Raw genomic sequence first — 113,365 nt, forward strand, 5'->3', positions numbered from 1 at the left:
CCTGATGCCCGTCACCGACATGTCATATCGGACAGTACCGTACAGGCTGTCAGCCACTGTGACTGTGCAACCTGACGCCGCAGAGATGAGCAAGAAGTGGGCGCTCATCAAGTAAGTGTAAAAACAGGTGGCCGGGTAATAATGATGGCTTCTGCAGACTGCGGTGTCCTGTTTCTCGGCAAGAAGTTCCACCGCAAGGGAGAGTAACCTCTTTCTCGTAATCCACGCGACAAGCGACCCGGAGATGTGGGAACAAACTAATAATCAGTGAGCCCATGCTCCAGCCGGGTTTCCAGGGCCACGAGAGTAGTAGCCAAGAGGAAAGCCTTTTTTTTTTCTCGGGGGGCCTTGGGCGAGGAGGGGAGAGGGAGAGGGAGAGGGGGAGGGGGGAGGGGGGGTGGCAGCAGCCATCCCGAGACGCGAACCCATGATCGCAGCAGGCCGTTTCGGTGTGGGCTGAATGCTGAATCGAGGGCGACGGAGCCTTCTTGGGAGGTTGGGAGGGGCTACGGAGTACAGTACAGTACAGTGCAGTACAGTGCAGTGCAGTAAATTTACGATGCAATTACCTGTCTATAGCGGCCGTCTGCTATGACCGTCGCCCCGGTGGAGTTTCCCGATTCCGGCTACTGGGAAACGGGGACATGTTCGGCTGGGATGTGTGGCATCACGCTTCCTCCCGGGGGGCAGGGGGCACCATGCTCTGCCATGCTCTGCCATGCTATGCCATGCTATCATCCCATGCTGTGCCATGCCAGACCAGCATAATTGCCAACTTATTACGGAGGTACTCCGTACTCCGTACAGCACAGGAAAACTGTGTGCGGCCGCAGCTGCAACACTCCCACCACGCCCATGCCCACCCTCCAGCGCGAAATCACTCCCCGAGGCTCCATCTCCATCTCCATCTTCACTCCTCCTCCATCACACTCCTCCTCCATCTCACTCCTCCTCCACAGGCTGCCCGTGTTGAGACAAGCGTTGCCGAGCAGGCCCAACTAAATTTACGACCATGGCCATATTTGTGATCCTGAGCGATATTGGCGCATTAAAATACGCACCACGTTCTCCGGCTCTTGCCCTGCCAGGCAGGAGTTCGGAGCGCGGTGCGTGATCTTGCACCGATGCATCATGGGTGGTTCATGGATTTGGCCCACTTCCGGCCACTGACGGCGCATGGAGCGCATGGCTTCGATCGCCGTAGGCGCCACCTCCTTTTACCCCACAAGTTCAAGTCCAAGTGGACTGTGGACCGTGGACCGTGGGCCAGGGCAGCAGGATCGCCTGGCCCTCCGCGCCCTCCCTCCCTCCCTCCCCTCCCCCCAAGACTCGCGCTGGGCTCGCGCTGAGCCCCTTCCTCTTGCTGAACCCGCCGTTTACTCCGTAGTCCCGGTGTGTGTGAGACGACTCGTCCACGAGGGCGGCTGGATCGAAGCGCAGCCATGGCCGCCACTCGCCTGAGTCGTGCTCCATGAGCAAATTATCTGCCCCCTTTAGGGATAGACCACCTCTCCGAGGAATATTCAGCGAATATCCAGAAATGCAAATATCCAAATATGCAAATATCCACATATCCACAGATCCAGATAAGGCTTTGTCCCGTCTATCTGGGTTGGGCGCTCGGCTGGCCTGAGTTAGAGCCGGAACTTATCATCTCACTGCTTGCGCCTCACTCACATCAGCCAAAGTAGCTGGCTGTTGGGCCTAGCTAGGTCTGGAGGGGGCTTGAAGACTAAGGTTACCTTTCTCTTTCCTACAAACCAGAGCTACTTCTCCCACAGGCCAATACCTCCCCGTCCCAAACATTCCCCTGCTACATATCCCGCACGTTGCATCGAACTACTTCTGCACGAGCCAGGTTCCTCATCCTTGGATCTATCCGTCAGTGACGCCTGCGCTACTAACTTACCCCCCCAGCCTTTTACAAAATTCGGACTTGCGCGAGCTGCCGTTTCCAGAAGAATGGGTATGGCCAAAGTCTTGGTCACTGCATGAGCCACAGATCCAATTTCTATCAGTACCGACAGGCGTTCTTCCATTGCAGATACATGAGTTGGACACCTCCCGTTGTATCTGTCACCTCTCGACGCGATTCCCGCTTGACCCACCACCACCTTTAAAGGGAGGCGTTCGGGGTGCGACCTCTCAGCAGCCATACCGCCAGCCCCCACCGGCACTACCGCGCGAATCGGGACAGACGGCACTCCGTTACGACTGCCGCTTGAAAACAAAGCTGTCTGCCTTCTTCTGGCTGGAAGTGCGTTGAATTCAACCGGCCCGTAAAAGGATATTCATCCTTCCTGAACGAGTCCGCTGGCAACAAAGACGAGCCGTGCCACAGAGATACCTCTATCCGAAAGAGATTCCAATATTTGATGTAGGAGGACGGCCCAGGCTACCTTGATAGGCCAACCAGCGCAGACTATGACCCAGATCTACTCCGGGACGTTCATTTCTCCGTTGCATGAAAGGCCTTCTTCTTCTCACGACAAAAGTCGAGACCATTATACTCCAAGAGAGCTTCGACGTCCTGAGAAACATTCAGAGAAGCAGTACGAGGGGAATGGTTGGAAATTGACGCAGCCTCGTTCCCCAATGTTGGACACCGCGAAAGGACTCTATGAAGTTCCAGTACCAGAAGTTGGAGATATGTATCAAACACGGCCAGAGCTCAGTTACAAACCACCCCGTGAGCAGCTACCTCCCTTGAGCAGCCTGTTTGGTTCAGCACCACCTCAAAATCGACCGGCTCAATCACCATATTCCGATGGCCATAGCCCCTCTTTCCCAGCGGGGTCTCCTCGAGATAGTCGACACCCAGCAACACCTGTACACCCTGACCGACCCTTTGAAAATTCTTACTTCCAACGACCACCATTATCTCGACATTCGTATGGATCAAGACCTGAACAAGTTGAAAGACTTGGTATTCCACCTCCCCCTCGACCAACACAGACAGGACCTAGACCCGAATCACCTCGATACGACTCGCGGTATGGTGTTGACGGCACGAGGACTCAAGGACCCGGACCCGTGAACGGATGGCCACACCATTCACAATCACAATCAAGGCCCTCATCCGAATTTCTAGCCAGAGACACATCTTCCTCGTTTCGAGCTCACGCTGACCATCACCATCCACCCCCTCCTCCCCATAGACTCGAGTCAGACCCAAGAGCAGCCTACCGCGAAGCACCTCACAGCGCCCCTGTGACCCCAAGTTACCCACCAACACCTGCCAGCACAGTTGCGGGTGATGCGAACTCCACGAAGGATGGACTGGGTCCAAAGATTTGGACTGGAACGCAATTCTTGCCACGATTTGTTCGACAGGCTGAGGTACCAGGAGAAGGATTGTGTTATTTTTATGATGATGGAACCCACTGCAAGACTGTGATCGATGGCGAGATCGTCAATGCCCACTGGGGTGTGACAAAGGCTGGGAAACCAAGAAAGCGACTTGCTATTGCTTGCATCACTTGCCGAGAGAAGAAGATCAAATGCGACCCAGACTATCCACGTTGCGTGCAGTGCGAGAAGTTTGGGAGGATATGCAAATTCAAGAACGCGTACGTGCCTTTCATGAGCCCAAGCACATTCCTGTTGCCAGAGTCGTTGCGACAGAATCTGTGTCTCGAAGATTATCATACTGACTATGTTATACAGTCCTCGAGGTGGCCAAGGATCACCCGATACACCTCCAGCCGATCCAGAAGACAGCGTTTCCCGCCCAGTCTCATCGCGAGCTGATGCTGAATCTTTCAAAGGAGAGAAGCGTGAGAGCAGCCATTCTGTTTCTCCTCGGCAGCCACTCCGACAGGTAACTCCAGAGTCCGATACTCATCATGCAAAACGTCAGCGAAATGGCTACAATGACTTCACACCGGTCGCTTCAGAAGCGTCTCCGCGACCGTCAGTTCACGAAATTCACTCCCCATCGACCCCTTGGATGGAAACTTCAGGCACTGGCCTCATTGATCACAACAGTTTACTGCGGGAATGGCACACGAATCCTTATAGTGCTCACCCTGCTCTCGTCGCCGACCTCATCTCCGTATTCTTCAAACATGTTCCCGAGACAGCTCACTGTATGTTCCCGCCGGAACCTTTCAAGTCGTGGGTATTGTCAGCCAGTGAGAAGTCTGCCAATGACTTGATGTTGATTTACACCATCCTGGCTCTCGGAGCTGTCTTCTCCTTCAATCCAGGGCACCGACCACTTGGTGTCCAGTACGCTGCGATCTCCCGATACGCCTGCGATAACCGCGACTTCAGCATTCAGCTCGTCCAGTCTCGACTCCTTCTGTCTCTCTACTATTTCGCAACCAACAACCCGAACGACGCCTGGGATTTTTGCGGTGGAGCGTTGCGAGCAGCGAACGGCCTGAGGCTTAATTTAGAGATTGAGAAGAGCGATGATCATTTCCTCAAGGCCTATCCATATGGACTGAATCGCACTGGGTATGCTGAGTGCAGAAGGAGGACGTTCTGGAGTTGCTACTTGTTGGATCGATTCAGCAGCTTCTGTTCTAGGCATTTGAGCGTCATTCATCCCGAAGATGTTTTCCTGCGACTCCCTTGCGATACCAAGAGCTTTGAGTCGCAGGCAGACGTCCAGAACCCATATTTCGACATCGCCAACCCCGCTATTCACAGTGCGAACTGGACGATTGGATCCATGGCTTATCTCATTAATGTCTCTTCAATTTGGAGCGATGTTATGACACAGATTTATCGCTCTTCACAACGACTAACGCCGGCGACTTCTAATTCTGCATTCGCCTCTTTCTACGAGAACATCAACCAGCGTTTGCGAGCGTGGAATGACTCCCTACCCAGCTGCTACCTCTTCACAGCAGATAATCTCTTGAGAGCAGCGCGCTCCGGAAATCTTGGGACGTTCATGACCATGCACACAGTGTATCACACAACAGCCATGAAGCTTAACCGCCACATCCAGCATTCTGTTCTCTCTAGACCGCAACTCCAACACCACATCTCCTTGGCACAACACCACGCCGAATCTCTCTTAGTGGTCATTGACACCCTCGCATCTCGTCGCTCTCCAGTTCCCTCGAGTCCAACCAGCCTGACCGACATGCCCCCCAAATTCTCCTATCCCTTCGTCGGCTATTCAATCGTCTCAGCTATCGACATTTTGACCGCCAAAATCCCCATCTCTTCCATCTCCACCCGCCTCGCCTCCTTCAGCGGGGCGCAAACCATCCTCGCCGAACTCGCACCCTTCTGGCAAAGCGCCAAGAAGCAACAATCATTGGTCATCCAACGCATCAGAGACTTGGCCGAGCTGGCCGCTGGACGAGACGATGCCGGCGAAGCAGGGGCTGTCGGGTTCAAGTTTGGGGCTATGGGCGCTGTGATGAGGGAGAGTACCGGGGAAGGGATATTCGAAATGCGGGAGGCGATTGAGAAGACGTTTGCGAAGGATCACGATTGCCTTTACGCTTAAACGCCATTTCCTCATTTACATATGCCTTTCAAGACTTCATTTTTGGCGTAAGAATAGCGTGGAAGGGTTGGATATTACGATTCAATGATGGGATATGGAAATCTGGGACCGATGATACCTCACGGCGTTCAGTGTACATTTGGGAAATAGAGATCTCCACCATTTTGTACCATATCAGGCCTGTGCCAAAAGCTACATAGCGGGCTTCACACTTGCACATAGCACCCAAAATCCCAAAATCATAATGTTTTTACTCCCCATCATTTTCATTATCCTCATCTGACTCGATAGTATCGTCATCACCGTCATCGTCAAGTGATGAACATCAGGAAGAGTTCTTCCGCGTCTATCGATTGCCGGCGCTGTTTCGTAACAGTAGATCAGAGTTCCGAGAACACATCCGATCTTCCACTCTCCGATCAGCAGAGTTTCTCTCCACAAGCGGATACGATACCACCAATCAGAAAATCATGTTCAAAGCCCAATTTTGTACCTCCCCACGTTTTGGCATCTTGAGCAACGAGCAAACAGAAGCAAACGATTCCGAGAATCTGATAACCAAAACCTCACCTCAACAAAACCAAACACGAACACATCCAATGACCCCCTCACAGAACAAACCCCACCCCATCCCACCCAACAAAGACCCCCCTTTACCCCACCCACGTCACGTGCAGCTCCCGCGGCCCTTTCCCCCTTCCATCTCCCCCTCTCATTCGTTACATGAGCGAGGAAGCGCCATTAATTCCACTCCGTATCCCCACCAGCCCATCTCGGCCAAAATCCCGGGCCGAAGGTGAACCCAAAAACCATGTCTCAAACCCAAAAAATCATCTTTGGCTGGGCGGCTTTTGTTTTACACTTTTTTTCAGGCCGCTTCCGTCGGGCACAAACAGGGTTCCCGACCACATCCCGAGTTAGACATTTCAAACTTACTTTACTTTACTTTACTGTAGCGCTGTTAAGGTTAGCTCCGTCCCGACGAGAATCAACTACCGGGATGAAGCTGATCCTGGACCTTTTTGGATATCTGGAGATGAGGGGGAGGGAGTCTAGATGTGTTAGTTAAGGGCTAAGGGGGACTTGTTTAGGGGTGACATCTTGTCGGCAACGTTACTGTTTGTGGTTAGTCATGGGTATTGGGAACCAAGTCACCCCTTGACTTAGCCGAATTATGGGATCTTCGCCAACAAGGGAGCTAGTATGAATTGAGAATTTTCTGCCACCGCCTTTGAACTTCAACCTTGGACTTTTGATGTTGAAGATGAGGTCAAGATTCAGGATCCAAGACCGTGAGTTTACAACACAACGGCAATAATGATAGGAAGATGACCCTTTCGCGACAACAATGGCCTTCCCATCCAAGCCATTGACCCAACTCCTGGGCTCAAACGGTACCTCCCCTCCTCGTCCCTCCTCACCCTCACCCCTCATCCAAAACATCAAACTAACACTCCCCCTCGAAGGCCCAGTCCACGCCCTAACCTACTCCTCCACCCCCTCAACCTACATCCTAACCGGCTCCTCCGACCGTTCCATCCGCCTCTACAACCCATCCCGGCCCGCCGCTGGCCCAACCAACCCCCTCGCGCCCCCCACGCCAACCCAGCTCATCCAGACCTACACCGCGCACGGCTACGAAATCCTCGACCTGTGCGTCTCCAGCGACAACGCGGCGTTCGCCAGCGTCGGCGGCGACCGCGCCGTCTTCCTCTGGGACGTGGCGACGGCGCAGACGACGCGCCGCTTCGGCGGCGCCCAGGGCCACGCGGCCCGCATCAACTGCGTGTGCTACGGCGGCGCGGGAGAGTCCGTGTTGATCAGCGGGAGCTTCGACGCGTCGGTGCGGATGTGGGATGTTAGGAGTCAGTCCGGGAAGCCGATTATGGTGTTGAGCGATGCGAGGGATAGCGTCAGTGCGGTGCTTGTTGGAGAGGGCGGGTATGAGGTTTTCAGTGGGAGTGTGGATGGGAGGGTTAGGTGTTATGATGTTAGGGCGGGTAGGCTGGAGACTGATGTTATTGGGGCGCCGGTTACGAGTTTGAAGCGGACGAGGGATGGGAAGGGGGTCTTGGTGGGGAGTTTGGATAGTTGTGTTAGGTTGATGGATAGGGATGGCGGCGGACTGTTGAGGGCGTATAGGGGGGAGGGGTTCAGGAATGATGAGTTTAGGTGCAGGAGTGCGTTTGGAGGGAATGAGAGATGGGTTGTTTGTGGGAATGAGGAGGTGAAGGGCGCGGATGGCGAGGTGGTGGTTTGGGATACTTTAAGTGGGAAGGTTGTGGAGAGGGTCAGGATCAAGGGGAGGGAAGGGGAGGCGAAGAAGAAGATTGGGCGGGATGGGAAGGAGAAGGAGGGGAGGAATGTGGTTAGTTGTGTCGCGTGGAAGGAGAATGGGAGGGGAGATCAGTGGTGCTGTGCTGGGACGGATGGTATCGTCACTGTTTTCGGCCCTCCTTGATTTTCAACCATCTCAGACTTCAACTACGACATCCTCTTTTGGATGGACCTGGACGGAGAATCCGACAAATTCCCTCCAAACAGTCCGGTCCGAGCAGATGACCCTTCAGGGCCTCTGCACGAGGCTATACAATCGACTTCGCGGCGCTCCTGATTGCACAGGAGTTGCATCACAGAGAGACGCTAGCAATGGAACAGGGTGGCATGGAGAAGAAGTTATAACATACGAGGCTCAATACACAAATCAAACACTCGCAAAAAGCTCATCAAAACCCTCCTCCGCAACCTTCATACAATCATGCCCATAAATCTGCTTCTGAACATCAGCATCCGCCCACTTATCGGGCACCGCGCCTTTCTTCTCCTTAAGCAAGGCGAATTGCTTATCCCTCTCCGCCTTCGCGGCTCCATCTCCAAGATGTAGCGCTCGCCCCGACGCCGCAGCAAGCTCGACCAACATCTCTGCTCTCTCTTTTCTCACTTTCTGATACACCTGGAGTGCCTTGTTGATACTCTCTGGAGATGAATCCGGACAGCGTGAGAGCACAACGCCCAGGACTGCTGCATCTTCGATTGCTTGTGCGGCTCCTTGTGCCAAGTGAGGAAGCGTGGGGTGACAGGAATCGCCAACGAGGGCTACTGAACCGTGTACCCAAGTCGGAAGCGGGGAGTGGACTCTGAGTTTCCACTCGCAAACCTCTCCATCGGGAACCAAGCTCAGCATCCTATGGATCATAGGGCAGAAATCGTCGAAAGTAGCCAGCATGATAGACTTGTCTCCCTTGGTCGTATACGTCGCGGACGGCGCAGAAGCGAAATTCTTATCCACTTGAGTCGTAGAGAGATTATAAATCTGCTTATTAGACACCGGGTACGCGATGATATGTCTCTTCTCGCCAATCCAGCGAATGACTCGATCCGCATCAATCAACTCGAGAAGTTCCGGATCGTGGGCCATCTCTTCCCTCTTAAGCATGATTCGATACGCCGCCTGCTCGGTGTCCATGACTTTGGCATTGATGTTCAGGTCCTTAAGCATCTGGTCTCGAACCACGCTCTTCAGGCCGTCGGCAGCGAGCAGAACGTCCGCTTCCACGGTATACGCTTCGCCATTCCGAGGCTGGACTTTCAAAATTGGCTCTGGACCCCAGGATTCTACGCCCAAGGCGGCGGTGGAGAAGTGCACAGTGATGGCCTTTTCTTTCTTGCAGCCTTCGTAGAGGGAGCCTGCTAGGGAGGAGCGGTGGCCCACCATATGGGGGTAACCGTACGTTTCTCTAATATATCGAAGGTCTACGTTTCCGAGCTCGCCATCCGTGGATCCCTGTCTGATGCTCGTCGTTTTGATATCGACGGCTTCAGCTTCGATGTCTTTCCAGCAGCCGAGCCGGTCTAGGATTCTGGCCATGTTTGGAGCAAGTTGGATCCCTGCACCCACAAACCCGAGATTCGAGGCTGTCTCGAAGACTGAGATGTCCGTGAAGCCTTTCTTTGCTAGTGCGAGAGCGGTTGCAAGACCTCCCATCCCTGATCACGTGTCAGCTGGACGGTCTTTCTGTTCGAAAAGGGGCATTACCCGCTCCCACGATCACAATACGTAAATTCTTATCCATCTTGAAATTAGGTGGAGGTACTCAAGTCCAGGTCTCTCGGGGAAACCACAGCTGAATATATATTCGGAAGTAACTTTCAACAACGAGGAAGAATGAGACCTCTTCAAGCGAAATTCTTGAGATCAAGTACAGCTAGCTTCCTTCCCATGACTTATATCCCAACTAACAAATTCTGACAGCTGCTAGTTGATATGCTGCAACTCGCGGCCGTTGGCCACTCGGAAGATCGTCGGTATGTCAAAATGCGGGGCACTCGACAAGTGTGCTGCAAACGCGGGAAACACACTTCGCCATCAGTGGTCGAACTCCGTGATCGCAACGGAATTGATGTTTTTATGTACAACGCTGTCACGTGTACTGATATCGTATGAGAAAGGCGTATGAATATTTATCCACAGGACGCGCAGCGCCCCACGACGGTGGTGGGGATGTGGCGGCTGTGGTGGGGACTCGTGCTCGGTGCTTGGTTGGTCCAGTGTGAGGTAATGTTTAGGTTCGGGTTTAGGTTTAGGTTTCGCGTTGTGCCTGGCAGAATGGAAATAGGAAGTAGGGATCCGCATGCGATGAGCAACGAAAGGTTGGTGAGGTTGAAGGCGGTGGAAGATGAGGCGATGATCGTCCAACCAAGGTGGGACGCTCGGTACCCCTTTTTAGTGGGGTAGAGAGATAGCCGAAGCGGGTTGAAGGACCCCACGTCAATGACTTCCCCCTTTCTTTTGTTTGCCTAGTGGAGGATATCGTACAGCGCGTTGTCATTGGTGCTATAGTATCCTATTAGTTTCTTGAAAGGGGTCTCTCTTCACAATGTTTTTCAAATCTTCATATCCAGATATTTACAGTAAGAAAGCCCCACAACCTCGGCACAATCAATATTGACGCCTTCAGTTACAACACACATTCCCCTCTGAGACTTCCCCTTCACGCCATCCTCCTACTTCAAGCCAATCAACTCACCCTCACCACCAGCACCCTTCACCAATTCTCTCGCAAACACTTCTCTCACCTGCTCTCGAGTCAAGCAATACTCCATTACTTCTGCACGGTCCTTAACCGCAACCTCGGGTTAGCACCAGGAGATGTAATTTCAATATGTACCCCGAACAGCATCTGATATCCCGTTGCGCTTTTCGGGGTCTTGCGAGCTGAATGTCTACCGGCTCTTTCTTCCCCGGCTTTTGGAAAGGAAGAGATGGTGCATGCGTTCAAGACTGTGGGTGCCAAGTATGTTATTTGTTACCAGGAGAACTTGAAGGTTGTGAGAGAAGCCGCTAGAAAATGCGGTATTGAGGAAATGGAAATCCTCGTACTTGAGGGGAGGGCGGATAGGGTGACCAGTGTGGAAGACTTGGTTGAATACTCGGTTGAAGAAGCAACGTGAATAAGGGAGGACAGACGACTTCAACCGTGGAGTTTACCAACTGGGAAGATGAATAGTAAAGTGTGTGCGGTACTATGTTTCAGCAGCGGGACAACCAAAAGCTGTACGCCGTCCTTCGATTCCACAGTCCTGGATCCTCAAATCCATCTGACACAACCGCAGGTCATAATATCCCACCAAAACATCATCGCCCAACTCCTCCAGCTCCTCCCTACAACTTCAAAGGACCACGCCACAATCTTGGTTCACTCCCCTTCTACCATAGTGCGTCCCCTTCCATCCCTCTCCCCACAACGCTCCGCCCATTAACCTAACACCCAGTAACCGGCGTCGTCAAACTCCCTACCCTCCCTCTCATCCTCTCCAGCTCCGTGATCCTCCTGCCACACACACCTCATTCTCTCCCGGTCCTCCTCTCCACAATCTCCCATTACCGAATCGCAGAACCGCAACTCGTGCCTCCCTCATAATCCACCTCGCTCACTCCGCTCTTATCTCAAACTACGGCCTCTCTCGTGCAACAAACGCTTCGCTTCTGGCGCTGTGCAGATCTTCCCATCTGTGCTTGGAAAATTAGAAAGGAGATTTCACGGAGGGGGATTCAAGAAAGGGTATGTGATGACGGAAGGTACCGTGTGCATCACCACGCATCCGCTTTGGGGCCGCGATTTTAAGTAGGCGTGAACGGGAGGGACTTTGGTCGCAAATACGAGCGTGAAGATTGTTGATGAGAAAGGAGAGATGCTTGGGGGTTGGAGAGAAAGGCGAAATTCTTGTCAAGGGGCCGCAGATATTCATGGGATATTGTGGGAATGAGAGGGTGACAGAAGAAGCTTTTGATAAAGAAGGATTCCTACGAACAGGAGACGAGGGTTGAAGGCCAAGGCCGCCAAGTCACTCACGCCAAATCCTACCTCACCTTGCCCCCTCACTACACTACTCAGTGTGCAAAGTATCTGGCCGGCTCTACTCCCTGCCATCACTTGCCTTGAGAGTGCCAGAGAGGACATGGCTAAGCTGCAGCTAACCTTCGAACTGTAATTCTCATTGGGTCCCGGATCTTATTCATGAACTTCGCGTTCAGCAACTGAGGTCGTACCGTACCTGGGTTAGTGAGATCAGCATACGTTACATTCCATTCCCGCATTCGATCATCGATAACTTGTTCCTGTGTGCCGACTCTTGGAATGGAGTATGGATATGCTTTTTTCTATACCGGACTCTCATGCAAGCTTTAAATATGGCCTTATGGATGGCAAGAAAGGACGGCAAGAAAGAAGAAATAATCGTAGAAAAGGAGGAGGCGGAGTACCATCTCCCTCGGGAACCAAGACTGCTCCTAGCTAGCTCTGAGAAAAGAAAGAGAGTCTTCTAGCCGTTGAGTTACTTCAAGCTGCAGTTCAATGTGGAAGATGGAGGCGAGAAGGGAGATGCTAAAACAGTAACTAGACACGTTCAGTTGTTATACAAAAGCAGAACACGAACAGTTTCCTTCTGCAACCAAAATCTTTTTGCTAATAACAGTCTGTACCGCAATGACTATCGTCTTTGGCTTAGGGCTTCTGAGTATTTGCGTCTTCCGCCTTTTGCGATCTTTTCCGTACCTCTGAAATGATCCATAAAGCTTTTCTCGTCAGAGTCTGAACGAAGCAAGGATTAAGAGGTAGTGTTCCTATCTCTTCGCGAATCTCGACACTAGTCCGTATGGCTTTCATAAAGGACCGGGTTTTCAATATCTCCAGAAGGTTGCCCATTGCCGAAGCTAACAGACTTTTTGTGAGTCTTGGCTGGCTCTTGGACTTGCTTTTCCGGGGTGGGAGGACCTGCGCTTGCTATTGGAATGATGGAAGAGGGCTTTCGTCCGTTCCTCACGATTGGCAGAATCAATTCAGGCATCGGATCCTGATCATCCGCGATCTCGTATTCCAAAGCCACGACGAGCTTGTACACCAAGACTGCAAGTACGACACCGGCGATTGGTCCAACGAAGTAGATCCAGAGGTATTCAGGAAACGAGCGGTTGACGATGCAAGGAGCCAGCGAGCGAATTGGATTCATGGAACCACCAGTCCAGAAGGCTCCTGCGAGATAGCATCAACACCAAGAATGTATGAATATTGATTAACCATACCAATGAGTTCTCCAACGAACAGAGACAAGCCAATGCCAATCGGAGCCAAGCATGTTCCAGCATGTTCCTCAGCGGCAAGCACGAAGATTGTGAACGCCAATTGAGCCGTCAAGATCATCTCAATAACGATGCCTTGTGCGATAGTGGTGCCTCCTCCAAGCTCGGTGCCGACGTTGAGACCGCCACTGAATAGAGCGTACACGATGTAGGAAGCCGCGATGGTTGCAGCAGATTGTGCGACGATGAGGAGTACACACCGAACCCAGGTGATTGCACCTATCAATGCCATGCCGAAAGAGATCTGTTGATTAGTAATTGGTCAACACGGGATGTTCGGAGGGGAGACGGAGATTGATGCTGGATCGAGAAGCATTCCACTTACCACAGGGTTGAAGAGACCTCCGCTGATGCGGAAGAATGTCCAGGCAGTGACGGCCAAACTGAAGCCAACCACCAAAGCGGTGTACAGCAGCTGCGCCGAAGTATGTGGCTTTGCCGTAGTCGAGACACCGAGGCCTTGGTTTCCGTTCGAAGACGCGCTGGCTGTTTCGACGCCCGCGAAAGCCAACGTAAGAAAGACGATAGTGCCAAGGAACTCGCCGACCACAGCGACGACGTGACCTCGAGTTGAGGGTGGTAGGGCGTCGAAGATCTTGGTGAAGAGCCTGTTAAACGGGTCCTTTCGAGTCAACACTGTCTCGGTGTGGTTGGTGTTCATTGTGAAGGTGCGAGAGAGGTATGCCATTTTAAATGCAGAAGAGGTTTAAGAGCGGGAGGTAATTGTTCTAGGGTGTGATAACAATGGCGATAAAGAGGTTGTGGTGTTGATGTATGAGGGCATTGAGATGAAAGAGAGAAGAACGCTGTGAGGAGGGTAGGGAGGAAAGATTAGAGGATCGTGGCTTCCTCCAGTGTAGCCAGAACACCCACCCCGCTGACACTCGCTAAGGCTGGAAAAACAGACAGATTGCATTGCTTCAAAGCTCAAATCAAGGCGTAAGCATTTGAAATTATTAAAAGGTATTGGGAGGCATTAACAACAAAAGTGCAGCAGTCAAACATCTTGTCAGGCAAAGTCAATAAGTCACTTCGCTTGGGAAGAAGATGAAGCTATTGGCTTCAAAAAAGTGAACCAGGGAAATCTGTGTAGAACCTAAACTCATAGAGTAAGGGGGAAAGGTGCAAAACGCTAGAAACTTGAGAAACCGGGCGAACTGTTTTCCCCCGTGAAACCTGCAACCTTGTTGACCAACTTCGATAGGTTTAGTTTTCTCTGTTTGCAGAAGTGGTTCGAGTGGTGACACTCCTACTACTAAGGTTCTTTACTTCTAACCTTTGCTGAGTAGGGAAAGCTTGAACGCTTTTTCGTAGTTTAATGTCGATTGCGGATAGCCACCGGTTGTTAGAATGTGTGCTTTTGATCTAGGCAAGGAAACTTACCAAGCCAGGGGCGGGGGTTTGTGTACTCACAAAATACTTAAAACTACATATTAAAATATTAAGCTCCCTCCAGATAATTTGCCGATAACATGACACGCGCTTACCACCCAACCTTCTCATAGCAGCCTTAAATTCAGTGATATTCTTGAAATTGAACGCTGCAACTGTATGTACACCCCGCGGTTGCCATATCCGTGGTGCGTCCTCTACAGCCGCTCCGTCCCAGACTTCTTATACAGTTCCTTCCGCCACTCTCTGTACAGCTCAATTGCTTTCAAATCTCCTGGCATGGATATCTGACATCCAAAGATGCCCAACATGCCAGCACTCCGATCGCAAAACCATTGCAGATTTGGGTATCCTCCCCATGCCATCGTGCCCTTCTTGGTCGCGCCCGGCAAATCCTCCATAATCAGACACCCGCCCAGTCCCCAATCAGTTTGAATCCCTTGCGGCAGTACGCCATATAACTGGTTGATCTCGGGGATAGCAAGCATCGCCATCCATGCCTTGCGCGACGCTTCCGAGAGCTGAGGTTTGAACATCTCGTTCACCATGCGTGGATTCAGCAGTTGCCCATCATTGGCACAGATACTCTGCAAGATCTTCTGGTAATCGATGACAGAGCCGTAACACCCCGCTCCAGCAGAAATCGTACTCGATTCGAGATTCCAGACACGATCATCGGTGTACTCGACTTTCCCCTCCGGGTCTGCTGGAATGCCGAAGATGGGATTCTGGCCTCCCGAACGGACGCTCATGTCGGTCAGCTTCTCCATACAAGCTGACTTGGTCTTGGGATGGAAGGTCATGGACTTGATACCGAGGGGAGCCCAGATAAACTTCTCCATGTACTGTTCGATGGACATATTGGACACACGCTCAACAGCCCAGTTAGCCCAGTCGATACCCACGCTGTATTCCCATCCTTCGCCTGGTGCGAAGAGGAGAGGGTAGGTGAAGGCCTCTTTCACGGGGTTTATTAGTTTCAGACTGGGAGTGATCCCCTGCGTTGCGCGGTAACGCATAAGTACAGGATCTGCCAAGGTCAGCAAATATTTTCCTGGAGACCTTAAAGCACTCACTGAAGAAATCGTAGCCTAGGCCCGAAGAATGAGTCAAAAGATGCCTGTACATCAATCAGCTTTGACAAACTCCACACACCGTCCTCGAAATACACACCTTAGAGTAATCGCCTTCGTATTCTCCACCAAGACCGGCTTGTCTTTCCCATCTGGACCTTGTTCAAATCCTTTCAAGATCTGAAGCTGCCCAAGTTCAGGCAAAATCGCCGAGATATCCTTATCGAGATCTAACAGTCCAACTTCAACACACTGCAGGGCAGTGATTGTACCTATAAGTTTCGTGCATGAGGCCAGCCACATCGTTGCATCCAAGGGCATGGGGTCGGGGTTGGAAAGATCCTTGAGACTTCTGTACCCAAATGCTTTCTCATAGCGGAAGTTTCCTACAAAATTGTCAGAAGTCTTCGAGGAAGTTGGGCAAGCTCTCGTTTACTTCCTCTATCACCACCGACCAACACCGCACCAGGGATGTCTCGATCCTTGCATGCCCTCTCCATCCTCTGTTCAAAAGTCTCGGGTGCCATCTTCTTTGATGTTCCTCGATCTCAATCTGGACCGTTCTTCCAAGAATAACTTTCTGACTCTCAATTTCGATTAATCTCAAGCTTGGCTGCCAGTCCCGTCCAAAGTTTTGGGGAGTACGCGTAACATTGACTTGTGCGGGGGTATTTACCCAGCCGAATTAACCTCGGGCACGAACATTACTCGTAGCTCTCGCATTCGTACCCCCCCACAGCCTAGCGGCTGCGAGATTCGTACGTAAAATTGCCCAAGTACTATGTCTCCTTCATTGGGCCAACGAACTTCAGCCGTAAGTCGTGCATAACGGGACGAGCCGGCCGAAAGGTTTCCTAGAATAGGGGGGCTTTTTGGTTTCATAAGGGAAAGTACGCATATCATGCGGCGAGGGAGTCAGCGAAGGCATATTTTGGTAAGTCTGAGACAGCGGTTTTGTTTCTGGGAGTTCATGGTCATGACTCTTGTGCGAAGTCTTTTGAAGATATCGGAAAGCATGAGGACTGAGGTGCGGGTGGGGTCAAATCACGTGCAAAGGATAGTTTCAGAGTAGACATCCTGATTGGGCCTAGTACAGCCCCTTTTCCAAAGTCTTCCTTCAAAGAACTACTGCTTCACTTTGCAGTCAAATCTATTACCCTTCAATCGCTCTTCTTTCCAGAGCTGACATGTGGTCATTGTCCCAGCCACATGGTATGTTCACAACTGCGCATCTTCCAATTGACTTCAAAACAAAAGAGAGAGCGGCAGGGGGTGAGACAAGTCATGAGTATCTCTCCAACTTCAGCTGTTTAAGTCGGTAGGGGTTGGGTTGAAGATCGTGCTTGCGGATGAACCTGAGGAAACGGGGTATGTTGATGATTCATTCCAATCCCTGAGCTCGAATTCTTTTTTGGTTTCCTCTTTCTTAGCGTGCTTTGTTGATATGTCAGAGAAGTTGCTGGATATCTTGTTTGGTTTCTTGAAATGTGGTGGATACTCTGTCTTGAGCCCTTTTGATATGTCTTTTGATGTGTAAAAGCTGACTCTGGTGTAGTCTCTTGTGGAGTTTTGTCTCTGCTGCTACGACAGGGATGGCTTCTGCTGTTGGAGACTGGCTTCGCAATTTCATGGCTAGACAGGGACAGTGATTTATGGTGGTGTTGTGGTTGTGACTGCGAATCCATGGGCGACATCGAGTACATGTCTTCTTGTGACGCTAAAGTTTCAATATAAACTTTATCATGACTCGCCATGGACAAGAAAAGCGAAGCTGAGGTTTGAACGTCCGAGGTCGAAAGGAACATTTCAAATATCCCCATTTTAAGTGTCCAGACTCAATCGTACATCGAACGTCTACCCCTTTAATCCTCACGGCTTTCCAGTATATTTGGATTCCATCCAAGGTCAGGCAAGGTCGAAGGTCTAACTTGCCTTGGGATATTGAGAGTTCAGTGCCGCTTTCTTTGTCCACTGCAAGCTTGGGCATACTGGTCTAATATACCCTCGTGGTGGACAAACAAGGGGAGTTCGCATTTAGTGCGGCTTTCTTTGTCCGCCTCGAGATAGCTACCTTTATACGGAGGTAGATCATTGCGGGGTGTATATGCTTGGACGTATAGGCTGAATGGTGCTGATCACATCTCGTGTTGAAACCCTTTTCTAGTAGGTCGAACTGGACGATCTCGAGATTGGATGCGAGGCAATTACCAGATAAATTCAACTGCAATTCCTCTTCTCTAAAACTGTTTCATAATTTCTCAATACGTAGAGGTATGGCGAATATGAGATTTCTTACAGTTGCGTGATTCTCGGCTTTGTGCTGTGGGAGATTGGTTGTAGGGGCAGTTGAGCAGACTCCACATACTTGAAAATGCTTCTACGTTAGTGGAGAATATGTTACCTCGACAACTGGGGACTATGTTATGAAAATGAGATGTATGTCGAGGAGTTGACTCCTGTTGATGGAAACACGAAACCCTTTCCCTTCGTCTTCATCCACGGACGAGGCCAGACGAGACAGTAAGTCAATTTTCCCCTACAGGAATTCTTCAGCTTCTAAGTTTATGGGATATATGTTAATCGAAACACAGAATTAGTTCAATGCACCAGACGGACGTTCCGGCTGGGCGTCACATTTTCTCGCCCAGGGATACCTTGTTTATCTTATAGATCAACCACCCCGTGGCCTTTCCTCCTGGATTCCACCACCCAACAACGCCACCGTATTCACAGCCACAACAGCCGAAGCCATCGAGCAGCGATTCACAGCCCTTGAGCTCTCTAAACTCTGACCGCAAACGCATCTCCACACCGCCAGGCCCGCCGGCTACGGCAACGGCACCCGGGGCACGTCTCCTTCGACGCCTACTACTCCCCCCTTCCCCCCTCCATCATCCTTCCAGTAACCACCGAAACCCTCGGCCAGAACGCAGTAATTGTGCTCGTGGACCGCATCAGGCGGAAAGTGATCCTAATCGCCCATTCACAAGGAACGGCCGGTGCGGTCTTGCTCGCGGATAAACAACCCAGCCTCGTGAAAGCGTTGATTTTAGTAGAAGCCGTGGGGCCCCCGTTCGTTGAGCCCTTGCTCAATGGAGGAACACCGACGCGAGCGTGAGGCATGAGCGATATGCCCGTCTCTTGTGGAGAACACGACTCCTGTCTCTGTCTCCTCCTTCGACATCATCAAGGGAGTCACAATATCCAATTCCAATTATTACGTAAGGTGCACGACGGCATTTTTGAAGCAAGCGGGAGTGACGGCTGAGAAAGTGAGGCTTGTGGACAGGGTGGTTTTGGGGAATGGGCATATGATGTTTATGGAGACGAATAGCGAGGAGATTGTAGGTGTGACAGGGGAGTGGTTGGCCAAAGTGGTGTAAAGGAAATGACCACACTTGTGATAAGCCAAACACGCCTAGATTTCACTCGGAAGTGAGGGTTCTATAACAGGAGCTGAAGAGATGAACTGCTGGTTCCATGGGCTCTGATCAGACGCTTCAACTGTCACTTGACTGCTAAATCACTCCAACGCACTCTCAACTTAGCCAAAAGATTGAGGAGTGAAGACAAACCCCAGATCATGAATCTCTTTTCCATTCGTCCGACCTCTAATCCAGATGGTACAGATGATTATTACTCTACAATTGCTTCCAATCCTGACCCCACCAAACGCCTTGCCAAATGCTTCAATATCTGTACTCCACAATGTAATTCATAATACAACGGACCCTTCCGAAACAAACCCGGCCTAGCCCGTTCCGACATATTTAAACCAATTCGGCCTGCAGTCTTCTTTCATTAACCACGACTCTCCGTCTGTGAAACGGCCAGTCATGCAGCCTTTGCATTTGGGAGAGTTGGGACAGTTGAAATACGGGATGTGCTGGTATCCGATATCACGGAACCTATGAATCATCAGCACAGGCTCTGAAGCTTGAAAGAGGGGAAGAAGTACCAATGAATCTTGCTCGAATCCTCAAACAGGCCCAACGCAATACTGTGCACGGGAGCATCACCCCATCTCTCATAGAAAAACCCTCCCGCGCGGTCTAGATGATTGAAATAATCCTCATACGCCTGACTCCGCCAGAAACTCATATCTGCAATCTCGAAATTGGACCAGAAATGACAGGTCGAGTACCCGTTTGCCTTCATGTTGTGATCTGGTCTCCGCTCAGTATCTACCAACCACGGCATCGAGTTTTGGTCATGGAGGTATTCTGGATGTTGGGCCAGAAATTTGACCGTTTCTGGCCATAACGTGGGGATTGATTTCGGCGCGTCGTAGAGGTTAATTGTGAATCCGTATGTCTTGTTGTTGTCCTGCATGTATCGGAAAACATCGTAATCGACATCGCAGAAAAAGTGTACTTTCGGTTCTACTCGCCAGTAGTATTGTGTATTTTCTAGAGCTGGATGCTTATAGAATAGGCCGCTGTTCCATCTGCACATCTGGTGGTAGGACTTCATGGACGCGTACTGGATGTCTTGTTCTTTCAGGATTTTGGCTGATTCCTGGAAAATCTCTTCGTCAATCCAAGAGGGGACTTCCCAGTGTTCTTTTGGGATCAATTCTGTAATGCCCATCAGCTGCCTGTCATCCGGCGGAAAGGACACTACTCACCATATTTGCACTCTGCTTTCGTCTCTGCCTGTGTCCGTGTCTTGAATTCCTCCGTGAATGGCACATCGTTAAAAAAGGTCCACGGATAATTGAATTTTGAGTTCCACGTCCGTTCGAGATCTCTCATTGCTTGTACCATCCCTTCAATCTCCTCGTTTCGAACTAAAGATAGGAGAGTCGCATTGATTCGGTTTGTGCCCTCAGCGCCAAGTCCGTATCCTTTCTCTGCTCGCCATAACGGGGCTCCTTCAGGTTCTCCAGTATCTACAGTGCAAATCAGCAGTCTGCCGGGAAAAGGGGCAGGGCTGGAGGCGTACAATCAAGAAGAGGCTCCTGATCCATAATTTTGGATGGCGATGCAGGCTTCGCAGGTCCAAAGACCTCGTATAAGAAGAACACCCACAGGCATATAGCTGCCAGGCCCAGCATTCGAATTGGTCTCGCTATCGCCATGGTGAGATGTTGTCGTGCTTCTAACAAAAATTATGCAGCTGGAAATAAATTGGAAGTGGCGCCCCCTTTGCCGACCCCTGAACCGGGGCGGCGCCACTCAATCGTAGCACGAACGCTTGCCTGAGATTTCAGGAATGAAACGCGTCTTCCGAGGCAGGCGCGTTTCTGTTGACATCGGATGAACCCAAGATTTCTTCCACAACTAACGCAAACATAATGGCGTACGCTACCAAGTTAGGAGCTCTGACAGAAGAGCTTGTAACCTTGCTCACGTCTACGTCTCTAAAAGTATGTTCGTTCGCTCTGTTTCTTGAATTCTCCAAAGGCGAACAGCATCTCCCCAAACGCTCTTTTAATGCTATAAGAAACCCTGGGCTAATAGAAACATAGTCTGACCCTGCGAGATTCAATCTGCATCGAGAGAGCGCTCTTAGAGCTCTGCGGCATCACAATTTTGCTCGAACAAATCAATTCGATGTCACCAGTCAATTCGATGGCCTGGACGAGAAGTTTCGAGTCCTCCTTGAAGACTCATTGGCAGATGCGCTCAAGGAACGGCTGAACATTCTGGCAAAATTGGAGGTCAAATGGGCCCCCGAGATTCTACATCTGCTCCTCGAGCTTTCGGATCGACCAGTTGAGAAGTCAAAGCTCGAAAATCTCGATTTTCTGAAAGAACCTGAACCGGATCCAGGACGAACCTTGAAATGGGAAGACCTTATTGCGGAAGATCCTCTTCTGCGAGATAAAAGTGTTTGGCAGAATGTTGATTTTGGCGCCGAGAGCTCTGATGGAGAGGATGGATTTGAGGACAGTCGATCAGAACTCTCTGGGTTGACAAACACAACTCTGCAATCGAGCGTAGATGAAGAGTTCAACCAGCGGCCGGAGGACTACGCTATTGATACAATCAACAAGGAGGATTTAGATCAACTGCGAGATGCCCAATTTTGGCAGAAGACTCATACTGTGGATGGAGTCCAGTTGGAAACGGTGAAGACGACAGTTACAGAACTTCAGGCTATTCGTGAAGTCCTCTTCATGCTCTTGGGGTTGCCAACATCGTTATTTGAAATATTACGGGAGAACCTTGTAGTCCCGAAACGGAAGTATGCTCTAAAGCATGCCTCTGCGGACGCGTTCTTTAAAGTTGGGAGATCATTTTCCGAGCAAGGAACTGCAGTAATGCGTTTGCGGTCATGGGCAGGGCGGGATCAATCAATTCCATTGATGCAGGTCTTACAAAGCTCCATTCTATGCCGCACGGTCGAATTCGACGCACGAATATCGGACATACAGCAGCGATTTGTCAACCCGGCAAAGGATATTGTCGTCAGCCTCCTCAGTGTTCAAGCAGAAGTTTCTTCCTATCTGCGGCCTCTGGTTCGACTCTCTGAGATTATCAAGAAACTCGATGACGAGCGATACCCTCATGCATTTCGTTATCTAGAACTACTCTACGATGAAGCTTGCACATCGCAACTGGCTGGAGATGATGTGATCTACTCATTCATAGGACGAATATTCTTCGAATGCTTTAAAATATATCTTCGTCCTATCAGGAAATGGATGGAAGATGGGGAATTGACTAAGGGTGACAAAGTCTTTTTTATCTTGGAAGCTTCTGGAGATATTGAGCCCTCGTTGCTTTGGCAGTCACGATTCAAGATCCGCAGGACTCAAGATGGAGTACTACATGCACCGAGATTTCTTCAAGCAGCAGCTAACAGGATCTTTACGACCGGAAAAAGTGTTGTGGTCCTCAAGCATCTCAACCAGTTTGATTTTCTCCAATCAGCGAGGGGTGACTTTGAGCTCAGTCTGGATTTTGATAGCGTCTGCAACCCTGAAGTTCTCGGATACGCTCCTTTCCCGGAGCTCTTTGACTCTGCATTTCATGCTTGGGTAGAGAGCAAACATCACTCTGCTTCGTCGATGCTTCGCAGAATCTTATTCGACTCCTGTGGCCTCCAAACATCACTTGATGCTCTGTCCCATTTGTACTTCTTCGCCGATGGAACCACTGCCTCAGTGTTCACTAACTCAATTTTCGACAAGCTCGACACCTTGGACTTATCTTGGAATGATCGCTTCACACTCACCGAATTAGCTCAGAGCACCTTCGGGGCAATCCCGTCCCTATCCTCAGATCGTCTACGAACGTCCGTCCTCACCCTTTCCCGAAAGCATCAAGACGTTGCGAAATGTAGGAGAACGGTCAAAGTCCTTTCAATCCTCGAGCTCAAATATCATCTCTCTTGGCCCATCCAGATAATCCTCACCCCAGCGACGATCTCAACCTACAAAAAGATTTTTACCTTCCTCCTACAAATTCGCCGAAGCTCCCACATTCTCTCGCGCCAGCGCCTGATTACCGATGGACTCACAAAGTCCAGCAGCTCCGACGAACGTGCACTCTACTACTCATTACGAACCCGGCTTCTATGGTTTACCCAAATGTTGTATTACTACCTCACCTCCCTCGTTCTAGAACCCTTATCCCAGAAAATGCGAGCAGAGCTCAAAGCCACCGAAGACGTTGATACTATGATCGAAGTCCATGCCTGCTACATCAAAACAACAATTGACCAAGCTCTTCTCGGCAGCAAGCTAGAGCTAATTCATAAAACAATTCTTAAAATCCTGGATCTAGGAATCAAACTTGAAGATGCACAAGCGGCGAATGCAGCTGCAAATAAAGAAGCTTTGGAAAAGCAGCAAGAGATGATGGATCTTTCGATGGCAAGCTTGGGTCTCCATACACCACAAAGGAAAGGTCGTTCTCAGCCCGTGTTAAAAGAGGCCAAGGAAAAAGCTGAATCAAGCTCCGATGATGAGGAACAAAATATCGATGTTGATCTTAGCATCCTTTCATCAACGTTTGACGAAAAGGGGGATCTGTTGTATGTTGAGAAATTGAGAAACATGAAGACGGACTTCGATAGATGGGTACGCTTTGTAGCAAGTGGTTTGAGGGGTGTCGCACGGGCTGGCGGGGGAGGAGAGGCCAGGAGTTGGGACACGCTAGGAGAGATGTTGGAGAATGGGTTAGATGCTGGTGGGATGGGACATCGATGAATGTGTGTAGTTGTGGCATCGTGATCACGAATGCCGAACTGGAAGTGATTGAGGCTCTCATCCTCCCATCATTGCGCGGTCGATGTCGTGCTCATCTGCACCCCGCGTTGGTGGAACGTTTCTCGGCGTCGGCCCCGAAAATTCCCCGCAGATTGACGTGAGCCACTTGTTTTCGGGTCTTCTACCTGTGTATATATCTTCAGATGTATATTCAGGAATAATTCACCTTACGGGTCAGCAATTGCCCCGTTGACCGACGGCCAAGATGAACTCCGGCGACTTCTCTTTGTCAGCTAATCATCATCTTCTCCAGCACGGAGTTCCCGTTTTCGTTCGCCCGTGCTTTGATTTGTAAGAAGGCCAACCCACTCTTTTGCCCTTTGGCTATCTCTTATCGCTCAATGCACGACAAGTGTACTGTGTTGAGCTTCATCTTTCTCTTTTCACGTTCCATATTTCCAATTTCATCATAATAAACGCCTCTGCAAGAGAGGAAAGGTCAAGATGGCAGACTTCGAGTACATTAATCAAGCAGATGCGATGGAATTGAAAGGGCCTAAGCCCCCGAAGGATTTCAGCTACCATTACTCGCGAGTCACTGCTGCGAGGAAGGAAAGCAGTGTCAAGTCATTCTACAAGTACTTTATGATTCCGGGAATTAGAAACCTGGCTGGTGGTATGTATGAAGCTCTTCCATGACATGATGGACTTCTCGAACAGCATCCGCCACACACCGCATGGGGAAGCAGGTAGCTAACAGCACTGCACAGGACTTCCTAATGCCAGTTTATTCCCATTCGATACTCTCGAAGCACAAATCGCACAACCTCAACGATGGAAACCCACTCCCATCGACCCCAATGATCCCAACAAAGATCTCTCGGAGCACCTTGCCGCAACCTCCCTCAAGAAAGACAATAAAGATGTATCTGTCGCAGCACATCTTACCGTCCCACATGCGTCAGCGGTTGCAGACCCCATGCAGAAGATCGACTTGACAACCGCCCTTCAGTACGGTCAAACCCAAGGCTATCCTCCTCTCTACTCCTTTCTCCGACAATTCACACGAGAGAACTTACAACCAAATATACCATATGAGGGTGGACCAGATATAGCCCTCACCTGCGGAAATACTGATGGGCTATCCAAAACACTCGAATGCTTGACCAATGTCTGGAGTGAGGAACGAGATTGGATTCGGGAGAGACCGGCTATCTTGTGCGAGGAGTTCGCATACATGAGTGCCGTACAGTCGTGCAGACCGCGAGGAATTGCAGTCGTGCCGGTTAAGATGGATATGGAGGGTATGCTTCCAACTGGCTCTGGTGGCTTGGAAGACGTTCTGGAGAATTGGGATGACTCCCAGGGGAGGAGACCTCATCTGATGTATACTGTGACGTGAGTGTTACTCTTCGCTCCCAAAATATTCTGCTCACGGATTGAAGGATTGGACAAAACCCCACTGGAGGAACACTCTCCGTCCAACGACGAAAGGACATTTATGCTCTCTGCAGCAAGTACGACGTGATGATTATTGAAGATGACCCTTACTGGTATCTGCAATTCCCTTCTGCTGCATCACTCGAAGCAGAGGCTCGAAATCTCCCTGCTCCGGCTGCCGCACCGGTGCACACTTTTGAAAAGTCATCAGGCTACCCGTTCCTTGATAGTCTTGTTCCATCGTACTTGAATATCGATTATGATGGCCGAGTCATTCGTCTGGACACGTTTTCAAAGACTGTTGCTCCGGGCTGTCGACTGGGATGGATTACGGCCCAACCAGCAATCGTTGAACGCATCGTTCGTATTTCGGAATCATGCACACAGCAACCTTGTGGGTTTGTTCAATCCATGATCTCTGAGCTGGTCATGGGCCCTCAGCCCGTCATGTCCGAATTTGTAAAGAAATCCAAAAAGGAGCAGGTTACATTCACAGGATGGAAGACAGATGGCTGGGTCCGCTGGCTTGCCGGCCTCCGTGGTGTCTACGAGAGACGGATGAACCGGATGTGCTCTGCTCTGGAGGAGGGCCGTTTCCAACTCAAGCAGGGAACCCCAACTAAGACTTCTGAGTCAGATTGGGCGGTGATCTCCAAGACCAAGATGTACTCATTTGATTGGCCACGAGGAGGGATGTTTGTCTGGATACAGATGCATTATGAATCACACCCTCTCTTTGGCCAGATCCCTGGGCCGAAGATGGCACAGCTGTGTTGGATCTTCTTGACTACCACGCCGTATTTGGTGCTGGCTGCTCCGGGTCTGATATTCAGTCCTACACCAGAAATTATGGAGAAGGAGGGTTGGAAATATTATAGACTTTGTTTTGCTGCTGTTACCGAGGAGGAGGTTGGCAAGAGCGCCAAACGATTTGCTGAGGGGATCAAGGCGTTCTGGTTGATCAAGGACAAGAAGGAGATGGAGGATATCGATCCCGAGATCAGTGGAAAACAGATGGACGGCGAATTGACGGATTTAGGAATGGAATTTGCTTGTTAAGATACTTCCTCTTGTTAGATGGGGGTTTGGGATATTCAAGATAGACCGGGAAGAATACTGTTGATGTCATTACGAATGTAGGACAAACATGTCAATGACGAAGCTTATTAGACGCAAATATAGACAATCTGATCCTTACACATCTACATCATCGGTGTCACCTCTCACCTGTAAAGAAAAGGCCTGTCTACCATGTAACCCCAAACATCCGAAGTTCACCCATCGACCCCACATCGCATGCCCCACAAATACAATCAGCCTTGCTTCCTCTTCCTCACCACAACGACTACAACCTCTCCTCTGGAGTCCGCAGAACCCCAATTGAGCCTCAATCTCCTCTCTGCAGCTCCTTTCACTCCCCTGTCTTTCAATTCCCTCAAAGGCACATCGAAAATGGAGAAAATCACTACCAAGATCGCCGCCCTCCCTCCGGGCACGCCCTACTTCTCCCTCGAGTTCTTCCCCCCCAAAACCCCCATGGGCTCCTCAAACCTGCGCGCGCGTCTCGACAGGATGTCGCACTCCCTGCGCCCCCTCTTCGTGACTGTTACCTGGGGCGCCGGCGGCTCAACAGCAGACAGGAGCATGGAGCTCGCGGAGCTGTGTCAGCGGGAGCTGGGCCTCACGACGTGCTTGCACTTGACCTGTACGAATATGAAGCGGGACATGGTTGACAGGGCATTAGAAGATGCGAATGCGTTGGGGGTTAGGAATATATTGGCGCTGAGGGGAGATCCGCCGCGGAGCGATTATAAGGATGGTAATGGTAATGGCGATGGTGGAGCGGAGGGGGAGTTTGAATGGGCGGTTGATTTGGTGAGGTATATCAGGAAGGGGTATGGGGATTACTTCTGCATTGGCGTGGCGGCATACCCGGAGGGACATGCGGATGAGAGTCACCCGGAAGGACAGAGCTTGGAGCACGATCTGCCGTATTTGGTAGAGAAGGTCGGGGCTGGAGCGGACTTCATCATGACGCAGCTTTTCTTTGATATCGACGCATACGATCGGTTTGAGCAGAGATTGAGGGACCATGAGAGTGGTCTTTTCAAAACGTTGCCGATTATCCCGGGCATGATGCCGATTCAGAGTTACCAGATGATTAAGAGGACGACGAAATTGAGCCATGCAAAGATGCCAAGCAAGATTATGGAGAGGCTGGATGTGGTGAAGGGCGATGATGAGATGGTTAAGAAGGTCGGGGTGGACATCGTGAGCGAGATCGTCACGCATATCAAGAACTCACCGTCGCCACAACCAAGGGGTTTCCATTTCTACACTCTCAATCTGGAGAAAGCAGTCTCTTTTATCCTGGAACGAACAAAACTTATCCCCTGCTCACCAACGGATATCGAGTGCGCGATCACAGAGGAACCTTTGCCTCTCCCACTCCCTCTACAAACCGTCAGTATCAACGGCCCGCACACAAACGACTCTCGCCACCGCCGTACCCGCCGCCAAAGCTCAGTGGGCTCAGACCCGCACAACCGAATCATCATTACCGCGCCCCGAACCTCGAACCCCTCCTACGAAGCCACAGGTCTCGAAGCTGGGGTCCCCGCCGAACCCGTCAACACCCGCGCCAACACGCTCGCTATCTCCGAAGGCGAAGGCTCTCTCGGCCGCGAAGCAACATGGGATGATTTCCCCAACGGGCGATGGGGAGACGCCCGAAGTCCCGCTTATGGAGAAATAGATGGTTATGGTGTCAGCCTACACATGTCTATCAACCAAGCGATCAAGCTCTGGGGCTACCCTACCTCTCGAGACGACATCACAGACCTCTTTTTCCGGCACATCGAAGGTTCTCTCTCCGCAATCCCGTGGAACGAAGAGGGTTTGAATGAAGAAACTAACACCATTAAATCCCAACTCTTAAAACTAAACCAGAAAGGATGGTGGACAGTAGCTTCCCAGCCAGCGGTAAACGGCGTGCGGAGTACAGACCAAGTCTTCGGCTGGGGACCAAGAAATGGCTTTGTGTTCCAGAAAGCATTTGTCGAACTCTTCATCCCATCTTCAGACTGGAAAATCCTGAGGCAAAAACTCTCTGAAGAAAATATATCGTCGATGGTATCATGGTATGCATCGAACGCCGCAGGCGACTACCTTTCCTCTGATACCTCGTCCTCTTCCTCGTCTTCCAGCAACTCCGGAAATGGTTCCACGAACGCAGTAACCTGGGGCGCCTTCCCCGGCAAGGAAATCATCACCCCGACGATCATTGAAGAGGTGAGCTTCAGGGCTTGGGCGGAAGAGGCGTTTGGGATTTGGGGGGAGTGGGGACGGGTATATGGACCAGGAGAGAAGGGGCAGGTTAGTAGGGGGTTAATAGAGGGGATTAAGAGTGATGTGTGGTTGGTTAATATTATTCATCACGGGTATGTCGAGAAGGAGGGGTTGTGGAGCATGTTGCTTGATTAAGCTACCTCCCCCCACCCTTCTCCTCTCCCTCCTTGTATCTGTTCTCAAATATTCCGAGAAACGGGGACAATGGAGCATGGGAACGAGGAATGAGGAGTTGGGTTGCAGCATTGCGATGGCTGCGGGCGTATGGTGTTGCAAAAATTGCGGATATGAAAAGGCGTGAATGGATTGCAGAAAAAGATTGTTCTAGTAGACGAGGGATGAATGGAGCAATGGGTGGGAATATCAAGGCGTTTGATTATGCTTCTTCCTTCCTCTTCTGAGACATTCAACTACTTCCTCTTTGGACCTTGACTTCTCAACTTGGTGATGTCCTAGATATCGTTGTTGAGAAGATGTGGTGGTTTATGAATGTCCAGGCTGTGGCAGGAGAATGAGACAAACGTAGGTGCTCGTAAGGACTCGCTGGCTTGAGACACTTCTCTTCGGAGTCGAAATAGCTCTGTAAGATCAACAAATCAAAATGTCTTATATGAAGGGAATTTAAGCCTCCTCCACGGCAGCACTAATCTCACAACACCACCCATCCCCACTCCCCCTCACATCAACGCAATCTTCATAACACAAATCAAAACACAGCACAGTCACAGCCATAGCCACAGTCACAGTCACATTCAAGATCAAAGAAAAGGTATCTCAATTCCTTAACTACGCAGACCGTCCAGTCCACCCAGCCCCGAAAAGAGAACACCCTGTGTATCACACCGCTCCCTCAGGGCAGTGCCATCTATTCATCCCCCATTCATCATCCTCAAATGAGACCCCATTCTTTGAAGTACCACAAACCCAATCATCAATCCCAGACCCCAGGCAACGTAGACGAATTCTCCCTCCCCACCGAGGTGTCCTCCATCCATTGTTCCGAAAGCCGAGAGAGAAGCTGCCAGCAACTGAATGCCACGCGAAGGGTGTACATGTGGTGTGGAAGGGAAAGAGGGGGAAATGTCATGTAATGAACCATCTGTAAAGGCCAACCAGCAAAGTACAACCGGGCAAAGACCCCTGAAATCCAATCCAACTATCCATCATCCAGCAAAGCAAGCCAGCCAGTCGAAAGATCCGTCGTTGTCGAGATTGAAAGGAATCCGCGGTTCAACACAATCTCTATCCAGGAAAGAGAGAAGATGGACTTTCTCACCAAAGTCATATTCCTCATTTTTTCTGGAAAGAAGAAGCCGAGGAAGTGTGGTGGCGATGGCGAATATGTTGTATGTTGTATGATCATCCGGAACACCGCCGGGAAATTTTGTGAAATGGCGAAAGAAACAAGCAAGGAAATTTTGGTGGTATTTTGTCGAAGCCGATTGTTGAAATGCGCCGGGCGCCGAAGATCGACGTGTTGAATCAAGTCGAAAGAAGTTGAAAGGGAATCAAGACCAGACGCTGACACGCCGAAGGAAAACCGCTGAGATGGTACAAATGAGGTTGCAGAGCCGAAGTCGATCTGGGCCAAGATGAATTGTCGATTTACTGCATGTTGCGAGAGAGACTGCAGATTGTTGAGGCAGAGAAAGGCGGGAAGTCTAAGGCAGGAGACTTAAGCTTCCTCTTCGACGTCGTAGTAGAGGCCCTCCTGGTCATCATAGCCATTCATACCGTCATCAGCGTTGCCATTGCCGTTACCATTGTGATAGCCATTGTCGACGAATCCATCAGAGCCGTTCTCCATGGACTCCTCGTTGACCGCTCCATCCTCTTCGTCATTCTCCGAAAGCTCAGCATATGAAGATGGAACAACACGGGAACGGGGGGATGGCTTCTTAACACGGCCGCTCTGGACCTTGTGGAGAGTGGCCTTCTTCTTTGTCGGAGTCTCATCAAAGTTGCTGCCGGTATCCTCCTCATCGTCGTCTCCCTCGTCCTTCATCTTCTTAGCGGGCGCCTTGCGCTTTCTTGGCGTTTGGTTCTTTTTCGCGGAACCATTCTCTTCTGTAGTGTTAGCTCGGTTCCAACTTGGATCCTTACGTGCGCGCTCAAAGTATGTGGAGACAGCTTTACCTGTAACGCCCTCGCCGTATTCACGAGCGATGGCTGTAGAAAAGTTAGCAAAAGTTCAGTCAAAATATGAGTGGTTGATGACAGCTCGGAGGAGAACGAAAGGAAAGACGGAATGAAATGAATCATCGCAGAGAAGTCGGTGTGGAAGGCAATAGCCTAGGGGAGCGCAAACATGTGTCAGCCTTCATAGCCTCAGCATCCTTCTTGATAGGGCGGAACGTGTGCTCAAGTGAGGACGGTGTTCTCCCATCATTGAGAAAGCGGGACATAGCTGCAAACCAGTCAATATGTGTCAATCCATCGATCTTGTGCTGTGCTGGGCTGTGCTGCAAGGAAAAGAAGACAAGAGGTACAGTTCGTTCCACCAGAACCCTTGCCATCCGGCTTGCCCTGAGGATTGACATCAACATTGATATTCTTCGGGTCTTGGCCTGCTGCCACAGCAGCCATCTGCAACTTTGCACCTGCTTTGTAACGGCGGAACTGCCATTCCAAAGCACCCTTAGTGCAGTCACTACCGATGAACTTCGCCATCTCTATAATGCTCGTCAATAAGTGGTTGGTTGAACATGACCAAAGAAAACGTGATGTGCTGTGTAAAGAATGGAATTTTCAATCTCTGACTCTGCTTGCTTCCAATTGTGTTCAATGCAAGGTCCTTTGGATCGCCACCAGAATCAGCGCAAGCACGCTGGCGATCAGCATTAGCCCGAATGGCACGGAGTACAAACTGTGTGCCACCTGCGGTGCTGTCGCTGCCGAAGTACTTGCTGATATCTGTGGATCTCATCAATAAGATGTCCAATTGGTGGATCACTGACAAAAAAATCGTGCTGGCAAGGAAAGCGTGCAATGGAAAGTGTATCAAGAACTCCCTGACCCTGAGCTCCCTTGCCCTTGACACTGTCAAGATTGACGTCCTTTGGATCTAGGCCCGCCGCCTTCATGTCCAACTGGCGCTTGGCAATAGGCCGGAAGCGATCCGTGAACTGGAACTTGATGCCATTGGGTGTGGTATCACTGCCCATGATGCTCGAAATCTCTGTGCACTAATCAATATGTGTTTTGGGGTGCTGAAATTGAAAGAACATTCAAGAAATTTAAAAGCAAAGTCTTCTACCATTGCCACAGTTCGAACCCTCGTTTGCTCCGCTAAGCATGATGCCCTTGCAGTCAATGCCATTTGCTCGAGCATTCTTGATGAGGTTGACATCGGCCTTGATACGAGTCGCAAACTGGAACTTGATGCCACCAGCTGTCGCATCGGATCCGAAACACTGTTGAATCTCTGGAAGTAAAATCAATAAACATGCTTGAACATAAGGAAAACGTGTAAAACAGGATGACTAATGGGGAGCTCTCTAACACTTTCCGCCGCCACCATCCTTGACATTTCCTACCAAAGTGACACCCATTGGGCTTTTGCCTTTGGCGAGAGCGTCTTTGATGAGCTTGACATTGGGGTTGATGTTGCGGTTAAAGTGTTGATTAAGAGTGCCAGGCTTGAGCTCGGGATCAAGGCACCTAGCGATTTCTGCAGCAGTCATCAATATATTGATGCACTGGAGCAATAAGCAGACGTAATGAAAACGTGCAGGGTGAAAAATATTGCGTGAAGACAGATGTCTGACCCTTGGAACCACCGCTGATCTTTGCAATACCAGCCAGGGAGATTTTCTCGGGATCGCCACCGGCCTTCAAGGTCTCCAGAATGAGCTTGACATCAGGTCTGACAGTGCGGTCGAAGATATTCATGATGGATTTGGCTGTTGCCGATTTGCCGAAGCAACGAGCGATCTCTGCAGGAATACCAATAGCGGCTTCAGATACTGCCGACATTGACAAACCACCTAACAGAAGGAAAACTTGCAGTGTGCTGGGGGGATTGAAAGATGCCTAACGCTTTCCCGGCTTGCCATCTCGAACGTTCTCGATCAGGATGACGCCAACTGGATTTTCACCTCGGGCGCGAGCCTCTTGGACGAGCTTGACATTAGGTGTGATATTGCGAACGAAGTGCTTTTGGAGAGCACCAGACTTGAGCTCAAGGTCAAAGCACTTGGCAATTTCTGAAGGCAGCATCAATATGAATTCCCAAGATGACGCAGTGCAAGAGCGAAAGCCAAAAGGAAAACGTGAAGTGTGCAAGATGGATTGTGGTGAATTGTCTGACCCTTTCCAGCTCTATCAGATCTGACACCTTCGATCAAGATCACCGAATCGGGATCTTCACCTCGGCCGACAGCTTCCTTCAAGAGCTTGGTATTAGGACTGATATCACGACCCAAATGGTGCATGAGACTCGGCTTCGTGAGGCGGCTTCCGTAGAATTTGACAATCTCTATGGCGATCATCAACAGCAACCCCAATGAAAGAATCATCAAAAACTTCGACGCAAGGAAAACGTGCAATGTGTATAGGATGTGACATGGTGTGCGCTCTGACCCTTGCCGATTTTGCCGTCCCGAACATTCTCCATCATGGTAAGATCCTTAGGATCATCGCCACGAGCGAGAGCGTCGCGAATAGACTTAACGTTGGGTCGGATGTCTCTCTTGAAATGATTGTCGAGACCAAACTTCGTGCAGTTGGTGCCATAGCACTTGGCGATCTCTGGAGGCCAAATCAATATGAGATCCACCGGCGATGCTCAACTCGTGTAAAGACGAAAGGAAAACGTGTTATGTGCTTATGGGGAGATCGCTGAAGGGTCTACGACAACCGCCAGCCCGCAAGGCGTTGATCTCAATGTCTTTGGTCTCCGCCTTGCGCGAGTGCCTCGTTGATCTGTCGGACACCTTTCTTGACCCGAGCAAACATGACATTTTGGATGGCTTTGTATCAGCATCAGAGGCTGAAACAACAAGCCACACCAGACTCATAAAGACTGCAGCGCAGATGCTTAAACAAAAGGAAATGGGTTGTGTGAAAAAGGCAGAAATTTTAAAAGGTCTACCCGAGGCTCCCTTTCCGCCAGTCCAGAAAGTACCCAAAAGGTTAACATCCTTGGGATCGCCACCTTGATCCAAGGCATCGGTGATGGCCTTGACACCTGGGCGGACTTGTCGCTTCCAGACACTTTCAATGGCGGATTTGGTGGCATCAGACCCAAAATATCTAGCAATCTCTGCACTACATATCAATAAAGACTTCTTCTTTGAGGAGTGCTGTTCAAAATCCCAAAACGTAAGGAAATGTGTAAAGTGCTTTGAAGTATTTGGGGAAACACGCCGGACACCTTTCGGAAAACCAGCCCCTTTTGTTTCAGCGCCAATGGGAAGCGTCTTCGGATCAATGCCCTTGGCAATCGAGTCATTGATCAACTTGGCATCTCTCTTGAGAGGGCGGAATCGATTCTCGAGAGCAGATGCAGTGCAGTCACTACCGAACCTAGCAGCAATGTCTGACAGATATCAACGGAGGCCAACAACATCTCGCAAAACGGAAAGAAACGGTGCTCTGTGCAAATGACAAGAAACAATGAATATTTTGCCCTTGTTACCTTGGACTTTGGAAGGAGCATCGATCAATTCAACTTTGAAGGGATCGAGGCCAGCCTCGACTGCATCTCTCAGGAGCTTGGCGTTCTTGTGCATGAGACTGCATCTGTCCCAACAAGATTTGTATTTAACTCCATCTCCCCAGAAACGGGCGACCTCTAGATTCGCCAGCATTATCAGGAACCGCAATTTTTGAGTTCACAAACTAATGAGATTGACTGAAGGAAACGATGAGATGGGAGGATGGCTGAGCGAAGAGATAAGGAAAGGTGTCACATACCGTTATAGTCTAGCTTCAGACCGGGGTGAGCGGCAAGGATGGCCGAAAGAAGGCGAACAGAGCTCTCGTACGACTTCCAGTTGGGCATTTTGTTGGCGGTGTTGACCAGTTACCGAAAGTGACTGTCAAACGTCGCAGTTAGCGAAACTGAATTTGAAAATGCATCAAAGTCTCCCAAGGTCGAGAGAAGCGGGGTAGGAAAAGTGAAGATGAAGATGACGTGATAGGTGTATGACAAGTACCAAAGTACAGTCGATGCAGTTGCAAAGTTGAAAGCGAGTGAGAATGGCTCAGAGACAGCGATGCAGATAGATCTGTGCGATGACTGCAGGTTGCGATGGTGGATGGATGATGGTTTGAGATGTGGTATTGTGGGAGAAGGAAGATGTTTTAGAGTTGGGGTGGAAGGTTGGAAGTTGAAAGGTGCTTTGGGGAAAGTTGAAGTTTGAGCTGAGAAGGCGGATGTGGGGTGGTTGGGGAGATGGGAATTGTGCTGCGACGGGAATAGATGAATGGAAGGAGGAGAGCGTGATCGAAAATAAGTTGAAGAGTAGATCACTTACATTTGGGAAGTTTGTTTGGATATCGTGAGGTAATATGCGATGGTGGTTCAACTTGAGGTCGAGATCAACGAGCTGGTGGGAAGAAGGTCAGCGAGAGTTGGCGGGAAGAAGATTGTGGTCGAGAGAAGGTTTGAGGATTGGACGAAGAAAACAGGAAAGAGTAATACAGATGTGTGATGCGAAGAGCAAGGCGTTGTTGTTATTGTTATTATTGCGTTGACTTGGGTTGTCTTGCGAAAGAGGTTGTGGTTGAGGTCGTTGATGGGAAGAGGAAGAGGAGGGTTGCGAGACGAGGGGGGGTCTTAAGTACTATTTCGAAAGGACGGGAAGTTGGCCAGGCTAGACACGCAAAATTCGAGAGAAGGCTCGAGATTCACCGTGGGGATGAAAGCGAGAGGCTTCTGGATTACGGAGGCTTGTGAAGTCAACGTGCAAAGGTGTGAAAGGCGGGCGGAGCCTCAAGGGCTTTGGAAGGCACAATTGCTTGGAAAATCATGGAATCTTACTCCTAGAAGCCAGTTGAAGTTTCTATACTTGTATCTCATTATCAGAATATTGTATCCCCACACAACAGGATCAATTGAGGTGGTGGTTGCCATGGTTGGTCTCGAGGCGCAAGCAGGTGTTTCCTTGACGTTCACGCTCCCTCACGATCTTTCACTTTGCCGAAGCGAGATCTGCCCTGCGCCAAAACCTGCCACAATTTGCCCCCTCTCAACCTTGTACCTTTCCTCCCCCGGATCCGCGAGCCTATCATTTCTGTCGATCATAGTTTTTGCAATCTCGGTCTGTACAGGTTTGTCTGGGAATTGTGAGATTTGACAGTTGTGGCTGTCTCGAGAGCCATTGGCCAATCGCGAAGAACGCCTGGCATTGCTTCCACCCTGGCAGCGTGGCAGCAGGGGTATCTTCACCGCCCACCAACTGAGGGAATATTGACAGTCGAAGAATTAAAGCAAACAAAGATCATAATCAACCTCTCATCCTTGGGAGCAACGGGAGCGGGGTTATGGCCGAGGAGAAGAGTTGAGCATGTTCCGGGTATGTGCAGAAAGTTGCTTCTTAGAGGAACTGCTGGGTTGAGTGGAAGCAAACAATGAAGGTTGACGGATTGAGTAGCACAAGAGAAGAAGATGGCCTCGAGGTCATCTGCAAAGCGGCAGACTAGAAGCATTAGCAAGGGAGTCCCAGCAGCGGATTCAAAGGTAAATGCAGCTTGTCGAAAACGTGTAATTCTAATCTAGCTCAATCTCCCAAGTACGCATCCTTTTCTCCAGCCGGTGTCCTCGCCCTCGGCCCATTCGCATGCCCATTCATCCTCATCTCCATCCCTAATCCCTGAGCATGCTCTTTCACCATCTTGCCCGCTTCCCCATCCCCATACACAAAATACTGGCCGCCTAAGAACAAATCACAGCACATCTGGAATATGCCACACAGCTTGAACGTCCAGGGTATCTCACTGGTCGCCGTAAAGAACCAAAACATCTTCATGATATCACCAGCAATCCAGTTTGCGATAACGGAGACACGAAACCCTTTGCAGGAGCGAGACTTGTAGTTGGACAGGATTTGCGGGAGCGGGAGTGTGGCTTCGACGGAGAGGCCGATGGCGCCGAGGCCTGCGGAGTAGAGGGCGTAAAGGGTTGGAATAGGGGAGATCAGGAGTTCGAGCGCGACCAGGGAGATGAAGAGGTAGAGGAGGAACTGCCAGTATCTGCATGAAAATCCGTTAGCATTCGCTCGCAGATTCTGTGCGGGCTTGGAATCAACTCACGGTTTATGGGACCGCCATTGCCAGAAATTATACGGTCTTGGAATGTCGAATTCTCTGTCTCTTGCCCCGGCGAACGGGATTGCTGCTTCTCCTCCCTTCGACGAAGGGGACGGTCGGTGGTCGAGGGCTATTTTCAATAGCACCAATTGAATCACAATCATAATGAACGCTTGTATGAGCAAAGCTGTATCGAATCTCGCGCCTGGATAGTAGAACACTCTATAATGTTCCCATCAGCAAAGGTTGGTTCGGGAAGCCGGAAGTGCAGCATACTTCAGCATCGATGCAACCAGCATAATCAACGGGATATCTAACGAAAATCCAGCGCTAGATTTCGCCCGGTGCATCGAATACGTCTGGTCGGCGTAGGAAGTGATGGGCGAAATGATGATGAAGATAGGGGCGACGAAGCCCGTTATGAAGGACACGAGGCCCATCTTGAAGGAGTGTCGGGGGCGGGGGCGCGACGAAAATGCGAAAAGGGAAAATCTCGACTACAATGAGTCCATCTATTATGATATGTACAGAGGGGAGAACAGGCGGTGCAATTGAACGCGTCGGGAGGTTTGCTGTCAAGATGTGGACTTTGGCCAACTTTCCTCGAGATCAGCGTCGGCGATCCACCACCCATGCTCCCACGTGATTGAAAAGAGAAACTCAGGGCAGTTGGCGCAGCAATCACGAAGTGTGAGATCTTCGCAGTCGACCCTTCAATACAGTACAATATTTTTTCGCATTAAGTTTTGGAACATTCTTTTTCATAATCATTTCAATTGTTCCGTTTCTTCTCTGGACATTGAAGGCCAGCTCGTCGGCTCTACTGAGGCCATTAACCTTAGCGGGCTAGCGGACAAATCCGAGAAGCGAAAAGTGATTTTCTGATTTTCTGATTTTCGCACCCACACCTCACCAAAAAAAAAAAGTATAGCATATACGCCTTATTCTCGACTACTCCTAACCCCCCCTTAGCTTGCGTGGTCCGTAAGGCAAATCCCATGGATTACGAGGCACATCTCTATCTCCCTTACTTTCTGTATCCTCCATACTGCCTATATTACTCGAATTATCTATATTTCCTTCGTTCCCTTCTCCTCTAGTATCCTCACTCTCCTCTACTATAACCTTCTTCCCCATTACCTTCTGACCTTGTATCTATCTTTGTACTTGCTTTCTATATCTTATAGGCGGTCAAGGCTTTGGTATAAAGGGTTTTGCAGATACGGAGCGAGGCTTTCTAGACTTAGTAGGATTAGTATTGAGTTAATAGAAAGTATAGACTTTACCGTTATTATTATATCTATAATTTGTATAAGTACTATCGAATTCGCCTTTTATAACTATATAGTATTTAAAAGGGCCCCTCGGTCTCTTCTTATTACTATAAGTAGTATAAGCTTGAGAGGATTCGGTTCCGCAAGTATATACCAAGCTTGCCTCCAGATTTGCCTTGCCTTTCTCTAATCCCTTTAGCTCCCTGCCCTAGTATAGCTCTATCTCTCTAACTTTAGTCTTATTATTAATTTGCTTTATTACTTTAGTAGTATTATTAGATAGTATAAGGAGATTAAAGTATTATTATAGAGAAGAAAGAGGAGATTATATATAAGGAGAAGGTTAAGAAGCAGAGGGGTTTATTAGTTAAATATATTAATGAGAGAGAATATTATAGACTGAGTCTAGATTATTAGAGGATATATTATAAATATTATTTTTTCGCTTATTTATAGCTTTATTGCCTTTTCTATTACTTTTGCCTTTACTAGAGTCGCTACCTGAAGCCATATTTGATATATCTTTAATAAAGAAAAGCTTTAATAATAGTATTATATATCGGAATCGAAGTTATTTTCGGAAGAAGGTTAAGGTTAAGGTTAAGGCTAAGATTAAAGTTAGTATAGCTATATCTTTATTATTTATCTTTGGGATATAAAGATATATATTTAATATAATTATTTAAATCCGAATAAATTTATAATAAATAATACCTGAAAATAGAAATATTAGTACTTAATAGCCCTAGGTTAAGTATATTTAAATATTAAAAAAATTATAATTTTAGGTATTATAGTTATAAAAATAAAAATAAAAATATTCTTTCTCTTACTAATTCGTAAAAGCTAAAATATACTAATAATAATTAAACTATACTTAATCTATATAGTTAACTAATTTACTTTACTAATTATAAATAATTCGAGGTAATTTAAATCTTCTCAAATCTTTATATATAGCTTATTATATAAATTTCTATATTTTTATATTTAATAATACTATAATTATAATTTTTGGATAAGAAGAATTTCCTTATTCTAATATATATAATTATATTTATTTCTTATTTTTCAAATATATAGTTATTAAATTAGAGAGGCTCAAGAATTCTAAGTAATACTTTCTCCTGAGAGATATATATCTTTAATAAATAGCAAAAGTAAATATGGAATTATATAATAATATAACTATCCTATACTAGTAACTTTATTTTCTATAAAACTATAACTCTATTCTATTTTTACTCTAAAACCTCTATTCTTCTTCTATATTTTTTCGACTTCGCTATTAATACCAAGAGCTTCTATTCTCTACTAATACCTTCTCTATTAATACCTTTATTAATACCTTTATTAATACCTTTATTAATACTAAAAGCTAGTATCTGACTGCCTTATAACCTTCCTTTCCTCCTCTGAACTCCTCCTTACCCCTTTTCCAAACTCCTCTTTCTTATCCCTCTTTCTTTAATACTTCTTCCATTAATACCAAGAGCTAGTATCTAACTATCTTATAACCTTCCTCTCCTCCTCCGAACCCCTTCTTACCCCTCCTCCGAACCCCTTTTCCTTACCCCTCCTCTTTTAATACTTCTTCTATTAATACCAAGAGCTGGTATCTGACTGCCTTATAACCTTCCTCTCCTCCTCCGAACCCCTCTAAACCCCTCCTCCGAACCCCTCCTCCTTTAATACTTCTACTAATAATACTAAAAGCTGGTACCTGACTACTACTTCCGGGTTACTTTTATCCAGAACTCCTATACTATAAGTCTTTAATCCACTTGCTTCTTAGAAAGCTAAATTTTAGATCCCTTTTTCCTTTCTCTAATATCTCCTTCTTTCCTTTTCCGATATCTCTTATATCTTTAGGCCCTTTAGGAATACCCTCTTTCGAACTTCCAAAAAAGAGGCTAACTCCTATTTAGATTCCTCCGAACTTTAATACCTCCTCTCCTTCTTTAATACTTATAAAAGCCTTCGGGCCATTACTAAGTACCCCTATTCTTTATCTTGGAATATATACTAACTTATTCTTATAGGAAATAGCCCTTCTCTTTCCGATCTCGACTTCTTTAATATATACTTCTTACTTTCGGGCTATTTAGACATCTCTCTATTCGCTTTTATAAAATATATACTAATTTACTTTTTAGTTCCCCTTGCCTTACCTCTCCTTTAATATTACTATATATATACCTAGTTAGTACTAGTTCTTATAACTCATAGTTAGGCTTTCTATTTATTAAATATCCGGATATTTTATTTTACTTTTACTTTATATATTTTGTTTTATATACTTTACTTTTCTTTTATTATAGGTTAGGACTCAAATAGTATTTACCTTAAGTACTTATACTCTCGGGTATATAAGATTTCTATAGATCTTTCGGGATTATAAACTAGTTTACTTTAGTTCGGGAGAGCTTCCTCGAGAGTATTTCAGGAATTATAATATTTACTATAATCTTTCTTAAAAATTAATATAGTATGGGTATTTCTGGTCTATTTTCTCTCTATAGAGCAAACCACTACCCTAAGTCTATATAAAAGTCCTAATTATCCCTCGAGTTAAAGTATAGGTATTTCTTATTTCTATTAAATTAGATATAAAGGATAGTAGGTGCCTTTAGACTAGACTATAGTACTAGTTAAGTACTAAGACTCCCTATACTTATCTCGCAAACTTATAGTTCGAGATATATTATATTTAATAGGGCTTTCATATCTAATTACTTTATACTATAGTAAAACGTCTTGGTATTATAATTAGGGGAGTTCTATTTTATAATCTTATCTATTACTTATAGATTTTCTAGCTAATAAGTCTTGGCTAATAGCTAAGAAACTTATTAGCTATTTTATCTAAAGCCTCTAAGAGCGGGAAGTTGCCTTAATAAAGACTTAGTATTAAAAATAGGTTTAACTAATTAATCTAAATAAGGAGTTTATAGCAGGAGTCTCTATATATAAGTAATTCCATATAATAAACTCAAATCCTTATTCCTAGTTATATAAGTAAGCCATATAAGAAACTCTTTCTGGCCTATTAGAATAGTCCCTGTCCCTGGTTATATAAGTTATAATATATAATAAACTCAAACTTTTCTTGGGTTATCTTTAGAAGAATTAGTAAGCTTTTCTAGATAGATTTATTAAGGCCTTGGTTTTCAAAAGTATTAGTCTAGCCTTTTTACTTCCTTTTTAGGTAATAGTTCGGCTCTCAGGAATTATATATAAATATCGGAATAAATAAGGAGATATACTATATATATTTTCTGGATAGATTAGGATAGAACCTATAAGATTCCCGTAATATTTTTATTAAATCTATAATACTAGCTAGCAAAGACTTTAATAACTTTAATAAGACTTGAATTATAAGCCCGACCCTCAGATTTCCCGCTTAACTTAAAGATTAAGTAGTCTATAATAGGTTGCCTATTATAGAATATATTATACTTTTTTCCCAAAAAGTACCGGGTACTAGTAATAGTCCGGAAGCCCTAAAGCCCTTGAGACTCTTTATAAGTTTCGGGCTTTAGGGCTTTTCTATAGCTAGCCAATTATATAAAGTCACGTGACTATACGGGTCCGGTATTAATATAAAGCAATTAGTAACTTTATATATAGATATAGTATGGTTTTTAGTATAGCTAGTCTAATATATTATATATCTATATATAAATACCTATAATTTCATTATTATAATATAATATATCCTTAATATAAAAATCCCTTTATAATCCTAGACTTTTAGGAGTCTCCTCTATACTAAAGGCAAAGTATATAATACTATTTAGGTATTAAACTCAAAAGGCAAAGAATTATAAAGGCCCTAATAATCATAAGACTTTATAAACTTGAATGGATTTAAGTATTATAAAAGTATTAAATTTAGTAGCCTAACTTTTAAATTATATAAGAACTAATTAAAGAATATTACTTTAAAGTATTAATTATAAATTTCAAGTATATATATATATTCATAAGGAAATAAGACCTAAAATAGTACTAAGCTAATTATAAGATATAGGAAAAAGTATATTAGATATTAGGCCTATTTTTTCTTAACTACCTTAACCTTGGCAAATATTTATATATAATTTATTAGACCTTATATAATAGATTTATTTAGGAGAAGTAAGATTAATTAGCCTAGAAAGTTTAATAATAATAATTAGATTTCTATCCGGGGTAATAAACAGAATACTAGTAGTAGCCCGGGTACCTTGGGTTTTACTTATAAAGCTAAAGATATTATATCCGTTAATTCTCTATATCTAATAAGGAAGAGAAGTAGTATATTTATATCTCTAATATACCCGTTACTATAAAGTAATACTTATACGGTTTATAAAATTAACTATAGTTCCTTCTACTAGAGGAAAGGATAGTAAAATTAAAGGAGGATCTAATAGCCTATTACTATTATTATTATTATTACTATTAGGATTAGCTTTAGTAGTACTTTTAGTAGTACTTTCTATATTATCTTATAGCTCTTAGAAGTCGGTAAGTAAAGAAGAATCCTGATATATATAAGTTAATTAAACCTAAAAACAAAAAAGGATCTATAGAAAAAATAAAGAATAGAAGCCAGAATTAAAGAAGAGAATTATATATATACCTTTATTTACCTACCGGTTTATTAGATTCTTTCTTGCTCTTAAAGTCTTATACCTATACTAGTAGGTAATACTTTTCTGGGCTTTCTGGGCCTCCTTAGTCTATTATTTAATCTCCTCAAATTACTATATCTTCTAAGCATTTTTTAGCTCTTTACAAGTAATTTTAAAACAGAGATCTTTATATAGAGTTTTTTTCTAAGCATTTTCTAGCTCTTTATAAGTAATTTCAAGACAAATATCTTTATATAGAGTCTTATTCTAGTATAAAATAAGGAAAATTATTTAGATACCCTTAGGGCCCAGATATATACTATAGTAGGAAAGGTTAAAGATAGTTTAGATAAAACCTGGTAAGACCATAAGTTCCTGGACTCTTTTATTATTAGGACTAGTATAGAATACTAGTTTATTTATATTATTAATAAATTAATAATAGCAGATAGATTTGCTAATACGGAGAAAGAAGTAAGGGAATAGCTACTAAGAAACTATATTAGAAAAAGTAAAAAAGACTCGATTATTTATTTTAAATCAAAAGCCACCTATTAAAAAATATCTATTAGAATTCATATAGAGAATCTAGTAAAAGAAATAGGAGAAAACTTACTACTGATTTCTTTAGAAAGTTAGATAGTTCTTTGCTTAGTTCTCTAATTCTTTATATTATTAAATACCCACTTATAGAGAACTAGCTATAAAACTATAGTCTGTAATTCTATAAGACTAGATCCGGCCATATTTTGATTTATAAGACCTTAAAGGGCTCCAGGTAGCCTATTACTAGTATAAGGAGCTATAGCCTAAATAGTGGCCTGAGTAACTCTTGCATTTATAGTTTATTAAGCTTATATAGTAGTATAAGTACTACTAGAAAAGTAATTAGGTCAAGTAATATGGCTTGTAGTAAAAGGAAATATAGAAGGAAGTAGTTATAGGGCTATTAGAGCAGGAGGAGCCTGGAGTAAAATAGAACTAGTACCTAATAGCTATATAGTAATAGTAACTAGAGAAATAGATATAGTAGATATTTCTAGAAGAAAAGATACGGGATAAGGATACTAAGAAGAGCTAGGGATCTAAAGTATCCCAGATATAAAGAGGGGGGCAGATACGGACGGAATTCCAGAGCTATAAGGTTTAAGTCTATTAGTATTACTATTCTAGGCAAGTAAAGTAATAGTCTTTATATTATATTTATTATTAGTAGATTAATAGAACTTATAATATTAGATATTACTATACTAGTATTTGGCTATAGGATATATAATATTAGGGCAGGTTCTAAGAAACGGTAGTACTATTTTAAGAGATAAGAATTTAAGGATATAGAATATTTATATAGTAAATAAACTTAATAATTCTATTAGTATTATTCTTAAAAGTAAGAAGAGGGTTTCGAAAATAATATATTTAATAATAAATAATACCTATCTTAATATATCTAGTTATTTTATAACTAGCTTATTTAATTACCCTATATTATTAGGAATATTACTAATAAAAGGCCATTCCTGGGTAAAGTCCTAGACTATTAGGAACTATATAGGTATTCTTCTGGCCTATATATTATTTATATATTCTATATTTATTAGGATAACTTATTTAAGGATCCTATTCCGTATAATAATAGTATTATATCTACTAGTTAGCTTCTCGGACTCTCCTAATATCGGTAGCTACCCTAAGGCTATATATATCCGGACTATATATTAGAGCTAGTAGTAAGCTTAAATATATAGTCAATTACCGTTTCTATTAGTATTTCCTATACGAATATCGGCTATATTTATACCATAAGATATAAGCTTCTAATAGTACTATTCTAGTATTTCTCTCGGTAGAAACTTATTAATATCTATATTAGTATATAAGTAAACTATTTATATAGAGCTATATAAGGTTATATTACTTACCCTAAACTAAATAATTATTAAGAATTATATTATAAAGCTTTATATCTATAGGGCGACCCTAGTATTATGCCTTACCTAAGGGCCTTATATATAGTCTAAATAGCTTACTAGCTACTATATTAGGCCTAGATCTGTCTTTTCTAATCCTATAGATATTTCACAAGTCCGCAAACCTATATATCTCGTTTTGGATCTACTATATATAAAGTACTAGTAAAATAATCCGGTTCTATAGGTATTAGTAATTATAATTCCCGGTATAAGCTAGTTCCTAAAAGTAGTTCTATATATACTAATCGGAATTAGTTATATAATCCGGTACTATAATATAAGATCTAATAGCCTTAATAAAAAGCGGTATAATTATTAGTATCTAATATTTCCTTCTAATAATAGAAAGAATAAGAGGCAGATATAGGGAAACGGAATTACTTATATACTACCGGTATAGCTAGCTTTTCTAAAGCTCTTACTACTAGAATTTAACTTACTAATTCTCGGTACTTTTCCCAGAAATAAAGTAGTCCTCTATATATATAACTAACGGATCGGCTATCTGTAAGAATATAAAGTATACTTTAGTAATAAGGGGAAGTTTAGAACCTCGATTAGCCCTAAAGAAATAAGGATAGTAGCCTATTTAAGTATAAATCTAAAGATACTACTATATAACTAAATAGGTAATCTAATTAGAGATTCTAATATATACCCAGATAATATTATATAAATAAGTATTAATACAAGTATATATCTCGATCCCAAATAGTAATAGCTTATTATATCTATTAATTAACTAAATCTAGTCCGGCCCAGGTATAATATATTCTCTCTTCTTGAACTATATCTATTATATTTGTAGTATAATTACCTCGGGATCCAAGAGTCATAATATTATATATAAGCTCTCCCTATAGATAATAAAATATATTAGTAAATAAGGCCCTAACTTTCCAAGCTAGGGCAAAATAGTAAAGTATAGAAAGACTAACCGGGTTACTAGTAAACCTTATTAACGGAAGTATATATATAAATACCACTGTCTATAACCTGTAATCCGCCTATTATTTAGCTTACTCTATAGTATTATAAATAATTACTTGTTTACTACTTGCCTGTCTATTATAGTTATATGGCAAATGAGACCAAGCTTCTTATATATACGGATAACTCTAGTAATTAAAGCTATATAACCATAATCCTTAAGATCCTTAAGTATTTCCTTATCTATATTTCCCAGATAATACAGGATTATAATCTATATATAAAGGAAAGGTATATCTACTATTTGAGTATATATTTGGATATTCCATTCTTATAGTCGCTATTGGACCGTATATAGATTAACTGAGATTCTATATAAATCTTTTAATTTATTTATAATTTCTTCTTAATTAATATTTATACGAGTCTATTTAGTAATAGCTTTATAATATAGTAATAGATTTATTAAAAGTCATAGTATTATTTTAATGAAATCTACTAAGTTATTTTAATAGGGGTTAAGTTCAGGGCATGCTTTACTATCGTAATATACTTTTTAGTAATATAAGCACTAAAAAACTCAAGTAATATTACCCCTATATGATTTTATTAATTAATTACTAAAAAAAAGTAATTAGCCGGCTTCTCAGTTATTTTAACAGTTTAATTTTCTTATTTCTAATCTCGGGAATATTAAGGAAGTCATTAGACCCTGTTAATAGCATTATTCTAGAAGGGCTTATAGCCTATAGTCACCTGACTACAGTAATTTGCAATAAATACTTAATTTTATATTATACTACCCGGCCCAATTTTGGTACGATTTCATACGGTAGTATGGGCTCTCACTTCGTTAATTAGACAAGCAAGCAGCCTTACTATTGTTGCATTATCCAAGCCGAAAGTCACGTATGGGTACTATACCCCTAATTAGGAATTCTGCCTTGGGGAGGAGGGGGGGGGGGGCGCCAGTGCGAAAATCAGAAAATCAGAAAATCACTTTTCGCTTCTCGGATTTGTCCGCTAGCTAGCTGTGGGCCTCAGTAGGCTCGGTCATACTCTTATCCGGTCCCTCATTTTATCCCGCCAAAATTTTGCGAGGCGACCCCGCCATACATTCCAGTTCAGAGGAAAATGCACCACATCTAAAGGTACAACAACGCGCCCGGCGTTGCTTTTGCAATTTCAACCTTGCCCTTATGTTTGCAGTGCCATATTAATTCACTCGCTCACCAGTCTACTCGCATTGTTCCAACATAACCCGGAACAATGGAGTACCTTACCCTACCAGGAGAATCCTGCTACACGCAAGCAGAAACAGAAAAGCTTAAGAAGGCGATTCTGGCACGAGGTGGTCCGAAAGTACTGAATTTACAGGGCTGCTGGGTACATTATGTCCATTTAGGACAGCGCGATTCGGTAGGGTTCCTTTCAGAACATGAAATAGCGCCGTGCTGATGGCATATACCATAAACAGGCTGTCCAAGAGAAAATCAAGCAGCTCCTTCCAGATACGACCTCTAGCCCAGACATACTCGGAACTGCGAACACCGCACGAAGCCAAATTTACTATGTCACACCACGAAATATCTCTCCTTGGAGTTCCAAAGCTACCAGCATTGCCCACGTCTGTGGAATTAAGAACCAAGTCCGACGCATCGAGCGAGGCCGTGCGATATCGATTGAATTTGAAGAACCTTTCCAAGGCGGAAACGAGATATTGTTCAGAGACGCGTTATACGACAGGATGACCGAGAACTTCGGCACAGACGAGCCGAGTCCAGGAAGGATGTTCATTGAGGGACAGCCATATCCCTTGGAACTCATAGACTTGTTCGCGGAAGGGTCTACACCCCTGGAAATATTGAAGGCATACAACACAAAACGAGGTCTGGCACTCGACGAGAACGAGATGGAATACCTCGTCCAGGCTTACAAGAATCTCGGCAGACAGCCACATGATATTGAGCTTTTTATGTTTGCACAAGTCAATTCCGAGCATTGCAGACACAAGCAGTTCAACGCCGATTGGAATATCGACGGCATTGATATGGGCAAGGGCAAGAGTCTTTTCGACATGATCCGGAATACGCATAGAGAAAATCCCCAGTTTACGGTTTCTGCATATTCTGACAATGCCGCCGTATTAGAAGGAGAAATGGCTAGCTTCTGGGCCCCAGACTACTCAACGGGCAGCTGGAGACAGACGAAGGAAAAGGTTCATTTCCTGGCCAAGGTCGAGACGCACAACCACCCAACTGCAATCTCTCCATTCCCCGGAGCAGCTACCGGATCCGGTGGTGAAATCAGAGATGAGGGTGCGGTGGGGAGAGGGTCAACTCCGAAGGCCGGGCTCTGTGGATTCTGGGTTTCGGATCTTTTATTACCAGACCACTCTGAGTCTCACCCGTGGGAGATAGATATTGGAAAGCCAGCACACTACGCAAGCAGTCTAGATATTATGCTTGAAGCGCCCATCGGAAGTGCTAGGTTTAACAACGAGTTTGGTCGTCCTTGTTTGACTGGATGTTTCCGAACTCTGTTGGCTGATGTCGACGCGGGAAGTGGTGGCCACGAGTTCCGGGGTTATCACAAACCTGTCATGATTGCCGGAGGTGTGGGCACGGTTCGACCCGAGCATGCGCTCAAGAGCGGAAGAGATGTCAAAGAAGGAGCCCATGTTATTGTTCTAGGAGGTCCTGCAATGCTGATTGGACTTGGTGGCGGAGCTGCGTCAAGTAATGCATCAGGCGAGGGCTCTGTTGAGCTTGACTTTGACAGTGTGCAGAGAGGCAACCCTGAAATGCAACGACGAGCACAGATGGTCATCAACGCCTGTGTGGCTCTTGGCGAGAACAACCCAATCGCTTTCATTCATGATGTAGGTGCAGGAGGGCTGTCAAATGCCTTGCCCGAGCTCGTCAAGGACGCCGGGTTTGGTGGGAAGTTCGAGCTCAGACAAGTCGAGAACGCGGACCCGAGCATGAGTCCTTTGCAAATTTGGTGTTGTGAAGCGCAGGAAAGATACGTGATGCTCGTCAACAAGGAGGGTCTCAGTAGGTTTGTCAGCATCGCAAGTAAGTTCTTTCTCTGCATTCGAAGGAGGTACCAATTTTGCTAAATGTTACTAGACCGAGAGCGGTGCGGTTTCTCAGATGTCGGAACTGCCGTTCCCAAAGACGAGAGCGGAGTTGCTAGACTTGTCTTAACGGACAGAGAGTCGGTCGAATATCCTCGGCCCATCGATTTGCCGATGTCCGTATTGTTTCCGGAGGGCAAAAAGCTGAGAAACAGTGTGAAGTCGAGGAAATTAAAACTTAAACCGTTTGATCCGGAAAAGGCTCTCGTCGAAAGCTATCCCAAGAAAACAGAAGACGAATCACTGAAGCAGGCTGTTAAACGGGTCTTCGCGTTGCCCGCAGTGGGTTCAAAATCCTTCCTCATCACCATTGGAGACCGCACTGTTGGAGGTATGACAGTTAGGGATCAGATGGTTGGCCCATGGCAGACTCCAGTTGCAGATGGTAAGGATATTTCTATGCCAAAACTCTGTTTTCTTGTTTGAGAGCTCAGAGCCAGTCAGTAATCATATACTAATTTGGTGATAAGCCGCTGTCACAATAACGGCGCTAAACATAGGAGATAAAATCAAGACTGGAGAGGCTATGAGCATGGGTGAAAAGCCTACACTAGCTCTTATTTCACCTGCGGCGTCAGCTAGAATGGCAGTAGCTGAGAGTTTGATGAACTTGGCCGCCGCACACGTCCTTGGGGACCTCCCCCGTGTTCGATTATCAGCCAACTGGATGGCGTCGATCAAAAGCGAAGGGGAGGGTGCCGCTTTGTATGAAGCAGTCCACGCTATAGGCATGGAGTTGTGTCCCCAACTTGGTATCAGTATACCTGTTGGAAAAGATTCAACCTCAATGAAGGCTTCGTGGAAGGACCAGCAAAGTGGAGAGGCTCAGAGTGTTACAGCTCCTATGACAGTTGTAATTTCAGCATTTGCTCCGGTTGCCAATGTTCGGAACACTTGGACACCTGCTCTTCGAAGACTTGAAGATGTTGGGGAAACTATATTGATGTATGTGGATCTTGCTGAAGGCAAGCAAGCATTAGGAGGCTCTGCACTTGCACAAGCATTCGGACAGCTTGGAAACGAAGCACCAGATGTTCGAGATTCGGACCGCATCATTGACTACTATGACGCCATTGTCCAACTCCACGAGTCTAGAATTGTTCTGGCTTATCACGATATTTCAGATGGTGGAATGCTTACAACAATCGCTGAAATGATGTTCGCCGGTCGTTGCGGTGCAGAGATCATGATTGATTCTGTTGCGAAGAGCTCCTCACTACCCCATATTCTCGCGGCCCTGTTCAACGAAGAACTGGGCGGAATCTTCCAAGTTCGGAAGTCGGATGAAATCAACTTCAACCGGTGTTTTGCGACCTGCGGTCCACCCAAAGGGTTGATCAAGAAGATTGGTCGAATACCCGCAGTATCGAAGCAAGAGCTCGCCATTCGCTATGGACAGAAGGAAATTTTGCGTATGGGGCGCTCTGAGATGCAACAGCACTGGTCACGGACGTCCTACCAAATGCAGAGTATTCGAGACAATATCGAGTGCGCCGAAGAGGAATACGAAAGCATCAAAGATGACCGTAATCCCGGACTGCACTATAAGCTAACGTTTAACCCGAAGGATACAATTCTCCCATTTGCATCATCCATCACATCTGTCTTCGCCAAGGCACCTCGTGTGGCGATCCTCAGGGAACAGGGTGTCAACGGTTACGCCGAAATGGCATTTGCCTTCAAGGCAGCAGGCTTCGATGCCATTGATGTCCACATGACTGACATTATTGGAGGCCGCACTCTCGAAGACTTCGTCGGCATTGCCGCTTGCGGCGGTTTCTCATACGGTGACGTCCTCGGCGCCGGCCAAGGCTGGGCCAAATCTATCCTCATGCACGAAGAGAATGCCCGTCCTACGTTCCAGAACTTCTTCGCTCGCAAAGACACCTTCGCCCTAGGCGTCTGCAATGGCTGCCAGATGCTCACTCGAATTGCGGAACTCATCCCTGGCACAAACTACTGGCCTCTCTTCCTCGAGAATAAGAGCGAGCAATTTGAAGCAAGAGTCTCGATGGTCAAGATCGAGGATAACAATAAGCATCCTTCCGTTTTCTTGCACGGAATGCATGGCTCCTCGCTCCCTATCGCTGTCTCGCACGGCGAAGGTCGAGCAAGCTTCAAACATACTCAGGACCTCGAGGCTATGAATGAGCATAACTTGATTCCCATCCGATACACTGATAATCACGACAAGGTGACGGAAAAGTATCCGTTCAACCCGAACGGTAGTCCAGAGGGGATTGCGGCCGTCAGGAGTCTCGATGGGAGGGTGCTCGCTATGATGCCGCATCCCGAGCGAACCATCATGGCGGATGTTGGGAGCTATGTTCCAAAGGAGAAGGCAGATCAGTGGGGTGAGTTTGGGCCGTGGGTCAGGATGTTTAGAAGTGCAAGACGGTGGGTTGGATGAGAGATTCTTCGGATTAGGGATGGATTTTCGGGTGGGCTTTTTGCTAAATGATGGTGTTTAGAGTCTACTTGCATTTAAAGAAGGAATGAAATATTAGATTAACAGGTTGAGGCCTTTTACTACTGGTTGTGACGGTGCCTGGATCTTTCTGCTTGGCTAGTATTCAAGCTAGTTCCAATATCAATTATCTGGATGCCCTGAATGTCAGAAATCGGACTTGGGATCAATCTTGTTTAGAAGATGGGGAGGGTGTCAAGAGCAAGTAGCGACCATGAGATGAAATCGGGTTTTGAGTTCAAAAATTTACGGGCAAAACGTTCATTTATGATAATATAACTACTTTGAGTGCACAGACCTGGAATACATGTTGTAAGTTGTTTCATTCTTCTATAAGTTCTGGGTCAATGAGAGTTTTCTGAAGTTGAGAGTGAATCTCGAGACTAGGATTGTTGCGTATCCCTTTGATGTAAGTCTTACCAGATGTGATGGTACACTGAGATCCTCTTCAATCTGGAACTGGCTCTTCTCCATATTGAAGCAAAAAGCTTGGCTGATACCTCACTCTAGGATGCGCGCTACTATTCATGTCTGAGGATTGAACTGTCAACTCCCTCAGCCTCGCCAAGTGCCACTTGCAGGTATCTTCCAATAGCTCATATCGCGATTTCGCGGTGCTATTTGAACTTTCTCACATGGCAGTTCAACGCTCCGGAAGAAGTGCTTTGCTCTTTGGTTTGGCTTTTGAATTCCCAGACGTTTGTCGGGATTTTAGGACTACAATAGACTCTCCAAATGAAAGAGCTGGAATACCGTAGTGGACGAGGAATCGGCGGAAAAGATTAAAAAGATGCTTCTTGCAAAATAGGTGTGGGGTACCTGGGCTCGATCCTTCTCTAAGGCACTAAAATTGCAGTGCTTTCGTTTATCGGCCTTACTTTGTTCCCCATCGAGTACACCCCTTTTCTTAAGCGAGGTTTGGTTTTGCCAAGACCAGACAGCTACGGCCAGGGCCAATAGGTTCAGTGTCTTTAGATGTACCCCCAATAGACTCCCAAGCTCCGAGTTTCAGCCAGAGCCCCTTTTATCGCATAGTATAAGGCAACAACAAGCTGCGGCCAGCATGACGGTTCGTGGTCACGTGGACAACCCATTCTGCAGCAGAGCCTTAAGTATTCCGTAGCACGGCAGCCGGTTTCGGAGGCACTTGGAAAGCTGGACCCCAATGCCCGAACTCAGACCTTCATTGAAGTGCTCCATCGCGCTCTTAAACAAAGGGCTCACCTGCATGGAACCCTGAAAATGGCCTCCTCCATATCCCTCAAACATCACCACCAAACATGGTCACGAGACAGCTACCTCATTTCCACCGACCCATCCCTAATTCCAATCGCCAAACTCAACACATTTTTCGCATCCAAGGATGTCTATTGGGCAACCCCTTTACCGGAAGAGGTCATGCAACGGATGCTGCAAAGTTCGCTCTGCTTCGGCTTATTCTCCACCGAACCAGGAACACCCACTCATTCCCACTCTCATGAGGCAGAATCGACAGATAATTTCCTAGGCCTCGCACGCTGCGTTACCGATTTCACGACCTTCGTCTACTTGACTGATGTCTACATCGATCCTGCATATCAAGGAAAGGGATTAGGGACTTGGTTGATGGAGTGCGTCCAAGAGGTTATTGAGTCAATGCCGAACTTGAGACGGAGTATGCTGTTGGCAGGTGATTGGAAAAGAGCGGTCCCTTTCTACGAAAGGATTCTAGGGATGGAACTTCTTGAAAGCAAGAAGGGAGAGGATGGGAGTGGGCAAGGATTGGCGGTGTTGATGAGGAAGGGGAAAGGAAATCGTGATCCTTAGGAGGGATTCCCTCTTTGTTATCTATTCACACCAGAAAGTAGCTATCAGAACTCAAACAGCTCGACAAATGAGCCCTCGAAATTCACGTTTCCGTTCGCCTTTCGTATCGTCATTCATACGGCGCGACGCCAATAACCAACTTCTTTACAAATTCAACATACTTCGCATCCGCTCCATCTACCAATGTGACCTTCTTCATCTCTCCCTGAAAATTATCTCCACCAATAACCGCCACAGGCGCTTCAATAGCCATCGGATTATTCCAAATAAAGCTATTCGAGTAATCTCCAATCGTAGCCGTGAACTCAAGTACTCTTTCCTCACTCGTGGTAGAAGGCGTGACGGAGAGATATGTTGCGTTGTCAATGCGATTAGACTAACGTGCGTCCAGACGTGGAGAGGGAGAGTGTAGTTGAGAACATATGCATTCCCGCCTGTAATGAGCATCACATTACTGATGCTCCCGTTTCCTGTAAGGAGGGAGGATGCGGAGCCTGAGAAGAGAGTGCCGGGTACTGAAGAAGTTGGTCTGACGGAGAATGCGAGTGTGTAATTCCTCCCTTTCGACGTCAAAGGAGTAGTGACCGAGCATCCCATTCTCAACGTGAGAACCGAGTCTGCCACACTGCAATCTCGCTTGATTGTGCCATCGCACCCATTTCCAGACTTATCGTAAACTGTCCCTGTGCTCGAGAAATCGTAAGACAAGATTGTGTTGGTTCTCGAATCAATTCTCCGGTCGAGATGCTGTCCTGGAATCGCGGCATGTAGAGTCTCAAAGATGGAGAAATATTCGTGCATGAGAAGGTCACCTCCCCATTGTTTGTCACCGAGTGCTGGAAGACCTTCACGTAGAGCATAATAAGCCTCAATAACTGAGGTACTATTTGGACCAAAATCGTTCCACAGTGCTGGCATCTGGCCGAGAACATATGGGCTATCATGTGGTGGATTGTTGCTTGCGTTGGATTTGTCGAAGATATACGGTGCTGTGGGACCGCCATCTGGTGCGCCATGGAAGATAAGGCTTATGTTGAGTTTTTGAGGATAGCTGCCTGACCATTTGGCGACAATGTAGAATTGGTCGTCGGTATTGAGAACGTGGTAGCCGTTTTTCATGAAGTCGAAGTAGGGGTTTGCCTCGAAGTATTCCCAGTGCTGGATTGAGACATTGTGATTGATATTCATCTCATTGACGATTTTTGAGGGTGGAAAGGTTCCCCAAATGCGAACTTTTTTGTCAAAGTTTTGGCCAATATAGGTATGCATGGTATTGACGTAGAGATTGTAGTCGGCTATTTCTGAGCTTGAGTATTCGTCTGCACCAAGATGAACGGTCTTCGAATGGAACCAAGGCAGAAGAGTACCCCAAATAGTTTCCATAGTTGGGATGGTCCCTGGATGGGATATGTTCAGCAGCGTGAAGTCCGTATCAAGAGCCAGTTCGGGTTTCCACTGGTTGATGACAAGAGCATGCCCAGGTGCTTCGATCTCAGGTATGATAGTGACACCTCTACTTGCACATGATTGCTGGATATCCTCAAAATCGGATTGAGAGTATGATTCATTTGCGCGCTTGTTGAGATCTTCAACGGCAGGGTCTGGCGAGTTGAGTCGAAACGCAGAATAGAAGTCCAACTTTTCTTCATATGTGAGGGCTGGGTTCAGACCAGGGCTATCGCTGAGGTGAAGGTGGAAGGTGTTCTGCTTGAAAAATGACAAATATGAACACATTTCAATCAAGAACTCTGGTGGGTAATAATGTCGCCCCACATCGAGCTGTAGGAAGGGTCAGCATTTAGATCCGCCAAACGGGGAAACACTTACAAAAGTTCCCCGAACCCCCCATCCAGATGCATCAATCGCACTTCCCGAGCTCAATTGCATGCCATTACTCAATACACCTTGCTGTAAAATCGAGCGCGTTCCCCAGAATGCACCCAGCGGGCTTGCCCCCGTGATCACAATTCCATCCTCCGTAATATTGATAGAATACCCTTCCGAAGTTGGTCTTCCGGCAGCATCCAAGTAATGACTTGAATTCCCAATCGTCATGAAAATTGAATTCGGCAAAGCAGCTTCGCCGGCCCTCGCCGGGACTTTCAGATCGAGGGAGGAGAAGAGGTCATCGCTGAAGGTAGAGGCAAAGCTCCTCAACGAGGGAGGAATGAGCGTTTCTCCTTCAGTATCAACGGTGTTCTGGTACTTTGTATCCACTATGATGTATTTCAATTGCCTGAGGGAGAAAGTTTCTTTCGGGTCTGATTCAACGAAGGGTACTGTGGGAATTCCAAGCCATCTCGCAGCTGTATTCCGTCAGACAAGGATTTTGTTCTGGCGAAGGTAGACTCACATGTTCCCAGAGGGAAGAAGAGACTCACCGCTGTGATAGCGAATGCGATTCTCATGATTGAATGTCCCCCGGCTAAATCATACAACGCGAGGATCTCGGCTTGACAGTCTCAAGTTATATCATGAAAACTTATAGCCCTACGAACAGCCGTCATCTCGTCCAAGACTCGGATCAAAGTCCGAAAGTTAATTTAATTATTCTGAAGATACCAGTACCCAGCAAAGTAACGTTGCTGTTATCGCTGATCCGCACTGGGCGATGATCAATAAAAGTGGGGAAGTAGGGGAGAAACTAAAACGACCCCTCCCCCCCGGGTATCGATTAGGGGTGTCGATTATGGCAGGGGTATTAACGACTTGTAATTAGCTACCTAAGCTCTTTAAAAATCTTAAGTTAGATTTTAGACTATAAAATGTGAAATTATTAACTTCTTTAATTTAAAGAGCTATTACTAATCCAAATTTTATAAAAGGTTTATATTTAAATAGTCCTTAATTAGTACTATGGAGAAAGAAAAACAAGTATTAAATTATATACAAGGATTTTCCACCATTGTAAAAGCAGTGCCAGACTCCCCAGCAACTTGTCCAATAGCAATACCAGCAATACCAGTAGCAGATGCAAGCGAAAAAAGGTAGTAAAGGAGGTTAACAGGGAAGCGGCGAATTGCGGTATTTCTGAGGCAAATTATCGGAGTTAGCTATTTCTTTGTATGATTATAATATGGATTAGGACAATTATGTACTTATCCTGCATATTTAGTATGGGTTGAGGCATCAATTATATATTAATATTGCATGTATAGAGTTGGAGGAAACGCTTTTACTAATACCTAACATTGCTCACTGGGAGAGTGGCATTTACAGTGTCCGGATATGTGAGAATTATGAGAACTCGCAGTCGAAATTGAATAATTAAAATCAAAGCAATACTATTAAGAATGAAGGCAGGTGTACGAATACTGTGGTAGTTGAACACAACTTTTTTTTCTTTGGTCCCACGGTCGGTTAGTAAGCTCGCCGCTTCTACTCAGGCGCTAATCACCCTCGGCTCACCCCCTCCTTACCCGAACTCGCCTGAGAAATTTGAGCAGTATAAAGGGGATAAAGAGGCATATCGTAGCTTTAAGGACGGAGGTAAATAAGTTGTATTGGCCTAATGAGCTACAGTAGTGCCAGCGTAGCAGACATCCAAGTGCCAAGACCACGTGACACACGTGACCCCGCCACAGTAGCCCTTGAACAGTATCTATTACTCACTCACGCATTTGATCTCTAATCAGGCTGGATATAGACTAGGGCCCTATCATATCATTTTTGTTAAGTTTTGGCGATAATCTCCGGGAGATCCAAACAGGCTCTTACGGAAAACGAGTCGATGAGATTGCACAGAAGAAATTCCTGTTCAAGACAGAAGAAGGATTGGACTTTGGCACACTAAATACTCTTGACGACAAAGTAAGTAAGGAAAATGATACGTTCGAAGACTATATCTAGCTAATGTGTTCTAGCATCTTCGAAATGTTGTGGGTTGTCGCATTAATCCAGAGAGCATCGTCAGTTGGAACGTAGCCCAAAGATTTTGAGATTCGCTTTCCCCTAAGTTTAAGAGATGGAATTACTGACGAGCGCCTCCCGCTGACCCTGGTCTAGAATTTAGTCTCTTTTGAGATTCCCATACTGTATTAAAGCCTGGCAGGCAATGTATATATTTCTTAGAGCATGAGGCTGAGGAATTTTGAGCGGGATTTCACAGGGTTGTTACTATTATATAGTAAGTACTCTACGACTTGTCTATTCTCTCTCTTACTTTAAACAAACTTGATATAATCATAGTTGTATCTATTAAAGTTTGTTTAGGACTTCGAAAGGATTCGGAATAGTCAAGAATATACAGATCAGCACAGAGACCGTCCTTCTTTTAAAAGAACTTAGAAAGGATATTTATGACACTAGATAATTGTATTCTAGCTAGAGAAAGAATGAATTACTCTTTGATCTGGACAGGGTCCTTTCAGTAATGCCTTCCAGGTTCTTTCACTTCTTTATATACATCACTTGATTCCTTGAGTTCCTTCAATATAATGCCATTGTCTACCGTTGACTAAGACACCAGATTTCGTTGCTTCAAGGGGGTAGTTGCGCTGCCAATTCCTTGACTCCTTTTTCGAATGGTCAAGCCTAGGATTTTACAAAGCGTTCGGCCGTGATCCAAGTCGTGAATTTTTCTTCCTGATTAGAACAAAAGCGGAGGGAAAGGCACAGGCCCTTGTGGTTCAGCTATTGAGCAGTGGGTCGCGGATATTTACAGTGGCTCACACCTCCAATCGTTACATGTAAAGCCTGCAGCAAACGGCTTACTGGAAATCCTTCTTGATCGTGTGGAACAAGTAGGCATCGAACCAATCGAGGTTGATATGAAGGATGGTGGACTGTAAGCTTGGGTCGTATCGTTCTTATTACAAGCGCCAATGATAGCTACAGGGCTACGCTAGTAGGCCGACTCTGCTTCACAGCCGTGCAAGGCAAAGCAATCACGTTTGGATTTGCGGCACGGGAATAACTTACACAATGAGTCGTTAAGTAGTAGATCAGCAATACATTCATTTAATTCAAGTTAAGTTAAGAATTTTGATTTTGTGCATTGAGGTCTGAATTAGGCGCAGGACAATACCAAGATGCAGCGCTCCGTTCGCTGTGGTTCCGAGGTCAAGAATGGGTTACTCAATGATCCGTAAATGGGCGCGGCGCGATCGTCGTACTTCAGTCTACCATTCGACCACCGAATTTATAATAGACTTCCTCCATAGTATGTCACACGTTACTTTAAGCTCACTGCTAACTTTACTAAAGCATTATATCTTTACGAGATAATGCAGTCCAGTAATGAAGATTGAATTCCAGAATATCTCTCTTAGCGCAGCTTTATGTATCTCTTAGTAGGACCAGCTCTCTGCCATGCCTTGGCACCGATCAACCCAATGGCAAGGCGTTCTGCAACCGGACCTTTCCATTCAACTAACAACACATTCGCAATTTGGTTCTTTGCTCTGTCGTTTTCCCCTCCTAATGCAGATTTGGGCAAGTCCTTTAGTAGTTCCTTGCTATAAGAAGAGCTGCTAGTGCTAGAGAGCAAGACCCAAAACCTTTTCATAGTAGAAGTGTCTTTCTCTGACGTGGCTGCGTTGAAAAGGATGCCAGCCACATCTCCACGGGATTCTTTGTGTCCGCCAGTATCACAATCAGTACCTTGAATATTCTCAACGTGACTCGGAATCTCATAAATAAAATCCTCCAGGATAGAAAATTTTGTAGCTTCGACTGTGAAGGCGATAAAATGGAGCGTATCAGGCAACATTGTCGGCGTGAAGAGAAGACGTTCTATTGTTACCGCAGACATAGCTCCCTCAAAACTAATCTCCATATCGTTCGTGGCAGTGACAAATCGTGTATCTCGTTCAATTGCTCTCAAAGCACCGCCGGAAATTTCTATAGAAATTATGTATATTCTCACTTCGAATGATTGAAACCACCGTATTGTCTGCAAATCGTTGAGCCACTTCATGTGATACGTCACCGGCCCAATCCAACCAGCCCAAGACCAACTGGGGAAAAATTCTTCAGACTCAGATGAGCCAGATCGACGATGCAAGATCCTTTCAGGAGCCCATAAAAGGGAGAAATCGAAAGGATTTTCAGGCAGTCCGTTCGTGAATCGGGTTCGAAAGTTTTCCATAGGGATCTGATCCATGAGTTCAGGTGGGTCCTTTGGTTTGAATTTGAAGAAGCTACAGGACTCTTCCAATCGAACGCCGAGACCATGAAACGCATTAAGTATGTCACTTTGATATGACAAGTCCCTCCTAGTATAAGTATTAACTATTCTGACATAGGCTGCGAGCCCCTCAATCGCCTCGGATTTATTCAACGGCTCCCAGGAGTCCCGAAATCTCACAACTCGTCCAGCATCGTTCTCAGCGGACACTCCCCTACTACAGGATAGAAAGATGTTCTGTTCCGTGAAATAGATCCTACGTTTTGAAAAGATTCTCTCTTGAAGGGTCCAGGCACGTCTCTCATAAGGCAGTGGATCTATGGCATCCAAATTCAGTGGTTGGGGAATGAGCAACATATTTTCGGTACCTCCTAGACATCTCTCCGGCCCAGTAAACTCGCGACTGATTCCGGGAAGGCCAGAATTCGCATTGATACTAGAAAGTGCTGCTATTGTAAGGCTTGCATGTCTATAAATGACATCCATATGTGCTATCTGGTCGTATTTCTGCTCCGCGTCATCTTGGATTATGTATAGAACATTACACCACAGGTATCGTTCTTTCAAAGCCTTTGTCATTTCCATGGCGTCCCGAATTGTTTTGGGGATTTTTTCTTGAAGTCCCAGAAGGGATGATTGCCGCTCCAAAGTTGCAATGTTTTCGATCATAGCCTGCAGTATAGCGACACCGCCCCAGACATAACTCAAGGCCAAGTATTTCCAATCTGAACGAGCTCGAACTAACCTTAGTTCGAGGACATCGATCAAGATTATGTCAACGTAAGATTTATATCTTTGGTCAGTATTCGGGTTACAGGTACTTGTATGTCCGACTTCGCAGTCACGAAGCCAGGAAAGAATAAGTGGATAATTGATCAGCCGCGGATTTCCATCCTCCCAGGCCTTGGAACTCATATCATCTAGATTGATAAGGCGTTTGTAGCGAGTCCAGAGGAATTGTTCATTCGTGGCAATTCTGATGCTACCATGATTGTGCTGAGTGCACAAGATCTCAAGGTGCCATCCTTTCCGTAGTGACGCTCTTTCATCGTTCTCGTCAGAGAGGTCCAAGCTGGGTCTAAGTGTCACAATGCTTTCCGAGCCGCAAATCTTGCTGTGCACAATCTTACAGAGCGCACAATATGGTGTTGAGATTCGGAGTTTGATGTCCTTTGATGATCCAAGGCTGTAACCGGTTTGGCTAAGAGAATATTCAGGGTAGCGCTTTACAGTAGCCTCAGTGCAGATCTGGCACAGGAGTTGTCGCGCCATTGTGTCTTCCTACCGACTCTGGTATACTTTGTCGATGAAATTTTCTATTCGAGGGTGGAATGCTTTAGAGGCAACTTGGAGATGGAAGGAATCACCATACTGTGAGTTGCGATCTGCGTTCAGCACCCCATATTTTAGCCGCCGCACCATTTTCTGGCGCGCACACTAACTTTATACAGACTCCATGATACTGGATAAATCCACAATAACTCCACAACCATGCATCCATTTCGTACAGTAAGTGGGCTAGATAAGAGCTATTAGCACGTCTATTAATAATAAGCTATGTTAACTTAGTACTGTTCTCAGCTACCCTAACTAAACGGGCTGTCGATAATTAGGTCACGTGGAAGGCTCGGTATGACTTGGAAAGGTGATTCTCAATTTATCTTAACCACACTACTACTAATTGGAGCCTATAGACTTTATATATATATATATATAGACTGCTAAGTTCCTATACGGCCGTACCTTACGGTCGTAACTGTCTATTAAGGACGAGACTGTTTCCTACGGCTGAGAAGGTCTTACAGCCGTTGCCACTAAGTAGATACCTTAGGCAGCAATATACCAGATCAGGCAATGTCTCAGCGGACGAAGGGATAGTTCAGGTAAGGTCACATGCACTGGGCGGATTGGAAATAGTAGCCTAAGGTTAGAAACCCAGGCTGCTACTCGACTAAAGTAACCCGCAATCCTCGTAACGTCCATCCCTGCGTGGCGGAAAACCCTACGTGCCGGAAAAAATGATAGGTACTTTGACTTTAAACATGTCAAACTCTCTACACATATCGATGTGTCCCAAATTTTTATATAAGTCGTGTTCCATAGCTGCCCCTGAATATTCTAACCCCTCCCACCAGAAAATTACCCTTGCATTATCGCCCTCGCGCCTGGTTTGTGGAATGTCTCTGTTTATCGCAAAATAGAGTTCCTTCACCACAGCTCCACCATTGAGCTCTTATCACTCCTAATACTTATATAAAGGTCATACCCGAGCTTTAGGACCTCGCTACTATGGCTACCAATTGTCATGAGCCTTGTGGCTGCTGTGGCGTCCAGATTCATGCAAGATCGCCACGCGGGTCAGTACCTCGGATCAAAGCGAGTGACTATTTTGGTTAGTGCGAAATAACCCCGCACGTCCGACAATATTTACGCTGTAATTTCAATTATGTAATCATTTGCAAAGCGTGTGGCTGACGTGAGGCTAAGGGCCTGTTTCGCACCCTTCGAGTATTCGGATATCGCCGATATCGTAATACTAGTATCCTAATATTATGAATATTCGCGTTTCGCATTTTTTTGGAAACTGGAGTTAAATACTAGTATTTAAATACCAGTATCTGCCCCTATACTAATCTCAGTATTTTCAGAATGACCTCTAGTAGGTTATTCTGAAAATACTGAGAGTTAAATGCTCGGCCTTAGGCTATTATATATACCTTAAACCCTACTTTTTAGGGGGTTTTCTATCCTATATCCGTATTTAATATTTAATTATATCTTCCTATACTATAACTATATTATTCTGGGACGAGTTTAATTATAAATTTAACTTAATTATTATATAAATTATACTTAATAATATTAAATACTAGAAAATAACCTACTATAATAAGATTCTAATATAAACCTTTCCCTGGAAAGATTACTATAAGACCCTAAACCTCCTTAATTATAACTATTTATACCGGTATTAAGAGTAATTATATATACTAATTATAATTTTTAGGGAATTAATTATATTCTGCCAAGAGAATACCGAATTATACTTATCTAAATATATCTTTATTAAAGAGAAGATATATATTTTTATATATATTATTAGATAGCCTATATTAAATTATAATATATAAGAGAAGTTCTTAAAATTAAGAGTAATAGTATTAAGGTATTTATTATAGGAATAATTTTATTATTATATTTCTAATAATATAATAAATAGGATCTTCTATAAAGTACTTATAGCTCTAAATCTACTATTCGAGTATATAGTAAAATAACCTAATTTAGCTATAGAGATATATCCTCGAATTATATAAGACCCTTAATTCTTGCCTTATTTTAATAATTATATTAGTGCCCTTAATAGAACTTATATTAATATATATCTAGGTATTAAAGTATAAGCTTTTTTAAGGAATTACTATAATTATCTTTCTTATAATATACTTATTACTTATTTATTTAATTTATAGTTTACTTTTATATATCCTGGATAGGAGGGCTCTATAAATAATTAGAGAGTACTATAAGATACTATTATAAGAGATAGCTTCCGTATTTCTAATAGTAGATTTTATCTTAGTAATATAGGATATATTAATACTAGAACTATTCTTACCCTATTTAGAAGAATAAGGTACTATTTACGAGAAGTTATTATTATTAGAGAAGTTCCTAAGATATATTAAGAGCTCTTTAATTTATAGTACTTAATATTAAGAAATGAGATTAAGTATATCTTTAGTATTCTAAAGTAATACTTTCCTTTCCTAAAAATAAATATAGAGTATAATTTATTAATATAAACATATATTATCTTTACTATTTATGCCTTATATAATTATATTTATTAGTATAGTATTATAGTAGATAATATATTCGAGAATAGAAATAGCGAGATTAATAAGCCAGAAATAGCTAATAAGAAAGAAGCTTTACTAATTATAAGTTAAGGAATAAATGCTTTTCGTAACTAGATTACTTAAAACATATTTAAGTAATAGCAAGTATATTCTAGGGAATAAACTAGTTAAAATCGCTATTAGCCGCAGGGTAATATAGGATTATTTTATTAGAAAGAATACTTTATAACTTTACTACTATTTCTATATAGGTTTGAAATATATTATAGCTATTTATTATTTTTATATAGGGCTTTTATTTAAACTATTTTATAAGTATTTTGGACTTTATTCTGATTTTTAATTTAGTATTATATAAGAGCCCCTAATATTTATTTTTGGCCCAAAATTTACTAGTAGCCTTAAAAAAAATTAAACTAGTTTTTTTAATAGTATTATAGCCTGGCTTCGGGGCTATCTTTTAGTATAATTTAGGCTATAGTTATAGTAATAGTTATTGAGAAAACTTAGTTTTAAAAAAAGGTCTTGAAATTAAGCTATTATATAAGGTAATTTAATATGGTATTATTAATTTATAAAAGTAGTATAGTACTTATAGGAGCTTTTGTACTAATTAGAGAGTATTATTTAAACCTTAATTAACTTTGCTTTAGGCTTCTATATACTAGAGCCCCTAATTTTCAGGGTATTATAAATAGCCTATATTAAGTTGAGATTTTTAATTTAATTACTAATAATTAGTTTTATTAATAATTTTAGTATTAGAAAGAATAAGTAAAGCGTATTTAAATATACTAAAATTTATATTATTTTAATTAGTAATTATAAAAAAATTCTTATCTAAGTAAATTTATATTTTATATAGCTAATATTAGGCTTAAAATAGAGAATATATTATTAATCTCTTAAATTACTATATAATTATATATTCCCAAAAGTATCTAATTAAGGGAAAATATTCTTATTACTATTTATAAAAACTAGAAAAAAGAATATAACTAAAAGAAAAGATATAGCCAAAGCCTCTAATTCTTCCCGTTATCCGATTTTTTAGGGATATTACTAGTACCTGAACTTCTATTATATTTGCTATTACTATCTCTAGCTATAAAAGCTTCTATAAGACTAGTAAGTAGAATATATTTTTTACTCTAATTACCTTATTTTTATATTTTCTTATTCTTTTTTTTCTTCTAAATAATATAAATAACTTATCTCTAATATTCTTTTAATATATTCTTAATTAAATTATATCCTATAGGGCTAACCTAAGTATTAAGAATATACCTAGTATAAGTAGATATAAAGCTTTTATATAACTAAGGAATACCTTTCTTAATAAAGCTCGGAAAACTTATTTATAACCTGAAATTAAGTTTATTAACTAAGTCTTAATATATCTTATAGATAATATCTATTATATATTAATATTTAGGGCATCTCAAGTTAAATTCCTCTTTTCTCTAGGCTAGTATTTCTCCTATTATATTCGTAATTTGTATAGTTATTCTAGAAAGACTAGTATTTATAGAAACCTTTACTCTCTTGCCAGAAGCTCTCTTTTCTAGTCCCTGAGGGCGGGAATACTTGAATATACTAGCTTGCATGAGTTAACTTAGTATAGGTATTAATAATAAAGATAATAATAGTTTCGGTATATTATAAGTATTACTAAATAGATTATTTGCTTTATTATAATCTTCGTTACCTGGAAGAAGTATATCTTCTGGATAGTAGTTCCTTTAGAGAATACTGTCTTTATTAAGGAAGTCTTCTATAGTCGGTTCGTTCTCAGGTAGAACAGGTAATCTTTGGTTTGATTTTGCGGTAAGGGAAGCCGTAGTTCTCGCAAATTAAATAGTATAAGTATATTTACTAGTAGCTAATCGGGGTCCTAAAAGCTCTTTAATATCGGGTACCCAGTGATATATATAATTCCGAAACCAGGTATAATCTGTTTTATTTTTTAGATCTAATAGAAAATTATCCCAGTATTTCTTTTTAGCCTATATTAATTATAGCTTTTCTTTCTATCCAAAACTAGTCAAAGCCTTGAGTGCGAACCATAGCTTGTATTTCTTCTTGAACTAGATATATGATTTATTAGTAAAATATTATAGAACCAGGAAAGTACGTACCTATTCGATCTTTCCTTTAATCTGCGAACCGGTAATAATATTAGTAGCAGGACTAATATTAAGGGAGATATAAACGGGCTATAATTCCATTACCATAGATATAAAATCGATCTTTTTGAAGATGTTATCTGCTAGCTTCCCTCCCTCGATATAACGTCGCATAATATTAATTAGTATAGTCTCTAGTTCATCTGGCCAGATTATGGAGAAGCTAGTTAGTTCGACGGTATTTGTGACGGCAGGAACAGAGCAATGGAACGAGGCTCAAAGATCAATGATTTCCAATGTCTTAAGAATTTAAAGCTAAGGAGGACAGGAGTGAGGTGTGGCAGTGGATAAGTAGGAATGACCAAGACTACTGAAACGCCGAGCTTTGGAAGCGAGCTTGGTTTGAACCATAGCTTGGAACCTTAGCTGAAACCAACCCCTTTGGCTGAAACCAACCATGTGACACCAGCCGTCACAGTATTTGGGGCTTTCGTATTCGTAGTTTTCCGTATATATACCATGGTTAAATTAAGTTTAATAATTATAAAAGAAGGAAGCGATTAATAAATCAAGAGGTTTTAATTAGAAGGGGGAGATTAGGGGGCTGAAGAAGAGGCTTAATAGGCTAGCGGAGATTAGTTTATATACCCCGTAATTACAAGTGGATACTAAGTATCTACGACTTGAGAAACGGGTCTAAATTATACCGATACCAGCGTTCAATATCGAGCATTAAACGCTAGAGTTCGATATTACTAATATCCGGTATCTAACTTGCGTGAGCCCGTGCGAAACAGGCCCTAAACTGCACGCGTGACCCGTCAGAGCGAACACCAGATCAGCGCCAGCGTCTAATTCTAATAGCAAATCGATAGAATTATTTACCCAATCGGCCGAGATAAACTGGCAGCACTGTATGTCATTCACAAATCGCTCCGAACTTTCACAACTTGTCAACTTTAAAAGTGGACACTTGCTTGATTGCATAACTGTGGTATCAACGGAGTATTTAGGTGGAAAATACTAGGCAGTAATTAGAGAACTAAATACTGAACATGACACGAATAGAACAAATGCCCAAAGGAATTCCATAATAAAGTTCTAACGGTTTCCATCAAGGAGAAGCATTTCATATTCTTGAAGTTGACAACTTCAAAGCCAGACTAGCACATGTTAACCTCAACTAAAGTCACACCCCTCATGATGTTCACGTTAGAGCGGGAATATTCCCGATGATCTGCCGCCCGTCGATTTCGGGAGGGTGTGATCTCTGTGTCAATGAAGATTGTCATGCTTTACCAGGGACAGAGTCCATCTCTGCGGGGCCTAAGGCTCCTTGTGGTGCGACACTAATGGGGAATTGTGCTTGTAACTGGTGCCTACGTTGGCGCCATAATATGAACCAAATAGCTAGAAGGGATGCCACAAATGCGCTGCCTAAAGTGGCGCCGACAGAAGCACCCACGATGGTGCTTTTATCCTGAGGGCACTGTGAAGGTAGTGGCGAGCTTGAACATGTGCTGATGATTTGTGTGGAGGTGGTTATTTGCGTGGGAGATTGTCCACCTGATGTAGCTGCAGAAGGAAACATAATTGTCCCAGGTAGCAGCGTGAATGATCCTTGCCCGTTCTTGCAGCAGCTTGACAAAGCGCCATCCGTTTGGCAGCACCACCGACCATCTTCGCATGGATCGAGGATATAGAATTCAGTCGAGCGATCTGTTCCATTTGGACTCAGCCTATCATGTAAAGCTGGTAGAACCTAGCTCCAACTCACTTGTACAGTATTGCTGGCAACTAGGGTCCTTGCCAGTGGGATCCGTACATCCATTCGCGAAAATCAAGCCGTTAGAGGTGTAAGAATTACCCGTTAAGCAGAGTCCGCTGCTGAAGCAGACGTCTGGAGGAGTACGTCCGAGTGAGCAACAGGCGCTATAGGAACCCTCGGGGAGATTGGAGTTGCATGGTTGGATGGTTGATGGCGCAAGGGTCCCATCCGACCAATAGCAAGGCGGAGATGCATCCGCTGCTAAGAGATGACATAAAAACGCAATAAGGATAGGAGTAATTTGAAATGGCATGGTTTTCTAGGGAGGCTAAAATCGAGTCAGGGTTTTTTGATGCCTTAGAAGAAGGAAGAATTGAACATGCATTCGAGAATCTTCAGCTACTTTCGCTAATCTCGCCAATGATTCGAAAGCATTAGTAAGCAATTTGAATATAAGTTACGGCTAACTTAGCGGGACCTCTTAATACGACATTATGTAATCGTAATAAATTCGCTTAGTGTTTTGTGTACCTCCCCTTTGGTCTGGATAAACTCTGCATATAGGTTTCCTTGTGCTTTGTGTCTTCAATGATAGAGCAGAGGGAAATAGCTAAATGTGAGGCACGTAATAGCAGGGTGATGCACAAGTAGTCAAGGTAAGTAAGCTGCGGAGTGACGCTTGCAAGTGTAACTAATTCCAAGAGTTGATTCTAACAAAAGACTAATTAATACCCCTTTCCAAAGCTAGAAGCGTCTCCCTATATATTCCCTAGTACTTAGCCAAGCCTGTAAAGCACTTTACTTAACTAGGAAACACAATCCTATATGATCCGTATAATTCCGATCGCCCGTATAATTCTAATTATAAGCTTTACCTAAAATAGGAAACTAGATCCACGATATCTAATACCTGTCTATATGCTATTACGTATACCTATTACATTAACCCTCCCTCTAGGCCCTTGTCCCTAAGAGGCCTGAGAGAACTATAAATAGCTTTATAAATAATTCCCTAAAACCTTTCTAGCTATTAGTTCTTCCCAAAGACTCCCTATAATTACCCTATTATTACGCCAGGTAATAGACTTAAGGATATAGTTTACTAACCCTGTCTAGCTAACCCGCAAATTACCTCTAGTAATTCCTTCTTATAAAAATAGTACGGATATAGTATATACTATTAGACAGGAAGCTCTTCCGGTCTTCTAATTAGTTTATAAATCCTAACTTAGCCTCTATTTAGAATAAATTATTATTCTATAGGCCTAAGAACTTGGAAAAGTTAATCCGATCTTCTAGTTCGTTTATAAATTCCTTTTTTGGAATTTTCTAGATATTCCTAATATAAAGCCAGTTCCGAATTTATAATTACTATTTGAGGAAAGGATATTATAAAAAGGCCTCTCTTTTTCTACTAACTAACCTTTCCTTTTCTCAACTATAATACTATACCTAGCTCTTTCTTATTCCTTATCTTTCTTCTTTAAGCTTTCTTTAAGCTTCTTTAAGCTCCTTTAAGCTTTATTTAAGCTTTATTTAAGCTTTATTTAAGCTTTATTTAAGCTCTCTTCTAATTTCCTCTTCTACTTCTTTATCTATTAAAATAAATACTTCTTTTAGTACTTATTAGCCTATTACTACCCGTTTAGCTAATACTCTTATATCCTTAATTTACTTTTATTATCTTTAATATTCTAAGAATATTACTAAGTTTCCTGATCTTACTTATATTAAAAGTAATAATTACTTGATATATAATTACTATTACTCTAAGAATAAGAAATATAATCTTATAAGTTATAATTTCTTTTATTTATTTCTTATTCTAATATTATTTAAGATTCCTCAAATATATATAATATAGTTAAACTGCCTTTTTTAAGCTATTAATATATATAAGTATTTTTCCTATTCTTTACCTAAAAGAAAAAAGACTATTACTATTCTTTTTCTATATTAAATAATATATACTTCTTATATTAAAGTTATTATTTGGGACTAATAAATTCCTTTAATAATCTAAGAAATAAATTAAGTAATTCTTACTAGCTTAGTATAAGTATAAAGTACTCTTAATAATATAATTAATATTTTTCGATATTAAGTAAGTTTATTTCTTTCTTATTTCTTATTAATAATTAATAGCTTTATAGGCTAATTTATTACCTATTTCTTAAGAGAATTCTAATAAGAATAATAATAAGAATAATAAAGAATAGTTATAAAAATAAAGTATTTATAGGATATAGAAATTAAAGTTTTTAGAGTTCTTAATAATTTTTATATAGTTTTTCTAAGAATAAATATATAGTTTTTAATAGTTTTCTAATAAAAGTATTTATCTTTTATATTTCCGTTTAGCTAATAGTATTATAATATTACTCTTTTCTAAGTATTCTTATAATTCTTAAGCTATATTCTTTAGATTATTTAGTAATTCCTATATATTATTTACTAGTAAATAATTCTTCTAATAAATAAAATACTTTTTTTCTTTTCTATTTTCTCTATAAACTATAATAGATTCTATTTCGAATTCTTTTTTATTCTCGATTTTAACTAGTTCTGGTTCTACTATAGTACTAGCTTATAAGTACTATAGTTCTAAGAAAGAAATATAAAAAATATTATAAATCTAATATAATAATAATAATTTCAAGTAATATATTTATTTATATATTTCTATAATTTCTGGAACTTTAAAAAAGCCAAGATATTTATTTACTAGCTTTATACTAGATTATAGCTATTAAATATTCTTTATATAAAATATAACTTTATTATATATATTAAATTTCTTATTAATATATTTCTTATTATAGTACTTTTTCTATATATTTATTATTTCTTACTATTACTTCTTTAGTATCTTCCGTTTTACTTAAATTCTTTAAATTCTTTTCTATATTACTAGTACTTCTTTTTCTGAAATATTATTCTTAATATATAGTTTAATACTAGAATAGAATTCATATAATATATAAAATAAAGGAATTTCTATTATTAAATATATAAAGTTATTATATATGAATTCTATAAAAATAAGCTTTATTACCTAGTTATTTTACTAGTAACTAGTATAATACCTCAAGTATTATTCTAGAGTTTAATTTAGATTCTTTATTTATTTATTAGTTTATAAATAAAATACTATACTTAGTTATTATTAAATCTTTAAGTAAAAATATAAACTTAACTAGAACTTATTTATAAAAATAGATTCTTTATTAGAGGTTATACCTATAGATATACTAAAGTCTTTAATAATATAATATATAAATAGCTCTACTAACTTAAGAATTAAGATCTTTTTAGTAATTAGAATATATTATACTATTTTTATATATTTATTAATAATAATAAATATAGAATTATATATCTTATTATAAAACCTAGAAAAAAATAGTCCTATAATAAAGTCTATAATAATTTCTTATTATAGCTTAAAGGAAAAAAAAAACGAACTAAATATATTATATAATAGATATCTTTTTATCTTAGTTTATTAATATATAGGGCAAGTTCTAATATAGTTTTTTATATTCTTTTTTATACTTTACTAGAAATACTTTCTCTAAAAAATCTCTAGTATCTTACTAGTACTAAAATACCTATTTATAGAATTATTATAATTAGCTTATAATAATTCTTTTTTAAGAGCCGGCTTATTTAATATATAAATAATACTCTAATATCTTAATAATTCAGATATATTAAGTTTCTAAGTCTTAATAGCTTTAGTAAAGATTTCTTTTAAGAACTATTTATATTACTAGTATTATATTAATAAATCGAGCCTTTAATACTATAATAGTAATTCAAGTAATATTTCTTTATCTTTCTCATATACTATTTCGGACCCAGCTACCTATATAGCTAGAATCCGTAGTATATACTATTTATAACTAGCTATACTAGTAATAGACTCAGGTAATAATATCTCTGGTATTACTTTATTACTAAAATAAACTTTTCTTTCGGAATTCCTTAATATCTTACTAATTAAGAAATACCTATTTCTTCTTTTCTAGGTCTTAAATTATAATATTACAGGAATAATATAATATTCTATTACTACTATTTATAAGGCTCTCTATTCTATATTCTATAGCTTATTATAAAGTATAAATAATAAAGTATCTTTATTTATATCTATTATAAAATCTAGTCTTCTTAATAGCCTATTAGTAAAATTACTATATTCTGGCTAGTATTCTAAAATAAAGTCAAAAATAGCTAGCTTCTTTATTTATCTTATCTATTAACTATTTAGTTTTCTTTTAGTTATAAAGTATTTTAAATTATTATAATCTGTTTTAATAATAATAATAATATACCGGATATATATTAAATAATATTACTAAATATAAAATACTAGAATAATAGCTAAAAGCTTAGAATTATATATCTTATATTTACTTTTAATTATAATTATCTTTTTTAAATAAAAGGCAATAGAATACTATCTGGCTTCTGCCTTTTTATTAAAAAGCTAGGAAATTATACTTATAATTATAAATCCTAAAATATTTATTTCTATATAAATTTTTAAGGCTAGATTAAAATAATAAAGAATTAGTACTATTATAAATATAATTTATAGTTTCTTAAAAGCCTTATCTATCTTATTTATTTAGCTAAAATAATATTATAGGTTTTTACTAGTTTTTAATAAATTAGTTAATTCTTTTATTATTCTAAAATATTTATAAATAAATCTCTAATAAAAGTTAATAAAATTCAGAAATATTTAGATTTCTCGAATATTATTCTTTAGAGCCGGCTATTTCCTAATAACTATAATTATACTAGCTTTTATTTTTATATTATCTGGGCTAATTATAAACCCTAAAAACTCTATTTTTTTTATATTAAACTCGTATTTTACTAAGTTTATAAAAAGCTAGTATTATTATAATTACTCGAGTATATATTAGACTATTATTATATATTATTCTAAGTTCTTTAAATAAATCAGAATATTATTTAGATAGACTATATAAATAATATTTATAAGGCCTATTAGTATATAATTAATATATATCTAGAATATTACCGGAATATTAGATAATCTAAAGAATATAATATAATACTTAAAATATTTATAATAAATTCGAAATACTATTTTTTATTTATTATTCTCTCGTATTTATAATTAATAATAAGTATTTTTTAAGTCTAGCTTTATATATATCTTTATTCTATAAAGTCCATTTATAGTCTTACTAATAAATAATAATAGTATTCGGTTCTTAATAATAATTTTATTTAGATTCTAGTAATTAATATATAAATATAGACTATCTCTTTTCTTTAAAATAAATATAATTAGAATACTAGCTAGACTAGTAAAATAATAGATCTATTTTTTCTTTAAGCTAATATTAAGATATTTCTAAAAAATTTCAAGCTTTCTTTCTAATAAAATATATATAGAACTATATAGTAATTAGAATTCTAGTTTCAGATCTATATAATACTTTATTATATTATAATTAGATAATATATCTATAGCCTCTATAGAAAATATTTAGAAAAGATCCTAATATTTTTTAAGAAATATAATTATCCTATTAATAATAATAGTAGTAATTTTTTAGCTATTTATTATAGGATAAGTAATTAATAGAAAAACATATATCTTATACTTTATTATTTTAGTAAACTTTCTAGTATTTAGAACTTTAATTTTTTATAATTAAATCTAGTATTTCTATATTACTTCTTTAAAGGAAATTAGAGAATTAATCTAATAAAGCTATAGGAATTCAAGTATTATATTAATATAATTCAGATTAAAATTATATAATATAAAGTATATATTAGCCTTTCTTTAGTTCCCTAATATATTCTTAATAATAATCCTAAAAATATAATCTTTATATAAATAGATCTTCTTTTTCTCTAGTATAAATAAAGAAATTGCCCTTAATATTAATAAAATACTTATATTTAAAGCTAATTTTCTCTTTATATAATTAGTTTCTATATTCGAGTTTACTAATACTTTAATTCTTTATTTACTTTTCCTTATTTTAATAATAATCTTAATTACTATTCTTATTTTAAGAGCCTTATTTTCTATAATATAAATAAATATAATTATTATAAAATATATTTATTTCTCGGCTTTTTTAGTTCTAGGTACTTATATAATTTATAACTAGACTTATTATAATTATAATAAATTAGTTTCCTTTAATTAAGGCAAGTAATAATATAGTAATTCTTTTTCTAGTAAATAAAGCAAATTATACCTGGTCTTATAAATCCTAATATAAATATTATATTAGATTCTATTACTATATTTTTATTATTTCAGTTTTATAAATCTTATAATAGAAATATACTTCTTTTCTATTTCTTTTTATTATTTCTTTTTTCTTTTTTCTTTTTTCTTTTCTTTTACTATCCTATTAACTTATTATTATATTTCTATTAAATAAATAAGTTTAAATTATTCTTAATTCTTATAATAGTAAAAATAAGCTTCTTTTTCTTTTATAAAGTATTTCCTTAATAATTAATCTTATTTCAGATCTCTTATTTTAAACTACTAAATAAGTTATTCTATTCTTATAACAAATTTATATATCCTAAGTTATCTAATAAACTATCTAAATAAGATATAAAGCTTTAGATATTCTAGCCTAGCTATTATTTAATATCTTTAAACTTAATAAGAATATTATTATTATAATTTTCCGGATCTAAGATAAAATTCTTTATAAATTTAATAAAGATCTCCTAATCTATAGTATTAATACCTATTAATTACTCTCTATATTTCTAGATATCCCTAGCTATATTCTTAAAATAGGAAATATAATATATAATCTTTATTATATTAGTAGCCTAGATAATCCTATTATCTTTATACTATTTTAACTTTGCCTAATAAAAGAAGTCCTGGGCTTCTTTAATACTCTTTCCCCGGTAAATAGGTAGTTCTCGGGTTTTTAGAGCCCTCTAAACCAAGAGTACTACCGGGGGTATAATAGATTCTATACCGGATATCTAAATATCTTTAAGATAACGGATCTAAGCTTCTAGCTTCTCTAGATCTTCTCTCTATTATATTTCTATTTCTAATTCAGTAATATAACGGTAAGCCGCCGCTAATTTCTCCGTTATTATTATCCTATCCGCTAGTTCTAGGAGTATCTAAGTTCTACTTTCTTCTCCTAATTAGGTAATATAAAGAGTACTTGACTGGGCGCTTCCCTGGGTACCCGGTTAGGTTACCCTAGTAGTAATAGAGGCGCTTCTTCTAATTAATACTCTAGCTATTAATATTTTGTCTATTAATAGCTTGACTACCTTGTAATGAACTGCTCTCCAAAGATTAGATTAATTAGAATATAAGGTATATAATAGCAGGGTAATATATAAGTAGTTAAGGTAAGTAAGCTACGGAGTGACGCTTGCAAGTATAACTGATTCCAAGAGTTAATTCTAATAAAAGACTAATTAATACCCCTTTCTAAAGCTAGGAGCGTCTCTCTATATATTCCCTAGTACTTAGCCAAGCCTGTAAAGCACTTTACTTAACTAGGAAACACGATCCCATGCAATCCGTATGATTCCGATTGCCCGTACGATTCTAATTGCAAGCTTTACCTAAAATAGGAAACTAGATCCACGATATCTGACACCTGTCCATACGCTATTATGTGTGCCCATTATAAAGTCGTTCCGGTACGGAGGGTTTTCCGGCACGTAGGGATAGACGTTACTTATCCATAGTTTTAATTAAGACGATAGACAACTCTCTATACCTGCTCACGCTGCGTTAATCAGAGTCTAATAAGATTCATAATCTAACAAGCTAGTAAAAGGTCTGAAAGACTATTGGTGATACCATTGATCAAATCCTCACTAATGTCAGGAATCGTATGTCGTACAAACACGTGACAGAGTGAATTCCCTTATTCCTTTATTCCTGATATTTAAGGTATCCATACAGCTGGGGTTCTCCAGCTCACGTGATATGCACTCTCAGTTACTATAGAGTCGTGGAGCTCCCTCTCTCTCTTTTCTCTTTAATCCTATAAGGATTAATAAGATTGTTTGACTTCAAACCTTTATGTTCTCACATTTACCTTATTATTTATATTTCCGACTTTTTGCTGTTCTCCGGAATAACTAGTTAATCCGCGCCGAGAATTGCAACCCTGGCCCTGGTGGCAGCGGAAAGGATACGTCACGCTAGGGATGGCATAAGTATGGTTTTAGGAAGACCAATATTATATATGTATAAAATATGGGTTCTAGACCAATATTATTTATTATATTGGGTATTTTTAGATATTTTTACTAATTAGGCTAGAACCTGCTCCCAACCAATAAAATTAGCTGAAACGTGTCACGTGCAGACAGAATTTCGCACGATGGTTCAAACTTCTCTTTCTTAATATTATTAATTAATCAGGAAGCCATCCACAACAATGCAACCATGCCACCTTCAACTAATCGGAATGCCTCGCACGCTGATCGCTATACGTCTAAGCAATTCACGATAATTTATCCTACAGCTGGTTGCGGGTTTCGAACGCCTAAGGGCCAGTGCAAGCACTGCACCAGTAAACCCAAGTCCTGGAATCCAATACTCCATCAAGCACCTCATTTACTCGATTGCAAGGGATATAAACAATGGCTAAAGGATAATGGTACAGATTCGGTATCTGTGACCAAGAAACAGCCTACTTTGAACGATTGGTTTGCCACGACAGACTCCACTGCAGAGAAGCTTTTTGCACTCGCAATCTACACTTCAACTTGTAGCTTCTCCACCTTCGAAACTCCTGAATGGAAAGCCTTCTTTACAAAGCTTAATTTCAAAGCTCCTGGACGTAAAGCTTTTGCTGGGAACCTCCTTACTCGTTGCTACGAAAAACTCAAAGCAGTCGTTTACGGTGTGGCCGATGCGGCATCCCACATTCAAATTATCACCGATAGCTCGTCGAATATTGGAAAATAACGCGTCGAAAATACATCCTTCTTGGTTGGTGGCATATCATATTATTGGAGTTCAGTAGCTATTGGAGCAGTCAAAGCAGGAGCGGACTGGACAGTGGATAATGTGATCAAGGGTACCAATGAGATTACTAGAAACTCGCTCTATCGATGGACGTCTTTCTCATCTGATACTTGTAATATACAGCGGAAAGTATGGAAGGTCTTGAGCGTACGCCCTGTTTGTAAATACGTTCTCTCTATACCATGCGATTCCCATGGTATTCAACTTATCTTTAAAGATCTTCTCTTCCCCGGTAAAGCCGACGATGGTTCGCAAATTATTACTGCAATTGGTAAGTTCTTTAAAGACTTCTCTAATAAGATCGTCTCCTTCTTCTCCTCCTCCGATAAACAACTAGCCTATTTACGAGAAGCTATGGTTGCACATGGTGGAATCGTTGCTTTGATTACTACGGTACCAACTCGCTGGGGCACTCAAGTACGTCAAATCGCATCTATTAACAAGTCCTCCGAAGCCCTCAAATCGTACGCCGAACGCCCTGATGACGATAAATCAAAGCCTATTTCGATTAAGCCTCTGCTCCATAAGACAAACGAAGCATGGCAGCAGAGTCGAGCTTTGGAGGTTCTCCTTGAGCCTATTCACACATGGCAAAAGATGTCCGAATCGAATAACTCCACGCTTGGGAAGGTCTATACACGGTGGCTACAATTGAATGAGCATCTCCAGAGGTTCAGAAGACAGGGTACTGGCATATGGGCGGAGGAAATCAATAATTACTGCTCTCGCAAAGGCAGAGGTGGATGGAACGATCGAATCAATCAATAAGTTCTTCCCATCCATCTAGCGGCCTATATACTCCTTCCGGCGAACCACAATGCCTTCCTGACGCCCGAAATTCAGAAGCAAGCGGACGATTGGATAATGGAGAAGACAGGTCCAAAAGGGTTCCATTAATGGTATCAATATCGCAAGAAGCAAGGGAGCTTTGGGCCATTGAATAATTATTGGGTACACTTTGCAGAAAATCCGATCGCTTTTTGGGAAATCTCAGTAAGATATTTTAAATATATCTATATCTTTTACTAATTTTTTACAGGTTACCCTTTCTCCAGAGCTTTCCAAGCTAGCCCTCGATTTATGCCATACCACTGCGAATTCAGTAGCCTCTGAACGAGCCTTTTCCACTATGAACTTCCTATAATCGAAGATGCGAAATTGACTATTAATCGAGATAATGAATATGCTCTGCTTTATTTATATTAATACACGATCAATTCGTTCAGTAATAAAGCATAAGAATATGGACAAGGAAGCGGCATTACTTACGGAGTTAATGGCGGAGATACTATTGAATCAGGAGGACGATATAGTAGTAATAGATGATATTAATGGAGAGGAGGATGAGACTGATATATGGGTTGATATTAATATAATAGATACTTAAATATCTGGAGTTTTATTCCTCTCTTCAAGCTTTTTTCCCTTAATTTCTTGCACTAATATTACATAAACACCATAATATTAGTATAAAAATTATGCATATAATATTGGCTAGACCAATATTATATACGTATATTGGGTATTTTTTTCCAACCCTACGTCACGCTGACCGACAGATCAATCAAAAAAATGATGGAAATTGTGAGAATATTTGAGAATATAAAGCTTAAGAAGCAGATAAATAATAAAAAGGAAAATGAAGACAGTTTAAGAGATAGAAGATTGCAATAGCTGAATAAAGCATATATTAAAAGACCGAATGCCAGGCTCAATTATATACAGAAAAAGTGGGTTTCGGGCTATTCTAGTAATAAGGAGCCTATTTTGATCACCGGGGGACCTGTTCTGGCTCTCTGTGATCCTGCTCGCTAGGAATTGATATTCTCAACAGTGTACTACCAGGATGGGACCTATCTCAAAGGCACACAGAGAGCACTAACCTTTTCGAGCTGCTGAGGTAGTGAGTAGAGGCGAGGTTGTGGGGGGTGAGCGAAGCGGCGAAGAGTCACGTGTACTATCGCTTGTCGAGCATGCTGAAGTAAGTTAGGATTCAGGTTATATAATATAGAGAGCCCAGTTCAGGAGATCTCTAGAGCCAAAATTGGTGCTTTCCTAGTCGCACAAACTTAAATGATTTGTTGTACAACAACTTGTTGCACAACGACCTGTTATACAACGACTTATTGCACAACTATTTGTCGCATAATAACTTGTTGTACAACCATTTGTTATAGAGTAACTTGTTGCACAGCTACTTGTCGTTAAATAAATTGTTGCACAACGAACTGTTGTATAAGAACTCGTTCCGGATGAAAATTTAAGCTAGGATTTTCAGACCTGGGGCGAGTTACTCAAGAAGGTTGGTAAATTTGCAAGCATAAGTTTAAAAGATAGATAGATGGACAGTTATCAAAATTAATTTCGCGACAATATGCTTTGCAACTACTAATAAAGAAATCCTATTCTCTCAATGATGCTTTCGACAACTTAGGCTTTGGAGCTACACTGGACACGTTTGAATCACTCGAGGACCCCTCTTTAGGTTAAGAATCTACCGCATGAACAAGCTAACATCAATGTACAAGGTAAACGACAGTGAATCAGTGTTTGATCAACCTGATGCTACCTATTACTTAGCATCTAGGCATTTCAAGCAATATCGATCTATGGCAGCTGGCGTTTATATTCCGCCTAGATAGTTCTACAGTATATGAGTATAACCGGCCATCAGGGGAGCCAGAACGAGCCCCGCTGGGTGCTAAAATGGCCTCTCAATTCATGCTGAGGCTGACTCTACCGTGTACTCAGGCTTCTCAGGCGGTGCTCAGGAATGCTTACCCTCAGCTCAGGTTAAAGCGGCCACTGCTCGTGTTCGGACACTAAAACGGAACCAGCGGGGAAAACGGTTGAGTCTGACTTATGTGGTAGCCAGTTAAAGTAAGACAATTTTATGAATCTTTATTTTCATTAATTGCTGCTATAATCTCAGTCGAATCTCCAAAGTCCACTTCTGTCTCCAAACCTGAGCAATCGCTGCTCTAACCTGAGCTAAGCCCTGAGCCCCTGAGCATACTCGTGAGTTAGCTGGATTATGCTCAGGGGGATCCTTTCTAGCTCCCTCGAGAGTCGGTTATAGTTTCTATATTATCTATATATAAAATTTTATAAATCTTGCTACTTGCAGCATAGCCAACTCGCTGAGTCTATAACATATCGTAATGGTTGCCGTTCTCGGTCCCTTGTTACATATATCAAGGGTCCTTGTCGGAGCCGATTTGGGTCCCCTCTTAACAGAAGGGCCCTTGCTTAATACCCCTCGAAACCTCTCCTCAACTCTTCTCAAACAACCTAGCTCGTATACAAGTGTACGACTTCAATTTTCTAAGAGCCTATTTAACCTGGATAATACAAGAATTCGCGCGCGAGAAAATGATTTTACATAGTTATTTAAAAAGGTCTTCTCAGGAGCGAAGCTGTAGTAAGCAAGGGGAATACAATGCCCTGGCGCCTTGATTAGGCCATATCGGCACACATCCGCAGCTTAAGAAGAGCAGGCGTGCTTCGTAGACGAATTCAGGCAGACTTATCTTGGCGATTGTTGATCGAAGAGAAGCTAGTTGGCTACCCTGCTTGCTGACCGCCATGAGATCCATATAGCGGCGATGTTGCATCAAGCAGGATTTATCAAAAGGTTTGGGAAACTAATACGGATCCTAGCAAGGCAGGATTGCACTAACGTTGGCACCCTAGCCTTACTGACAAAGGATTAACTGAGTGAAGGGAGAGACATGGAACGGCGATGCCGCGTCAAGTGGCTTTAGGAGATTTATGCGGATCCTAGCAGGCAGAATTGCACCAACCGCCTGAGAGCTATACAGATATGAAATTATATTAGGAGAGAATTATACTCGCGCTCTTTTAAGACTAATAATACATAAGTATATTTTACAGGTATTTTGAGGCTTCTTTTATATAGTAAGGCATCTTATAGGTCTGTAATTTTAATTAGAGTCTCTTTTATAAGTAATAAGTAAGACTTTAATTATAAAGGGTAGTTTTTATAAACAATTTTTGGCTATACTTATTCAGAACAGCCTTTTACAGCTCCGAAATGAAATCAATGCTTTGGAATCAGATCTAAAGCAGGCTTTTACTCTTTGCATTTGCTTCTGCTAATGCGGCCCCTGGTATTAAAATATTAACCTCTAATGTTTACATGACTAATTCTCTTTCTCTAACAACTAGTCAGCTAGAGTGGTTAGGATCCTCTGAGTCCGCATCTATCAGAGCCCTGCTCTCTACATCTACGGCCGCTGGGGCTTCAACCGTCTCGAAGAGCTTATCGTCGTTAAGTACCATCTCGTCCCGATTCCAAACCAAGGACACCAACGCCGCTCCAGGCCCGGCAACAAACGCGATGCCGAATATCTCGCCCGCAAGCCACAGCCAACTTTCCAACGACATAGCTTGCTTACGTGCCTTGATGCGCAGTGCGACGGCCCACACAATCGCAGCGGTGGAGCCAACATATTGGTCATACTGGAAGAAGTTGAGGATACCGACCGCCATGTTGGGCATTGGGGCTCGGGACCAGAATGGCGGCGGGATAAACACACTTTTGAGCGTCAAGGCCGTGAGGATGTGGGAGGGGAATAAAGAGGGGAACAGCTTGCAGCTCGCGAGGATGGAGAAGGTGGTGATGTTCGTGGATGCCGAGACGGCGAAGGCGAAGAGGTAGGCTCGGTGCAGGGTCATCTCTTCGTCGATGCGAGCGGCATAGGAGCGCGTTCCGGTGCCGTTTGCCGTTGTTGTATCCGGCGGCTTGGGTTCATTGGATTTATTTGCTCTTCGGGAACGGACGACTTTGATTCCGTAGTGAATCAGAGAAACCCAGACTGGGTATCCTTGCCACAATCCGCCTAGCCACTGGTGCAGAACGTGGGAGCGGAATGGGATGGCCATCAGAACGGTTGGTATGATATAGCCAAGAATCATTGAAGGGACAAGACCTTCCAACAAATCCGTGGACTGTAGGCGGATCTTCTGCGCCACGGCGGGTGCCATACTGGCGGCGGTGGGGGAGCAGAGAAGATGCACGATAGCATAAATAGGCATCGTGAAGCCATATCCTAAACCTTGTGTTGCACAGCCCCAAAGCACGGCCCTGCGAAAAGTTAGTAACTCGGTCCGCTAATTTGACCGTGTCTATAAAACTGCCCGACTTACAGCGACATGATGTTCCCCTTGTTTCCACGCCGCGCAGCCTCGATCATCAGAACCGTGTATAATGGCACAAGCTGCCCCGCAAACTGGAAGCCGTACAATGACAACTGAGGCGCCGAGCCGTCTGTGATGTTGGCGAACATCACGCCGGCCAGCACCAGTGCTTTGTCCAGCAAGCCGATGCCCGTAAAGCGCGTCAGGATCGGGATATTGGAGCCCGGAAGGACGTGTGGGCCGTATTCGCGCAGGCGCAGGAGCGCGTCGATGTAGCCATTGCGATACACCAGGCCATACATGCTGTTCACTCCAAAACTACCGATCAGTGACAATGCCAAGATGGAGCGCCGAGTAGTGGGGTCTGGTATCGACATAGCGGCAGCGAGCGGCCTGGTAGGGCTACGATACGCTGTAACTAGCTTCGGTCCTCGTGTCGTGGGGCAGGACAATCACAAAGTGGTGGGATGTGAAAAGGCAGGTTGGAGAGACGAGAAGGCAAGGGAGGCGAAGAGGAGAGGACGAGGAGGAGGAGGGATGTGGGATGTCGTCTTCGATAGCTGTGATGTTGTTTGCTTGGGGAATTCACTGCGTAGGTCTGAGGCTCCAAAGGCGAGCCGCAGCTGATCGCCGGGGTTTCGCTGTGTAACAACCACGACCTTACCCACGAAAAGCGAGAAGCTCCAGGTGGTCTTCGGCATTGGGTGCTGATCCCTGCTACGAAAGAGGCTGGAACAGATTGGCTCACCGAGCAAGCGCTGCCTGCCCGCCTCTTGTTGCGAAAGCACTGTAGCCGGGCGTCTGGGTCGTACAAGCAAGATCGATGGCTGGAGCAGAAGACGCGGCCTCCCGCCAGTGCAGGCGTTTCACTGCCTGATACTGGTAGCTCCAGTTAGAAACCTGCACGCAATCACGGCCCGTGATTCACAGGCCGTTGCAGGACTCCACCCAGAGCTGCCTGACTGTACCTTACGCTGCATGTGAGCCAAACTAGCAGTACATTCCTCAACAGTCCACGACCTGGCCGCATCTATGCCACACAACACTCAAGATGCCGCTATTCGCACGCCCTGTTTATGTGCGTGGGCGTGGGTGTGGCAATAAGCGATCAGCGCTCAATGTCTGGATGGATTCAGTGATGGCTGCAGCAGTGTAGCCTCCTCCAGAGTTGGAGGTATATTTGTCGACATCTGATCTTCAGAACGATGACCACGCTTACACATTCCTCACTGCTCACGAACCACGATGCTGATTCTGCAAGCCATTTGCGTTGGTGCTGTCATCCTTGGCTGCTGCTGGATCAAAGTGACAAAGGCGGTCCCCGGCGCTCCATTTAGTCTGCCTAAAGGACCACAGCCTTTTCCATTCTTCGGAAATCTCTGGACCATCTACACTCTCAATTCAAGTCCCCGGGAGCTATGCCGCCGCTTCAAAGCTCAGTACGGAGACATGACCACAGTATGGATGGGGTCATGGCCGACCGTCTTCCTCAACAGTCCTCAGGTTGCGCATGAACTTTTGCACAAGGTTTTGTTGTACACCAAGGTCGAGTCTTCCAATCTCATGCTGACCATTCAGGCTGGAGCCCCATACACAGCGTCGAGGCCCATGCACAATCGTGTCCGTCATGAGAAGTTGCCTGACAGGATTGTTGTTAGTCCGGCAAATCTTGACTTTCGAGAGCAGCGTAAGATGTATAATACCATATTGTCCAAACCAGCTTCGGCTGCTTTTCACAAAAGTTCCGACCTCGAATCGTTGCTTATGCTCGAGTATCTCATTAATGAATCATCCAGCTTCTTATTTCATTGCGAGCGATTTGCAGTCAACGTTGTTTTTCAGGTTATGTATGGTCGTCGACTGGGCCGTGAGGAGGACCACGAGATTGCCGCTTTATACGAGATTTGGAAGAAAATGTATTTATGTATGCACGCCCTGATCATTAATGTTCCTTTCATTAATAGTGATTTGTACTAGACTTTCTCCCAGGCGCCTGCATATTTGACGTTTTCCCGGTTCTTCTGAGATTACCACAGTGGTTACAGCCTTGGAATTGGATTTTCTCAATTCTCAAGCGGAGAGAAGCCTCAATTGAGAGGAAGTACTTTGAGGAAGTGAAGCGGGAGGCTGCAGCCTTCCAAAACCTTGACTGTTTTGCAAACAAGCTTCGAGAGGTATGGGAAGAGCATTACCATTACATCTTTGGATGTCAGCTGATTACCTGCTCCAGAAGAAAGGATCTGATAGCGCTGACGATGAGGTGAGTATGAATATGCTTGCAATGCTTCTAGGTGCTGGATCAGATACCACCAGTGCAATGATGCAGCTTTTCTTTAAGTCGATGGCTTTGCATCCTGAGAAAGTGGCTATGGCCCATGCAGGTATTTCGCCTTGCCTTCGCCCACAATTTTTGAGTCTGACATGACTCTAGAGCTTGACAACGTCGTCGGCTCCAAGCGTCTGCCTGTCTACGAGGATGCCCAGAATCTGCCTTATATTTGCGCTTTAATCAAAGAGGTCCATCGATGGGCACCAATTGCAGTTGTAGGTATGTATAGATAGGTTTTTCTGAAGGTATTTAGATTGATACAGTTATAGGCATTCCACACGCAACCACGAAAGTCTTGAGTTATCGAGGCTACACATTTCCTACCGGTACTATCTTGTTCCCCAACATTCCGGCCCTGAATATGGACGATAGACAATATGCAGATCCATGCACCTTTGAACCGCTTCGCTTCATAGAAGACGGTCAAGATTCTGTATCTTCGGCTCGGTCTAATAGTTACGAAGACCGTGATCACTTCAACTATGGGTTTGGACGCCGCTTCTGCCCTGGGGTTCATGTTGCCGAACATGCTATCTTCATAGCTGTATCGCGCATTCTCTGGGCTTTCAACCTTGAGCAGATTCCAGGCTGCCAGATTCACATGCATGAAGAAAGACGTATGCTACCTCTTGAAGCTCAAAATTGGTGAAAAGGCTGACCACAATTCAGGCGGGCTCTTGAAAAAACCTAAACCATTCAAGATGTCCATTGCTCCAAGAAATCAGCAAAAGTCAGCTCTCATTCTTAGACAAATCAGAAGAGAGAAAGGTCACATGGGGTTAGATGGTAGCAGGGAGATGGCTTATGCGGACCTTAATTGGGTGTAAGGTGAAGAAGTGACACCGTTTTCAATTCACACACCGGTTTCAACGTAGCAAAAGCAAAAGCCTTATGGCCCCCATAATAATTTTTTTCCGGCCAAGGTTTGCCGCTTGCATGAGCGCCAAGAATTAATTACCAGACTTTCAGCCTCAGCTGCTACCACCCGCCGGGTGGCTGAGAGGTGTTTCATCCCACGATGTCAAGACGGCTCGTCAGCCTTACATTCTTGCTTTTACCACGCGGCCACCAGGTAGAGGCCCCGGATCATTACCTTTTGGGGTCACATCAGACTTCAAGGCTCTCAGAATAGCTGTCAGTGCGGCGCTTTAGCCTGTCACTCGTAGGGGCTAACCCTCGCCACGAAAAGCAGCCCAATGACAACTTCAGAATCATGCAAGCCACCATCCATCACGATCTGCTCTTCTTCAATCGATTCCGTCGGGACCGATACCTAGCGGTGGCAAACGCTGGGTGAGACCGGCCATTAGGCAAGTATGATATAAATGTAGAGAAAGAGTTCGCTGCAGACATGAATTTTTTTTTCAAACTCTTTCACAAACTAAACCGCTTGTTTTCAAGGTTTTCAAGCACCGAATGTCACTTCTTCAAAATGCAACGATTGCAGATACTAGCAAGCTTGGATGGGTTAGGCAACCAAATCACCGTGGAACCATCGACATCATCTGGGCCTGCCTTCTCCTCATATTCATCAGCACCTGGACGGTCCTCCACATCAATTTGCCAGCGCCAGGAGAAAGTTACTGGAGCATACAGCTCCGGAAAGCACGCTGGTCAGCGTTTCTGCTATACGCTCCGGAAGTGATGACCATGATAGCAGCTTGCCAGCGAGCATCTGCGCGAACGTCCGTAGAGAACATGCATGCTCTAGGTGCCAAACACTGGACAGTCGTCCATGGGCTCTTCGCAGAGAGTGGCGGTTTCGTCCTGCATTCTCCTGACATGCCTCCTTTCCCCATCAACAATCGTGCCATATACTATCTGGCTGGTAAAAGTTATATTGAGGTACCGTCGGTGACGAAGGATGAGATTCAAGACCACAGCAAGAAGGATCGAGTTGCGAAGGTGGTAGCAATCGTTCAAGGCACATACATGATCGCTCAGTGCATCGCAAGAGCCATCCAGCACATGCAGATCAGCAATCTCGAGCTGGTGACAGTGGCCTTTGTTGGCTGCACATGCGTTACCTTTTTCCTCTGGATCGACAAGCCTTGCGGTGTCGAGAAAGCCATCGATATCTTCACTACCGTTCATATCAGGACAATAATCGTTGCAGCTGGAGATGTTGCCGCCGCACCGTATGGCGATACGCCCCTGGATTTTGTCGAGCAGCCTGGGTGGCAGCAATGGAGACGAAGAGAAAGGTTCCGGAAGGTCGGGATTCCAGTTAGACCTCTCGAGCGGATTCCCAACGACTACGTCGTGCCACCGCTGACTCTCCGGCTTGCCGTGCCTCTCTGGGGCTTGACCGTACTGCACGCCGCGACCCACATTCTTGCTTGGGACTTCCCATTCCCAACAACCTTCGAGCTGTGGCTTTGGCGTGCCGCCAGCCTGGCTATGACGGCAGTCATGATCGTCTGGGGGTTTGCGGAAGTCTTGTCTGTCAAGCCGGGATTCGACTACACGATGACGTTGTTGGGGATTTGGGAGAAGAGAGCTAGCAAGGACACCTTTTTTCGCAACTGGGCTGTTGATGGGCCGGGAACGTGCAGTGCGATACTTTACGGCATCGCTAGAACAATAATCATTATTGAAACATTTGCAAGTTTGCGGCTAATGGATGCTTCGGCATATGATACTGTAAATTGGACGCAATTTCTACCACATGTGTAGGTAAAGTTGGTTAATAAAAAATATATAATTTTTTTTTTCTGAAATGGGGATTTTGAAATCTTTTATCTCGCATCGTTGGTAGGTTATGTGTTCGACCTTGCTATTCTGCTATGCGTTGTATGTTGTCAATGTCTCCAGCGGGCTAACAGCCTAATAGCATTGGAGGACCACATCGCGGGTTCAAATATGTCAGAACAAGGATGGCTGGCCAAGAGATTGAGATTCTCATGGATAAGAGTCCCCAGCTCACGGAGTGCTACGAAGGACGCAGAATGTCTGCGATCTCTGGCATTCTATTCTCGTAGTCTCGTGCTGCCACCCCTTATTAATCCCACTATGGCCCCCACCCCCACCATAGACAAAGGGCATTTAGCCTCTGGGTGCCTCGAATTGGGTAAGATCCGCGGACCGCGCGACAAGGGAGTCGCTCCCCCGAGCCAAATGAGGCTGCATGCATATATGCACATGGCCGATTGTGGGCTTCCTCATGAGACATTGGCTGCTTGATATAACCGAAGTCCCTATCAAAAGCACGACCCCACCAAAAGCACGTTTTACATAAAAATAGTTTAATTAATTAAAGAATAACCACTTTATAAAATGATCTAATTTTTTAAATATAGGATCTTTCAAATAGTTAGAATATACTTTGTATATTATATAATCAAAATACTTAATACTTCTTAATATAATAAGCTTTTTCTTATTTTAGTTATATATAATAAATACTAATATAATTTTTATATTATATAATATTATAAAGTAAAAAAATTCTAGATTTACTATTTTATAATATTATAATTAAGATATATATTAAAATTATATATATTATAAGTATAAAAGGCTTAATTATAAAACTAATAATTTAAAATTTTAAAATTTTAATTTTTTTAATTTTTAATTTTAAATAAAAAAGTATTTATAAGATATAAAAATAAGATATAAAGTTATATATAATATCTTATATAAGAACTGATATTTTAAATATAAAAATCATAATTATTAAAGCTTTATATAAATAAATATAATAAATATATATATTATTAATTACTTAATATCGAATTTATAAATATTATATTAATATATATAAGAATCTCTTTATTATTTTTATTTAATTATGTCTTAAAGTTATATTTATAATAAAAAGTTTATACTATTTTTATTAATATCTTATAAATTAATAATAATTAAGAGATTTATATATTAAATAATTAAAAAAAGCTTATATAAAATTATAATAAAGATATTACTTAAAGAATATTTAAATAAAATCTATTAAAATAAATATTAGCTTAAAGAAATCATAATTATTATATAAGATTATTAATAAAGTTAATATTATTAGTTTTTTATAATATCTTAAAATACGATATTTTCAAAATTATAAAATTAAATATATAAAGAGCTTTTAATAAAGATTAACTAATAAATAGATATCTTATATATAATATTAGAAATAAAATTAATAATTTTTATTATATATACTTTATTAGCTTTTATTTTATAAAAAGTTTTTTAAAAAAAATATTTTTGTAAAAAAATTAACTTAAACTTGGATTTTATTTAGAAATAATAGGTTTTAATAAATTATTTCTATATATTTTAAGTTACTATAACAAATAAAATATAACTTATATAATTTTATATTATTTTTTATATTTATTATTAAAATATATTAAAAGTTAATAAATTAAATAAAATATATATCTTTTGAAATATTTTCTTTAATTATACAAAATACTTTATTATTATTTTATTTTATTATTTTATTATATATATAGAGCTCATATATGAAATATTATATAAAACGGATTTATAGTTATCTAATTATTAAGAAATAAAAAATTCGCTAAATCGTGCTTTTGGTGGGGTCGTGCTTTTGGTAGGGAGTTCGGTTACGCCTTCCAAGCGGGTTAGGTCCTTCCACCTCCCGAGCGGTTAAGGCTCAAACACGATAAGGCGACCACACAAACCTTGCCTGCGCGGAAGGATCCTACCTGTGCAGCTCCTTTACAGCTATCCCATCACTTCATCCAAACAAGCCAACAAAGGAAGCTCGCGAGACAAAACTGCTATGCGTTATATTATCTAATACACGGCCTAAGAAACTCCTACCACGAGGCTGTTATCTTACCAGACTTGTGCTTCGATTCTACTGGTTTCCTATCCGAGACTTCGGACTACCGCAGCTTCTGCTGTGTCGACACCATGTCTCATCATTCGCACTTTCGAGACTTCATCACTGTAAATTATATTCTTGAATGCCTGTTCAAGTAGAGCCTACAAGTTTGATTCTCGTATACTAACCCTGCTCCAACTGTAGTTCCTAAGTACGATCAGTGGTGATATTGCCAATGTGACCGCACCGCCATTCTTTCTCGCCCCGGTTTCTGTCGTTGAAGTAGGCTCTTGTTGGACCGAACGACCTTTAGTATTTATATCCGCCACACGCGAGACTGATCCGGAAACTCGGGCTCTGCGGGTGCTTCAATGGATCCTGTGCTCCCTGAGATCTCAATTCTACATAGGCCAAGGGGATAAGGCTGGCTTGAAAAAGCCTCTCAATGCTTTTCTGGGTGAGATATTTCAAGGTCAATGGACCGACGGCACTTCCACGGCTAGGATGATCTGTGAGCAAGTCAGGTAAGCCTGATCCTCCTGCTAGCTGCTTTTCACAGTGAAAAAATACACCTTGCAATTTAAAAGGACTAATCGATAAGTAGTCACCACCCCCCTATCACAGCATGTTATATGTGGGATGATGAGCACCAGATTCGAGTAAGAGTGTTTGAGATTCCATAGCAATGTGCTTGAAGCTGACAATTCAATAGGGAGAAGGCTACACTAGAGTTGAAATGAACTTCTCAGGCAATCTGAACATCAAGCAAACAGGCCACGCAATAGTCCACTTGGACAAGTACAATGAGCATTATTTGGTCCCCATGCCGAACTGCAAGGTCCGAGGTTTTCTCTCCGCCAGCCTATATCCGGAAATCTACGGAACGTACTACCTCACCTCATCCACAGGCTTCACCTCGCAAATCACGTTCTCCGGCAAAGGGTTCTTCTCAGGGGCCCGGAACAGCTTCGAAGCTAAACTATACCGAACGGATGACGAGAAGAAGGAGCCGCTATACACGGCACGCGGGCAATGGAGCGACCGCTTCGTCATCATGGACACCAGAGGCATCAAAGAACCTATTATCTGCGAACCTGGCGCGGTTCCAGCCTCCAAGCTTGAAGTCGCACCTCTGGAGGCCCAGGATGCGTGGGAGACGCGCAAGGCATGGCAACACGTCCTTGCCGCATTGAGAGGAAACGACATGCAAGGCATCGTGAAGGAGAAAACAAAAGTGGAAGAGGCACAACGAGCGATGCGCAGGGAAGAGGCTGCTGCAGGAAAGGTGTGGGAGCCGAAGTTCTTCTCTTCGTCGGAGGACAGTCCGCTTTTCCATGAGCTTGCTGCAGGCACACCTTGGGCGCTGGAGGCGGAGCGCACGAAAGGCGTGTGGACCTTTGACCAAGAGAAATCGAAGACCGCTGTGAAGCCATATCATGGTGAATTGACTCCGTTGGGAGTACTGAAGGGAGCGGATGAAAGCTCGTAAGGTGTAGGTTCTATGGTTGTGCCCCTTTTTCTAAGCGAGACCGCAGCAAAGTCTCGATAAAGCCAGTTTTCTTTCACCGGTAGGTACATAAAGCATCTTGTTCGGAATATAAAGGCCACGACTGGATATTAGCGTGCTCGTCCCAGCTATCCAATCAAACAAAAATGGCATCAAATACTCGTCATCGTGCTCGGATATTAGCATCCGCGCACCCCCCTCCCCCAATTCCAGTCCCCTTAGTAGAGCATACGCCATTGCTCGTCGTACACTTAGGGCCTGGGTCTGCGACGACTCAACACCTCCTCGTGTACTTTCCTACAGTACCAAGTATCTATTCTTGGTGACCAAACAGTATATCTCTACGAACTCAATATCCACGAGCCCGTGATCCTCAACTCCACGGTTTTCACAGCGCTCAAAACCTCATCGCATCGCCACTTCTTCGTCGAGGATATGAACCATGCCCACTAAGTCTCTCTATTCTCTGGGGATTGTCCTCTGCAAACACAGAACATTCCCATGCGGGGAGACGGTCGTCCCCATTGCTGGCCGGTGGCGTCTGGAGGCATTCCAGTTGAAGGTTGGCTGATGAGTCGATGATCCGTGAGTGTGCAAAAGCGCTTCGAACATTCAAGTTTTCGAAGGACCTTCCCTCTTTGCAAGCAACTCCGCCTTCTTCGCTTGCAACGCAGCCTTCTCTTCCTTGAGCGCTCGAATCCGCTCCGACTCTGCAATTTGAGCATCGATTCTGCTCTCTTCGGCTTCAATTCTCCTCAACTCATCCTCTACCTCGTTCTTGGAGAGAACAGGGACTTCCTGTGCTTTTGCATGTGCCCCATTTTCGGCGTCTATGGGTGACCCTTCAGAGTGCCACGGTGCATTGGCCCAGCTGGGGGATGTTGTACTGGCAGGTGCGGCATGTCTCGGGATTGCAGATGCAAAGGCCTTGGGTTGTGAAGCTGAGCTGACATTTGGTGTTGCTGGGCTTGTTGATAGTTCCGCTGCCGTCAAGATTCCAGGAGCTGGATGCGATTTAGAGAATGTGGAGCTTCCTAGTTCGGCTGGAAAGTGGTTGATGACGCGAGTTCGGATGCATCAGGGTGAACTTCTTGCACGGACATTGACGAGTTGTCATGCTCATGTTTTGTGGGCGGTGTGCCGACTTCGAGCCCCTCAGGACTGAGATCGAGAGGAGCTTTCGGAGCAAGATTTCGTCTTCGGCGCCAGAGAAGGAAGGCCGCCAGCATGATAGCAACAACGATGAAGATTAGGCCTACAGCAATTCCTGCTTTAGCACCGGTAGAGAGTCCTGTGCTAGTTTGGCCACGGGAGTCGGAAGTATCGGTATTGGATGAGGCCGTTGAACTTGTTCCCGAGGAAAATGTGGGCAACCCTTGAGTAGACCCAGTTTTGGTCTTCGACCCGCTACTTGAACTTGTGACAGCTACAGCCTGTAAGAGTGTCGAGAGCTTCACGTCACCGTGAACCAACCACCCGCCGGAGGTAAAGGTGGGACAGGCGGGTATTGAAACTTTGCGGTCATAGCTGGTGATCGGCGTTCCAGTTGGGTTCAAAGTCGCCCATTGGCTTTGGAGATTTGTGAAGTCCGGAGCCTTTGGCTTTGGCGTCCCGCTTGTCGCACTGGAAGCGCCGTATGAGCCAATACCATAATCGTTTGCTTCCATGCTCCATTCATAGATAATTGCTCCCGACCATTCACCATTCATCTGAGGCCCGAAAACTGCGGCTTGGTCCTTGAACAAGCGAGGTGGATTTAAGTTGCATCCAGTCTCAAAGAAGAAAATCGGAACAGGGTATCCAGAGGCATTTGCGTAGACATTATTGTATCCCGACGTGGTGAACGATGACGGATCGCACCCAGAGTACTGATTTTGCCCGAAAAAGTCGATAGAATCAGAGCCGCAAGCTAAATATTTTTGGAGATACGGACTCAGAGCAAAATTTTTAAAGAATTTCGAAAATTAATATTATATAAAGAAAATAGTATTTATTATAATTTTTTAATAATTATAAAAAATAATACTAGTTTAATAATATTTTAAAAGCAAATTTTAAACTTTAGTTTTAGTTCTAATTTCTTTTAGATCTAGAAATTAATAATTATATTATTAATTATATTATTTTAAATACTAGCTAGGTAATTTTAGATATTTAAAAATTAATATATATTAAAATTAGGGCCGAATTAATCTTATAAAAAAAAAGAATTATATTATAAATATTTTTAAATAAAATATTTAATATATTAGTAATAAAATTAGGGCTTAATTATTTATAATAAATAAAAAAGGCTTTAAAAAAGACTTCTTTATAATAGTAGCTATAATAAAAATAATTCTTATAAAAGAATAATTAAAAGACCTAAAATATAATATATTAATAAGAAATTCTTAAAAATTTTAAGAAATATTAGAACTAAATTTAAAGAACTTATATTAATAAAAATACTACTTTTATAATATAAATAATACTTTATAATACTTAAATATTAAATAATACTATTATTTCTTTTTAGAAATATATATTATATTAGTTTTTTATTTAGGAATTAAAAGAAATAAAAAGAGAAAAATAAAAGAAATTTAGCTTATTATAAATATTTAATAGAATTAGAATTAGTAAATAAAGGTATTATATTAGGTACTTGGTTATTTTATTAAGTCTTTTAAATATTAATTCTATTATTATAAAGATATATAAGATTAGATTCTTGTAATTTTTAAAGAAAATTAAAAATAAAAGAAAAATATTTTAGTTTTATATATTATTTTAATATTAAAAAACAAGCTAGCTCTAGCCTTATATAACTAGTTTAGAGAGAAAAGTAAAGTATTATAGTATTTTAATAGTTTTAGAGAACTCTTTTAGTTTATAGATTATAGTATTATTATAATTATAATTTACTTTTATTAGCTAGATTAAGTAAGCTATAATTTTAGATATTTTAGAACTGTTTTTCTTTAGGAAGAATATTTGTAATATATTTCTCTAATAATTAATAATAGTTTTTCCTAAAATATATCTTAATATTAATAACTTTTTTTGTAGTAGTAATATTCCATAAAAGAGAAGATCTAATTATTATAATAGTAGACTTTAATATCTTATTATCTATATAATAATATATTAGATTCTTTTAAGTATATTTCTGTTTTACTAAATAGACCTAACCTAAGCCTCTTTAGCTCCCAAATATAGCCCCAAGAGATAAAAAGTATATTTGTATTACTCTTTTTTAGCTTTAGTCTTATTTTGCTTTCTTAATAATTATTACTGTTTATAGTATAGGCTAAGCTATTATATATTACCTGTCTTCTAATTAGATATTAAGTTTCCGAATTTATAAGATTAAAGCAGAAGGTCTTATAATAAAGAATTCAGAAGCTAATAATAGGCTTCTAATATATTATTTCTTCTCTAGTTATATATAGATCTTATTTTTTAGGCTTTATTAGTAAGCTATAGAAGTATAGTATTCTTTTAGTACTAATTCGTTTCTTTTTATATCTGAACTAGAACGGCTATAATATATTACTAAAGTAATACTTGTAATACTCTAGTTATATTATAGAGGCTATGAATTTTAATTTATATTTAATTTTTTATAAGACAGATTCTTGGGATATTCTTTAGAAGGGAATTATAATATGAGAAGAAGTCGAGATAATAATAACTAAGTATAATTATTCTATTATAATTATAATAGTTTATTTATTTTCCTAATAAGTTCAAATTCTTTTAAAATATAAGATTTCTATAAAATATAAGTATTTATTATATTTTATAAGCTTAAAACTATTAATAGTTATATTTGGCTTATATTAATTATAAACTAATAATCTTAGTAATAGAGCCAGAATATCTCTTATTTATAATATTTAATTTAGTCTTTTATTTATATATATACTTTATTATCTATAGAATTTCTTTGAGGAATTATATTCTACTTTATTCTATATAGTTTAATATAGTTTATTTAGCTTCCAGAAATAGAATTCCTATATATAAAGTTATAGTAGTAATTCTATTAAATATATATATATAATCTTTAAACCTATACTAAATCTAGCTTCTATTATATTTGGGAGAATAGTAATATATTAAAAGAGACAGATCTAAAAGCAGCCTCTTTTAGCTATAGAGAAATACGAAAAGATTTTCTTTAGCCGGAAAATAAATCAAATAATTTTATTTTAGTTATAATTATAGCTTTAATAAAATTAGTATTTTAGGGCTTTAATCTTAGCAGATTTAGCCGCTCTAATAAAGAGGCTCTAAAGATATAAATATTGAATTACTATAAATTCTTTTTTAATCTTTTTATATTACTTTTCTTTTTATTTATTACTAACTTTACTAATATATAGGTTTAAAGCTATCTAGAAACTAAAAAATAGCTATTCGAAAAATAAGCTTATAAGGCTTAGTAAATATAGCCTTATCTTATATTATATAATTATTTTATATAAAATATTTTTTCGAGCTTAATATATATTAATAAATAATTATAGTCCTTTAATTATTTGCTTTTAAACTAGTTACTATAATTATCTTTTTCATTACTATTTATAGGAAAGCCAGGCCTATAGATAACTAGTTTAATACTATTATACTTAGTAAAACCTTTAATATTATAATTAGTCAAATCTCTCTAATTTCCTCCTATAACTTTTGCCTGGCTAAACTATTATTCTATTTAATTTAGGGCTTAAAGCTTTCTATATAGTATAAATATAAACTAATTTATAAAAGCTCTCTAATATATATATAAATTTAGTAGACTAATAATAATAATATAAGTTTATAACTTATAAATAGACTATAAACTAATCTAATTTTAGTAGAAGTAATTACTTATAGGTTATTTCTTTTATTCTTAAACCCTAAATAAAAGCTTATTTATATCTCAAAATACTATTAAGATTATTAATTATAATAACTAAGAATCTAACTAGAGTTAGTAATTTAATATCTCAGATATTAATACTATATAGGTCTCAAATCAAGATTCTCTTCTAAATAGATTAGGCTCTAGTAATACTAACCAAGAAGGCTCTTTATTCTCAGGCTCGGGCTCGAGCTTGGGCTTAGGCGAACTTTTAAGTATTATAAAAATTACTTTCGGAATTACTATTCCAGTTATAGTTATTATAGCTAGTATATATATCTAGCTCTACTTCTAAAACAAGTATAACCAAGCCCGTAAAAAGAAGTGTTCTCTTTTTATAATATACTAATATAATATAAATCCGAGTACTTGCCTTTTTTATAAAACTATAACTATTCTATTTCTCTAAATAACTAATCTATAGCCTCTTTATATAATATAGAAAACGAAATTTATACTTTAGTTAAAGGAAGATATAAGTTAAACTATAATTATCTATAGTATAATTCCGAGTTTCTAATTCCTAAATAATATTCCGTTTTTGCTTCCGTTTAATAAATTATTATTCCTAACTAATACTCGGAGCTTTTAACCAAAATACCGACCCAAAATCGTACCGAACTAGTATAACTATAATTACTTTACAAGCTTCCTTATAACTAATAGAATTTCTCTTCTCTGCTACTAATATTTAGTAGTTCCTCTAGAGTAGCCGAGAGGAATAACAGAGAGCGAGATATCTATAAGGCTATTACCTTTAGTGACTCGAATAATCCGGATAAGATTATTATATATCTAATAGTATAGTATCTAAAGATATATATAAAGAAAGAATACTTGCGGAAGTTATAGGAGTTAGCTATAGTAAAGGAGGATCTCGAGAGGCAAATTAAGGTAGTAAGATAAAAGAGGACCTAAGGTACTTAAGCTAAATTATAGAGCGGTTTTTTTTCTTCTTCTTCTTTCTTTTAGTAAGTAAGTTAAGGAGTTAAGAAGTTAATATTTAGTTATCTTATTACTTTGCGTTTTGAGATTAGAGTTTATATAATATATAAAAGAGTAATTTGGGTAGTTTTATAATGCTTATTCTATATCTATAATTAATCTACTTATTATAATAATATAGACAAATATTTAAATATATATATTAGTGGCCAAATCTGCTTTTATATCTGATTATATATAGCAGAAAACAGAAAGTATAACTCTCTTAACTAAGGCAATCGTTTCAGGAGGCGTGATATAAACCGAGGTAGTTACTGAGGCTATTAGCGTACGGAAAGCTATAAGGATTAGAAGACCAAGCGATTTTCGAATCTGGTTTTCGACCTTTAATGTCTGATTTGTGGCATATATATACTCAACCAAAAATCGCCTATATATTATGCCCTCTCTTCCTATACCTCTACTTATTATTACTACTTAAAATATTACTCTCTTTTTAATTCTTATTTATATATATACGAGAGAGGAGTGAGAGAGGGTTAGATGGGGATGGGGGTGGGGGAGGGGGAGGAGATAGAGGGCGAGTGAAAAGTGAAAAGTGAAAAGTGAAAGTTAAAAAGTGGAAAGCGAAAAGCGAAAAGCGAAAATCGAAAATCGAAAAGCAAGCTTTAATATATGTGACTTGCGAGGAAAAGGAAGCCCTATAATTATAGGCTACTTATTACTAAATTTTAGGGTTATAATTACTAAATTATAGGCTATAGGTACTAAAAATTTAGTGCTTTGTAATATAAATTTTTAGTAAGGTCCCCTTGCCCTGCCCTCTCCCCCTCCCCCCCTTCTCTCCTCTCTTACCCTTATACTTATAAAAAGAGCGAGAAAAATTAAAGAGAGGAAATATTTGAAGTAATAATAGAGGTACAGGGAGAGGGGGTATAATATATAGGCGTGGGCTATAGGTTTTTGTAATTTTTGATAGGGTGCGTACGTGCCACAAATCAGACATTAAAGGTCGAAAACCAGATTCGAAAATCGCTTGGTCTTCTGATCCTTACGGCTTTCCGTAATTAGCGGGCTAGTCGACAAAACCGAGAAGCGAAAAGTGATTTTCTGATTTTTTGATTTTCGCGCCTCCTCTCTCCTTCCTATTTCTTACTAAAAAAAAAAAGTACAGTATATACGCCTTATTCTCGACTACTCCTAGCCCCCCCTTAGCTTGCGTAATCCGTAAGGCAAATTCCGTGAATTATAAGGCATATCTCTCTTATTCTCTATATCTTTTATATTACCTATATTACTTGAATTATTTATATCTCTTTTATTTTATTTTTTTCTAATATCTTTAAATTTTTTTCTATTATAATCTCCTTTCTTTCTGCCTTCTAATCTTATATTTGTTTTCATACTTGCTTTCTATATTTTATAAATATAGAATAAGGCTTTCTAAATTTAATAAAATTAGTATTAAATTAATAAAAAATATAAATTTTATTATTACTATATTTATAATTTATATAAATACTATTAAATTTGCCTTTTATAATTATATAGTATTTAAAGGGCTTTTTAGTCTTTTTTTATTATTATAAATAATATAAACTTAAAAGAATTTAGTTCTATAAATATATATTAAATTTATTTTTAGATTTATTTTATTTTTCTCTAATTATTTTAGCTTCTTGCTTTAATATAGCTCTATTTTTCTAACTTTAGTTTTATTATTAATTCGCTTTATTATTCTAATAATATTATTTGTTACGATAAGGTGATATTGCAGTGGTGGTAAAGAGCTTGAATTGAGCTAAAGGCTGTGCGCCCGGCTAAAAGCACTGGCTACACGCTAAGTCACGTGCAGTGGCACCACGTGACTGGTGCCACGTAACATTATTAAATAATATAAGAAAATTAAAATATTATTATAAAAAAGAAAAAGAAAAAAAAGGAAATTATATATAAAAAAGAAATCGAGAAATAAAGGAATTTATTAATTAAATATATTAATAAAGAAGAATATTATAAACTAAATCTAAATTATTAAAAAATATATTATAAATATTATTTTTTTATTTATTTCTAGCTTTATTTTTTTATTACTTTTACTTTTACTAAAGCTATTATTTAAAGCTATATTTAATATATTTTTAATAAAAAAAAGCTTTAATAATAATATTATATATTAGAATTAAAATTATTTTAGAATATAAAACTTTATTCGAGAGGTAGGGAACTTTATAATAGATCTTGTATTGAGAATAGCAAAGGGTCGTAATTAGAATAAACCCGTAGCCAGTAAGGGCCCCCGGAGGCCTTGGGAGTTTAATAATTATAGTCTTATTTCCATTTTATAAAACTACTGGCTATCTATCCATTTGCAGGTAGTCTACCTATAGTTTATTATTCTTTTACCTCCCTTATTCTTCCGAATTAATTTTCTTTTAGTATATTTAGAAAGGCGTTTCGTAATATCTTCCGGTAATATATTCTTTGGAAGAGGATAAGTAGTTTGCTAAATCAGTATTAGTACTAGTTATATATATTAATCAAGAAACCACTTCACTTATAATCTCTTCCATAGAAGGAGACCATAATATGTGATTCCTGGATCTATACGTAATATATCGACCATACTTGCAAATAATCAGAGCAATATTAATACTATCGAATTCCCCTAATTCATATGCTTTCTTAATCAAGGTATCCTTTCTCCTGTTTAATCCCTTGTTCTTTCTCTTTCTTCTTTCCCCCTCGTTATTCTGCTTGACGTTTGTAGTATTCATTAATACCAAAAGGTGATCTGCCCAGGTCAGTTTTGATATATTTCGAGTATTAAGCCTGAGGCATTTCAGAGTCGTCTGTTATTCTGGGCCGTGTTTTGTCAGAGACCCTCTGTTTTGATAGTTATCTTTGAGGACTTTCGTATGGTGGCCAACAGGGGCATAGGAGCCGATTTTGAGCACATGGTTATATAGCGAGGGGCTTAAATCGATCCCCTCCAAACCAAAGTAGTGGGGAGCCGCATTTGAACCCTCAATCCTCCAAAATCTTAGCCAAAGAAAGGTCTACAAACCGGCCTCAAACTTGGCCGGCTTCCAAGGCTGGTAGATTTCTACTGGTCTTACAAACACGCCCTTAAAAATTAGCGAGCTCCCAAGGCTGGTAGATTTCTACTGGTCTTACGAAACACGCCTTAAAAATTGGCGAGCTCCCAAGGCTGGTAGATTTCTAGTCTTACGAAAGCTCCACAAGTTTGAAGGGGTGTCTATAAGACCAGTAGAAATCTACTAGCCTTGGGGACTCCTGGTTTGAAGGGCGCCTAGCAAGACCAGTAGAAATCTACTAGCAAGCCTCTACTATAGGAAAAGGAAAATGTTGTCTGGTTCCCTAAATGCCAAGGTGGGGCAAGCGACCACGCAATTACTACATTTCCGTTCCAGACCCGGGAGTCCGCCCCGCCTGTGGAGGAAATCGCGTTCCCAACCTTAGAAGAACCAATCAAGATATATAGAAAAAAATATTATGTTATTTTCTTTGAAACATGATTGGCTGTAGATGCGCCCGACAGAACGCTATTTTCGACTAATAAGCGTTTGCCATTCACTTCCTGTTACTGCTGTATCAAACGCGCGCCTGAACGCCAGTTAAAAGAGAGACCTCGCACGGGAATTAGAAAGGTGGAATTCCTTTCTATTCGCTCATCTGTTTTTCGTTCCTCAAAAGCAATAAGCGGACCGTTCCTATTGCCTTTCGAAAATAGGCAAGTCGCAAACCCGACACTTTCCATTTTCAACTTCTCCGAATTGGCTACCGAAACCCGACTTTTAGTATTTTGGAAATGTTTATTCCAAGCGTTCTTTACAGATTTTCTAGTATTTGATATGTGAGCTGAGAATATTTAAAGTACCGTGTGCCTCACTCTCTGAATCTTCAAAGAATAGTCTCCCTTATTATGGCTGTGAAACTACCCAAAAGAAGAAGCGAAAGGTTGAGCAGACGGAAGTCTACCTTGATTAACAAGGCCCACGAGCTAGCAGAGTTCTGCGATGTTGATATAGCCCTCATCATCCGTAACCGTCAGACTGGTCGTTACTTCACGTACAATTCCGTCGATCTCGAGTCCTGGCCACCGTCCAAAGAGCAAATCGCAAGTCACTAGCCTTAGTTTTGAAGGTTGCAAAGGCGTAACTAACGGGGAGTTAGCAACTGTCATACCCGGTACCGGTGAACCTGCTTCCGCACGATGTGGAAGCGGGGCGTAGAAATCTCAAGCATCGTGCTAACGTGCGTCCCTGCGTCGAGAGACACACCCGTGCAGAGACAGACTATTGGTAAGTTAGTCCAAACTCAAAACAGGATGGGAAGATGTAACTTAAGATGAAGATCGCGATGTTACTCCACATGCAAGGTGTCGCCACTTTCGAAGGTAGGTAGAAACCAGCCAGCACAAGGAAGAGGCGTTTGACTTGCAGAGTTGATGTGACTGCGCTTGGATTTGATATTATGTATAATAATGTAACGCAGCCAGTAACTAAATGCCATTTATGCCCGCCTCGACGTCTCCAAGTACGTAAACAGCTGGTGGAGGAGCTAATGAGGCAGTGGAGTTCTGATTCATGGACTGATCGGCCATGATGTTGAAGGATCTAATGGACAACCCTGTCTGGCTAGCAAGTCCGAAAACCGATTTGAGGTACTCCTTTTGCCATAGAAGCACCGGGAACCTAACCGTAACGGCACCAGAAGCAGGGAAAATGATCTTCACATAATGTTAGCACTGTCCCATTCCAGTAGCGGCTCTAACTCACCCAGAGGACCAGATCCGCAGAAATCACTTGCGCCCAAGCCATGCGCAGAAGAACGGCGGCAAGAATAAGTATTAAACCGCAAACGAAAGCATTGGATAGAAACATCCATATAAGGAACCAATTCCTCTTGGCTTTTGTCTTCCAGGCTCGATAAGCACAATATAAATGTCCTATCAACAAGCCAGTGTATACTCCGCATATTGCAAAAAGTAAGGGCTTCAAAATCTGCGAGAGCTCATTGGGCTTTACCCCTACCCTGCGGAAAATTTTCAGTTTTGATCAACAATTTAGAGACTGACTTGATCATACCAGATACAAAGTCCAACGATTAAGAGAAACATTAGAATTATTGTTCCAATGCAAACCCTGTGGGCACTCTCATGCGATCATCGCTCCAACTTAACGCTCTACGGGTGGTTTTCTCCTGGTTGTGTAGAGATCAATTAGTCACAATCCTAGATTAAAATTAGTGACGTCCCAAATAGACTGTACCCAATTTCCCGCCGAAGATTCTCCCCCTCATCTGATAGATCGAAAATGTTGCAATCATCGCTAAAGAAATGTGCAACCCCGAGCCGGGTATAAGCTCCTGGATATTTGCTTAATGATGGCGTGATGAGAAGGCCGACAACCCGCCGCATTGGCCCATTGTCCCCACATATAGGCATACAAGCCAGTTCAATTCCTGTGTCCGGAGGCACGTCTGGGTGCCAAAGATACTCCTTGTCCTCTTTTGTCGTGGACAGCCAGCAAGCGCCAGATCTTTGGCTGGTTCCTAAGAGCCTAAGAAGTCTACTCTTCATCTTTATAAAGCCGTTAGAAACCTGGCCAAAATAGTCATCCTCCACCAAAGGGGTAATTCCTACTTCTTCGATGGCCACGAATTCTACATCAGCAACTCCCCCCATTCCACCCAAAGGTTCAATCATGCCCTCAACCGATGCCCAGGACCAAGTCGGTGCTCGATACTGCGGGGGGCGAGAGGAAGTTGTTCCGTCTGACTGTATGCAGTTTGACACTTCCCATACAAGCGAGGTAGGTAACGTACTCCGCCATAACCCAGCCAAATAGTCGTCATTTACTAATTTGGAGATACGCTTGGCAAGCCCGCTGATAGCCACAAGCTTATCCTCCATTTTGGTGAGACCGCAAGTCATATAATTATCAACAATAAAATACCACATAAGGTACGGGTATTGCGAAGGCGGCAGGTAGTTCCCTGATGACGAATTAAACCGTAATCTCTCTTCGATGGCCGATGGCTCTATGCATCTAGACAGAGCCGCATCACCACAAGCAGTCAAGGGGAGATGTTCCGGAAACATTTCACAGCCTTGTGTTTTGCGGCATTCCCAAAACAGCTGTGTATCGGAGAAGGATAGAATGCGGGTTGGAAGAATTCGCTCTTGCAAGACCCATGCACGCTTGTTAAGAGGTAGATCATCTAAAGAGCCTAAGAGATTGCTGGGATAAATAAAGCAGCGCTTTTTGCCGTGTTCCTCGACCGTAAGGTCCACAAACCATGGCCAGTCCGGGATTGGTGGCCGGGATCGAAAGAGGCCGCTGTGGCAGTTTTCGGAAGCCGTAGCAGAAATATTGAGATGAGTATGGGAGTAGACTTTCTCCATTAACAAGGATTCCTTTCTCCAGTCTCCGATGGAATCTTGTATGATGCAGAGCGAATCTATCCACAAGTGCCGAATATTTAGGCGTCTCGTTATCTCCACTGCTTCTGCGAAAGTCCTCGGCAGACTGTTTATAGCGACTCCATTGTGGAAAGACTCTAGATTGCCTGAGATAAGCTTAAGCACATGTTCACCTCCCCATCGATGACTGAGGGTCAGGTAAGGTCCTTGTGGCTCCGAGAATGAAGTAGTGTGGAGCTTTATTAGAGAGTCTGAGTTAATACCAACGTCGAGGAGTCGGGTTGGGTACCAGGGGGTTTCGTCCTTGATGTGATTGAGCTTGCACTGTTTACAGTGTGTCAAATGAATAGATTAGATTAGAATACTGGCTAGTAATCTAATTTATTCATCAAAAATACCCACTAATTATATTCTAATCAGATTCTAATTGAGGTAATCATGAATATTCATGAATACTTTGATTACTATACACGTGACTGTTTCACGTGATATACTAACCTAATTAGGTATGGCTCCCGATCTAGCATCGTCTTTGCAAGGCTTTCGACCCACTAATTAGGCAGCGAGGTGGCGCTAAGGAGACACTAGAGCGGGATCTCTACTTAATTAGGCTAGCGTATCACGTGCCATGGTCACGTGTAGAGTAATCAAAGTATTCATGAATATTCATGAATATTCATGATTATATATTCTAATCTAATCAAATTATTTAAGCATTGCGGTAATTATATTCTATTCAAGCTAATCATGAATATTCATGAATATTCGGAATACCTTGATTACTTTTTTGACACACTGACTGTTTATGATTCTCCGTACAGCCACGGTACCATGATAGCACCTGGGCCCAGCAGCTTTCCGATCCCGTGAAGCCAGCCTGTACCGGAGCAGCTAAAGCTCGAATTTCTGTGATTGAATTTTGATTAGCTTGCGTTGAGGTAGGGGACGGTTCTCACTAGTGGACTCTAGGAAAATAGATGGTGGTGAGGGACAAGCCAAAAACTAAACAAATACTTACCTTCCCTGGAATCAACGCAAAATGCCGTACATGTTTGGCCTTCCCTGTGGGGCGGAATCTCAAAATCTGTGTTGACGTGGACCGCCAGTTTGCTGACTCCCACCAGATCGTGTTTTTCGTACGTACACCAGGTGTTAATAAACCCGCCGTCTTTGTCCCGCGATGGGAATACAAGATTCTCGTCACATCCCAAATGCCGCAATGTCTTTATAACCGCTCGGCAGATACAACATCCGCCAGTTGCAGAATTAAGCAAATCGCCTGCCATCGAGTGGTGTTCCAAAAATCTACCGCTCTCCTGTTTATGTGGCCTTTTACTCAAAATGGACGCACATTTGACACAGAGCTTTATTTGAGCCATCACTATCTGATCGCGTGATTTGGCTGCGTCATCGATTCAGAGACACAGACAGTCATGGCCTCACACAGGAGCGCAAGAGGACACGGCCTAGAGATCACCCAACTAGTTAGGTAGTAGGAGGACTGCGAAGCTAAAGAGGAATGAAAAGAGAGGAGGTCAGGAGGCTGAGGAGGGCTAGCTTGTTGCGCACAGACCACAAAATGAGTGTTGAACTAGCTAAAGCAATATAGCTAGGGTCACGTACTTGCAATGTAAACCAAGTAAAATGTACTGAATTGACTGCTGTTCTACAGTGGTAAGTAGCCCGTATATATAGCCCTGAACCCCCTAAGTCACATGTACTAAATCCCTATGCCAGCTGAACCGATTACAGCTATACAGGGTATTCCAGCCGTACAACAGGGTATTCCAGCTGTACAGGGTATTCCAGCCGTACAGGGTATTCCAGCTGTACAGGGTATTCCAGCTATACAGGGTATTCCAGCTGGACAGGGTATTAAGCTAGTGCACAGCCCCATGGCGTTCGGTTCCAGGGCTTACTAAGCCTATTAGGGGCTGAGGCCCCTAATTTCAACAATGAGCTATCACCACGTGCATCCACGTGACGGGGCCGTAGAGCGCTCTCGTGACCTAGACCTCTAAGGTGCTAGATAATATGATCGATTCTTCCAAAAACATCACAAACAGCGAGAACGGAATTTTTGGAATTGAGAATGAAAACCTGGTGAGCCGCAAGACCTCTGGCGAAGCTCTGCAGCTGAGATTGAAGAAGAAACATCGTCACTCTTCTGCCTTTCCAAATGGCGAGTTTCTTTCTCATCTTGTCTTCGTGATAACATGAAGTCCATTCTTGGTTGCAATCTTTAGATACAAAGTCAAATAAGAAATGGTTGCAAATTTGGTGCCCCATAAACACTTTTTTATCCCGTACCACAGCAATACTCTGTACCTTTCAGCATCGGAACGACTTTCCAATGGGGTACTCAGAAGTACGCCTCCTAAGTATAAAAAGTCAGTGCAAGAGTCGACGCTGGTAATGAAGCCACATATTCAGCCATGCAGGGGATATGCAAGTTTCCACATTGGTTGATGAGATGAAAATCACAACACGTATGATTCATTCTTGGATATGATATCTTTTTGCGATTTGCAACAAAAGAAATTGAATTTCTCACTTACAGTAGCGAGACACATTCTGTACGCGTAGGAGGCGTACTTTTGAGAACAAGCGATCGCGATCGCATCAGACCACTTCCACCTGTGCGATGTACAACAAAACTTGAAATGTCTTGGTGAAAGATGTTTGATTGGAAGAGCAAAGTGTCGATGAGGATCTCCTGCAATTTTGCGATATGCAACAAATAAGAAGCCTTACCATCGAAGCCACAAGCCACACAAAGTTACTTCAGTACATGCCAGCTACCCGGATCCAACAATTTTCACGGTATGCAACAAAAGAGCCTTCTCAAAGCGTGGCATACACTACACGTGACTTCGCTCTCTTGCCCCAAGGAATTAGTTGCTGGTCGATACCCCCGTTGAGGCTTCTTTGTGAGAGAGAGTCGGCGAGGGCGATGGTGACTGCGAATATGGAGCGCGCCACGAATTCGGACACCCACTGGTGCACTGTCCGGTGCAAAGCGGTGGCAGCGCAACGGATACGCTACCATTATTCATTTTCGAGTGTAGGTATTTGCAATGCCCTGTCGACGCTAAATTTGCGATAACCTGTTGACGCTCGTTTTGCAATGCCCTGTCGGTGAGATCCGCCAACACAACAAAGCCGTTTCTGCTACAGTCACAACCAACTGATATTAGACAGATCGCGAAACCCCACCAAAAATCGCCACTTTGCCTACTTTGCGGTGAAATATCACAACGCCCACAATGCGTGAACCGATCTAACAAATTGGAATCGAAATACACAGTACAAGATCTAGCTTTTATACGATTCCAGGTAAGCTGAAAATAAGAGGTTCCTTTTTAGTCTACTCGTGTATTGCAACGACCGGAATTCAGCTCAAAATTAAGCGAATTTTGGTGTAAAAGTGGGGTAAGGCAAAAACGTCGCAGTTTACGGCCGCCCAACTTTACGACCATACGTTCCTGGAATTACCGTAATTGATAAAATTAAGCGCAATAATCCAATTAAGAGCTGTACTCAGACATTTTTACTGTAAAAGGGTCGGAATGTGGTTAGTTGCGAAAGTGTTATACCCGAGTTTTGGTGTAAAAAGGGGTTTTGTCTAATATCAGTTGGCTAGTACTGTAGCCCCACCATTCAACAAGAGCCAATTCTGCTGCCACACTTTTACATTCCTCGAACAAGCAGCCAGTTCTGCTGCCACACCATTTCAACAACGAGCCAATTCTGCTGCCACACTTTTACATCCGTCGAACAAGCAACCGTTTCTGCTGCCATCATCTTTTCTAACAAGCTGCCAGCTTTTGCCATTACACCTTTGCATCACTCGCTTCTTTCGGTGTTAGCTGGTCGTTAGCTTCGAGTTGTTTACCTAGTATCTGTGTCGACTCGCTTTCCAACCTTCTCCGAAGCCATTTTTGTTGACCTTTGCTTCGTAAAGCCGGTGTGGCTTGGCCGCTGACCACCAGAGGGGCTCAAAATGGGCTCCACATTAAATATAGCCCTATCACCATCGCCCTCGCTGATATCACAAATCTGCCTCTAATTTTAGATTTTTGCTCCAATTCTGACACCCTGGTTTGAGCTTTCTTATTTCATTTTTGGTCTCTCAATTGGTTAGATTTTAGCTCAATTTCAGTGGTCTTTCGAGCCATTTTGTAATCCAGGCGCTGCCTCCCAATTCTGGACGTGGCTGTAAAATCCTCTTCTGGCTGCTAAGCGAGAACCACCAGGTGCCAACCTCCACAAACCGCATCCAACCTCTCCACAATCGGCATTCAGCCTCATCCACAATAGACTTATTTTGAATGAAGTCACTGGTCTGTAATTGCCCATCTGCCTGTTTGCTAATGGGGATTCGAGCCCTAACTCGCTGTTGATGGCTTTAACACGTGATTTAGAGAAAAGCGGGGTCAAATCAGAAACAGTTAGAGTTCTATTAGTGCTAAGTCTAAAATGCTCTAGTACAATCCCGATTAAAACCAATCAGATTGCAAATTAACGAAGGAAAGGCAAATTAATAAAAAGAGGATAACAAGCAAGTGCTAGGGGCCATGTACCGAGTAAGGAAAGCTTCCAGGCCTAGAAAGTAGAACTAATCAAAGGGAAAGAACAACGGCTACAAGCTGAGCGCATCTTGAATAGTTTTGAACGCAGCCATCAATTTTGTCAGCTCTGCAGGATCTGCACCTAGCTTCACATTATGCTTCTTTTCATACCAAGCAGTAAAAGAAAGATGCAAATCCGTATATATTAGGGAGCACCTGCTATTTCTAGAAAGTCTTCAAGACTGTGGTCACGAAACTTGATAACCGTCAGCTCAGGTTACAAGGAACCAGTCAGCTACAGCTCCAAGATGACTGCTATAACACTGTTCGGAATGGTCAAGGGCTGACATGTGTCAGCTGCTTGAAAGCTGTGAGCTTAATCTTAGCAGCCGATCAAAGCTGTTTGATGCTCAATGCTGACTTTAGCTATGCCTGGTCATCAAGCGATTAATAGTAGAGCGAGAGTATGATGTTCTTGCTCAACCGTGACAGTATTAAAGGGCTTTGCAATACTTCCCACGGTATTAAAGGGAATATTACCATTTTGTATTTATTGCGAGTCTTCGAGCCCGAGAGACTAGCAAGGAAGGGTTATAGGCCATTGAATCTACGGTTCTCTTAACGTTCTTTTCACTAGGTCAAGTATAATAACAAAGTTATTAAAGGGTTACGATATTAGGGGGACTATTTGACTATATATATCGAGCCAAAAAAAAATCCCCAATACTAATTGCCTCTCAGATAAATAATATGCAATATCCAAGTAACAAAATTCCAGTCTCGATAACGTCCCCGTATTTATTTTTATTGTTTCTATTACTCTTTTTACTAAATTCTATATCTCTAATATCAAATTCTGATTTTGCCGAATTAACGCTCCAAGTCTATTATAGGTCTGATACCACTAATAGCCTAATAATTATAACTATTAACCGGAGAACTATATTGTGGGTATTGTGGTACGGCAGGCCGTACTCTCCAAAAATCATATTATTTTAGCGGTTTTAAGGTTTTGGTTACATGGCAAAGGCCATAGCCTTTTATATATAACTTGCGGAAATCATATAAGAAAGCTGGTTTTTCTGTAGTTCTAGAGAAGAATCCCTTATAAGTATTTAATTAATTAAGCTTTTTATATACTATATACTATTTATACTTTACTATTTATACTTTTAATTTATTAATTTATTATTAAGTTACATTTTATATTCTAGTATACTTTATATAGGTTTTTGTCTTATTATAGTTTCCCTTCTATATATTTTATAGTAAGTAATATAGGGAGGATCGAAACTTTATAATTAAGATAATATTTTTATAAAGTTCTGAGAAGTGTCTATAAAGCGGATTATTAGCTTAGTAAGTTAGGGAAGAAAGGGCTATTATAATACCTTAAGCCCAAGGCCGAAATATTAAGGATATATAAATATTAATTTTAGTATCTTATATTAATTTCTAATATATCTAGTAATTTGAATACGGATTAGCTACAAGATATAGTTACTAGTATAGTATATAAGAATAGCAAAAATAAAGGCTAATTATAAAAGAAAAAGAAGTAAAGGAAATAGAATAAGAAATATTATACTAAGATAATATAAATTAGATCTTAATTAGAAGCAGACTTTAATACTCGGAAATAAAGTTATATTATTAATTTATATATTATTTTTAGTTATAATAAAAACCAGAATAAAGGTAATATTAGTTTTAGTAAAAAAGCTTACTTTTAAGTTCGGAAAAGATATCTAAAAGAAGAAATATCCTTAATTTTAAATAGAATAATAAATAGAAATCAGAAATAAAAATTAAAAAGAAATTAGAAATAAGAAATTATATAGATAAACTAGAGAAGCTTCTAGAGAAAGAAAAAGATATTAAATAAAGAAATAAAAAAGAATTTAGAAAAATCAGAAAAATTAGTAAAATTATATTTATTATTTTTATTATTATTTTTAATAGTATTATTAAATATATCTAGTTCGGCGAAAATAAAGAGAAATATTATAGATATTAAACTAATAAAATAGAAAAAAGAATATAAGTAATAGAAATAAGACTAGAAAAGCTATTATCTTATTACTACTAATATTAAAACTCGAACCTCGACTATATCTATTATTATTAACTAGTTTCTCTCTAATTTCAGTTATTAAACTAAAAGATATATTTAAATAGGAAGTTAGTTCTTTAAGAACCTTATTAGTAGAAGCTTTAGATACGAAAACTCTATAATTAATTATAGAAGAAATTATTAAGATTAATATAGCCGAGAATAAATATATACTAATACCGGATTTAAACCTGCTATTTATAGAAGCTTCTAAAATATTATAGTTTTAAGAAAATAATATTTCTATATTTCTAAAATAGTATATAAATATATATAAAGACTATTATATTTCTAATAATACTAAAAGAAAGAGAATTATTTATTATATCTTTTCTATTTATAAGAATTAGATTAAGGCTATACCAGAATACTATACTAATAACCCAGAAAATTACTAGAAGACTAAGTTCTTTAAGGCCTTACTAAAGAAATTCCGAAAATATAACTAGGAAATACTTAAAATTAGTTATAACTTTCTTAATTAGATTATTATATAAGCTTAGAATAAAAGAATCTCTTCCAAGTCTTATATTAATATATTTAATAAAGTATTAAAGAAGTTATTAAAGAAGAAAGAAATAGATGAAATTATTTAGTATCGAGAATTTATAAGAGAATTATTTATTCTAGTAAGAGATTATATTCTTAAAAATATAAACTTCGAGCCTATAAATATTTTTATTTATAAATATAGTAAGATATATAAGAAGGCAGTAATATTTTATTAGTATAAAGAAAAGAAATACTATTTTAATATTACTAATAACCCAGATATATTTAGATTTAGATAAGAATACTTAAATATAATAGTTTATAATATAGTTCTTAAACCAGAAAATAATTATTTTTTACTAGTTTCTTCTATTATATTTCCTAAAGCTACTATAAATATAAATAAGAAAAGAATCTAGCCTATAGCTAATTATATAGAACTTATTAAAAGTAGTAAATCTAAGAGAAATAATATTAACTAGCTAGTAAAGAATTTAGAAAAACTATTTATTATTACTATAATTTAAAAGAATTTATAGAAATAATTTAATATAGCTACTATTATAATTCGGGAAGATATTAATAGCCTTATAAGTATAATTCGGGTTTTTAGAGAAAATATATTAGAAGTTATAATAAAGAATATAAGAAATACTATAATAGCTATAGTAATTAAACTAGAATAAATAAAGAGTCTAGATAACTATATTCTAAAAGAAATTAGTCTCAAATATAATTAGAAAATATTATTTAAGTTAATATAGCCTATAGTATAGATTTAGAACTAAAAGAATGAATTTATTATAGGTATTATAGCAGAAATAAGAATAATAATATTAATTCAGAATATATTTATATTTCTTAGTTCTATTACTTACTAATAGAAAAGCTTATAAATTATAAATATATTTACTAATTTAATAAAAGATAATATAAAGAGCTATTTAATTCTAAATAAAAAAGCATTTCTTTTTTTCTTACTAGTAAGTACTAGTAGTTTAATTAAATTATTTCCTAAGTCTAAAAAGGAAAATTTAATTATAATTTAAATACTTGACTTAAAAATATCTAATTTACTAGACAAGAAAGAGAAAAGAAAACTAGCTAACCGGAATCTATATATAGAAATAAGTAAGTTATATCTAGGAAATCTAAATAGCTATTTTGCCTTAGAGGAAATTATATTAGAATTACTAATATTTTAGATTCTGGAATTAATAAATAGTATTAAGATTTAATTATAAATAGTATTTCTATTAATATTATAATAGGTTTTTTATTAAAAAAAAAAGAAAAAAGAGATAGAAATAGCTAAAGAAGTTTTCTGAAAATAAGCTAGAGCAGAAAAAAGCTACCTTATATAAAAGGCTAGAAGAATACTATTTTAAGAAGTAATAGATAAAGAAATAGCTTAGCTAAGGATATAAATATTAATACTTCCGGAAATAAATAGAATAAATTAGAAATCTAGTATACTCTTAATTATAATAAGTATAGAACTCCTAAAGTTAATAATATTCTAATAAGATTATTAAAGAAAGTAACTATTTTATTTCTAAAGATTTAGAAGAAAATAAAAATATTTATTAATACCTTAAAAATACTAGATTTAGCTATTATATTTTAGAACTAATAAATTAAGAATAATATTTCCTATCTTATTATTTTATAAATAGAAAATACTATTATATTAAATATAATTAGATATACTAGAAGATTTATAAAACTAGTAGCTATAGCTTATATAATAGATAGAATATTTAAGAAATTAGAAATACTAGCTCAGATATCTAATACTAATAGAATTATTTAATTTAAAAATAATAGTATTAATATTCGAATATTACTAGCTTATAAATATATTATATAATCTTTATATTTCTAATTTATATTTTAAGAATTATAAGGAAGTATTAAATATAAAGAAATAATTAATACTAGAGCTAAAATTAATATTTTCCTTAAAAAGATCTTTAAAAGTATTAGTAAAATAGTATATAATACTATAGATTATTAAATATCTATTATTACTAAGGCTAAATTTGGATTTATAAGAATAGTAAAGTTTAGAGCTAAAATTATAGACGGAATAGAATATAAAAATAAAATAAATTTCTAATTAAAAAAGCTTTAAAGATTCTATTTAGTTAATTATTTTTAGTAAAAATAAAAATAAATATTATATATAAAAATAATAATTTATAGAATAGAAGATTTACTAATTCTAAAAATAACTAGAATACCTATATTATTATAATTATTCTATTTTTAAAGAATATAGGAAAATAGAAAAAAGTAATAGTTTAAGAGTATTAAGCTTCTAGAATTAAGAAATTAAATAATATAGAATAGGAAACTAAAGATAAAGAGGAAAAATAAAGTCTAATATTATAACTAGTAATAATATTAGAAGAAATAGAAAGATATTAGAATTTCTTACTAATTCTTTTATTTTAGGTTTAGAAGTTTAGGAAATTAATAATATTTTTAGGAAAACTAAAATAGAAAAGGCTTTAATTAGAATATTATTAAAAGTAATTCCGGATTTAATAAAAAAAGAGATAAAAAGAATATTAAGCAAAAATATTTCTAAAGAAAAGATAAAATAGTATTTCTTAATAATAAAGAAATATATTTCCGAAGCTAAAAAATATAGAACCTAAAACTAGAAAGAATTCTAAAATATATAGAAATTTAAGGAAAATATATTAAAATACTAGATAAAAAGGCATTTTCTATATCTAACTAGAAAGGAGCTAAGTAAAAAGGTTATAAATTCCAGAGATTAGATAAAAAAAATACTAGAGAAAATAGCTATAGCTTTTAAAGAAAAAGATAATAATTATAATTTATTTCTAGTTATAGAAATATATAAAATAAAGAATAAAAAAATTTAATTAGTAGATACTAATAATAGAACTAGAAAAGGCTCTAGGAAATATTTAAATTAGTTTAAAAGATTTAAAACTAGAGAATACTTATAGAAATATACTAGAAAATATAGAAATTACTTTTTATTAAAAATATTAGTTATTCTAAGAGATTTATAACTTATTCTAGAATGTTTTAAATAATTAGATATTAGAAACTAGCTTTAGAAAAAGAAACTAGCTATATTTTAAGAATTAAGAATTAATTAAAAAGATATAATTATATTTAATTAGAAAGAAATAGGAAAAGTTAATAAGAATATTAGCCTACTTATTCTAATTAAAACTATTAAATATAAGATCTAGTAAAAGAAGAATTTTCTATATCCTAAAGCTCTAGTATTAATAATAGTAAAAATATTATTAAAATATCTAGATTATAGAATTCTTAAGAAATATAATAAATCTTATTAGAATCTATAGTTTTTAGTTATAAAAAAGATTACTAGAACTTATAGACTAATTAATACTATTATAAAAATGAATTTAGTAATTCTATAAAATACTAATTTATTTCTATTTACTAATAAGATTTCAGAGAAATTTACTAGATATATTTATATTTCTCTAATTAATTTCTTTTCTGAATATAATTAATTTATACTAGATACTTATAATAGAGATTTAATTATATTTATAATGTTTTTAGAGCTATTAAGAATAACTATATTATTTTAAGAAGCTACTAATTCTATTATATAGTTTATATAGATTATTATAATTATTTTAGAAAATCTGTTTCCTAAAATAGCTATATTATTTATTAATAATATTGGAATTAAAAAACTATATATAAACTATAATAAGTAGTTTATTTTATTTAATATTTAATATTTTATATTTAAATACTTTTAAAACCTAAATATAACCTTAAATAAAATTAAATAAGCCAGAGCTAGTATTAGAGAAAAATTATAGTTCTATTATAATAGTATAATTATTATTAGCTTTATCTATAAAGTATTTAAAAGAAGCCCTTTAAATTCAGAAATTACTAAGATTTTAAGATAAGTATTACGGGTATAGTATTTAGGGCTTGAAAAGTAAGATAAAAGATTTCTTATAAAAATAATTTAAAGCTAAAGAAAAGAAAACTAGAATATAGAAGGCTATAAGAAAGTATATATATCCTATAGTATACTAGTCCCGAAAGAGCTAGCCTTCTAAATATCTCTAGTATATTCCAAGTATATTTCCCTAATAAAGCAGCTATATTATATATACCTAGAAGATATCTAATATCTAGTAAGATATTTTAGATATTAGATATCTGGAA

The 113,365-nt window shown here is 40.8% G+C and overlaps 25 protein-coding genes across 25 annotated transcripts; 13 read left to right on the top strand and 12 right to left on the bottom strand.

The window, feature by feature from the left end:
- The first annotated feature begins 571 nt into the window (after positions 1-571).
- Positions 572-1,163, top strand: K444DRAFT_187966 (uncharacterized protein). The gene has a single exon (XM_024870902.1). The coding sequence runs from the start codon at positions 645-647 to the stop codon at positions 1,026-1,028; it is 384 nt and encodes a 127-aa protein (XP_024729582.1). The 5' UTR covers positions 572-644; the 3' UTR covers positions 1,029-1,163.
- Positions 1,164-2,649: 1,486 nt separating this feature from the next.
- Positions 2,650-5,470, top strand: K444DRAFT_646910 (uncharacterized protein; the record flags this gene model as incomplete). The annotated part of the gene is made up of 2 exons (XM_024885267.1): positions 2,650-3,569; positions 3,667-5,470. 2 exons carry the CDS (start codon positions 2,650-2,652, stop codon positions 5,468-5,470), a joined length of 2,724 nt encoding a protein of 907 aa, XP_024729583.1.
- Positions 5,471-6,818: 1,348 nt separating this feature from the next.
- K444DRAFT_646911 (WD40 repeat-like protein) lies at positions 6,819-7,931 on the top strand (the record flags this gene model as incomplete). The annotated part of the gene is made up of 2 exons (XM_024885268.1): positions 6,819-6,864; positions 6,937-7,931. The coding sequence occupies 2 exons, from the start codon at positions 6,819-6,821 to the stop codon at positions 7,929-7,931; spliced, it is 1,041 nt and encodes a 346-aa protein (XP_024729584.1).
- Positions 7,932-8,052: 121 nt separating this feature from the next.
- K444DRAFT_188028 (salicylate hydroxylase-like protein) lies at positions 8,053-9,733 on the bottom strand. The gene is made up of 2 exons (XM_024870903.1): positions 9,507-9,733; positions 8,053-9,457 (listed from the first exon to the last, which is right to left on the bottom strand). Exons 1-2 carry the CDS (start codon positions 9,541-9,543, stop codon positions 8,175-8,177), a joined length of 1,320 nt encoding a protein of 439 aa, XP_024729585.1. The 5' UTR covers positions 9,544-9,733; the 3' UTR covers positions 8,053-8,174.
- K444DRAFT_619388 (uncharacterized protein) lies at positions 9,595-10,235 on the top strand. The gene has a single exon (XM_024881505.1). The coding sequence runs from the start codon at positions 9,972-9,974 to the stop codon at positions 10,203-10,205; it is 234 nt and encodes a 77-aa protein (XP_024729586.1). The 5' UTR covers positions 9,595-9,971; the 3' UTR covers positions 10,206-10,235.
- Positions 10,236-12,616: 2,381 nt separating this feature from the next.
- K444DRAFT_599901 (aquaporin-like protein) lies at positions 12,617-13,770 on the bottom strand (the record flags this gene model as incomplete). The annotated part of the gene is made up of 3 exons (XM_024878597.1): positions 12,617-13,002; positions 13,053-13,353; positions 13,435-13,770. The coding sequence occupies 3 exons, from the start codon at positions 13,768-13,770 to the stop codon at positions 12,617-12,619; spliced, it is 1,023 nt and encodes a 340-aa protein (XP_024729587.1).
- A 732-nt stretch (positions 13,771-14,502) lies between these two features.
- K444DRAFT_572090 (beta-lactamase/transpeptidase-like protein) lies at positions 14,503-16,552 on the bottom strand. The gene is made up of 4 exons (XM_024877345.1): positions 16,011-16,552; positions 15,675-15,960; positions 15,578-15,621; positions 14,503-15,531 (listed from the first exon to the last, which is right to left on the bottom strand). The coding sequence occupies exons 1-4, from the start codon at positions 16,099-16,101 to the stop codon at positions 14,699-14,701; spliced, it is 1,254 nt and encodes a 417-aa protein (XP_024729588.1). The 5' UTR covers positions 16,102-16,552; the 3' UTR covers positions 14,503-14,698.
- A 2,773-nt stretch (positions 16,553-19,325) lies between these two features.
- Positions 19,326-20,654, bottom strand: K444DRAFT_572094 (glycosyltransferase family 15 protein; the record flags this gene model as incomplete). Its single annotated transcript, XM_024877346.1, has 4 exons — positions 19,326-19,482; positions 19,533-20,151; positions 20,202-20,465; positions 20,519-20,654. The coding sequence occupies 4 exons, from the start codon at positions 20,652-20,654 to the stop codon at positions 19,326-19,328; spliced, it is 1,176 nt and encodes a 391-aa protein (XP_024729589.1).
- Positions 20,655-20,849: 195 nt separating this feature from the next.
- K444DRAFT_599911 (uncharacterized protein) lies at positions 20,850-24,008 on the top strand. The gene is made up of 2 exons (XM_024878598.1): positions 20,850-20,942; positions 21,045-24,008. Exons 1-2 carry the CDS (start codon positions 20,871-20,873, stop codon positions 23,730-23,732), a joined length of 2,760 nt encoding a protein of 919 aa, XP_024729590.1. The 5' UTR covers positions 20,850-20,870; the 3' UTR covers positions 23,733-24,008.
- A 92-nt stretch (positions 24,009-24,100) lies between these two features.
- K444DRAFT_619396 (PLP-dependent transferase) lies at positions 24,101-26,370 on the top strand. Its single transcript, XM_024881506.1, has 3 exons — positions 24,101-24,408; positions 24,503-25,130; positions 25,178-26,370. Exons 1-3 carry the CDS (start codon positions 24,237-24,239, stop codon positions 26,229-26,231), a joined length of 1,854 nt encoding a protein of 617 aa, XP_024729591.1. The 5' UTR covers positions 24,101-24,236; the 3' UTR covers positions 26,232-26,370.
- Positions 26,371-26,624: 254 nt separating this feature from the next.
- On the top strand, positions 26,625-28,655 carry K444DRAFT_542699 (putative methylenetetrahydrofolate reductase 2; the record flags this gene model as incomplete). Its single annotated transcript, XM_024875899.1, has 1 exon — positions 26,625-28,655. One exon carries the CDS (start codon positions 26,625-26,627, stop codon positions 28,653-28,655), a length of 2,031 nt encoding a protein of 676 aa, XP_024729592.1.
- Positions 28,656-30,195: 1,540 nt separating this feature from the next.
- K444DRAFT_635654 (uncharacterized protein) lies at positions 30,196-34,524 on the bottom strand (the record flags this gene model as incomplete). Its single annotated transcript, XM_024883893.1, has 13 exons — positions 30,196-30,689; positions 31,010-31,192; positions 31,388-31,433; positions 31,478-31,698; positions 31,777-31,933; positions 32,057-32,190; positions 32,288-32,506; positions 32,558-32,725; positions 32,830-32,997; positions 33,102-33,269; positions 33,613-34,059; positions 34,159-34,314; positions 34,437-34,524. The coding sequence occupies 13 exons, from the start codon at positions 34,522-34,524 to the stop codon at positions 30,196-30,198; spliced, it is 2,649 nt and encodes an 882-aa protein (XP_024729593.1).
- A 1,654-nt stretch (positions 34,525-36,178) lies between these two features.
- K444DRAFT_619402 (uncharacterized protein) lies at positions 36,179-37,405 on the bottom strand. Its single transcript, XM_024881507.1, has 3 exons — positions 37,050-37,405; positions 36,777-36,995; positions 36,179-36,716 (listed from the first exon to the last, which is right to left on the bottom strand). The coding sequence occupies exons 1-3, from the start codon at positions 37,211-37,213 to the stop codon at positions 36,245-36,247; spliced, it is 855 nt and encodes a 284-aa protein (XP_024729594.1). The 5' UTR covers positions 37,214-37,405; the 3' UTR covers positions 36,179-36,244.
- A 9,281-nt stretch (positions 37,406-46,686) lies between these two features.
- K444DRAFT_572111 (phosphoribosylformylglycinamidin) lies at positions 46,687-51,467 on the top strand. The gene is made up of 4 exons (XM_024877347.1): positions 46,687-46,991; positions 47,050-48,649; positions 48,704-49,096; positions 49,182-51,467. The coding sequence occupies exons 1-4, from the start codon at positions 46,842-46,844 to the stop codon at positions 51,119-51,121; spliced, it is 4,083 nt and encodes a 1,360-aa protein (XP_024729595.1). The 5' UTR covers positions 46,687-46,841; the 3' UTR covers positions 51,122-51,467.
- An 891-nt stretch (positions 51,468-52,358) lies between these two features.
- Positions 52,359-53,113, top strand: K444DRAFT_619404 (putative GNAT family acetyltransferase). The gene has a single exon (XM_024881508.1). The coding sequence runs from the start codon at positions 52,421-52,423 to the stop codon at positions 52,982-52,984; it is 564 nt and encodes a 187-aa protein (XP_024729596.1). The 5' UTR covers positions 52,359-52,420; the 3' UTR covers positions 52,985-53,113.
- Positions 53,094-55,466, bottom strand: K444DRAFT_656140 (glycoside hydrolase family 20 protein; the record flags this gene model as incomplete). The annotated part of the gene is made up of 4 exons (XM_024886063.1): positions 55,338-55,466; positions 54,812-55,290; positions 53,405-54,763; positions 53,094-53,360 (listed from the first exon to the last, which is right to left on the bottom strand). The coding sequence occupies exons 1-4, from the start codon at positions 55,390-55,392 to the stop codon at positions 53,094-53,096; spliced, it is 2,160 nt and encodes a 719-aa protein (XP_024729597.1). The 5' UTR covers positions 55,393-55,466.
- Positions 55,467-58,904: 3,438 nt separating this feature from the next.
- Positions 58,905-59,975, bottom strand: K444DRAFT_489013 (HET-domain-containing protein; the record flags this gene model as incomplete). The annotated part of the gene is made up of 2 exons (XM_024873176.1): positions 58,905-59,078; positions 59,148-59,975. Coding segments are annotated over 2 exons (1,002 nt in total), but the record flags the coding sequence as incomplete, so codon positions are not given.
- A 6,184-nt stretch (positions 59,976-66,159) lies between these two features.
- On the bottom strand, positions 66,160-67,217 carry K444DRAFT_619406 (uncharacterized protein). The gene is made up of 2 exons (XM_024881509.1): positions 66,878-67,217; positions 66,160-66,819 (listed from the first exon to the last, which is right to left on the bottom strand). Exons 1-2 carry the CDS (start codon positions 67,179-67,181, stop codon positions 66,389-66,391), a joined length of 735 nt encoding a protein of 244 aa, XP_024729599.1. The 5' UTR covers positions 67,182-67,217; the 3' UTR covers positions 66,160-66,388.
- A 12,688-nt stretch (positions 67,218-79,905) lies between these two features.
- Positions 79,906-81,867, bottom strand: K444DRAFT_668381 (uncharacterized protein). Its single transcript, XM_024887401.1, has 2 exons — positions 81,078-81,867; positions 79,906-81,015 (listed from the first exon to the last, which is right to left on the bottom strand). Exons 1-2 carry the CDS (start codon positions 81,443-81,445, stop codon positions 80,097-80,099), a joined length of 1,287 nt encoding a protein of 428 aa, XP_024729600.1. The 5' UTR covers positions 81,446-81,867; the 3' UTR covers positions 79,906-80,096.
- A 446-nt stretch (positions 81,868-82,313) lies between these two features.
- Positions 82,314-84,188, top strand: K444DRAFT_599938 (cytochrome P450; the record flags this gene model as incomplete). The annotated part of the gene is made up of 7 exons (XM_024878599.1): positions 82,314-82,595; positions 82,647-82,992; positions 83,046-83,242; positions 83,299-83,449; positions 83,500-83,616; positions 83,667-84,014; positions 84,067-84,188. Coding segments are annotated over 7 exons (1,563 nt in total), but the record flags the coding sequence as incomplete, so codon positions are not given.
- A 625-nt stretch (positions 84,189-84,813) lies between these two features.
- Positions 84,814-86,073, top strand: K444DRAFT_668383 (uncharacterized protein; the record flags this gene model as incomplete). The annotated part of the gene is made up of 1 exon (XM_024887402.1): positions 84,814-86,073. One exon carries the CDS (start codon positions 84,814-84,816, stop codon positions 86,071-86,073), a length of 1,260 nt encoding a protein of 419 aa, XP_024729602.1.
- A 2,026-nt stretch (positions 86,074-88,099) lies between these two features.
- Positions 88,100-89,853, top strand: K444DRAFT_668384 (Oxysterol-binding protein). Its single transcript, XM_024887403.1, has 4 exons — positions 88,100-88,317; positions 88,397-88,716; positions 88,797-88,851; positions 88,905-89,853. Exons 1-4 carry the CDS (start codon positions 88,282-88,284, stop codon positions 89,679-89,681), a joined length of 1,188 nt encoding a protein of 395 aa, XP_024729603.1. The 5' UTR covers positions 88,100-88,281; the 3' UTR covers positions 89,682-89,853.
- Positions 89,854-90,578: 725 nt separating this feature from the next.
- Positions 90,579-91,516, bottom strand: K444DRAFT_189301 (glycoside hydrolase family 72 protein). Its single transcript, XM_024870906.1, has one exon. It carries the CDS (start codon positions 91,406-91,408, stop codon positions 90,734-90,736), a length of 675 nt encoding a protein of 224 aa, XP_024729604.1. The 5' UTR covers positions 91,409-91,516; the 3' UTR covers positions 90,579-90,733.
- Positions 91,517-99,499: 7,983 nt separating this feature from the next.
- On the top strand, positions 99,500-99,780 carry K444DRAFT_481320 (uncharacterized protein; the record flags this gene model as incomplete). The annotated part of the gene is given in 3 exon segments (XM_024873003.1): positions 99,500-99,680; positions 99,712-99,713; positions 99,733-99,780. Coding segments are annotated over 3 exon segments (231 nt in total), but the record flags the coding sequence as incomplete, so codon positions are not given.
- A 1,480-nt stretch (positions 99,781-101,260) lies between these two features.
- K444DRAFT_481311 (HET-domain-containing protein) lies at positions 101,261-102,277 on the bottom strand (the record flags this gene model as incomplete). The annotated part of the gene is made up of 1 exon (XM_024873002.1): positions 101,261-102,277. A coding segment is annotated over one exon (1,017 nt), but the record flags the coding sequence as incomplete, so codon positions are not given.
- Positions 102,278-113,365: the final 11,088 nt, after the last annotated feature.

The sequence above is a fragment of the Hyaloscypha bicolor genome, assembly GCF_002865645.1.
Source record: "Hyaloscypha bicolor E unplaced genomic scaffold K444scaffold_165, whole genome shotgun sequence".
NCBI lineage: Eukaryota > Fungi > Ascomycota > Leotiomycetes > Helotiales > Hyaloscyphaceae > Hyaloscypha > Hyaloscypha bicolor.

Excerpts from the sequence above, each read along its gene's own strand:
- K444DRAFT_187966 (XM_024870902.1), top strand. The coding sequence starts at position 645 with ATGTTCGGCTGGGATGTGTGGCATCACGCTTCCTCCCGGGGGGCAGGG.
- K444DRAFT_188028 (XM_024870903.1), bottom strand. The coding sequence starts at position 9,543 with ATGGATAAGAATTTACGTATTGTGATCGTGGGAGCGG. Across the intron at positions 9,458-9,506 it reads TATTGTGATCGTGGGAGCGG|GGATGGGAGGTCTTGCAACC; the intron begins GTAATGCCCCTT and ends ACACGTGATCAG.
- K444DRAFT_619396 (XM_024881506.1), top strand. The coding sequence starts at position 24,237 with ATGGCAGACTTCGAGTACATTAATCAAGCAGATGCGATGGAATTGAAA. Across the intron at positions 24,409-24,502 it reads AATTAGAAACCTGGCTGGTG|GACTTCCTAATGCCAGTTTA; the intron begins GTATGTATGAAG and ends AGCACTGCACAG. Across the intron at positions 25,131-25,177 it reads CATCTGATGTATACTGTGAC|GATTGGACAAAACCCCACTG; the intron begins GTGAGTGTTACT and ends CACGGATTGAAG.
- K444DRAFT_599911 (XM_024878598.1), top strand. The coding sequence starts at position 20,871 with ATGGCGTACGCTACCAAGTTAGGAGCTCTGACAGAAGAGCTTGTAACC. Across the intron at positions 20,943-21,044 it reads TCACGTCTACGTCTCTAAAA|TCTGACCCTGCGAGATTCAA; the intron begins GTATGTTCGTTC and ends ATAGAAACATAG.
- K444DRAFT_619402 (XM_024881507.1), bottom strand. The coding sequence starts at position 37,213 with ATGGGCCTCGTGTCCTTCATAACGGGCTTCGTCGCCCCTATCTTCATC. Across the intron at positions 36,996-37,049 it reads CTGGTTGCATCGATGCTGAA|AGTGTTCTACTATCCAGGCG; the intron begins GTATGCTGCACT and ends GGAACATTATAG. Across the intron at positions 36,717-36,776 it reads CAATGGCGGTCCCATAAACC|ATACTGGCAGTTCCTCCTCT; the intron begins GTGAGTTGATTC and ends ATTTTCATGCAG.
- K444DRAFT_572090 (XM_024877345.1), bottom strand. The coding sequence starts at position 16,101 with ATGGCACCCGAGACTTTTGAACAGAGGATGGAGAGGGCATGCAAGGAT. Across the intron at positions 15,622-15,674 it reads ACGAAGGCGATTACTCTAAG|GCATCTTTTGACTCATTCTT; the intron begins GTGTGTATTTCG and ends ATTGATGTACAG. Across the intron at positions 15,532-15,577 it reads CCTAGGCTACGATTTCTTCA|ATCCTGTACTTATGCGTTAC; the intron begins GTGAGTGCTTTA and ends TGACCTTGGCAG.
- K444DRAFT_619406 (XM_024881509.1), bottom strand. The coding sequence starts at position 67,181 with ATGCCATTTCAAATTACTCCTATCCTTATTGCGTTTTTATGTCATCTC. Across the intron at positions 66,820-66,877 it reads TTGCCAGCAATACTGTACAA|ATCGCTCGACTGAATTCTAT; the intron begins GTGAGTTGGAGC and ends CAAATGGAACAG.
- K444DRAFT_668384 (XM_024887403.1), top strand. The coding sequence starts at position 88,282 with ATGTCTCATCATTCGCACTTTCGAGACTTCATCACT. Across the intron at positions 88,318-88,396 it reads ACTTTCGAGACTTCATCACT|TTCCTAAGTACGATCAGTGG; the intron begins GTAAATTATATT and ends CTCCAACTGTAG. Across the intron at positions 88,717-88,796 it reads ATGATCTGTGAGCAAGTCAG|TCACCACCCCCCTATCACAG; the intron begins GTAAGCCTGATC and ends ATCGATAAGTAG.
- K444DRAFT_572111 (XM_024877347.1), top strand. The coding sequence starts at position 46,842 with ATGGAGTACCTTACCCTACCAGGAGAATCCTGCTACACGCAAGCAGAA. Across the intron at positions 46,992-47,049 it reads ATTTAGGACAGCGCGATTCG|GCTGTCCAAGAGAAAATCAA; the intron begins GTAGGGTTCCTT and ends TACCATAAACAG. Across the intron at positions 48,650-48,703 it reads TAGGTTTGTCAGCATCGCAA|ACCGAGAGCGGTGCGGTTTC; the intron begins GTAAGTTCTTTC and ends AAATGTTACTAG.
- K444DRAFT_189301 (XM_024870906.1), bottom strand. The coding sequence starts at position 91,408 with ATGAATGGTGAATGGTCGGGAGCAATTATCTATGAATGGAGCATGGAA.
- K444DRAFT_619404 (XM_024881508.1), top strand. The coding sequence starts at position 52,421 with ATGGCCTCCTCCATATCCCTCAAACATCACCACCAAACATGGTCACGA.
- K444DRAFT_619388 (XM_024881505.1), top strand. The coding sequence starts at position 9,972 with ATGTGGCGGCTGTGGTGGGGACTCGTGCTCGGTGCTTGGTTGGTCCAG.
- K444DRAFT_668381 (XM_024887401.1), bottom strand. The coding sequence starts at position 81,445 with ATGTCGATACCAGACCCCACTACTCGGCGCTCCATCTTGGCATTGTCA. Across the intron at positions 81,016-81,077 it reads AAGGGGAACATCATGTCGCT|GGCCGTGCTTTGGGGCTGTG; the intron begins GTAAGTCGGGCA and ends AACTTTTCGCAG.